Source organism: Cavia porcellus, unplaced genomic scaffold, assembly GCF_034190915.1.
Source record: "Cavia porcellus strain 051 isolate PalLab524CR breed Dunkin Hartley unplaced genomic scaffold, mCavPor4.1 scaffold_21, whole genome shotgun sequence".
In the NCBI taxonomy this organism is placed as follows: domain Eukaryota; kingdom Metazoa; phylum Chordata; class Mammalia; order Rodentia; family Caviidae; genus Cavia; species Cavia porcellus.
The window spans coordinates 23,094,016-23,238,194 of NW_026947504.1; positions in this window are offsets into that span (position 1 = coordinate 23,094,016).

The following is a 144,179-nucleotide window of genomic DNA, read 5'->3' on the forward strand; positions in this document are numbered from 1 at the left end:
ACTACATGCTTTTACTCACATGTGAAATCTATAAAAGTTGACCTCATAGAAACTGAGGGGGATATGTTAGTACCAGAGGCTAGAATAAGCTTAAAAATGAATTTAAAATAAGCAAGCAAATAAATATATAACCGAATGTCAGGTAAAATTATTGTTATTGCTCTCTAATCAACTTTATTGGGATCAATTTTTTTCTGGTTGAACTCTTACTAACTGAAGCAAATAAATGAGAAATAACAAGTACCAATCATTCATCAAACTGATTAGCTTACTTACTAGTCTTTAAATATTGTCACTGGTTAAAAGTAATGCTAAAACTAATAATAGCATATTATTACATACTTTAATATTTATTTTTAAATTCTAATTACTTATTTTTATTTATTACTTTGTTTTAAAAACATATATAACAACTACTTGAACTGTGAGTACTTGGACCATGTGTTGTATTTGGAACACCTTAATTTTTGAAAACCCTTTCTTCTCCACCCCATATCCGTTCCCTTCCCAACTGCAGAAGATCTAGCTCCCTATTCCCTTTATCTACATTTTATTTTGCTGTTAACTTTATGTGTACTTTGGATTTCACCTGTGAAAGAGACCGTGCAGTGTCTGATTCACTGCACTTAACATTTTGCTTTCAACGTAGTGCATCCATTTCCGTCCAGATGACTGAGCTCGATCCTTCTTTGTGGCACAGTACCATTCCGTCATACATGGATAATCTATTTTCTTTATCCATTCATCTGTTGATGGATATAGAGGCTGTGTGTTGAAATCTTTTCCTATACTTTGAAAGTCTCTTATGATTTCTGTAAGCAGAGTTTTTATTCCAATACTGTCGCTAAGTTTCCTCCAACTCTGATTAGCCTTAGGTTAGTCTTCTTAGCATCATTTAACAGCTGTTGGAAGACTTGTTCTTGTTTTCTCATCTTTTTAAAGGCTTCTCTGGGAAACTGATTCCATTTTGTCAGTGTCAGAGCCCTGTCTCCACACTGGTCCTTTCTTTACTTCATGAGTACCGTATAATTTCTATACACAGATTTTTTATCTGGTACTTTTGTATGGAGTCTGTATCTTTGGTATATTTGTTTTAACCTTTGCAATCCAGTCTTCCAATTTCTGTTTCTTCAATAACCACACCGTTCTGTTTATATGTTATTTCCAGCAGCTCTCGGGCCATGTCCTTCTTGAACTTGCTGAGTCTCTTGATCTCTTCTTCAATCATTTCATGCATTTCTCCTCCCTGGTGTCTCCTTTCCTCCCCTTTGCTGTCCCCTGGGTCTGCCATGGGAGAGTTGGGGGTCTTTGAGGACATTTTGGTGCCTTGGTTTTTTTTTTTTAATAGGGTTTGAGGTTAAATAGAGTAAAGACAGGCTTTTAGATACCTGAAAATAATTTTTAGATTCTGTTTTTCAGTGATGTGTTTGTGATTTTATTTTTCCAGAGATATCATTCACCCCTGCAGCCATTCATATTCTTTGGGTTAGGTGCTGTCACTGTTTTGTAAGGACAGAATTTCCACTGGTTGTAACAACACCAATAGACCTGATCCTATACCATTCATAAGTATTAAACCTTATTTTTATTCTTTTACTCTTTAAAGTCTGTACCCTATTGCTGTTAGTAGTTAGTTGACAATGTGGTACTAGAAGCTAAGGGAAAAACATTAGGACAAGGAGAAGGGGGAGTGAATCAGTAGGAGAAGCAGAAAGGAGAAAGAATAACACGTAAACCATTACGTAGAACTCAGATTCCATTGGAGGGCTTTTATTGTTAGAGTAAAGGGTTAATGATGAGAGGATTATAAGGTACTTGTGGGATAAAGGGTGGGTTTCAGGGAAAGGGCCACGCAATTTAGGACTGAGGATGGCAGTGAGTTTGTTGGAACCTGATGGTATGTTTGGAGTTACTTTTGTTTGAATTTTTAAGCACAGTTCTGTTAGGGGTTATCCCAATATGAACATGAATGATACCAGTCAGTTGAAGCACTGGTCTTCTCCTTTTGTCTTTTTACAAATACAGATACTTCATATATGACATAAAAAATGGAGACAGAACAAAAAAATATGGAGGGACAGGTGAAAGGAGGAGCAGAATAGAACAGACAGTCAAACAGAGAGGAAAAAATGTTTATCAGAGAAAAAAAAGAATAAGAGAAAGCAGAATATAGGGGGGAAACGTGAACTATGAAAGTATTAGAAAAAGAAGCAAAAATAGTATTGGTGAGGCAGAAGAACTGAAGAGGAGTGAGGAGAGAGAGAGAGAGAGATATGAAATATGGCAAGAACCCAGAAAAGATAATCTCCCAAGAGAACATTCAAGCAATCTCCACATGCCCACACAGCTGCTGGGACATAAAACCTGAGTGTTTACACAGTCCCTTTCCTGCTTTGCTGGAAGTCTGTCTACCAACAGCTACCGTGATTTCCCGCCTGTCTACAGGTGGTTGCCTGCTCTGCCTGGGGATGATGACGGGTGTTAGTCTCTTTGAGCCCACATCCTTGATGCAAACTGTGCTTTGGGTGGTTGAGTGCAGTCACTTTTCCCTCTGTCCTATGGTTCAGCCCCCTCTGTTTGTTTGGGAAGAGGAAATTATCAGATAATTTTTCTGACACCAAGCTTTCTTTCACCTTGTGCCCAAATCCCAAGACTTCCCCATTCCTCTCTTCTGGGCAAGCCTTTGTGCCCTGCTTCCACGATTTTCTGTTCCCAGCTGACCCCCGTATTTGCCGTTAAGCTCCCATCCTGAAATGACCCTGTCTCAAGAGCACTAACCCTTTCCAACCAGCAAATCCGATGCCATCTGCAGGCTTGGTTCAGGGATTCTGCCCTAGTGCTTGGTGATGGGCACTGTTTAGGAATTCTAGCTAAGTGGTTTTCCCAGTCTTTGTGGAAATGCCAGGGAAGAGCCCACTGTGGACCAGCTTTTCAGTCTCACTTCCTCCCCCCAGGCCCTGAGAGTGTGAGCCATGGCCCCCTGCAGGCCAGCTCAGTGACTCCTCTCCTGGTGGTTAGCCTAGTTCTGTCTTCAGTGGGAGGACCATGGGGGTAGGGGCCAGGAAAAGAAGAAGCTGTCCTGGGACTCTGACCTTTGTGCTGCTGTCTCCCTCCCTCAAGCTGTTAGAGTCACTCTCAGCCTACTTCCCAGAGGGCCCAGGGGCAGAGTAGGTGTGGCCCAGCAGCAAGGCCACTTTGCCTTCTTGGTGATGCAGATACACGATTTGATCCAAATGGATCACCTTTCTGATTGACCTTCTGTTTCTGGGTTTGATCGTCTCCTCCTGCTTTCGAGTCTGGGTTTTCTTTTCTCTGACCCTTTTTGGAGCATCTCTAATGCTCAGTCTCCTTCAGTCAGTTGGGTTGGATCTTGTGTCTTTGATCTTTAATGTTGAATGAATCTGTCTGAAGAAACAGGGATAGTTTGAACAGTTTATTCTCTATTAACAGAGGAGGAACCAGGAACAAATTTACTGTCCTACAAATTTACAAATTTGATGTAGTACAAACTTTTCCCCAACATTTGGAGCAGAATCTGTCTCATGTGGCGAGAGATGATCTGCCAAATTTAGCAAGTACCAACTAGGAAGGTGGCGGAAATGTCGAGGCACCAGGATTAGGCCCCTCTCTCTGCAAGTGAATCTGGAATGATGATGAGAGTGTACTGTTAATGAGAGACTGGCATAGACCAGCCTGGGGCGTGCAAGGAGCCGCCAGAGCTTCTTACAGTGCAGCCGCCATTGGAAAAAAGACCCCTTCGTGAGATGCATCACCGAGAATAGTAAGCTTCAGGAAGTTGGGGTGCTTTGTATTCATTAGTGGTACATCTGTAACATCTGAACAAAAACAAGAATTTGTTTGGAAACCTTTCAAAATAAACTTCATCTTTTCTTAACATTCCTGTTTATGGAATTCATTGTTTTGTTTTTTGGCTTTATAAAGGAAACACAATGTCTTTTAAATGCAATATACAGATTTGGTTTAAAATACAAATTATAGTATTGTATTCATGAGCAAGAATAAGTGAATGTATATATATATATGAACCCAGGTCTGGAAAAGCTAGTGTTCTTAAGATTGTACAGGGTTAAAGGTCAACATCAGAAGCGTTCCTTGAAGTCACTATTGTTGAACAGCTATTTTTAAAAGATACTCTGTTTATATAAAAAGTACAAGCACTAAAATGTGTGAAACAGATGCTTAAAAATACATTTTTACTAGAATATCATTACTGAGGCATTTTTTCTTTGACCTCTAGAAAGTTGCCTTTTCTTATGTGCTGCTTGCTTTTTTCTTTCAGTTCACCAATGAAAAGGGGTTATATTTTCAGTCCCAAGGTCAGGCATGTTATAAAATGTAGGTTCCTTAATTGAAAAAAAGATGTGAACTATGATAAATCCAGACGACTTGAGCTCTTAAATATGTAGAGATTCACCAGTAAGTATCAACATTATTTTGTGCAATGTGTTCTGATCAAAGTAAAGTCCAAATGTTATTTTCAACAGAATCCAAACTCTGGCATGGAGAGGGTTGTTGCCAGGAATAGGGCTATATAACTTCATTTGCTTCTAACACAAGAATCCTAGTCTTTCCAGTCACTTGGAGTATATCTATTTTTCTCATAGAGTATGAACTTAACAGATTTTGGCATTATAAAGATGAAATACTTTTTTCATAATTCCCTCTAAACTGCAGTTTCTAAATTTTAATATTTTGATGTCAAAATGAGTATAATAAACATCATTAGAGTTAGTCTGTTAGGCAAACTCAAGCAGCTTTACACATATGTATTTTTAAAAAAAATAAATCTTTGCAACCTTTCTCTTAAGTAAGCATTATTCCCTTTATTTTCTAAATGAGAAAATCAGGACATTTGCTCATATTCACACAATAAATCAATGTAGTTTAATTTAATTGAATAAAAGAACAATGTCAGAAAATTTAAAATACTTCTGAATGCACTCAGTCAATGTTTTAAAATGTGCATAAATATAATAACCAATCAGCATTATTGAAAAAAAGGTGAAATTATACTCAGTACCCTATTTCCATTCCAGGTTGTACCTGTCATACTATATAGTGATTGACATCATGACAGCTGGTCCTTGAATATCTAAAACTTCAAACTGTTTTTCAAAATAGAATTGTGGGTTGGTCATATTTTAACCTTCATGACAATATGGAATGCTTAATTTACAGGAAGGAAAAATCATATAAAATAAATTATTCACTAAAAATTTAGTAGTTTAGTCTTTGAAAGTTATAAAGAATATGGACAAAAATCCAACTAAAATTATTTCTAGAACTGTTAATAAATAGTAACAACATACCATAATCCATGACTTTTAGAAAGTTCTGTGACTCCTAGGGAATTAGAGAATCTGAAGGTATCACAGGGACCTTTAAGCTTGACCTGGTGTCAGGAGTGTAACTGTCCATACCATTCTCTAAAGTTGCTGTTACATTAATGTTTCATTATTAGCTCCCCTCTCTTAAAGGGGAACTCTGCAAGGGCAGAGATCTTTGTGTGTTTTATTCATTGATGTCTCTTGGTTACAACAGTGCTTGCAGAGAATAATTGCTCTGTATTTGTTAAAACTTTTGAGTTGAATGTAGTTAAGTTAAAAGTTGACTTTTCAACCTATTAGTCCTTATTATGCGTGGGATTTTATGATTTACTCCTTCTGTAAACTGTCTTTCAATTTACATTTATTTTAAAACAGAGAAGCACAAAATGGAAAACTCTTCATATTTTTGAGGAATGAGAAAAATTTTGAAAGAAGACTCGACTCTTACAGATTCTATAAAGGTCATATAAAAACCGTAGTGTTCAGAGGATACTTTCTGTTCCACTGATAATTTTTAAACTTGATGATATGTGACTATTTCTTCCCATCTGCATGATAGGGAGAAGATAAGTAAATATAAAGTTACCAATAGGTAGAAAGACCTGTAAAGAAAGATTTAGGCATATAGTGGAATAAAAAGGTAGCCTTAGGCACAACTACGTGACTGCCAGTGCCTAAACAAATGTCTGTACTTAGAAAGTCCTCTGAGAGTTTGGCCCAAGAAAAGCATGTGCTTTGAACCTTTACATAGTTTTAAATTGTCTTTCTTTGTGCAAGGATTTAGCTAAACAGTTCTATAGATGTTGAAGGAGGAAATGTGAACTTAAAGCTCAAATCAAAGATGAAAGCATTCACTTGTCTTGGTCTATTGATCTCATATGTTCATAGAAAGCAGGGTTTTTTTTTTTTTTAAGCTGTTAATCTTTTTCATATTATATCAATAGTGGAAAGGCTAGAGAGCACCGGGGATGTACAGAGGCCCAATCTACTACATCCAAATTACCCCATCTAATAAAATATCACAACCTGTGTGATCATTTGTGACCCCTGACCTCCTCGCCGCTAAGACAATTAATCTATTTTCAGCTACATTTAAAACAATTACCAGGCATCTATGCTTTCAATAATAGTTCTAATCAGTTATTGTAATACCCTGTGGAGATGGAAACATTCTAATTTGCTTATCACTGCTATTTATTCATGCTTATGGTCCGTAACAAAACGCTGTATCTCTCTCTGGCCGGACACATAACCTATTCTGCTCCTTGCTTTCCATTTATTTGATACACTTTGAATATTGGTTTGAATCTTATCACTCACTTAAGTAATAAGTATATCAATATCTTTGAAAGTCAATCTTTCCTTTCACTATTCCTGTTTCATTGAAATCCTTTGATATTTCCCTTGTAATAACCTACTTCTTCGTAAATTCCTATTCAACTCACAATGCTTTTGGCTTTTGGAAATCTTTAGCAGAGTTGCATCCTTATGATGAGATGTTCTGAGCTGGGCTTTCCTGTTGCAGTTATTCTAAAAGCAAAGAATTTTTAATGTTTCTTTTCAGATATAGAACTTTGAACATAAGTCATTAGGAGTTACTCTGCTAGACAATGCCACAGGGCAGTGAGGTGGTGGTTAAAGAATTTACAACAGAGAAAAGACAAGAGTTTATTTAGATTGAAGTATACTGCCGAGAGGGATAAAGGAAGACATGAGCATGGGAATAGAGGTAGTGTTGTTTTGAAAGGGAAGGATGGGCTGGAAGAAAGAAGCAGCTGGGACTCAAGCTGGGACAAAATACCACGGAGGGCAGGGCCATGCATTCCCCTCTGGGGTGGGGGAGCCAGGGCTGCAGGGCACCATAATACTCTCACTGATTACAGGACGAGTGGCTGTTGCACTGTAAGTTTTCTGAAGCAGCTTATTTTGAAGCCGAGTGTGTGACTGTGCTGTAGAGCCAAATCGAGACCCACATGACCTCTCCCTGGTTACTCCCACACCACAGGGATCTTCTCAGTAAGCACAATTAGCCAACAACTATTAAACGCAATTAGCTAACAAGTAGAAACAAGCCCTAGCTAGAGAAGCAGGAGCACAGGCAAGTTGCCAGCCTCTGACAGACATGTGGCACATCCTATCACAGTAAATCACTGAAATTACTAGTTGTCTTCATACCCCTGAGCCCATTTGAAAGGTAACAAAAAGGCAACAATAAACCAGAAGGTGACAAAAGAACAGGTTGCTTTAGCAAGGAAATTGTTGGCATGGGCTTCCACATCTTAAAAACTGCAACCAATTCCACAGTCCAATCAATCCAGTGAGGCTTTAGAGATGAGTTAGGAGGACGGAATGCTAAACAGTCCTCTGTGATAGGTTTAAATGGTGGGGAGGTGGGTGTTTGGATTTCCAAAAGGACTCTGGCTCAAAGGTAAAAAAAAAAAAAAATAACAGAAGATAGAATACAAAAAACACAGAGAGGTCAGGGGTTCACAGCACTTCTGGGATGTCAGAAGGTGAAATATTACATGCTACTTCACAGGCTGCTAAGTACCTTTCGGTGAAAGTCCTCTTTGTTTAAAGGCCGTCCTCTATTTTTCCTGTGACGAATAAACTAGTAGAAAAAAAGTTAAAAAATTAAAACCTCATGGATTTTAGTGAAATATTTACATAAAATAAAAGTGTCTTCTAGAAATAAAACTTCACGTCAGTGATTGGGATTTACATGTGTTAAAACATGAGGGCCATTTCTCTTAGCCATGGAAGAGAGGGAGCCTCTATGAACACCCCTGGGTGAGCAGCAATCAAAACAATAGTGGTCCACAAAACTTGGTCATGCTAAGGCAGAACTGTGGTATCCTGAAAACAGCTACTAAGGGTGAGGGAAGAGATTTGTCAAGATCATGTTTATATTATGATGGAGTGAGATTGCATTTAATCCAAGTTCTGTGTATCACCTTGTGTCGAAGTGTTTCCCCAAAGTCTCACGCACTGAGGTGGGCCTTTCCAGAGGTGGCTGGATTGAGATGTACGAATATGAACTAAGGGTGTGTGATAACTAAATTGGTTTAGTGTGGATATGGGAAACTCCACCCTGGGTGTGGATGGCACCAACCAATAAACTTTGGGGAAAAAGCGAAAACAGGAAATGACACTGCCTACCACCTGCCCTGCTATGGACTGCTTCTCCTCTGACATGCTCTCCCTTGTGGTTAGCCAATTAGGGACTGAAATCTCTACAAACTGTGAGGTAAAATAAACCTTTACCTTGTGGGTACCTTTACTTATCACTGTGTCTCTGTTATGAGAAAGTAACCAAGATGCTTTACTGTTCTCCATGTAGCCATTTCTACTTGAGAGTCTTTTTACTTCCTTGTTCATTATTCAGAAAATGAAACATTGATCTTTTCTGTCCTTAGATTACCAAATCTAACTGGAGCTGATGTTAATCCCAGTGTCCAGATGGAGTATGAATAAACATCTGAGTTCTGGGCTTTTTTTTCTCAAGTACTTCTTTGTCTTATGCATTTTTATTCCATCTGTAAGTCTCAATTTTCCATTATCCAAAGAATCTATTTTGGTTACAGAATTTTTAAAAAAGCTGACCTTAAATTTTCATAGTTTTGAGATCTCCTGGGTCTCATGATTTGAAAACTTAAACTTACTGTTGCGTTTTTTGTTCATAACATTCCTTTACTGAGGCATGAACCTGGCAAGTTCTTCCTCCAGAAGAAGAAGGAAATACATCATGTTTATAACAAATCCAAAAGGAAAAGCCACCTGTTCAGTTCCTGCTTTAGATGTATTTATTCCATGACATTGTAATAGATAATCTCTGTCACATGGAAATTAAGGGCCTCCAGAATAGAATAAAAAACAAAACCTCTAAAGAAAAAGGTGACAGCAAAAACAAAACATATGCTCAATTTAGAGTGACAGACGGTACTTCATCCATTCATTCTTCAACCAACACTCACGGCATACGTAAGCACTTACTACGTTCCGGGTCATATGCAGCAGTGTTTACAATGAACAAAATGATTCCTGTCCTAATAGAGGACTCAGTGAGGAGAGCCAAAAATTAAGCAATCGAGATTGTGAAAGGTAGCATGGCATGAAGAAAAACAAAGTGGAGCAGGGAAATGAAAGATTTAAAAAGTATTTAAATAGACACAGGAAGAAATTTAAATAGCCAGAAAAAATTTTACTTAAAATAGAAATGTTTAAATACATGAAACAAGTGACAGAGCATATCATGTAACTTATAACACAACAGAAATGTTAACAACTTCTAATTAATTATACAGTGTATTAAAGATTTCAAATTTGTATCTGATTTACTCTTTTTTTATTTAAAGAGAAAAAGAAAGGAAATTAAAAAAAGAAAGCAGTAAAATGGTACAAGTAATACAGAATTTCACGAAAAAAAAATACAGTAAGAAATCACTAGTAAATAGGTTACATATTGTCTTCTTAGAAACAGTTGTCCAAATTATAAAATTAAAGCATATAAAGTGAACATTCATACAGTGATATTGCAGACAGTACCGTTCAATGATCCAAAAGTTCAGTAATATGGTTTTCCATCCTACACACTCAAACATACATGCAGTTATATCCCTTATATTCCTTCCTCTCTTTTTTACAATAACAGTTACACTTTTTGGGTTTTATTACTCCCACAGTTCTTATTACTTTTTTTGAAGAGAATAAAACCAAACATGACTAAGCAAAACAGAGTCAGTTAGAACAGAAGGATGGGCATAGTACATGATGCAAAAATAGAATATCAAGTGATCAAAAGTAGTTACCATTGTGCCTCTTGCTATTTTTAAAATGAGTTGCCTATATCATCAGGTATAATAGAATTGATCAAAACAGTACAGAACAAGACCAATAAACCTTACACTGGAGACCTTACAGGACTTCAAAAGAAGATAATAGTCAAACCATAATGGGCATCATAGTAAATCTTATTGCCTTCAAAGTGATTGCCTATACCCTCAAACTTGATACTATCAAACAAAATAGAATATAGTAAAGTCAGACAGAACAAGATGGGGAGAGAAATACTGGGTTCAAATCAGGTTAACAGGAAAACAATAAAGTTACTATAATATATCCCACTATTTTTTAATTTAGTTTTCCCTTAATTGAAAAAATTTTTTAAAAGGGAGGAGATTGAGATAAAAGAGGACATTGTAACAGAACAACACAGCTCAGAACCTAACAATTTAAGCATCATTGTGTTTCACCACCAGATAATCTAACATAATAGTAGTCACCATAGTGCCTCTTTCCTTGAATTCTTTGAGTATAACTTCATATACTATATAGCATCAAGCATATCAAGACAGTGTGAAGAGAATGAAAGATTTACAGGGTATTTAGAACCAGATATCTGAAAACGAACAATGGTTTCTATATTATCTCTTTGCCTATAAAAATTTTGTTTATACTATCACATATAGTAAAATATAGTAAGATACAACATGTTAAAACCAGTGGAAACAGATGTACAACAGCTTGATGGGACTTCAAAACAAGATGATATTAAATCAGCACTAGCTTTTATGTTGTGTTGTTTTCTTCAAAATAGCTATTTGTACTATCACAGATACTAAAATCAAACAACCCAGGTTAAAACCATTGCAATTAATGAGTGAACACATTATATGGCTTCAAACCAGTATGACTGGGAATCATGATTACCACATACTTTTATGTATTCTTATCATTTCTTACACTAGGGAAACTATTTGGTATTTATACATGTGCGTTTGATTTATTTCACTTAGGAGTATGGTCTCAAGCTGCGTCCATTTATTTATAAATGTCTCAATGTGGTCATTCTTTATAGCTGAGCAGTACTCCAATGTATAAAAATACCACAACTTTTTTATCCATTCCTCAGTTGATGGGCACTTAGGTTGTTTCCAAGATCTGGCTATTACAAATTGTGCTGCTATAAACATGGGTGCACATATATCACTGTGGTATGATGCTTTCAGTTCTTATGGGAATATGACTAGAAGTGGTATAGCTGGGTAAAATGGGGCTTCCAGTCCCAGCTTTCTGAGAAATCTCCAGACTGACCTCCACAATGGTTGCAGTAATCTAAACTCCCACCAACAGTGCAGGAGAGTTTCTTTTTCCCCACAGCCTCTCCAGCATTTGTTGTTGGTGGTTTTCTTGATCTTGGCCATTCTTTCAGGAATGAGATGAAATCTCAGTGTGGTTTTAATTTGCATTTATCTAATGACTAGTGATGATGAACATTTTTTCACATATTTATTTGCCATTTGTATTTCTTCATCGGAAAATTGTTTATTCATCTCAGATGCCCATTTTTGGTTTAGGTCTTTGAATTTTGGGTTCTGATTTTTTTTTAACTCTTTATATATTTTAGACAGAAGTCCTTTGTCTGAGGGGCAGTTCACTAAGATTTTTTCCTAGTTTGTGGGTTTTCTTTTCACTATGCTGGAGATTTCTTTTGACATGCAGAAACTTTTTAATAAGAGGTGATCCCAGTTATTTGACTCTGGAAAGTATTTCCTCTGTGGTTTGATTCCTGTTCATGAATTCTCTACCTACTCCTATGTCTTCAAGGTTTTTACCCAATTTGTCTTCCAATAGATTTAGTGTTTCTGTTTTAATATTTAGATCTTCGATCCAATTAGATTTTATTTTAGTACCTGGTGATAGGCATGGGTCTATTTTTAGTTTTCGGCATGTGCAGAGCCAGTTTTTCCAACTCCATTTATTAAAGAGACTGTCGTTCTTTCAGTGAACATGTTTGGCCCCTTTATCGAAGATAAGGTGGTTGAGTGTGTTTGTAGTTGTGGTTGTATCTTTTAATCTATTCCACTGATTTTTGGCTCTGTTTTGTCCCAGTACCATGTTGATTTTACTATGGTTGCTTTGTAGTATAACTTCAAGTCAGGGATTGTGAAGCCTCCTGCCTTGCCTTTGCTGCTTAGAACTGTCCTGGCTATTCTAGGTGTCTTCTCGCTCCAGATAAATTTTAGAAGTGATTTCTCAAGTTCTAAGAGGTATGTTGATGGTATTTTTATCGTGATTGCATTGAATCTGTATAACAGTTTTGGGAGAATGGCCATTTTCACAATATTTATTCTTCCTATCCATGAGCAAGGGATGTCTTTCCATTTTCTGAGATTGTCTTCAATTTCATTTTTCAGTGTATTATAATTTTCCTTGTATAGGTCTTTCACTTCTTTCATGAGAGTAATTCCTAAATATTTCATTTTTTGGTTGCTAATGTGAAGTGTGGGGCTTCCCTTATTTCTCTCTCTGTGACTTTGTTGTTAGTGTATAAGAATGCTGTTGATTTTTGAGTATTGATTGTATATCCAGCTACATTACTGAATTTATTTATTATATCTAGGAGTCGTTCAATGGAGTTTTTGGGATCTTCTACATAGAGTGTCATGTCATCTGCAAACAATGATAATTTCACTTCTTTTTTTCCTATCTTTACACCTTTAATTTCTCTCTCTTGTCTAATTGCTCTGGCTAATATTTCCAGTACTATATTAAATAGGAGCGGTGATAAGGGGCATCCTTGTCTTGTGCCTGATTTAAAAGTAAAGGCCTTCAATTTTTGGCCATTTAGTATGATATTGGAGGCTGGTTTGTCATAGATGGCCCTTATTGTATTGAGGTAAAGACCATCTATTTCAATTTTCTGTAAGGTTCTTATCATAAATGAATGTTGGACCTTATGAAAAGCTTTTTCTGCATCTATAGAAATGATCATGTGATACTTACTTTTTGCTCTATTTATATTGTGTATTACATTTATTGATTTACGTATGTTGAACCATCCCTGTATGCCTGGGATGAATCCCATTTGGTCATGGTGTATGATCTTCTTGATGATTTGCTGCATCCTATTTGCCAATATTTTATTGAGGATTTTTGCATCTGTGTTCATTAGGGAGATTGGCCTGTAGTTCTCTTATTCAGTTGGGTTCTTCTCAGGTTTTGGTACTAGAGTAATATTTGTTTCTAGGAACGATTTAGCAAGGATTGCTTCCCTTTCAATTTCATTGAAGAGTTTGAGGGGTGTTGGCATTAGGTTTTCTTTATATTTCTTGTAGAATTCTGCAGTGAATCTGTCTGGGCCTGGGCTCTTCTGTGTAGGTAAAGATTTAATTACATTTTCAATTTCATTAATAGAAATTGGGTTATTCAGCAGTTTTACATTTTTATGACCTGGCTTTGGTACTTCGTATGCTTTTAGGAGTCTGTCTATTTCCGCTGTGTTATCATCCTTTGAGAGTAGAGGTTTTCAAAATAGGTGTGGATGATCTTCTGTATTTCTACAAGGGTCTGTAGTGATTTTGCCTCTTTCATTCCTTATTGCATGAATTTGAGCTTTTCTTCCCTTTTTAAAATAAGGTTTGTTATGGGTTTGTCGATTTTATTTATTTTTTCAAAGAACCAACTGATTCATTGATTTTTTGGATTTTTTTTTTTTTAGTCTCTATTGCATTGATTTCTGCTCTGATTTTTATAATTTTTTTCTCTTCTTTTGGTTTTGGATTGACTTACTCTTCTTTTTCTGGATGTTTGAGGTGTAACATCAGGTTATTTATTTGTATTCATTCTGTTTTCCTCATGTGGGAACTCAGTGCAATAAATTTTCCTCAGAGGACAGCTTTTATTGCATCCCATGATTCCAGTATGCTGTATTTGTATTTTAATTTTCTTGTAGGTATTGTTTAATTTCTTCTTTAATTTCCTCTGTGATGCATTGATTAATCAAGAGTGTTACTCAGTTTCCATGTGTTTGTGGGATTTTTGCAGTATCTTTTATCATTAATTTGTAATTTTATAGCACTATGGTCCAATAGCATGCAAGGGGTAATTTCAACCCTTTGCATTTATTTAAATATGTTCTGTGAATTAATATATGGTCTATTTTAGAGAATGACCCAGGTACTACCGAGAAAAATGTGTATTCTACTATTGTTGGGTGGAATACTCTGTATATGTCTATTAAGTCCATTTGGTCACAGGTGTGATTCAGTTCTTTTATTTCTTTGCTGATTTTCTGTCTGGTTGATCTGTCCATTGGTGTCAATGGTGTGTTATGATCTCGTGTTAGAATTGTGTTACTGCTAATTTGGTTTTTCATTTCTGTTAGTACTTGTTTTATATAACTGGGTGCTCTGGAATTTGGTGCATATATATTTAAGATAGTTATCTCTTCCTCTTGGATTTTTCCCCTAACCAGTATGTAGTGACCTTCTTTATCCCTTCTGATCATTATTGGCTTGAAGTTCACATTGTCTGCAAACAGAATAGCTACCCCCACTTTTTTTAGGGTTCATATTGCATGAAGCATTGTTTTCCATCCTTTGACTTTTAGTCTGTGAGTATCCTTTTGGGTTAGATGGATTTCTTGTAGACAGCATATGGTTGGATTTTGTTTCTTGATCCATTCTACTAGTCTGTTTCTTTTGATTGGTGCATTGAGACCATTTACATTAATGGTTATTACTGTTAAATGCTGGTTTATTGTTGACATGTTATCTTTCTGCTGCTGCATCTTTATCTTTCTGTTTTGTTTAATTGTCTGCTTTGTTTAGTGGTTTTTTCCTAAATTTATCTAGGCTGTCTTTCAGTATTCTTTGCAGGGTTGACTTAGTGATCATGTAGTTTTTCAGCTGTTCTTTGTCATGGAAGTATCTTTTTTCTCCATCGATTTTGCATGACAGTTTTGCAGGGTACATCAGCCTAGGTTGGAAACCATTTTCTTTTAGTATCTGAAATACTTCACTCCATGCTCTTCTTGACTTTACTGTTTGTGCTGAGAAGTCTGCTATGATTCTGATAGGTTTTCCTTTATAGGTGATCTGTCTTTTCCCTCTGACAGCATTTAATATTCTATTCTCTTTTTTTTTTTTTTTTTGATTTCTGGGATGGCCATTATTATGTGTCTGGGTGTAGTTTTTATCTCGGTTATGGCTATTTGGAGTTCTATATGCTTCATTGATCTTGATATCAATTTCCAATCTCATGTTTGGGAAATTTTCAGCTATTACTTCTCTAAATATCCTCTTGACATCCTTTATGTTGTCCCTTTCTTTTTTGTTTATCCCTGTCAACCTTATGTTGTTCCTCTTTGCGTCATCTTGCAGGTGTTGAATTGTTATTTCCTGATTTCTTGTTATTTTTAAACCATCTTTCCTTTCTTGTTCATTGGCTCCAATCTTGTCTTCAAGGTCTGAAATAATTCTATCTTCACATTCATTGAGGTGGTTTTTACAACTTTCAATGGAGTTTTTGATTTCATGTATATCTCTTTGCATCTGTTTTATATATTCTGTTTGTTTCTTATATTGTTCATCCAGGGATTCTATCTTTTTGTTTAGTTCATCCAATTTTTTTTAACTTTGTCTTCTTTAGATACATTCAGCATCTTCTTCATTTCTTTTATCATTTCTTCTTTTACCTGAGAGATTATTTCTAGTTTGAATTCCTTTTAGGCTTCCCAGAGTTGCTTCTTTATTTCAGTTACTATTATTTTAGGTATTTCAGGTATGTGGCATGTATTTTCTTCTATGCACATGGCTCCTAGGCTTTCTTGGGATGGGCTGGAAGTTTGAGATTGCATTTTGGTTTTTCACTTTGTTATTTTCCTGTATTTTCGAGCTTCGAGTGTTGTTTTAAGTGAAGGAGAGAGGTCTGCCAGGCTGGGACAGGGTTCTGTGGCTTAGCTGGACTCACTGTTCCTGGCAGGAAGCCACAGCCTGGCCCCCAGATGAGGAAGAGAGGTCTACCAGGCTGGGATGGGGTTCTGTGGTTCTGTCCCGGTTCACTGATCCTGACGGGAAGCTGAGGGCTGGCCCCTAGGCGAGGGAGAGAGTTCTGCCAGGCTGGGGCAGGGTTCTGCGCCTTGGCCCTTCTCCCTGATTTCTCTTAATAACATCTTTACATTTTAAATATCATTACTAATTTCTTTAATAGATGAGAAAAAATGAGAATGAACTTACAATTCCACGTAACTACTTAGTGGCAGAGCTTGAATTTGAACATAACATTGACCCAAAACCTCTGAATTTGACAGCCATGCTCTCAGTGTAAATAGCAACTATGTCCCACAGGTTTAGGAAAATGTATCAAGACATACCAATTTAAAGCATTTGTTTTCTCCTCTACTATTTCCTGCCTCCCCATACCCAAGAGCTCAGTAAGCTCCCTGATTTAGCAGCAAGATTTAAATTAAAAAAAAAAAAACCTTAATCTTGCCATCTTTTTTTCCTCAGGGCTAATCTATGCACAGTAGATGTTAACCTAATAGTCTTATCTGTGATTTCAAAACGCACTTTCCTGTTTAACAGGAAAATAACCTAACCTCAAAGCACTAAAAGATATTTCTGTTTTTTTCCCTATATGAAAACATAACTCACAGAAGGAAAATGCTCAGACAAATGTATCTTGAGTCTTCAGTGACCACTGAAGTTGTGTGTGCAATTTAATATGAACTCTGTCTTTACTGCAGTCCCCAACACCTACTTGGTTGCGGTAGCTAGGGGTCGTGGAAGGATGTTTAGTTAAAAAAAAAAAAATACACTGGAAAACTACTGCTTTTAGCAGTACTGAAATAAGTCATCTCTTGTGAAGGATTTGCATAAACTTTTTATATTCTAAAGTTCTTTTCAACATGTAACCTCATTGAACTTTTGCCCAGGAATCACTTTCAACCACAGGTGATGGGAGATTATTGCACTTTGGATTGAGTCTTTTGGTAGTTTAATCACTGGAGCACATAACCAAATTCCCTGCCACCTATCATAATGGAAACAACTGATTGGAAGTGAGAAGTCCATTCATTTAATGTAGATAACATTCAAAGAACAAACAGTGATAAGTCTTGTTTCATGAAAACAAAGTAGATTTCTGCTCTTAATGAAAAAGTAATAATATACTGACAAGCTATTTAGTAAAATGTGACAGAAAAGCAGGGAAAATAGGAGAGAATGTAACACTAAGCCCTCAGAATGATTGCAATGCATTGTTTCTCTTTCCTTCTCTCACAGAGGAAGGGATCAGATATAAATGTATTTGTTAAATTTACTCATAGAATAATAAACTTTTCCCTGAATATTGTATCCATCATTCTTCCGTCCATTAATTTTCATCATGTCACAGGTGCAAACTGCAGAACTGCTATTGGAGTGTTACTGTGGGACTAGGTCTAGAGGTGGTCACTTGCAGTTAATCATCTGTCAGAGTCCTTCCAAAGGCAAAAGAGACAGTAGAGCAAAACAGCTGCAGAAATGCAGAGGACGCCCCCCAGTCCCCCCCCCGTGGTGCTGTTCTGCCCTCAGCGGGGCCTGTGTCGTCCTGTTCCAGGCACTAGGAGGTGTCTGACTCAGCTCACTCCTGGGGGCTTCCAAAGGGTCCAGTGGGGAAGCAAATTGACATTCGTTGTTCAAGTATGTCTTTACCACATTTTTGTTTTCCTGACCTTTGCACAGTTAAAGGATAGTATCTCTTCTCTACGATTGATTTTTTTTTGGTCTCCTTTTGCAAACGTGACAGGAAGCCCAAAAAAGAAAATATCTTAAAAGGAAGCCAAAAAAAGAAAAAATCTTAAAGTGGGAGGAATCGATGCTGGTGAGTGAACTTTGACAGCGATTCATCTAGAAGAGACTCCGGGCAGGGTTCTTTCTTCTTCCCCTTGTCTGCACTTTGTGGTGTACCCCGGGGCAGAATACCTGATGGGAAATTACTTCTGTAGAAAAGTTGAGTATTGCTTTAAAATGCCAATAAGACAAGCGTGGGAGCAGACAATAGAGACTTTATTTTATTTCATTTTATGCCCAAGCTTTGTGGCGGAATTGGGTGAGTGGGAAGATACGAGATTTGTAAAAATGTTAACCTTGAACACAGAAAGCACCAAAAGCCTTGTGTTGCCTGCTACACTCAAAGCTTTTTCAGGGACAAAGCCACATCAATTGATATGAGATATGTGGGTAACACCAATGCAAAAGGCCTTCCTCCATGCATAAAAGTTCTGCTTGTCCATCTATCCTGCAGCCACCACCACCCTCCAACTGTGGCCAAATTTACGCCAGGGAAGCAAATCTGCTAGTTGGGAGTCCTTGCATTTTTCCGTAGTTCTCAGAACTTAGAACTGGCTTTGAGGACTGAACTGCTGCCCCACTGGCCTGCGGGTCACCTTTTCTTGGTCCAGTCTTTTGCCCTGAACATGTATTGTCACTTTTTTCTTACAATGATTTTAGGAAAGACTAGCTAATGAATCATCATTGTGTGTGGAAGGTCAGGACAGAGAAGGTTAAGAATTGAAAAAAAAATAAAGGTTCTGCTTACAAATTCTGCTGGTCTGAATGAATGTGGCCCCGAGAAGTTGACAACAGGGAATTCCACTGAGCAGCTGCAGGAGGAGCGTGGTCTCTGTCACCCCCTGGCCTCACCCGAGTCATTGCCTGATCAGAGCAACCAAAAGCAGAGCCAGTATCCTGAAAAGAGATGAAGACAATAAAAAGGTAAGAAATCCTGAGCAGTATCAGGAGCAAAACCAATCTCTTTTGAACAGAAATTCTTTCAACTTTGATTACTAGAAGGCAGGCAAAGAAATTAATTATAACTCAGCTTTTCTTTCCTTCTATCCTTTTCTTTTCCTCTTCCCTTCCCCTTTTACCTTTTAATTTTTGAGACATAAGTTAGGGTGTTTTTTTTTTCTTCACTGAAAAGGAAGTTAAATATATTTTACCTTCAGAAATCTGTTTCACTTCCATTCCCAATGGTACCTTATTCTTTAAAAACAGAGAATTTTGACAATTCAATTTACGTGGTTTATTTGATATTTGGATCTATGGATATGAGCCAATGTCTATCTCCTGCTGTGCTCTGTACATGTCTCCGTATTCTCTTCCAGAAGTCATGGTTGAAACTCAATTGAAATGTGAAGCGATTGAGATAGGGGAATGAAATTCCCAGCCCATTATATGTCCAGTATGAGTTTATGTTCTCTGAAATTGAAGAATGAATTTTAGGAGCAACGGAGGTTAAGAGTAGAATATATTTATTGAGAGGAAGAAAGCTTCTGTCTGAGAGAGACAGAAGGGATCCTGAGCATGTTGTCAAAGACTCTCTTTTCTAGGGACTTGTATAGAGTCAAATTGTGAGGTTGTATTGGTCCAACGTGGGGAAAAATGGGAACTCACAAGGCAGGCAGAAGGTGGGACGGAACTGTGGTCAACCAATAAGATTAATTACTCAGGTAAAATTGATTAAATCAGGAGCAAATGGGGGAGCAAGTCATGAGGTAAGGGGCATGCTGAACGACAGTGACTCTTCCTGTAGGGGGTGGGATGCTGACTCCTGATTCCTCAGGGTGCGGAGAACTATTTGGACTGCCCATCCTTGGGATGTGTTTGCTTTGTGTTAGGATGTATTTGGGTTCTATTTGCTTTGCCTTTTGTCTTTAGATCTGGCCTGCAGCAGGTAGTGATTGTCTCTTCCAAGGCTGCAAGGTATCTGAACCTCTGCTCTGGCTCCTTTGAGGGCTTAGCCTTGTCTGACTGTCTATGAAATTTTTAACTAACTCAGCTGCCTGTAATGCTATTAAGAGCTTGGGCCTTTATTAGACGATTAGGTCACGATGACTCTTCCCTTTGGACTGAGATTAATGTCCTTAATAAAGGGTTTCCTAAGTAACCTCTCCTTTCCTTCCATTTGCTGCTATGTGGCGACACAGCTCCCATCAGCCAATCCCACCAAGGCTTCAACCACAGACTTTACAGCTTCTGGAATACGGAAAACAAATTTCTGTTCTTTATAAATTAACCAGTCTGTGATGTTCTCTTATAGCAGTACAAAACAGACGAAGTCATCTCCTCAGTCAGAGTCAGCACAAGATCTTTCAGCTGAGAATTCCTTTTGGTCATAAAAGCTTTCTGAGACTATTGGTAGAGGCTGATAGTAATGGTAATATTGTGATGGCCTTGACTGCAGTGGCTCTTTCATAAACAATCAAATTATTGATCCTATTGGGAGAAGCATGGAGGCTGGAACCACAAAACATTATGGTAGCCACAGCCCAAAGTGTCCTTCAGGAAATCCAAGCATGCAAAATAGGATGTCCATGTATTGCCTTTTGGGTTGCGAGGCAATTCAATGAGGATTATTTGCTTTGATAAATATGTAAATGATTGTTTACTAAATTTATTTGGACAGGTCATTCAAGTGCCCACTGGCATGCATACATCTGGATGATTCTTTCATCCCACTTACTCACTGGAGATAAGCACAGATTTAGGAGCAAGGTGGAGCTTACTATGTGACCCATAGCCAGTATTAAATACTTTTAAGTCATCATTTGTCTCTTGATGAGTGATCCCTGGCCATGGGAACAAGAACCAGCTGACTGTCTGGGAGCCACATTCTATGAGATCTCCAGTCCTGATTTTTCACCTAATGGTTTACTCAGCCTCTTCAAACTTCAGGTTGAGAAATTCAAATGATGAATGTGCAATATTATTAAATATGTAGCAAAAGCAAACATTAACCTTCCTGGGCTTTGTTTGCTACAGAAGTCTGAACTTCTCTGTAAGGCATAAATGCTGCCTTTCTAGATCTTGAATATGGGAGTTAGAGCGAAGACTAGAATGAAGGTAGGATGAATTAAATTGCCAATTATCTCTCTTACTTCTGCGTATGAAGAGTATGTCAGGTTGTTCTACTGGTTGTTTGTCTTTCTTTCTTTCCAGAGGGAGTCCTAGACCACCAATTTCTCATGTATGGCAAATAACTATCTTGTGGCTCTTTTGCATAGCAGGTGCTTCACTTAACACTTGAGTGGTATTGATTGAGATGAAATGCATAAGGGGGAATGTGTGTTCATCTGGGGTCTTTATGTACGGTAATCTTACGGAAGCATGGGGCCACAGCACGTTTGTCAGTAATTATGCAGGAGACGTGCCTGTTACATGAGCTGTGGGAGCACTTGAAGGTCTCCTATGCTTTTTCCTGGCATACAATGACTACAGGCAAACTGTGCCTCAAACAAGGACAATACTGTGTTTTTAGAACTGGAAGATGGATTATCAGGTTACTTACAGAAGGTACCAGGCATGTGCAAACAGTATCTGGTAATAAAAACAAGACGTATGTACTATGTTGGGAATTACACAGATGTGCTGTACTATACTTTTGTCAGGCACTGGCAGCCTAGATTAGATTGTATGCATCTAGAAGAGAGAGAGTCATCATTAGGAATAATGGTGAGATTTCCATTTCTCCCTACTGAGCCATTCCTTCCACTCCTTTACTGGCTTTCCTCTTTTTCCACTTTCTGAACCCACAGTCTCTTGACTATCAGCTCCATTTACCATGAACATTCTGCCTGCGGGGGCTGTGTGATTGTTTCCTCCTGTGATGAAGGTATCCAGCCATGCATCAGTAGAATCAATGTGTAGGGAGGCTGCACTTTCCCTTCTTGCCTACCCAGCAATGAGAATTCATAGTTGAACACTGAACTCGTTTCCGAGAAATTGAAGCCCTCAGACTGGAATATCTGTAAGCAGTGTTGACCTTGCTCTCTTGTCTTGTCTTATCTGTATGATGACTCATCTCAGCAATATCTGCAAAATCCCCTCCTGAAATTCCTTCAGTTCTGTATGCAGTAGACACTATGTAGTTTTCTAATATTTAAAAAGTTGCTATTTTTAGGAAAAATATTTTTGTCCCTGATCCTATCCAGAGTTAGGCTGTCTCTCCAGGGATAGAAGGTGGGAAAAAGTGACATGAGTCATAATTTTTATGGTGCTATCTTTAAATCTAGTTTCTTTCCAGGAAAAATAGGTAGATTTGAAGTTATGTATATTTTATTTTTCCTTTCCTCTGAGCCAATTAATAGAATGTTCTCCTTCCAACCTAGGTTTTATAAGATCTTTTCTTTTGTTGTACTCTGACCTTACCGTCCTTACTACTCACACAGCCAGGAGTTCACCACACCATCTGTCATCTGGAAAGGAAAAGGGAAAGTCATGGCCAGTCAACCTTTTACTTCAAGGCTAAATCAGGAATTGGGTGAGGTTCTTCTCTACACCCCAGCCTCCATCAAAAGTGGAAGAGGTCTCTGGAGAACAACTGAAAGATACTTTCTTTTTTTTTTTTAATTTTATTTAAGGAGAAAAAAAAGCAGAGAAAGGGTACAAGTTATACAGATTTACAAAAAAAAAATAAACAGTAGGAAATCACTAGTTAATGGATTACATATTGTCATTTTAGAAATAATTGTTCAAGTCACAAAATTAAAGCTTGTAAAGTGGACATTCCAACAGTGAGACTGCAAACGGTTCTGTTCAATGATCCAACAAAACTCAGTGATATCATTATCTATCTTATACCCTTAAATATACATGCAGTTATATCGTTTAGAGAACTTTCTTTTCCTCTCTTTTGTACAATGACAATTACACATTTTGGGTTTTGTTGCTCCCACAGTTCTTATTACTTTTTTGGAAGGGAGTAGAACCAAATGTGACATAACAGAACAGAGTCAATCAAATCAAAAGGGTGGACATAATAGATAATGTAAAAGCATAATACAAGGTGATCAATAATGGTTACCATAATGCCTCCCGCTATCTCTAATAGAATTGCCTATATCATCAGTTATAATGAAATTGAACAAAACAGTAAAGAACAAAACCGACAAAACCAAAACATTGGAGACATTATAGGTCTTCAAAAGTAGATAAAAAGTCATCGAGAATGGGCGTCATAATGAATCTCACTATCTTCACAGCTGCTGTCTAAACTTTCGAACCTGGTACTATCAAGCAAAACAGAATAGGGGGACATCAGTCAAAAACAAGATGGTGAGAGTAATACAGGGCTTTAAATCAAGATAATGGAAAGTCAAAGTGGGTTACTATAATATATCCTGCTATTTTTTTTTAATTTTTCCCTTAATTAAAAGGATAAAAATAAAAAAGTAAATAATGAAGTGGAGATTGAGATAAAAGAGGGCATAACAGCAAAACAGCGCAGATCAAAACATAACCATTTAAGCAGAATAGTGTTTCACCACAAGGTAATCCTGACATAAAAGTAGTTACCATATTGTCTCTTTCCTTGAAATTTTTGAGTATAACTTCATATACTGTACCATCAAATATATCAAAACAATGTAAAACCATTTAAGAGAATGACAGCATTGCAGGGTATTTAGAATCAACTAACAGAAAATAAACAATGGTTTCTGTATAATCTCCTTGTCTTTAAAAGTTTTTGCTTATACTATCATACATAATAAAATCCAATAAGATACAACCTGTTTAGACCATTGGAGACAGAAGAAAAAAAGCTAGACGAGACTTCAAAACAAGATGATACTAAATCAGTATTACCTATTAAGATGTCATTTTCTCTAAAATAACTGTTCCTATCATCCAATCTTCTCTGCCTCATTTCTGTTGAGCTCTTTTTCTGTCATTAGTTGTCAGTTTGTCTTCTTCATTTTGTTTTCTGCTCCATTCATTGTGGCCTCTCTGCCACTATTTCTGGATTCTTTGTATTTTTCTTTTTTAGAATATCCTGCAGTATTCTCTGTAGAGTTGAATTGGTGGTTACATATTCCCCTAGTTCCTCTTTATCCTGGAAGCACCTTGTTTTTCCATCAATTTCCAGGGATAGTTGTGCAATATATATCAATCTTGGCTGGAGATTATTATCTTTCAAAGCTTGAATTATTTCCCCCCACGCTCTTCGTGATTTGATGGTTTGTGCAGAGAAATCTGCTGTAATTCTGATGTGTGTTCCCTTGTAAGTGGTCTGTTTCTTGTCTCTGACAGCTTTTAATATTCTGTTCTTGTATTGGATTTCTGGAATTTTAATTATTATATGCGTGGGTGTTGCTCTGTTTGGGTTGTAGGTGGCTGGGGTCCTGTATGCTTCATACAACTGAGTATCTTTACCTTTTGCTAAATTAGGAAAATTCTCCTGGATTATCTCTGTGAGTAGCTTTTGTAGTTCATTTGTTTGTGTCCCTACTTCTTCTTTTATGTTCTTAATTCTTAAGTTATGGATCTTCTTATCATCTTCTTGTCTTTGTATTATTGCTGTTTGCTTCTTTGTTACTTTTAAGAAGTTTTTCATTTCATTCTCCCATTTTACAAATCTGCCCTCCAGTTCAGATAGTCTGTCCTTAGTTTCTTTCAAGCTGTTATGCCAGTTTTCAATAGACTTTTTAGTTTCCTGGTAGTCTCTTTGAACCTGCTTCACGTATTCTATGCTTTCTCTATTTTCTCCATCAAACAATTCTCCCTTCTTTTTCTGTTTTTCCATTCCACTATCTGTTTTTTCTTGGTGGTGCTTAGCATTTCTCTAACTATTCTGTTTATTTCTAGCTTCAGGTTATTAATAGCTTCATTCCTGAACTCATCTATGAGGCTCTCTAGATGGTGCTTTATGTCTATTGGTGCAGTTTCCGCTATTGCCTGTTTCTCAGGATTAGGGGCCGAGGACCCTTTCTTGTTGCTGCCTCTTCCCATATTCTTTGTTCCTTATATATGCAAGCGTATATAAGAGGCCCAGCTTCCTTTCCTGTCAGCCACAGTCTGATTGAATTGCACAGGCTAGGTGTTCCCGCCCACTGCAGCACACCAGAAAGTTGCAAACCAGGCAGCCTACGCGGGGCCCGCCCCTCCAGTCCACCCTCAGGCTCTGGGATCTGGGTTGTGCTAGCCTACTGGATCTCGGCCAGCAGCGTCACATAGGCTAGGCACTTCTCACCAATCCCGCTTGAGAGGGGGATACGTGGCTGGCGTCACTGCAGCACCCCGCTCCCGCAAGTCTGCCCAGTCCCAGAATGTCCTCTGTTGGAGTCTAGTGGGAGAGTCCCAGTTTTCCCTCACTCACTGGAGGTGGATGCACAGCTCCCCGCCCGTCCTGTTTTCAACTCCGTTCGCCGATTCCCGTTCTCAGAGCTTCGGTGCGTCTCTCTCCCTGCCGAGCCAATGCAGACGCTGCCGCGGCGGCAGGAAACCCAAATCGCGGCTTCCAATGCCTCGGGCTCCAGCTTCCACACTGAGGCTTTTCTGTTCCTGTTATAGCACCAGGATTGCATTCCAAGTTGGTTTCTCTCAGCCCAGTTCGTTCTTGGGTCAGCAGGGCATATCTCCACTTGCTTATGATTCCTTACTCTGCACCATTCCTGAATTTTAAGCTGGGTCTTTCAGAGAGCCTCCGTACCTGCTGCTATCTGTCCGCCATGTTCTCCCGGAAGCCCCCGAAAGATACTTTCCAAGTAAATATTCAAGGTCATGGTGATTTCCCTTTATGATTTGAGATTTCGGTACTTACTACCCATAGACTTTCAGCTCTGTCTCTGGTATATTATTATGGCTTGTGAGGTGGCTGGGTCTAGAGTGTGTGACACTGGAATCAATTCATGGTGCAATGCTAGGGTCAAGGGCACTAGCATTAAGGATGTGAATGCTACCTGCTCTAAGTCACCTGGATAAAATATAAGACATAAAAAGAGTTGTGGTCATCCCTCACTGGCTTGCACTCACTGACTTCTGCCTGACATGAATGGTTTCTCTTCTGCAGGAAGAGTGCCCTGCTGCCAAACCACCCTGCTACAAAGTCGAACAATTATGGACTAAAAACTTTACACACTGTGAGTCAAATAAACCTTTGTCCCTTTAAATTTGGATTTTGAGTATTGTGTCTCAGCAATGAGAAGGTAATTACCTTGTGTCTTACTTAATTAAGACATACACGTAATGCATCTTTCACTTGCTGGGAAAGGAGCAGGGAAATTTGGGGTATATGATACCCATGTAAGCACACCTGCTATGTTCCATACCTGCAGAAAGTTGACACTTCTGAGGGAAAGATTGGGAAACTGAGTGGTTCAATTTCTAGTAACTGGCTCTTCTTGGGTTTAAGTTTTTAAAATCCCAAAATGTTACATTGTGTTTTCACATTTATTGTCTATTTCTATAGTTCTGCCATCATTCCCTGCAGAACAGAAATTTTACTTAGTCTGCTCCAGGAAGCTAGAAAGCAAATGAAAAGAAAAAGAAAAAGAAAGATAGGCTATGAAAATGAGAAAAATCCCTTCATAGGTACATGAAAGAGTCAGAAGGTACACAGAGGACTCAGAAGAATGAGGATAAACACCTATATCTTTAACTCACAAGATTCCTTTTTCTCTGCCCTCAGATCTGTCATTCCGATTCCCTTTCCAATATGTCCTACTCAATCCCAGCCTGCTGTAGAGACCTAGACTTCTATGAGACAAGACAGGAAGAAGGATATCCTGAATAATACAGAGATTAATTATCTTTCCTAAGGAAAATTTGTCCAACATCACAGCAATGCCATGAGATTTTCAGGCACAGTACTTGTCTAAGTTACTCTTTGCATTACTGTGACAAAATATCAGACACCCAAAACTAAGAAGGAAAGGTTTATTTCAGTTCATAGTTTGTATGTATTTCAGCCCACAGTCATCTGTTTCCAAGCAGAGAAGAATGACAGAGGGGCAGAGCAGAGGAGAAACAGTCCACAGCATGGCAGGCAGGCTTTAAGCAGCATTTCCTTTTCTCTTCTATCCCACGGAGGCTACAAGTCTTTTGGGTGGTGCCATCCACACTCAGGGTGGACCTTCTCATTAACCACACCTAATTAGCCCACTTAATGCTAAACCAATCAGTGGGCTAATTTAGTACCATGTGCCCTTAATTCCAATTTCACACACCCTAGACCCAGCCATCTCTGAAAAGGCCCACCTATGAGTTCAGGAAACTTTGTGAGAACATCTAGGTATAAGTATAACATCCCAACCCTATTGCCCAAAAGACTCATACACATCTTTATGCCAAAGGCATTTAGCTATGTTTAAGACTCAGCATGGCTGAAAAGTCCAAATCCAAAGTCTCAGAGATTTCAGGCAGACTCTTAGCTGTGATCCCCAGTGCAAAAGAAAAAACTTCTAACATACGATGGCAAATGATGAACATATCCATTTCAAATGATACAAATAGAAGAATGGAAAGGAATGAAACTGAAGCAAGTCTAAAATCCAGCAAGGCAAATTTTTGTCTTGTATTTCCATGTCCACCATGAGGGCAATGCATGAGATGTGAACTGCAAAGGGCTTGCGTGGCTGTGCTCTACTACATTATTGGAAGTTGAAGCTCTCAAGACTCCTCTCTTGATCTTGCAGCTTTCCTCAGATGATCCACATTCTTGGTTTCTCACTGTGTTATACTTTTTGCTTTATACTCACAGCTGCACATACTGACCTCTCCAAGGCACACTGCCTGGTCTCCCAGGCCTTCTTCTAAAACTTGACTGGAAACTTTCCAGAACTCACAGTTTTTACATTCTGCATGTACCTAAAACCAACATTCTGTCGATAATGGCAGTGTCTACCACCAGCTAGAGCGGTAGCCAGGCTTCCTTCCCCTTGGCTGTGGGACTTGAGTGCCTGGATTGCTGAGCATTGTAAACCAAATCCTGAGGAAAAGATTTCCTAGGCCACCACCACTGTAGAACATGGTGCTCTAGGACTTGCTTTTCAAATCAAAGACTTTCACCTTTGCAATTTTAAGGTTACAAAAGGTGGAGTTGTCCTGATGATTCTTGTGTTGTACTCGGGCCATATTTTTAATTGTCCTTTTGCAACATGTTTGGAGTTTTATTGCTAAGTTATTCAGCAATCAAGTTTTCATCCTTCCAATTTGCAGGCCACAATTTTACAGAGCTTTCTTTCAGGCCAAACTTAAAAAATATTTTTTGAATCATTCTGCTGATCTCCTTGCTCTTGATTCTCAACACAGATCTGGCTGAAAGCCCTCAACAATATCAATGCTGCTGCTTCAATCTCAAAGTGCCTGACAATTTCCTCTAAAAGGCTAAGTAGTCCAGTGTTCTTAATCTTACTGTCAGGCAAAGTCTCTGGACAAGGTAAATTTCAGAGTATTATTTTCTATGTATTGAATTTCAGTCTGTAAATATTTTTAAGTTAAATGTGCTTGCTACTTGTATGCACAATATTGTTGGATCTTATTTCATGATCCATTCTATCAGTTAATAAATAAAAAATGAGAACGTATGGAAGTAAGATGCAGCTCCAGACTTTCAGCTCACAAAGGCAAACTCAGGGAACAATGAGGCAGATCAACTTGAAAGTCTCTGACCTGAACTCTCTGCAGTATTAGCAGCTTAGATAATTGGTAAGTTGAGACTATTTATATAGATGGTTATGACTGACATGTATTGATCTATCCCTGTTATGGATTGAGAACTGGTGGTCAACTTAACGCCAGCTGGATTACATCAGCATGCACTGAGCGAAGATGCTTCACCTGAGGAGGGTTGCCAGGATAAATAGGTGGAGAAGAAGGGAGATGTTGAGGGTTGAGGTGTTAAGGAGGCATTGTGGGTTCTCCTACAAATTGCTGTCTGAGCTGTTGGTTCTCCTGGAGAAGCTTTGGTCCTCACATCGAGCATTGCTTCCTGGCTCTAGAGGGGAAGACATGTGCTGCTTGGTCTCCAGGATGAACTTGTCACACTGCTTCCTGGCATGTACCCAACTGTGCTTGTCATCAGAGGAGCTCAGGGCCTCCGTGTCACTGAGGACAGCTGTGGTGCCTTTCAGGACAGCCCTGGTCTTTGTTGTGAGTGTGACTTCTCGGCTCCAGTGTAGAACCCCCATCCCACTAGCACAGCTCCCTTCATCCTGCTGGCATAGACTTTCTGGCTTCCACCGCTGACCCTTGGGTCTTCCAGTCACGGATCCGTAAAAGAGACTGGCATGAGTCCTTCTGGTGGGCTCTGGACCTCCAGTTGGACTCATGGGAGGCATTTTCCTGAGTTCTGGGTTTTTATCTGGACTCATGTGAGTCATTGCCATGGGGTTTAGGCTCTTGACTAAATAATCTATGTCTTTGGTGTTGTGGATAGATTTCCTGCATTTTCCTGTGTTAACTCCCAGTGACCATTATAAAAATATTATAAACTCCATATCCTAATCCTAGTTGTTCTCTGTGTAAAACCCCCGACTACAACAATCCCTGTCATGTTATTTTCATGTTATCAATTTCCTTTCTTTTCCCTCTGTTTAATTACATGAGTTATCTGCTGGATTTATTTTTTGGGGATTTGTTGAGTTGTAGTACTCATTATCTATTTCTATAATATACTTCGGAAAGTTTTGGAGTGCTGGTTCTGTGGTTATGAATCTCTTCATGTTCACTTTGTTATGAAATTATTTTATTTATTCATCAATTGTGAAAATAGTTTTATTGGACACATCATTCTTGTTCAGAGGTTGTTTTTTTTAGGATCTAAAATATTTCTCTTCAAGTTATCCTTGACTTCAGGGTTTGTGTTGAGAAATCTGCTGTGATTCTGATGTGCTTTTCTTTATAAGTAATTTGTTTCTTATCTGTAACAGCTCTTAATACATTTCTGTGGTGTCGAATTTGTGCAGTCTTAACTATTATATAACTTAGTGTCTTTTTTTTGGATCATAGCTAATTGGAGCTCTGTATGCCTCAATTACCTGCATGTTAACTTTTTTTCCCCATGTTTTGCAAGATTTCTGCCACTACTTCTGTAAACAGATTTTTTAGTATATAGTTTGTATTATCTCCTGTTTTGTCATTGGCTCTGATCATTCTTACGTTATTCATCTTGGCATCATCTAGCAGCTGTTAATTTTTCAGAGTCCCTTGCTGTGCTTTAAAAAATATTTTAGTTATCGTCTCTAAACACAAACCTGTCTTCTAGATCTGATCTCACATTGGTTCTTTCTGCAGTCTGTGTCTTCAATAGTTTTCATCTTTTGAATACTGTTTCAAACTGTTTCATGGATTCCATTTCCCCCTAAGTTGGATTCTATCTTATCTGTAAAGTCCTCTATTTTTTATCCATAGTTGCTGTAGACTTACTAGCTGTGTCATTTACTATGGTCATCATCTCTGTAGCTATCTGAGGAATTATTTCTGACTCAATTTTTGTTTCTCAAGCCTCATTCATTTGCTTTTTTATCAAGCTGTTAATACTGCAGAAAGTTCAGGCCAGTGACTTTTAAATGATCTACCTCATTGGTCCCTGAGTTTACCTTTGTGAGCTGGAAGTCTGGTGCTATACCTTACTTCCATACCTTCTCATTTTCTATTTATTAAGGATAATTTCTGCATTGATGTTTGTAAATTGCTTATGGTTAGTAGCCTTATTGCTAGTATGGAGAACTCAGGAAATGACTAATACTCAGAGATGTCTTCCAAGTGTAGCTGCCTTTTGGCTCTGTAGTCTGCTACAAGATTCTATTTCTTCAATATATTAGAGATGAGGTGTTGTTGGCTATTTACCCCAGCCTTTTATTATTTGGTACTGGCCTTCAGTGCCAGTTGATGACATTCAGGCAATCACTAGAAGAACAACTAATTAGAGCAATTATGTCACCTTGGCTGAAGTAGTAAAGTCAGTAGTAACAAAAACCTCAAACACAACCTAGAAAATGACAAATATTAGCCACCTTTAATCATATCAAGAATATTTATAGTTGTATAACAAAACCTAAAACAAACCAGAAAATTGTATAGGGTAAATATGACCTCAATGTGGCAATTTTACCCTTAGGGGAGAAAAGCAATTAGAGGGAAAATACAGAAATAAAATAATAGATAGAGATTAGATGCGGGCCTGGAGGACAAAGGAAGATTACGAATGCTTTAGGAAACTGATGAAGACAGGAGGGAAAAAAGAGGAAAAAGACAGAAATAAGAACACAACAAAACAAAAACAATGTAAAGACTAGAAACAATGTTCATACTCATATAAAAGCAAGAAAAAATAATCATGAAAGAGAGAAACAAAAGAAAAGAAAGGAATTAAAGAAGAAAAAATTGTTTGCTTCAGAGTGTGTATCTGCTGTCACTGGTAGGTACAGGGACAAACAAAGACCAGATTCATACTGATTAATGCCTGAAAACCAGCAGCAGATTACAGTGGAATGGCAGATAAACCCAGCAAGGCTTTCTCTTACAGGACATCTGAACCAGAATAGCTCACCAGCTACAACTGTCTGCAGCATGAACTGATCACTCTCACTAATGCATTTCTCTTTAGAGGCCTTTGTGATCTCCAGTAGTAACTGTGTGTCTACAGGTTTGAACCATGCCTCCTACGTGGTGAGTCTAGGTTTAGAGAGGAAGTATCATTTGCTGCCTCCTTCTTCTGTGCTAAGGTCTATCTCTTCACTTTCTCTGTAGGCTGCAATTCTTGTTTCATACCTTTGCTGGATTCAGGGACCCACTTTCCTCCTTCTCATCCTCCTGTTGCTATGTTCTGAACTCCAAATCTCAGAAAGGCCAGAAAGGCTGTTTCTCTGTAGCTCAACACTCCACCACCTTCCCAGAAGTCACCCCCTACCCTTAGTCCCAGGATATTACATGACCCAGATCCGACCAACTTTGAAAAACCACATCTATGAGCACCTGAGGTTTTGGTGATACATCTAGGAACAAACTGTAACAGTACTGTCAATGGAGGACATAAAAATGTAGGGAAATTAATGGTTTACTCGAAAACTGTACCTTGGAACTTTCTTCCTACCATGTCTCTGTTTTTCAACTTACTGGAGTACAGTAGGTATTAATGATCTGGATTTCCACAGGATCCATTACAGTTTCACTCTTTCTATTTCTAATTGCATGAATTTGAGTCTTTTCTTTCCTGTTTTTGATAAGGTTGGCTAAAGATTTATCAGTCTTATTTAGTCATTCAAAGAATCAACTCTTTGATTCATTGATTCTTTGTATTGTTGTTTAGTATTGATTGCATAAATTTATGCTCTTATTTTTATAAGTTTTGTCCATGTATGGCTTTTGGGTTGGGTTTGCTATTCTTTTTCTAGAAGTTTAAAGTTCAATGTTAGGTTGTTTATTTGAGCTCATTCTGTCTTATCCTGTGAGAATTCATTCCTATAAATTTCCTTCTTAGAAATGCTTTTATTGCATCTCATAAGTATCAGTACATTATCATTTAATTGTAGATACTGTTTAATTTCTTCTTTAATTTGTGTGTGACTCCCTGGTTGTATAGGAGGGTATTACTGAATTTCCAGGTGTTAATGCATTTTCTGTGATTTCTTTTGCTATTGATTCCCAATTTCATTACATTATGATCAGATAATGTGCATGGGATAATTTCTATTCCTTTGAATCTACTTAAGCATGTCCTATGGCCTAGTGATTTATTTAGGAGAATGTCCCATGTGCAACTGAGAAGAATGTATATTTTGATATTGTGTATTGAAGCATTCTATAGACATCTTCTAAGTCCATTCATTTATAGGTTTAGTTTACTTCAGACATTCTTTCTTGATTTTTTTGTCTTGTTGATCTATTTATTTGTGAGAATAAGTTATTTAGGTCCTTCAGTACAATTGTGTTAGTGCTTGATTTTTTTATGTACATTAATACTTGTTTTGTATAGTTGAATCTACTGTTATTTGGTGCATATATATTTCTGATATCTCTTTTTCTTGGGATTTTCTTTTAACAATATGTAGTAACATTCTTTATCTCTTTTGATTGGTCTTGCCTTGACATTTACATTATCTGAAAATAAAATAGTTACCTCTGCTTTTTTTGAGATTCATATCACATGAAATATAGATTTCATCCTTTTATTTTCATGCATGAATTTCTTTTTGAGTTAAATGCGTCTTTTGTAAATACCATATCATTGGATCTCATTTTTTAAATCTGTTCAACCAGTCTGTTTCTTTTGAGTGGTGAATTGACACCATTTACAATGATGGTTATAGCTGATATGCATTGACTTATCCTTTCCAAATTATTTTCCTATTTTTGGTACCCTGTCTTTTCCCTCCATTTAATTGCTTACCCTGCCTGGTGACCTCTATTCATGTTCTTGGAATTGTGATCTAATCCTTATCTCTATTTAGAATATCTTTCAGGATATTCTAGAGTTGGTTTGGTGGTCATGAATTTCTTCAGTTGGTCTTTGTGATGGAAATATTTTATTTCTCCATTAATTCTGAAAGATAGTTTTGCAGGGTAGATGAATATGAATTGGAGGTTGTTTTCTTTTAGAGCTTAAAGTACTTCACTCTAAGCTTTCCTTGACTTGTGGGCTTGTTTTGAGAAGTTTGCTGTGATTTTAATGGATTTTTCTTAACAAATGATTTCTTTTATCCAACTACTTTATATATTCTGATCTTGTTCAGAACTTCAGAAATTTTTAATATTATCTGCTTCATATAGATATATTTTCATTGTGGTTACTTGGAGTTCTATATGCCTCACTTATTTGTATGTCAAATTCTTTATCCATGTTTGGGAAGTTTTCTGTCACTACTTCTGTTAAGAGGTTTTTATGGCATTGGCACTGTCTCTAGCTTTCTCATTGATGCCAATCAATCTTATATTATTCTTTGATTCACCTTGCAGCTGTTGGATTTATTTTTCATGTTCCCTTGCTACTTTTAATATATCTTTATTTTCATGGTTGCCAACTGAAATGCTGTCTTGTAAATCTGACATTTTATCATGACCTTTGTTCAGTCTGTTGCATATAATTTCAATGGAATTTCGATATGCCTGTTTGGATCTGTTTCATGGTTTCCACTTCTTTCCTAGGTTTGACATTCATTTTTTCTATCATTTTCTTAAGCTCTTCTTTTTTTATAAATCTGTTTCTACTCTTGATTCATCAGGCATGTGTTTCATATTGATCATCATTTCTGGTTTGTATTTAACCTCATAGATTATTTTTCTGTACCTTTCAGCATTTGTTTTTTGACTTCTGCTGCTAGCATTTCAGAAAGTTCCAAGTGTCTTCTGGTCTCTTTTATTTTCATTGTGCTCTAGGCTTCTCCTGGATGGGGTGGAGGTCTGCAGTTGCATTTTGCTTTGTTAACTTGAAATTTTATATTTTATATTTAGTTTTATTTTCTATATTGATGTGTGTACTTTTCTTAAATTATACAAATTTATCTCTAGTTCTGTAGATTGCCTAGTAAATGTCTATTCCTCAGAGACATCGTCTAATTGTAAGTGGCTTGTTGCCACTGTGTCTCTTCCAAGAATCTACCTTCCCAGTTTATTAAGGATGGGAGGTCACTATCTATTGACTCTGTACTCTGTCCTTTCATAATGGACTATAGTGATAGCTATCACCCAAGGAAATCATGGTGCTGTCATACAAGAGAGGAAAATTGATTATATGTATAACCACCTGGCTAAAGTAGTAAAATATCAACATGGTACTGGAATAAAAACAGAGCCAAAGATCAATGGAATAGATTAGAAGATACAACCACAACTACAAACACACTCAACCACCTTATCTTTGATAAAGAGGCCAAACATGCTCACTGGAAGAACGACAGTCTCTTTAATAAATGGTGCTGGAAATACTGGCTCTCCACAGGCTGACAACTAAAACTAGACCCATGACTATCCCCATATACTAAACTAAAATCTAAGTGGATCAAAGATCTGAATATTTAAACAGAAACACTAAATCTGTTGGAAGACAAATTAGGTAAAAATCTTGAAGACATAAGGGTAGGTAAAGAGTTCATGAACAGGAATCAAACCGCATAGGAAATACTTCCCAGAATCAATAGCTGGGATTATGTCTTATTAAAAAGTTTCTGCATGTCAAAAGACATCTCCAGCATCGTGAAATAAAAACCCACAAACTGGGAAAAAAATCTTAGTGAACTGTCCCTCAGACAAAAGACTTCTGTGTAAAACATATAAAGAATTAAAAAAAAAATCAGACTCCCACAATTCAAAGACCCAATCCAAAAATGGACATCTGAGAGGAATACACAGTTCTCAGATGAAGAAATACCAATGGCAAATAAATACATGAAAAAATATTCATTATCATTAGTCATTAGAGAAATGCAAAATAAAACCACAATGAGATTCCATCTTACTCCTGAAAGAATGGCCAGGATCAAGAAAACCATCAACAGCAAATGCTGGAGAGGCTGTGGGGAAAAAGGAACTCTCTTGCACTGTTGGTGGGAGTATAGACTGGTGCAGCCATTGTGGAGGTCAGTCTGGAGATTTCTCAGAAAGCTGGGATTGGAAGTCCCATTTGTTCCAGCTATTCCACTTCTAGGCATATTACAAGAAGAACTGAAAGCATCATACCACAGTGATATATGTGCACCTATGTGTATAGCAGCACAATTTGTAATTGCCAGATGTTGGAAACAACCTGAGTGTCCATCAACTGAGGAATGGATAAAAAAAGCTGTGGTATTTTTATACAATTGAGTACTACTCAGCTATAAAGAATGATCACATTGAGATATTTATAAATAAATGGACACAACTTGAGACCATATTCATTTGCAGAATAAATCAAAATCACATGTATAAATACTGAATAGTCTCCCTAGTATCAGAAGAGGTAAGAGTACGTAAGAGTTTATAGTAATCATGATTTACCATTACATTGCTCTGAATCCTTATAATGTCTGCATTCATTAGTTGGAATGGCTTTATCCTAGTTTATTTGATTTTTTTTATCTGTGATAGTATAAACAGCTATTTTAAACAAAAGAGATTAGGGGGCTGGGGATTTAGCTCAGTGGCATAAGCGCCTGCGTTGCAAGCAGGCAGTTGTGAGTTCGATCCCCGGTACCCATAAAAAGAAAAAGACATTAGAATAGTCAGAGCTGATTTAGCATCATCTTACTCTGAAGTCCTACTCTGCTTTTGTTTTTCTGTTGCCTTTAGTTCTATCGTGTTATATATTATTGGATATTATTATGTGTGATAATATAAACAAAATTTCTATGGAAAATGAGATAATATGGTAGCCATTGTTTGTTCTCTGCTATTTGATTCTGAAAGCCCTGTAATGCTTTCACTCTCTTGAATGGTTTTATACTGTTTTGTTATGCTTGATACTATCATATATGAAGCTATGCTCAACTATTTCAAAGAAAGAGACATTATAGTAGTTACTGTTAATTTTGGGTTGTCTTGTGGTAAAATGCTGAGTTACTTGCATTGTTCTGATCTGATTTGATTTGTTATGTCCTCTTTTGTCTTAATCTCTTTAAAATAAAAAATAGCAATAACATCCTGCAATGTCTAACAACTGACCAACTTTTGTAACTATAAATTTGGTTTCTTTAACCATAGGATCAAGCTCTAAGTTATAAATAATGAATTCCTATATATACCAGGAATGTATACACCATAAATTTTACCTTATAGGTCAATTTTAACTGCTGGCTCTGTGGGCCCCCACAGGAAACAGTGACCTGTTGTTACTGGGCCACTCCAACCAGTATTCACAGTGCTACTGTCCTATCATATTTCATATCAACATTTGGTAGGAAACGTCCACTGCTCTGTTCTGTTATTACTTAAATTTCACAGAATACTAGAGCATTATGAGCACTGATCAAATGTAAATTTTAATACTATTCATTTAAACCTTTCATTTGAGAACTCTGTTCTTTGGCAAAGATTGGTTCTCAAAAATGACAGTATTAGTAATGGTGGCATCTTATGGAGAAAGAAAAAAATGTTAATGCTGTGTTGAATAGTGCAACCTTTTTCTGCATTGCTAAAAACAAGATTGGAGTGTGAAACCATTTCTCACTATTTCTTAGCAAATAGCAAACATTGGTTATAAATGAGTAATGGAATTTTCTGTGTATACTTTCATCTTTAAAATGAACATGAAATTACCTTCTTATTCTTTATTTAAAAATCCAAATAAAGAAAGTTTCTCTGGGTAGATTTTTAAATTGAAATTTCAGATAGTCATGTTCTGCTGAAGGTGGATGTAGAACTTCAGATCTTTGTCACTATTTATGCTCCTTTCCAAAGGATTTCAGTCTTTGAGGAACAGGTCAAGTACTGTATAAGAGGCTTTCAGAGATTTAACATTCCTTTTCAGTTCAACCTGGGCACAATGGTAAGCCTGAGTCAGAGACCCTTCAAACGGGAAGGTCTTATGAAAAAGTATTGAGGACTTGTTTATCTGATCAAGCTGGTCTAACAGCCCTTGAATTATGTTATTTGAGATTTTATCCTGAAACCCCCTAATCACACCCAATTAGATGATCTTTGAGCCTTGATGCAAGTTCTCATTTTTACTCTGCCTTCTGACCTGTTCAAACTATTCCCTTAGGCTACTGTTGTACTCGTTCATGACTAGCAAAAGGAGTAACTTTGATGCATTCATCTTGTGGAGGAGATCCTGGAAAGCCAGCCTGAGCTGGTTGTAAGTCTTATCTCTATGCTCATCACTGACTGGACCTGTGATCCAAACCATATCACTTCTCATTCTTACCTGAAAATTGCTGGGCTCATCAGGTTTGAGCAGATGCTGAGTGAGAGCAAACTTTGTAAACTATTGTCAAAGCATGAGTGAGTTGTACGGCTAGGCAAAGAAAAATGAAAAACTATCACATGAGTTGTAAGACTTGGTAACAGTTTGTTGGCATGCTCTTGAGTAGAGGCAGGATATCATTTCCCGAATGCACCCCTATGCAGCCCAGGTTTACTACAGAGATGGCCTCTCTTTAGCTTCTGTGAAGTTTGCATCTCTGAGGCCAGAGTGAACAGAGTATGATGAATGCACTCCCTGTCTGTCTATCCTCTCCCAGATGAACACTGCAATGCCCTTAAGGATTTTAGATAGTGTAGTCCGGTTTAGGATTCATATAAGACTTGGTGACAGAAGATGGGCAGAGGATGAAGAAAATGATATTTTTAGTTTGGGAACTGATGGGATAATAATGCCTAAGAGTTGCTTAGACATTCCCAGAAGAAAGGCAGGATTAGCCTTTGTTTTTATTGACTGTGAAATGTGTAACAATCACTGAGAGGATCAGATTAACACCGAGATCAGGGGTATTCAGGAGTTCTAAGCTTCAGACACAGGCTATGACCTTGAGACATTTCCTTAATCTGTCTGGATTTTCTCATCAGTAAACTTATCTATCCAGACTTGCATGGAAAGTTTGTAAATGCTTCGAGTACAATGATCTCTTCTTCTATTGGGTCAAGGACAGCACTATGAGTTTAGAAAGTTAAAAGTAACTTCAACAATCACGATCAATCTTACCTAATTCTCAATGATTTCATCAGCCCAAGAAAATTAATATCACAACAATGTATAGCCTCTTGGGGCAGACAGAGTTGTATTCTTTGCTTTTATCACTTTTAAATCCAATTGTATAACATCTACATTCTATGAAGTAGGCATAATAATTGCTGTTCAGACTTCCCAGTAAGGACAATGAGCTCTAAGAATTAAGGATTTTGTCTAAGGACACATCAGTTAAGAATTAATCAGAATACTCTCATTACAACTTTCAATCTTCTTTAATGAAATAGTGTTGCATTTTTTTTTTGATAATAAATTGACTTCCTTAAAAATAAAAGAAAGTGAAATAAGAAACCTCGTTACCATTTGCAGTTTTGCTTGGTTCTTCTGAAGAAAAGATGGGCTGCAGTGCCATGGGTTCCAATTTCACTAGAATAGTAAAAGTGAACTCCCAGTTTCCTGTTTTAAGTTAAAATGAACAGCAGTGTTGCCATTTCTATGTGGAGGCTCCAATTTTATTGCATTTTTTTTTTACCAAAATGTTTTGGCTCTGGATTGAAAATGTGGGCTCTAATATTTAACTAACTTGAAAACTTATCATTTCTTTATTTTCAGAGTAAGTGCAACCACATTTACCTCAGAGGGTAGTTGTAACTATCAGCTATTAGTAGCAATTTATAATAAAATGTATAAATTTCATCCCCTCTCTGCCACTCACATGCTCATAGAGGTTGCTTCCATGACAAGAGTTAAGGTGGCATAGAATTGAAATTTATTCAATGTATGATTTGTCTTTGTTTTCTCAAGAATTACATGAGAAGGCTGAAAAACTAAGTATCAGATAACATTTAATTCAGGTTTATATTAATAATGTCATCACTGAAAAGATGTGATTGTCTAAGTCAGAATAAGAAGTTTTCAGCTGACAATGACACAGTGATTTATAAAGACAGTATGTTTGTAGCCGGCTGTATTAGAAAGCACAGAGAAATCCACCTAGCCTGCAAATAAGGAAACTGGGTCAGGAGATGTTTATTGACTTCTATTTAGCAGCTAACCTGCAAGTGAGTGAAACACTAGTTCTAATAGGAGCTCTGTCCTAGAGATCAGTCTTTCATGTGTTTTGGTTTTAGCTGTGGAAAGCACACTGGGAGTACAGTTAAAGAAGTTTTATAAATTGTATTTTCTCTGCAAGATTAGAAAAAAAGAAAGGTGAACTCAAACTTCTGATTTGGGTGAAAACTTATTAAAGTTTTCTTTATTTGTTTTTGGTTATTACTTTTGGAAGTAAAGACATGTAATCCTCACCACATGTTCGTATCTACTGGATATCTCCATATCTCCTACCACCACCATTCTCCAGCCCTTTTGCATGTAGTGAAGGGCAAAAGACTGTTTGGATCACGGGTTTGGAGTGAGAGGGACTCTCAGGGAGAAGCAAAGGGAAACAGAGGAAAGCTCCCAGAAAGCCCTCTGGCTCACTTCTCCTACTCTGGAGTTCTAGAAGAAAACCGATTTAGATTCTGTCATTTCATGATTTTAACAAACTTACATTATTGCTTGGCAGGTGCTAGAGACCCCCTGACCCATCCGGACTTTGCATAAGGGAGATGTGAGACACTAATTCAGGATTTGAGTGATATTGCTGAAGTCCTTAGCCTGACTTAAAGAAATTTTTTATATTGTTATAAAAATTATTCACTGATGAGAAATATGGTCATAGTCAAAATTGCCATCCACAACCCAATTATCAAGAAACTGTCACTTTTAAAATGTTGGTGAAGGTATGTCATGATTTAATATAATTATGTGTATTATATAATATAAAATAATGTAAGGAACTAACACCAAAAGAACTAGCATTCTAATCAACCAGGGGGCAAGTAAGCTAAGCAAAAAATCCTCAAAAGAAGTATAGAGGGCAATAATTCTTGCATAAAAACTCAGTCTCTTTAACTACTAGGGAAACACAAATCAAGCCACAAAGGGATCAGAATGGCAGGAATACAAACATAATAAATGCTGGCAAAGATGCGAGGATAAACGAATAGTTATATATACCTGGTAGAAATGTAGATTAGTACTGTGAAAATCACTATGCAAGTTCATCGGAAAACTAAAAATAGAACTATTAGAATATCCCGTGGTGCCACTCCTGATTATAAACCAGAATGAATCAAAGTCAGCATACAGAATAGGAATACTACTCAGCTATGAAGAACAAAAACTGTTTGACCAAGGTTTATACTGCGGAACACTTTCTAAAATATGTCCTTGAAGGAAAGTCTCTCTGTTTTAACTGTTTTTTATTTCAGATTATAAACACAGGTAATGCTTTCACAAAGTATGCTCAATGGTATTTTGACAATGGTAGAAGTAATACCTCTAAGATTTTTACAGTCTGAGAAATGTCATAAATATTTAGCTATGTTTCTCATATAGCATAATTCTTTTAACTGTAAAAAATTCTCAATGATAAGTGAGATTAGGCAAAGTCAGGCAGATAAAGCCAAAAAAGAAACATCCAAGTTTTAGAGAAACACTAGGTTGAAAGTAATATACACAGTATTTATGCAAAATGTCACCTTTCCCCCAAGTATATTATCACTTTTATCAAAGCCTTTCAAGTTACATATAAGTGTATGCATTTGTACACAAACACTGTCACACACAGAACAGCTGTACTTTACTTAATAGCATTAAATTTCATTTATCTTTATTTGACAAAATGAAAGACCTTTTTGTTAAACTTATGTAAAAAAGCAAGAGCTTTAAAGTCAGATGTGTAACTTTAATGTCATTGTGAGTATATAAAGCTTATAGGCAATTTAACTTATAATTTTGAAAATGATAACAATTTGTACTTCTTAGCTGTAAATCTGAGACATTAGCAAGGCGTCATGTACAGAGTAAAATGTAAGTACCTCTTAATATTGGCAGTTGACTTTTAAAACACATTCATCTAAAACAAAATCTGTGTTATTTCAGTTTTCTAAGGGCAAGTTATGCTGAATTAATATATCAGTTGAAGGAGTGACCCCAAAACGTGGCTTTATGAGGAAAAAATATTTTGTCAATTAAGCTCAAAAGCCAGCTTAGCAGAATTTATCATTATGTTCCTGTACTGCGACTAAAACATATTGGGAAATTCTCCTTTATGTCATGTGGTAGATTTAAAGACCCTGTAATCAAGTGTCACTCTAAAGAAGAGAAAAAGACAAGTGAAATTCTGAGATTGTAGTTTATTTTTTAATGAATTCATTTTTGTGGGTGCTTCTAAAGTGTTATTGCAAATTCAGATATCACCTCTATAATGGGAAAGCAATTGATACTGTAGAATACAAATGTTAGGCCTTACTTGTAGTTTGTTTCTTTAAAAAGCCAATGTCAACCATTTTCTATGAGAATATATCAAAACAATCTAACACATGATGGACACTTACCTTAGCAACTTCTTAAAATAGATGAGAGGAATTCTGTACTGGAACCCTGAAATTCACAGAGGTTATGTTTCTAGCACTTGTGAATTATAAAGAACCATGTATTTCAGATACATGAAAAATGCCTATAAATATTTATTTTTATAGTTTAAACACTAAATATGTTATATTGCCTGCAATTATGTATTTTAGTTCAATAAAATACTGTGTTAGTAAAGCCTTAAGGTGCATGATGTTTTGGTAGCATCTCAGGTATTTTAGAACTTTTTTTGAGCTTTAAGAATGCCAAGAATATTGGAGCATGTTATGGTGTGAGAATGCTGATACTTCTGTCAGAAATGTGTTGCAGGGGAGCAGTCATTTAGCAGCAAGGAGAATTGAATAATGCTCTGGGATTGGCCACTTGCGAGCTTCCCAAACAGAAAGGAACTGAGGAAGATATTCACGGTTTCTGTAAAACTGCGGGGGTTTTCATGAACAATTTGCTAGTTAGGTTTTAAGGAAAACTCCATGAAAGACAGAGGCCATGAACTCTGAATCTGATATACTACTGTGTGAAAAGCTGAGAGCCTGTAATTACAGGTTTGGTGAGAAATATAAATGAAATCAGAGCTCACAGGGGAAAAAAAAGATATAGATTTCAATAAAGAGATATTCAGATATGGTACATATCAGAGCAACCTGAACAATAAAGTTAGAAATAGGAAAAGCAAAGATTAGGGAAAAAAGAACCCAGCATAACTTAGCAAAGAAACTGAGCACTATGATGGCACAGGTCAAGAAACACGATTAAACTAGTTACTTGACTACTATTTTAATCAGTATTTACAGTGTGCCAAATCTGTATCAGGAGAGGGGATTTGTGCATTGCACAAAGAGAACCTGATATTATTTTACTTCGTGGAGAATCTCAGTGTGGTGAGCATACAGGAGCTGTGGTAGAGGTACATGCAGGGTGTACTTGAAGCACAGAAAAGACATACCTAATATTGTCAGAAGGTTCAGATATACTCCTTGGTATATTTGAATGCTGAGATTAAAGTGTAAAGATCAGGAGGGTGTGATTACCTGAAAGAGAATATAAAGTTATTTTAGGTAAATTGGAGCGCTATGGACAGAGGAAGATATAGATGTGTCCACAATCAGAAGTATGATGGTAACACAAAATATATATAGGAAAATGATGAGAGAAGTTAATGAAAAATGTATCACCTAGCAAAATTTATCCTGAAGGTCATAAAAGGCAAAATGTGGTTTAAGAGAATGATAGGATGACCCAATACTTCAAAAATCACTTATGGGACTGTGGCTAATAAACTGTGAAGATAAACAAGAAGATGGTAAGATCAGCAAAAAATTCAGCTAAGAAAAAACAAAGACCTAATGTAAGTCCATAAGGAAAATAAATTGTTAAGTACTATAAAGGTAGAACTGATAAAATATTGAAATGGGTTAGGGGGATGTGAAAAATCAAAAATTAACTTTAAACACTTTAGATGAATAAGAATATGCTATGGATCAAATTGTTGTGTCTCTTCAAAATTAGAGTTGCAATCCCAACCTCCAGTGAGGTATTAGCAGATGAGGCCTCCTAATCTAAAAATTAAGATTATTAGAATGTAGTCCTCATAAATGGAATTTGTGCCATCATAACAAGCCTCAAACATCCCTCTCTTTTATCCTCTGACATATAATGATACAGCAACTAGAACAGTGCCTTCTCCAGAATGCCACCATTTTGGCTGTCTGATCTCAGACTTCTTCTTTACAGAACTATGAGAAATTAATTGTCATTACCCATCCAGCCCATGAAATTTGATTATAGCTGCCCAAAGGGCCTAAGATAAAGTGGTATAAGTTACCAAGGCAAGGAATTAAGATTAGTGAGTTATACAAGGATTGTCCTACATTGTCCTAAAATATGTTTGAAATGTTGTTCAAATAGTGTGTTCTAGGCAGCAGTTGTAATAGGCCTCTACCTTGAATAAGATGAGAAACATAGGTTACAGGTTATTACTGTGTAAATCACACCAGCCAATGTGATCTTAAATAAAAGAAAGTGGAACACAAAAGCCGGTAGAGGAAACAAAGTCTCTGGATTTCAATTGGGAGGTAGTGAAAAGTTAGGAGGGAAGGAAAGCAGAGAAAGAAACCCAGCCAGGAAAAATTCCAGATGGAGAAGATTGGTGCTCTTCAGTGCTGCAAAGAAAATGTTCAACGAGGTTGCAAATATGATATCATTTCTGTGTAAGTCAGCTTTCTGCCACTGTCACAAAATACCTGAGACAAACAACTGAAATGGTAAGATGTGTTTATTTGGACTAATGACTTCAGATGTTGCAGTTCACAGTCACTCATCTCATGGGTTTTTGGTCTGTGGTGAGTCAGAACATCATGGTGGAGGACACATTGGAGCAAAGAAACACTTTTCTCCATGGCAAAGAAACAACGAGAGAGAATGGGTCAGGGTACCAATATCCCCTTAAAAGGTACAAACCTGGTAACCTAACTTCCTTCTATTAGGCTCCACATCCCAATAAGAGCACCATGGACTGGTGACCAAGTCTTTAACATATGGACCTTGGAGGTACATTTAAGATTCAAAGCACATTAATTGGTAATCATGAAAATAATGTTTTCATTGAAAAGGTGGAGTCAACAGCAAAATCTGAACATTCCATGAATGAATAAAGATGAGATAATAGGAAAAGTAGTGCATTTTCTTTGAAAATTCTTAGATATAAATACAGCAAGTTATAGGAAGGCTTGGAGTTGATGGAGGACTTGTTTTATAAAGTAGCTCAAACTTAGACATGTTTATACTCTGATGAGAGAAAAGGTAATTTAGAGAAGAAGAAATCAAAAGAGAGAGAATAATGAAGGAATGAGATTAATACAAAAGGGGATAAGTGCAATCCATAGGACATATTGGGAAGTAACCAGGGGCCAGGTGAGCAGCATGAACCTGAATGCAACTTACTTATTATTGTAGAAGAGAAGTGGCTGAAGTTGAGGTGTTTCTGTTCAGGTTAGTTATTGACAAAGTGCGATGTCAAATTACAGTCAAAGAGGACATTTCTAAACAAAATAACAAAAATCACCATTTCTGGACCTAATTCATAGACATAAAGACAAGTAATAGGGCCATTTATCTCCCAAAGATTAGAGCCTAGAGGCTGATGTGAAAATTGTAAATGCAAATGACAAAGAGTCAATTATATCAATTATAATAAATATTATTTTCTAAGTACTTCCTACGTGTCAACTATTCTAGTCAATAGCAAAATGAGTTATGCTTTACAACCCTATTTAGTAGGTATTACTTTGTATATTTTGCTGGTAAGAAAATTGTGGCTTATAAAAGTTAAATGACTTGCCCAAATTCAGACATCTACAAAATTTCACAACAAATATTCCAAAAGAACATCAATGCCTCCAAAGACTGCACCTTGTACAGTATTCTATTTAATATTAGAAAGACTACCAAGTGGTATAATCTTTGGATAAACTAGTTTGATGACAAAATAGTATCTGTTTTAACTTCAAATTCACATAATTCTACTTCCTAAAACTTGCTTACTTCAATGAATTTTACTACTGACATTTAATGTAATTAATAGATTGAGAGAAAAGGACTTTGAAGATAAAAAAGAAAGCTATAAGAATACCAATTTTAATGGAGAGAACTCCCTAATTTAAAATCAAAAGGGAAGTCAGTATAATCGATGCTGAGATCAACTTTGTTAGATAATACCTTTGCAGACAGACTCATTTGAAGGGCTTTACTTGGAATTTCACAATTCTAATTTATTTTTCTGACAACATTCTCCCTATAATTTTCAAATTATCTCAGCTAGTTCAGTACTTAATGGCAATTTTTCTATTCTTATTTTCTTCACAAGATTTATATTCTCCAGTTAGTTGTCTGAAAGATCTATTGTAGTGATATGGGCATATAAAGTACATGCTAGATTAAAAATTAAATATAAGAATATACATTCACAGATATGCTCTTGTGTGTGAAACTAATGGCAACTTTAAATTTTATTTCTATAAAATGAGATCATTATATTATCTTAGAATTAGAACTTCTCAGTTGTCTTCTTTGAAATAAGATTTAATTAAGATTTTTTTGATGAAGAAATTGGGCAACTCAGGACTACTTACATTTCTCTCAGACTGTATCTTTCTTTCTCTCAATAAATGTATTCTTCTCTTAACCTCCATTGTTCCTAAAATTCATTCTTTGATTTTCGAGAACATGATCTCATACTGGACATCAGTGGGTTGGGAGTTTCTTTCCCCTAAATCATTTGGAGTTCTTCCTCTGAGTTCATTGGACAGAGTCAATAGTTTGCTTTTGTTTCACTGACTCTGAACTGTGGATCATTTAGATAACATTTTTGTGCTTCGTATTTTGTTATGTCTTTGCCTATTGCTTATTATTACTTAAGCTTTGTCTGTTATAGTTCTATTAAAATGATGATAAATGTAAATGAAAACATGGGAAGGTTATAAGGTTATGATACTTCTTTGATGAGACATTTTTATTTCTATTTTGTTCTTTTACATATTGCATTTGAATTAGCTACTAAATTTACTAGTACTCTTAGTTTGAATTTATTTAGACAATAGTGTGAGAGAAAGTTGAAAGGTTCTTGCTCTATTATAAATTCCTGTATAGTTATGGCAGTGGTCTAACATGGCGGAAGACCAAAGCGGGGAGCCTACCACTTCCTGCTTCTTCTTCAGCCCTAATTGCAACTCCCCTTCCTGTTTGTGTGCACAGAGAATTCCAATGGGTTCCTCATGTGTTATCAATGTCTGCCCCATGCACCAGTTCCATCAGGGGTCATATAATCCTCTGTCTCTTTGGATCACGTGGAAGGAGGCAGCCCAGCCTCCATGGGTTGTGTGCTCCTTTCCGTGTCCTCAACTTCATAAACCTGTTCATTTTGTACTTTTGCTTTTCTATTGCACCAGAATACTCTAACATTATGGTGCCTTGAGACTCAGATGGCAGAACACTAGCTCTTGGGAGTCACCTCCAGTTCAAGCTCCCTGCCTATGAACTACCTTCTTTTCCTCGAGGGCTGTTTAATTGCCACTGCTAACTCACATGCCACAGCGACCTTCCCCATTCATCATAGGTGAGCTTCCATCTGGGGTTTTTCTGTTTCCATTCCTAAAATTTGCAAGCTTGCATCAGAAAACCTATATGTTGCTGGCCCTGGCCAGAGATAGCAGTTTTCATGCTTTTTGGGGCCATATCTCCTGAGGCCGTATAGCCTTTGTTCTCCAGGACTCGACCCTCAAGCTTTGGTGACTGTGATGAGAATGGGTGTTGGGACCTTTCACATCACACTTTCAAAACAAGTGATGACTCCTTTTGACAGGTGTGATCCAGGAAAGCTTCCACGTTCCTTGTGGGAGAGCTAAAGCTCTTACATCCTGAGGAGAAGTTGTTCTCTCAGCTCACTTATAATTCAGTCATGGGGATCATTCCCTGTCTCCCCAAAAAACACATTCCTGTGATGCCTGGTTCATAAACTTGGTGCTATTGGCCTCAAGAAGGACAGAAAAAAACAAAAACTGATATTTTATCTATACTTTTGTCACAGTGGTGGCAGGTTGGCAGAAAACCCTTCACTTTTAGGCCTTTTATATTTTGAGGACGTGTCCTTCTCCCATTCTGTCTTGTATGATGACCCAAATACTTATGGCTTGCTCTGATCCATCAGGAACTCTCTTTCCCTCCCCACCAGACCCCTTAGATGATGTGTCTCCTGTCTTTATGGCTCCTCTCCCATATCTCCAAGACCAAATTCAGCAGCTCCCTCAGCCAGAGATTTCTGTGCCCCCATGTCATGCTCTTCTCCTTCCTTACCTCCAGTGGCCTCTAATCCTTCCCGTAGTTTCTCTTCTCAGTTTCAGATTTCTCAATCCCCTCCACCTGAGGCATCTATTCCATCCAATGGCTCTGCTTTGTCCCTTACTCCTGTGGCGCCATTGTGCCTGCTGGCTCACCATAGTTGAACTTGTATGTTTCAGTCACCTAGCCTGCCACATGGTATTTGACTGCCATCTTGTGATCTCTATCACCCAGTCTTCAGTAGCCATCTTGCTGCAACTCGCGTGGAGGACAGCCACCATCTTGCGGTCCTCTTCCATGTGACACTGCACCACCATCTTGTAACGGGTCACATGTTGAATGGCCGTCATCTTCCAGTCCCTCATCATGAGACCAGCTGCAGCCATCTAGTTGTGAATCTCAGGGTAATCAGTCCACATCTTGTGCTTCCATGTTGCATGGTGGGCAATCACCTGGTAATTACCCATAGAGGCCTGCTGGTCAGTTGGCTGTTCAGTGGCCATCTACACTTCCCACTCTACAGTCTTCTCAGCCTCAGTCTTTATTCCCGTTTTAGGAATAGGCTGTGTATTCATATTCATATTCTTTTTTCCCCTTGCTGACTATCTCAGAGTAATCATAAATTAGGTTCCTTTTCTGCTATTCTTATTTCAAGAAATCTCTATTAAATAATCTACAAAAAGGTTCACACTAGTCTTTTTATTATAGTTCAAATTGTCCAAATACATTTGAATGCACTCTGATTTTGTAAGTGTTTGTTAATCTATATATCTGTTGTCTGTTTGTCCAATCTATTTATACTGAAGAGATCATCTTTCCACGTTTGTTCATTTGTCTTCTCTGTAGACAGCTATTCCTTTTTATTTGAGCAAATAATCTTTTTTTCTCTTCTTTTGTATTTTCAGATCTTTAATCAAGGTTTATTTGGGTTATAGATTTAAAAAGCATGCTTCTAACTAGGTTGCCAGCTGATCAAAATGATGCTAAAACTAGTTAAATAAAATCCCTTGAGGTGAAGAGACACTGAACAAGACTTCAACTGATAAATAAGTGACCACCTTGTAACTTTAACCAGCACTTATTCACTAATTGAAGGCCTCAATAATCTCTACAGCTTTACGTGAGACACCACAACTAAAGTTCATATGACTAAGACAATTCATTGTTGCTGATTTAATGGTATATTCATGCCTTCAAATTTAAAATTGGGATTGTTTATTATGATAACTATTTTCTTTCAAATCCAGACATCTGCCTTTTTCTTGTGGTCTAGCCAAGAGATTGAAGTCAAACCAAAATGAGGCCACCAGTCAAATAATAGTTCTTAAACAAAAATTAATGTAAGTATGTGTTATACTTAGAGATGCTTAAATATTGAGCAATCCAAGCAATGTCACAAATTTCTTCAGTGCTCAAATGTTAAATCACTCATGGTTTATAAAAAATAGTAGTTTCACTTAATGTTCTATGTTAAGTTACTGCCTTTACTGCACTGTACTGTTATCAATGTTCTGGATATTCAACAACTAAAATTAAGAGATAATTATAAATTCCTTTTAGATTCCTTTTACTGAAATGCACCAGATCTTTTTCAAAAAGGGTTATATGACACATATTGAGGCCATAATTAACTATGGCCTTAAATGATACTATAGCTGAGCTCTCTCCTAAATAAAAAAAGATAAAATTAATACAACAGGTTTTCCTCCAAAATCAGATGGCATTAGATATTTTAACAGCACAGGAGGAACTCATTAAATTACAAAACCTAAAAGTGTATATGACAAATGAATAACATGTTAATTTCTAAAATTCCTTGGACCTTATACTTACCTCCTTATGGGAAGCCATTATTAAAATTATACTCATAAATATCCTATTGATTCTATTTTTTAACTCGTGCATACTTACTTGATTCTTTGTCTTTGTCTCTTTTAGACTTAAATCTGTACACCTACCCAAGATGAAAATGCCTGCTATCCTGAGGGCCACTAGTTAAAAGCTCTACAGAGTATCCTTGACTCCTTGCTTAACAACTTCAACACTCTTCAGCCTGGAGGAGCCAGATTGGTCACCACCCATTATCCCTCATGGCAGTTTGGGTTACTTCTTTAGAGGAAAAATGCTACAGGCAGTTATGTCAGTTAAAAATATTATAGGCACTCAACAGGGCTAGGACCTCACAGGAACCAGCACAGAGGACCAGATGTCTTGTGACCATGAAGGAGACAGATCTGTGGGCCAGATCTCAAGACAAAAGACTAAATTTGGCCCTCAAACCCCACAGACATGCCTTCTAAATATGGCTTTCTGTGTTTTCAACAACAGAGATAAAAGTCAAAAGGAAGAGTAATAATCTTCTCTTTTAGCAATGACACTTGAAGCTCCAAGACAGGTAAACCGAGACAAGGTGGAGCTGCCTGAGCACCCCCCCCCAGGCTTCAAGTGCTACAAAAAGGACACTGGGTAAGAGAACACCCTTTCTGAAACCTCAATGGCCACTAAAAGAGCAACTTTCCTAGCCACCAGAGAGTGGGTAAGCCATCCTCTAAATCCTTGCCCTCACAGGAGATCTCATCACCACTGCATTTATCACTGGCTGATCTACTTGGACTTGGTGCTAAAGATTGATGGGGCTCATGGCCTACAGCCCTCATTAAGGTATCCTTCTTAGAACCCCTGAGTGTCACTGGAGGTCTCAGGTAAGACATTCTCTGTACTTGTAGACTTGGAGGACATATATAGTGTTATCCCTGAGTTTTCAGGCCATTATGTTAAATCCTCAGTCTCTATAGTGAGTGTTGACAGCCAACCTACACAGATTCTTCAACCAGGGTCCATTCCATGCAGATTCCAAACTCTTTTCTTCACCCATAGCTTTCTGGTAATTCCAAAATGTCTGACATCCCTTTTAGGTAGGGGTCTTCTCCAAGAGCTTACCTTCCCCTTTACCTTCTCCCTTCCCAAAGTTCTCACCCTCCTGACGCCATCACAATACACCACAAAGCCATGCTCTCCACCCTCTTCTTTCTTGGTTGATCCCATAGTTTTAAAAACCTCCAAACTACCAGTGCTACTGATGCTATCTATGCCTGTTTTAATTTGTATCAGGGGTCTCTTAATTTTTCCTTGAATTCCCCAAAATCCTATAGCTCCCAAACATTTATAGGGACTTAAACATATAATCAAGTGACTTTCAGAGAGTGATTTTCCTAGACCAACCCATTCACCCCACAATACTCCCATTCTCCTAATACTCAAACCTAATGCATCTTATCACCTGAAATAAGACCTTAAGGTAATCAATGATGCTGTTACTCCAATTCATTCAATGTTGCTAAACCCTTTTACTATGTTCTCTCATATCCCTCCTTCCACCACTCACTTCATAGTCCTAGACCTTAAAGGAACCTTTTTTCATCAGGCTCCCTACACTCTAATTGTCAGGACTCTTTTGTGTTTATGTAGACTGACCCAGACACTCTGAGGTCTCAACAACTTACACCTGTCATCTCTATATTAGAAACTCTCCTCAGGGACACATACCACCCCTTCCTTTCCTATTCATCAGTTTCACAGACACAATCCTGATCAGGACTGGCAGGTGGATTCTACACACATGCCCTGCCACAAAACCCTCAAATATCTTCTCATTTTGTTTATACTTTTTAAAGATGGATAAAAGCCTTTTCCATAACCAGGAAGACTGCTGATATAGTTACTAAGATGTATTACAAAAAATCATTCCAAGGTTTGGTCTACCTCAGAGTATTTAGTCAGATAATGGGTCAGCCTTTATTTCTCAGATCTTTCAACAGGACTAAAACTAAAATGGAGTGGGCCCTACTTGGTCTTCCTTGGAACTTTAACAGTGGTCAGGGTCACTGAACTGCTATCCTGGTTCCAAACTGAGTGGTGCCCTCCTAACTCTAACTCCCCTGACTCTAAACATTCTGAGTGGTCATTGTTGTAGCTTAGCTCTAACCAATGTGCCTCCATCTTGTTCTGTATTTGCCGCACAACCCCATACCCCTCATTCTTTTTAGGTTAAGTCTCCATTTCCTGTAAAAGCCTTAAGTTTCAGTTTCTTGTAATCCCCCCACCACCTTCCGCCTATCTGTAATAAAATGTGCTGTTCCTTAAGAAACGTTTAACTATAAGGAAGTTACAGGAAATACCAAGAAGCCTAGGTGCTATCAAACTGTGTCAAAGTTTGCAACATTCCTGTGGTTTTAGGCTTTAAAAACCCAACCCTTTAGGTATAAGGTGCGCAGTCTTCATATTGGCTCCCAGAGGCTGCATCACCAGGCCTGGCCTAAAATAAGGCCTTTGCTCCCTAAATTTTAATTTCTTGCTTCCTTGGATTTTATTCCAGGGTCCGAGCTATCACATTTGGGGGCACGTCCGGGATGGAAGCAAGACCCCTGACTCAATTCTGAACACCTAAAAGTACTCTGGAGGGATTCTTTGGACCATGGTCAATTCATACTTCAGGAGGGAACACCCTCAATTTGGGGAGTGGGGACCTCCCAAGAACAGAGTCAATTGGTTTTGTTGGATGAATTTCATCTGTTTGTGACTCTGCCCTGGGTAGGATACGGCTCAGTTGGGAGGAGAAACCCTCAATTTGGGGAGTGAGGACCTCTTGAGGACAGAGTCAGTTGGTTTTTTTGGGACAAATCTCGTCCGTTTGTGACTCTGCCCCAGGAGGGGATCTGCTCCATTTGTTAATTTGTTAATTCCTCCAGATCCCAAATTTGACCAATTTTTGAGCAAAGGCCATTTTTGCTGCAGCTTGTCTTGCCTTGTATATCTGTCTGTGTGTCCATTTGATCTAACTGTTCTCCTTTTGGTTACCCCAAATCTAACAGAACACTCTCTCCTAGGAAGCCCTTCTACAAGCCCAAAACTGACAAAGGGATTTAGATATTTCTGTTCAGTGTTTTTGTACTTTAGAATTGTCTGCCTGTTTGAATTTGTTACTAACTTAGGGGCTCGTTGCCCATTTCTGTTGCAGGATCCATATGGCTTATTAGACTCAAGGTTCTTAATAAAAAAAGTATTTCCTTTAGCTCACCAAACTGTGTACAAAACAACCTTTGTTTGTGTCTTTAATGTTGTGGCACCCTGTTTAATGTTTTAGTCCTCAATTTAATACTTGCAACCTTGGCATGCCTTTTTTAAAAAAAAAGTAATTTTCTTTCTGGTTAAAATGTAAACATATGTGCACATATATATGTATATTCATGGTTTTTAAAAATCATATCAACTTTACCAAGTAAAATTCCAGGTCATACGGTAATTGAGCCAGTTAAAAAGGTTACAGTTTTTAAAATACAACATTTTAATGTGGTAAAAAGACATAAAATGAATAAATATATTTTAGACTACTAAAAGGTCATTTCAAGGATTTTGTTAAAGGTTTTAATGTTGTCTAAAAAGCAAGAGGAAAAGGTAATTGACTGATAATAAGTAAAAAAAGGTGATTTTGTCTTACAGTAAAAATGTAAAAGAGAAAGTGCTTTCTGTGGCATGGTTATTGTTGGGGGCACTTAAGCAGCTTTATGTTGCAAAGCAACAGCAAAGAGCCCAACAGGATAATTTACAATACTGTGAGTTTGGGGGAGAGGAATTTATAGAGAAATGTTATAGATTGTAAAAACAGAGTTTAGATTTTGATAGTAAAAAAAAGAATTTGTCTTATACTGGAAAAAGCTGATCTAAATTTAAAAGAAATAATTATTGTGCCTAAGGTGAGTGATTCTAGAGACAAAATACAAGTTCTTGCATGTGCTGTAGACATCTAGGAGAATATGTGGCACAATTAATTTTGTTACCCATGAAAAAGCTCTTTTTTGTTAAGTATATAATTTCAGTAAAACGATGGCCTGCCACATGGCACCCTCAGACAAAAAGCAGTGTGCCATTCAGATGAAGCCTGCTCTCTGATCTGGAATGCCAAAACCATGTTTTCCTTTTGTCCCACCCTGATTGAATAACCAGAGGTAAGGAGGTTCCCCCAGTATCACCAGTTGTTCTCTTTGCAACTCGGTCAGTCCCACATGTTAGACAAAAATTGCAAAGATTTGAGAGATTTGAGAAAATACCCCTCAGCCAGTTAATAGAGATAGCACAAAAGGTCTTTGAAAACAGAAAGAAGCTACCAACAAGAAAATAACCAAGGTGTTAGAATTGTTCTATGAGAGAAAAACTAAAAAAAAAAAAAAAAAAAAAAAAGCAAGTTTCTGGGGGCAGTTGGACACTGTAGGCTATGGATTCTAAATTTTACTGAAACAGCTTTCCCCCTGTATGACTCCCTTAAGGGAGAAACTCAAAATTCACTGAACTAGACTGATGAATGTGAACAGGCCTTCCAGCAGCTCAAGTGGGCCTTGACAGAGGCCCCAGACCTGAGACTCCCTGATGTTACCAAGCCGTTCATCTTATTCATAGATAAACTCAGGGACATTGCCAAAGGAGTCCTAACCCAGAAGATTGGCCCGTGGAAGAGGTCTATAGCCTACCTCTCCAAAAGACTTGATCCGGTGACAGGAGGATGGCCCCCCTGCCTGAGAATGCTAGCTGCTATGGCAATGTTATTTAAAGAGGCTAAAAATACTCACTTATGGACAGAAGATTTCTGTGGTGACCTCCCACAGTTTAGAGACTCTTATCAAAACCCCTCCTGAAAAGTGGCTTTCCAACGCCAGAATCCCACACTATCAGGCCCTACTTCTAGACCCAGAGTCAGTGGTATTTGAAAGGGTTTTGGCCCAGACAGGACACTGTAGCCAGAAAAGCCTCAACCGGAAGCAGGAAGCCCCTATCTCCCTTGCCCCTAGGAATTTTTCTTTGACGCCATCTTCCCGCTCCTGGGAATTTACCTATGGCATGAAACCAAGGACCAATGGGCTACCTGTGCATCCCTAATGCCCGCCTTAGGTTCCACCCCAAACTGAGGCTACTTACATACCCCCACACCATGTGTCCACTGGAGAGATTGCCAGTCGCCAGCAGTGGGGGGTGGTGGTCATCTCTCTCCATGTTGTCAGAATAAAGGCCACTTTTTATTTTATACTTTTCATCTTTTGGAAATATTTTTCATCTTTTGGAAATAATCCTAGCATTTGGTGCCGTGTTCTCCCCATTCATGTGGGTCTGTGCATTTTCACATCCTTAGGACAGCCCAGGGCAGGGTTCTTTCTGGGCAAACCTGTGTACACACTCTATAAAATCTCTCATGTTCTTTGGGTTTGAATAGCCCAAAGCAGAGACTTTTGGACCGCCCACACTGAAAGGACCACCTCACTTCTCTTAAAGCCTTGTGCTTTCACGGGCAAAACTGGTACTGACCCCATGTGGGCTCCACTCGTAAATCTCTCAGTGACGACTGCAATATACAAATTTTTGGAACCGTAGCTGCCATGTGGTGCCACAAACAAGTGACGGCTTGTTCTGGACCACTGGCTTATTTCTTGCCTGACTCAGTCATGGGAAACGTATTTTCTAACTCCCAAAAGATGCCTTTACAATGCCTAATTTCCAATTTATGTACCCTAAAAATTAAAAGTACCATAAAAACTAAACAATTAACTTTTTACTGCCAGAAGGTCTGGCCAACCTACCCGCTTATCGACAAACGTTGGCCCAAAGAAGGAACATTTGACCCCTGCATTCTCAGGAATTTGTATGATTTCTGTCAGGCCAGCAACAAGTTATTAGAACTCCCTTATATTCAGACCTTTCTTATTCTGAGAACACGCCCATCTCTCATTAAGTCTTGTGCTCCTGCTCAGATGCTTTTAGCTAACTCTACTTTGCTGCAAACTTTTCCATCCTGCCCTCAGGATTCACTTGAGGACATTCCTCCAGTGTTTTCCTGGCCGCCACCTGCCTACCACCAAACTTGTTCCCTGCCATTACCTCCCCCTGGACTGCTCTCCCCTCCCCCATGCCTGATTCTCTCAGCAGTCCTGGTTCCAATGCATCGAAGTTAGCTCCCGCTGTGCAATCGTCTCCTTCTCCGCCTTCCAGAACCCATAACTCTCCCCAGCAGCTCTAATCCCTCTGTATCCCAGTTATCTCCTGCTGTGCGATCCTCTTCCCCTCCATCTCCCGGAACCCATAACTCTCCCAGCGGCTCTAATCCCTCTGTTAGTGCTTCCTCACAGTCTCTGACTTCTTCTCCTGAGAATTCTCTATCCCCTACAGCATTCTCACTGCCTGCCCACCATACTAGGTCTTGGTCACTATGTCCTTCCAGCAGGCTGAGTGATTGTTCCAGCTTGTGCCAGGAACAGTCACCATGTTGCAACCTTCTGCCACATGGCATGGCACCTCCATGTTCAGGAGGGTCACATGGCAACAGGGCGCTGCCATGTTTTGGGTCAAATGACAAGGCGCCACCATGTTCCCAGGACCCTCACTGTCAATGGGCGTCCCCTTGTGGCTCCTCTTGCGAACTGCAACAGCTGGCCTGTTGCAATGCACATGATGCTTCATTGTGCTGTCAACAGCAAACCTCTCGCTGCAATGCACACAGTGAAACGCCATCTGCCTGCCCAGGGTGACCAGCAGCAGCTCTATAGCCACTCTACAGATGATTGCTCACAGGCATCTACCAGACAGATGGCTGCCCAACGGCCCTCTGCTCCGGAATCTTCTCCTCAGGCTCTGCTACCACTTCGGGAGCAAGCTGGCCACAAGGGACTTGTTAACATCCATGGGCCTTTTCCCCTTTCTGATCTATCTCAGATTACCCGTAAATTAGGTAGCTTCTCTGTTGACCCACAGAATTATATCAGGCAATTTAAATTTATTACTAATTGTTATGATTTACATTTTAAGGATGTTTATGTGATTTTAAATACCACCCTTAGCTCACAAGAGCGAAATCAGCTGTGGCAAGCAGCCCAAAAAGAAGCTGATCACAGACATAAGGTAAACACCGCTGATAATGACCCTGGGCCTATACCTATGCCAGAGCAAGACAACCATACTAACTATAACAAACTTTTAAAACAGGTTCAGGAGGCTAATCAGTATTCAAGACCTCTTCAGCCTTAAACTCAGCCACCCTAATGCCTGATGACAACCTGGAGGTTCAGAGTGTGCCTCTCCAAAAGTGTGCTGACATCCTTGAACTGCAGCAGAACCTACAGGCTGATATCACTGACCAGCCTTTAGGAAATGCCAAGAACTATTTCACAGACAGGAGTAGTTTCATCCAGGATGGCAAACGAGTGGCTGGAGCAGCAGTGACCACTGAAAAAGAGGTACTCTGGGTTAAGTGGTTAGAGCCTGGCACTTCTATCCAAAGGGCGGAGCTCATTGCTTTGACTGAGGTAATAAAGTTAGCTATGGGAAAGAGGGTAAATATCTATACTGACAGTAGATATGCTCTTGCTACTGTACATGTACATGGAGCCATCTATCAAGAACGAGGTCTGTTAACCTCAGCCGGGACTAAGATTAAAAAATGATCCACAGATCCTAGACTTGCTGACAGCAGTCTGGCTGCCTCAGCAGGTTTCTGTTATTCATTGCAAGGTTCATCAGACAGGGGATGACCCCATCACCCTACGAAACAATTTGACAGATCAGGCTGCTCAAAAAATAGCCACTACATCAGAGGGGTCAACTGAGGAGGTAACTGCTTTGATGTTGGTTCCTCCCACTTTATCAGAACCGGTCTACACAAAGAAGGACCTGCAGTTAGCATCTCAACTTGGAGCTAAGTCCCTCAACCCAGGAGGTTGTTACCAATTACCAGACAAATGAGTACTGTTACCTGAAGCATTAGGACCTGAGCTGCTACACTGGGCTCACCAGACCACCCATTTAGGCGGAATTAAACTTGCTGAATTGTTCAGAACTTGGTTTTTTCATTCCAAGACTCTCCAAACTGACCACCTCTTTAAGTTCCAGATGCCCGCAGTGTTTGTCAGTCAACCCGACCAAAAGCTCTCCATTGGAGACCATCCGGCACCGAGGAACTGCCCCTGGAGAACACTGGGAAGTAGACTTTATGGACACAGTAAAACCTGGTTTACAAGAACACCGCTATCTCTTGGTATTAGTAGACATCTTCACTGGCTGGGTGGAGGCTTTCCCTACTAAGTCTAAGTCAGCCCTAGAGGTAGACAGAAGGCTATTGCATGAGATCATACCTTGATTTGGCCTTCCATTATCAATGGGGTTCTATAATGGCCCAGCTTTCATAGCCCAAGTCGCCCAAAAGATAGCCCAGGCATTAAAGATTAATTGGAAACTCCACTGTACCTATTGGCCACAAAGCTCAGGGCAAATAGAACATATGAACCAAACGCTCAAGGACACTTTAGCTAAGCTGTCTTTAGAAACTGGTGACAATTGCGTGAGCCTTCTTCCCTTTGCTCTGCTGTTAGCTAGATGTACTCCTTATGTTTCTGGAATTTCCCCATTTGAGGCTATGTTTGGAAGGCCCCTCTAATGGTCCCGAGTCTGTCAGAGGAAAAATTAGTTGAAATAACTAACCAAGATTTCACTCAGTCCCTGCAGACACTCCAGCCTGTGTTGGCCTCCATCCACCAGCTGTTTAGACAAAAACACCCGGACCCACCTTCAGGACTCAAAGCACCCATTGAGCCAGAAACTTCTGTCCTGGTGCAACGCCACCATCGAGACTCCCTTAGACCTTGTTGGGAAGGACCCTTCACCATGGTACTCAGTACCCCCACTGCTGTCAAGGTAACAGGAAAAACTGCGTGGATTCACCATACTAACGTAAAGCCACTGGAAACAGCAGACAACGAGGGACATACTCAGTGGACCATACAACAGACTGGTAACCTCTTGAAGTTAAAATTGACTAAACATTGTTAGATCATACCAGTCATGAACTGCTTTAGCTTGCTTGCTTTTGTTCCTTCTATCCCACTGCTGGGGATTTTACTAACATTGATGCCAACCTTGCACGGTGGCTTTGGTCCCCCTGTAAGCAAAGAACAATTGTCAAGATCTTTATATGGGAGCCCCTGTGATTGCGGAGGGGGCTATACTAAAGGTGAAGACACTGGCTTGGGGGGGGTTATACATACAATAGGAAAAAAGGATCATGATCTTTCCCATATAAATGATAAATTATATACATATAGTCTTCAGACAGATTGTGGGGACAAGTTATCGTTCCTTGTTGCTATAACCCTCAGTTACAAGGGGTTTGACTCAAATGTGAATGTGTAAGTTAAAGCCCTGAATGATACCTAACAAAGGCAGCCAGCCAGGGCCATGCCCTCAGAATTGTTCTTACTGTTCAGAAATGCATTCCTCCTGCTATGACTCTGTAAAAGAATGTATAGGCATGGATGACAAAACTTACTTCATTGCTGAGCTTATAAGGACATGAGCTGGAAGTGCTGGAGGCCATTGGTCCACCAATTTGACAGTAATAGAAAATTCAAAGTATGCCCAAGCCTCATGTCATGGAACATGACATGAGTTTGGTGAATCAGTGTGCTGGAGCAGGGTGGCCCCCAATACATGTGTCTGATGGGGGAGGCCCCCAAGATAAGATCAGAGAACTCATGGTTGAGGAACGAGTCAAGCAGCTAATAAAAATGTTTCCCCAGATACATTACCATTCCTTGATGCTGCCTAAATCATGGGAAGTTGATCTGGATCTCAAACTTCTGATATTCTAGAGGCCACTCATAAAACCTTAAATGCTTCCAATCCAACTTTGGCTGAAGTTTGCTGGTCATGCATGGCACAGGACTCCCCCATGCTCCTTGCAATCCCCACCAATGTTTCTCTGACCATGCTGGAGGAACAAGATTACTTAAATTGTAGTGCTGGCCCCCCCTTTAGAGTATAACCAGTAGACTTCAAGGACTCTCTCTGTCTCCAAGGAGGTTTTCATAATGATACCTCTGACATTGACGTGGGGTTCTTTGCATTTACTAATTGTAGTTCCATAATTAACTGGACTACCTCCCTTTATCCTGCCAAAGAACAAGTATTTATTTGTGGAGGAAATATGGCCTATACTTTCCTCCCAACTAACTGGACAAGAATATGTGTAACAGCTGTCCTATTGCCTGATATAGAGATCCTACCTGGGGATGAGCCTGTCCCCATACCTAGTTTAGATTACATTACAGGCTGCTCAAAGAGGGCAGTTCAATTTATTCCTTTATTGCTAGGCCTAAGAATATCAAGAGCATTAGGAATGGGGGCAGCAGGAGTAGGGGTTTTCTCCCCCTTTCCATGGGTTCATGTGATACGCTCATGTCCTTAGACAGCCCAAGGCAGAGTCTTTCTGGACCACCCTGGGTTCACACTGAAAGGCTCTCACGTCCTTCAGAGCTTTAAGCTCTCATGGGAAGAGCTGTTACTAAAACCCACAAGAAATCCACTCATGGATCTCTCAGTGATGACTGAGAAATATGAGACTTGGAACCATAAATGTTGTTTGTCCCAAAGGACAGGTGATGGCCTAACCTTTGGACCACGGTCCGTTTCTTGCCTGAGATTTCACCATGGAAAACATTTTTTCTACTTTCCAAAAGATGCCTTTGCAATGCTTGATTTCCAATATGAGTACTCCTAAAATTTAAAAAACCATAAAAACTAAACAATTAATCTTTTACTGCCAGGAGGCTTGGCTGACCTACCCTCTTAAAGGCAGCCCATGGCCCAAAGAGGGGACATTTGATCCCTATATTCTCCAAAATTTACATGATTTTTGTCTCACTGGTGACAAGTTAACAGAAATTCTGTATATACAGGCTTTCCTCACTCTGAGAATGCACCCCTCTCTCATTAAATCATGTACACCTGCTCAGATATTGTTAGCTAATTCTGCTGCATTGCAAACTCTCCCCTCCTGTCCTCATGATCCACTAGAGGAGGTGCCCTAGGTCTTTTATCTGTCCCCTCCTTCCTATCCCCAAAATCAATCCTCGCAGTTATCTCCTGCTGTGTGATCATCTTCACAGTAGGTCCTTGCATACTCAATAGAATAATTGCATATGTCAGACAACAAATGCAAGGCATAAAGCTAATGATGTTACACCAGCACACCTACGAGCTCATTCCCCAAAATCCCTAAGTAATTGGTCAAAGATTTGGCCTCACTCACAACATCAGAGGGGAATGTTGTAGCCTAGCTCTAACCAATGTGCCTCCATCCTGTTCTGTATGTGCCACACAACCCCCTCCCTTCCCCATTCTTTTAGGTTAAGTCTCCATTTCCCGTAAAAGCCTTAAGTTTCAGTTTCTTCTAATTCCCCCCACCCCCTTCTGCCTATCTGTAATAAAATGTGCTGTTCCTTGAGAAACATTTAACTACAAGGAAGTTACATAAAATACCCAGAAGCACAGGTGCTATCCAACTGTGTCAAAGTTCACAACATTCCTATGGTTTTAGGCTTTAAAAATCAAACCCTTTAGCTGTAAGGCACGCAGTCTCCATATTGGCTCCCAGAGGCTGTGTCACCATGCCTGGCCTAAAATAAAGCCTTTGCTACCTAAATTTTAATTTCTTGCTTCCTTGGATTTTATTCCAGGGTCTGAGCTATTACAGTCATCTCATGTCCTATGTCCTGTCTCCATCTCACCAAGGCCCCACAGTCACTATTTTCAGGCTAGGTAATCTTTCTTTATCCTATTTGGTTCCTGATTCCTTATATTCTATTAGTATATTTTTCACTATAACTATCTTAGTTCTCTCTGCCTTTAGCTGTTTAGTTAAACATGAGACTCCTGTAAGTCTAATATCTTGTGTCACCTATAGTGACACAGCTACAGCCATGCCCACTCCTACTCTATAATTTTCCAAACATGATTCAACTCTCAGGCCTCATATTTCTTATGCTTCTCATTCTTTCCACCTCAACTTCTAGAGCAAGGACAAGTTCTACCTATACTTTTAACCTTTACCCTTTCAGGTGGGGAAATAATTACCTCTCATAGCTCCACCCCTTCCAACTCCAGGGTGATTTTTTCAATTTTTCCTCACCATGGCCCTGATGAAATGACACATTTAGATCAGGACACTTTTCCTTCTACCTTTGTTGGGTCTTTTTATTATGACAGTGATCTGCCTCCTCAGAGCACCTTGTGTGTTTTATTTCTCCAATCTAGAATGTGAGCATTTACTAATGATTAATTCCTTGTCCTGGCTGAAACACCTGGTACCAGCTTCTCCATGGGCATCAACTGTCATACTGTGAACCCCTTAGACCCTAGTACAATGCTCCTGTCCTGGAGGAAATAGTAAGAAATAGTCTTTGCCCTTTTCCTAACAATGCAAAGATGGGAATGAAAGGTTAATGCCCTAGTATAAATTACTACACAGCTATGGTGGTGGTCTAATGTGTTGGAAGGCCAAGGCAGAAACACTTACCACTTCCTGCTTCTTCTTCAGCCTTAATTGCAAATCCATTTCTTGTTTGCATGCACAGAGAATTCCAATCAGTTCCCCACACATTATCAAAATCTACCCCATGTGCACTTCAGAGGTCATGTAACCGTCTACATCTCTCTATCCTGTGGAAGGAGACAGCCCAGTCACAATGGATTGTGTGCTCCTTTCCATGTCCTCAACTCAATCAACCTGCTCATTTTGTACTCTTGCTTCCATACCGCACCAAAATGCTCTAACAAGAGTAACATTAGAACACCCTAGTAGACTTACTATAAATTTCTGTACAATGAATCTTCTTAAATAAAAATCTAGCTTTAACTTAGAAAATGTACATGCCTACAAAATCTGGGACTCCTTCCACCATTTAATCAGCAGTAGGCTGGTGGCCAGCTTAAAGACTTGGAGGATAGGTTTCACCAGCTCTGATTCTTACCTACTCTCTCTAGGAAATGTCAAAACTCTTCTGGTTTCTTCAGTTTCATTTCTCTGGTCTTATTTCTAAACTTTTACTGCCATTTTGTATTTTTCTTTTTAAAGACATGTAAAATTAGAAAGAAATTTGTACTGTTCTGACCTTTTCCTCCTAAGGCAAGTTCATAGAAAATTGATGTGTCCTAATGCCAAAGACAGGGAAGTCATCTTAATTGAGGGACAGGTACCCCATTTCTGGGTCAAGTGAGATATCAGAATTTTGCCTGTCCAAAGAACATACATAAAAGCTGTGTTCTGGATTAGTGTTCTGGGCAGGTCTCCTTGGCACAACTGAATCTTAGACACAGTGAAAACAACTGACTTCTGGGTGAAAACAGAAGGAGCTATTTCCAAAAGCACCATACCTACAATACCAAAACACATTTAAACTTAGGAAGCTTTCCAACCTTTCATTTATGTATATAAAAAATACTTGGATAATAAGATGTGGATTTCAAGACCTTTAATGTAATCTTATAAAGTGCTATGTAATGATCTTGCTCAGACTTTTAACTATCCCTTATGGAACTTTGACAAACAGTGGTAATTCTGCCAGCTAGTTAAATGTTCTTATAGCAGTTGCCACTCATATAGCAGGCAGGAGACTAATCTCTGGTTGAATGGGCCTGTAGACACTGGGAACAACTGAGGGGTCATGGCCAGGCTAGGGCTATTCTTTGGTAGTAACCTAAATGTTCCTCAGTGGAAACTTACTCCAGACCATAGAAAAATCTGCATTTATGTGTCATATTTATCTCTTTCTGCTAGTAAACTAAACTTTTCAGGCAATTAAACTACTTCTCCTTTTAAGAATTAGGCTGAGGCAGTTTGCAACAACTGTTTACATTCCACAAAAGTTAATGGAAGAATGTTTTGCATTTGTGTCTTACATGTGTTAATTAGCAGTAAATAGTTGCCCTTTTCTTTTTGTGTGCAAAAAAGACTGGTGGGTCTTTACTAACATATAAAATGTGATTGCTAAATGATAACTTATATGTTTAACTGATGAGCTTCAAATATATAAAAATTTAAATAAAGCATAACCATGCCCCACTGCTAGAAAAGATTGCCTAGATAATTAGATAAAGGACACAAATGCCTTGGAGACTTCTTTGCCCTGAGGCTCAAGGCAGAACTCCCCATGTCCATTGTTGCCCTTATCTAACTCAGGAAGGGAGTCTCCCACACAGCACCCTAACTTCCAGAGAAGCACTCTAACTACTTCCAATTCATCTTTTTACATATGCTGTCTTCCAATGACAAAAAGTAATAGTTTATTACAAATTTATACTTCCTTTTTTAATTATTTAATTCCTGTTGCAATTAGGACCAATTTTAATTTAAGGTTATAAATGTCTTATGGAAACAAAGTTCATGAGCTATCTGGGAAGATAAAATTGTGTGTCAGTTCAGGAGTGGATAGGTTGGCTGAGTTTTGTCTTTTACTCTCTCCAGATGACACCCACTTGCTCTGGGGTGAAACCAATCTGAGGGATGCCTTGTATACATTATCAAATAGGCTAACAAAATAGGCTAACAAATAGGCTAACAAAAAGTAGGCTAAAAAAACCAATTATTCCTTCTTGCATAGATAGCTCAATGTCAAAGTCTCATACTCTTTTGAAATACATTCTTAAGCACCGAACGTTGTGCAACCCTTACAAGTTGAAAAAGAGCTGTTTGATATTTCCTTGCATGTGTGCTTGGCCTATCTACCTCCTGAAAGAGTTTTTGGCATGATAAAAGAGAGAATATAAAGTAAAAATAGCCTTTATTCCAAGAATGTGGAGAGAAGTCCATGACCACTGGCTGCCTGGCTTTCTCTGGCTAGAATATGGGGTATGGGATACACATAAAACCTCTGACCAGGGTTGGCATTCAGGGTGGGCATTGATGAGGCATGAGGAACTGATTGGAATTTTCTTCACATGCAAAGAAGGAGGGAGTTGTAATTAAGACTGAGGAAGAAGCAGGAAGTAGTACACATTCCTGCTTTAGCCTTCCACCATATTAGACCACTGCCATAATTTCTACTAAGGCAAGAACCTTTCACTCTAGCCTTTGTATTGTTAGGAAAAGGGGGAAGTCTCTGTCTTACTTCTTCCAGCTGAAAGGGGCACCATATTGGGGCTTAGAAAATGTTGATGGGATGGTGGTTGATGCCCATGTAGAAGCTGGTGCCAGATGTTTTAGCCAGGACAACTTTATCATTGGTGAATGCCTGCATCTTAGTCTGGAAAGAAAAAGAGACAAGGTGCTATGAGGAGGCAGGCCACTATCATATTTAAAGACCCAAGAAAGGTAGAAGGAAAGATGTCTTTGATTTAAATATGCCATTTCATCAGGACCACAGTGAGGTAGAATTCTGAAAAATAAGTATGGGGTTAAGAGGAGTGAAGTTATGAGAGGTAATTATTTTTTTATCAGAAAGGGTAAAAGTTAAAAGTTGAAAGTTAAAAGTTAAAAGGAGTAATTATTTTTTTATCAGAAAGGGTAAAAGTTAAAAGTTAAAAGTTAAAAGTTAAAAGGAGTTGAGCTGGAAAGAATAAGAAGCATGAGAAATGTAAGGCCTGATTGAGTCATATTTGGAAAATTACAGGGTAGAGGAGGGCAGGGCCATGGCTGTGTCACTATAAGGGACTTAAGAGCCTAGGCCCACAGGGATCTCATGTTTAACTGAACAGCTGAGGGTAGAGAGAACTAAGACAATTGTTACATACAGCAACATGAAGTCAATTTTACATGTGATGTGGTGGTCTTTAGGAAAGACTGTCAAGAGTTCTGCTGTAAAAAATAGTTAATAGAATACAAGGAATTAGGAACCAATTTGGATAACAAAACCTGACATAGCCTGAGAGTTGTGGCTGTGAGGTCTTGGTGAGACAGAGATGGGTGGGAGATAGAAGATGAGATGACCTCTCAGAACGTGTAGGGTCAGGGGAGTTAGGGTTAGTAGGGCACCACTTAGATTAGTGATGTGGAACGAGGATGGCAGACAAGTGACCTTGACCAGTGTTGAAATTCTGAGAAAGACCAGGTAGAGGCCACTCTATTTTAGTTGTAATCCTTGGGATGACTTTCTGTAACAGGACTTTAGTAACTATATCAGCAGTCTCACTGCTTCTGGGAAAGGCTTTTATCCACCCAGAAAAAGTACAAACAAAGGTGAGAAGATATTTGAGAGTTTTGTGGCAGGGCATGTGTTTAAAATCTACCTGCCAGTCCTGACCAGGGTTGTGTCCATGAAGTTGATGAATAGGAAAGGAAGATGGTCCTATGTTCCCTGAGGAGAGGTTTTACTATAGAGATGACAAGTGTAAGTTGTTGAGACCTCAGCGTGTCTGGGTTAGTCTACATAAACACAAAGGAATAAAACAGGCATTTTTAAGATCTATGACTGTAAAGTGAGTGGCAGAGGGAGGGATATGGAAGAGATGCTATAAGGATTTGGCACCACTGTGCAGATTGGGGTAATGGCATTATTGATTACCCCAAGGTCCTGCGCTAAACAATAAGATCCATCAGGTTTGACTATCAGGAGAATGGGAGTATTATAGGATGAATGGGTAGATTTAAGAAAACCAATGTCTAAAAAGTGCTTAATTATAGGTTTAAGTTCCTGTAAATGTTTGGGAGTTATGGGATATTGGGGAACACAAGGAAAAATTGAAGGATCCCTGAGATGAATTAAAATAGGCATGGCACGGGTAGCGCAGATGGGATTGGAGGTTTCTCAAACTATAGGATCAATCAGTGAAGAAGGCAGTCTGGGACTTGCATGGAATAGACCCTGTCTGTAAAGGCTGTGTAGGTTGGCCATCAACACCCACTTTAGAGACTGAAGACTTAATATAGCAGCCTGAAAACAGGAAGAACAATGTACATGGCCCCTATGTCCACAAGTACAGAGAATGTCTTACATGAGACCTCCAGTGGGACTTGGGGTTCTGAGAAGAGTATCTTAATGGAGGGCTGTGGGCCCTGAGACCCATCAGTCTTCAACAGCAAGTCCAAGTAGATCAGTCAGTGATGAATCCAGTGGTGATGAGATCATCTATGAGGGCAAAGATTTAGAGGATGGTTTACTTGCCATCTGGCAGCTAGGACAGTCACTCTTCCAATGGCCCTTGAGCTTGCAATAGGGGCAAGGCCTCAGAAGAACGCTGGAGGTGGGGCAATCTCTTGCCCAATGTCCTTCTTTGTTGCACTTAAAGCATGGTGGGGAGGGGCTTGGGCAGCTCCACCTTGTCTCGATTTACCTGTCTCAGAGCTCCGAGCATCACTGCTAAAAGATCAGATTGTTATCTTTCCTTTTGATTTTTATCTCTGTTGTTGAAAACACAAAAAGCCATATTAAGAAGATTTCCTTGTGGGGTTTGAGGGTGAAGTTTAGCCTATTGGCTTGGGATCTGGCCCACAGTGGAAGATATCTATCTCCTCAGTCACAAGACATCAGGTTTTCATCTTGGGTAGGTGTACAGCTTTAAGTCTAAAGGAGACAAAAGCAAAGAATTAACTAAGTATGCAGGAGTCAAATAATACAATCAATAGGTTATTTATGATTATAACTTTAGTAATGGCTTCCCATAAGGAGGATAAGGATAAAGTCAGGGAATTTTAAAAACTGACATGTCATTTATTTGTCATTACACACTTTTAGGTTTTATAATTGTATAAGTATTTTGTGTGTTGTTAGAATGTCTAATGCCATCTGATTCTTGTAGGATGGCCTGTTGTATTAATTTTACCTTTTTATTTACAAGAGAGATCAGCTGTGGTGTCACTTAATGCCAATTGAGTATAGTTAAATATGGCCCCAATATGCATCATATAACCTTTATTTGGAAAAGATCTAGTGGATCCCAGCAAAAGGAATTTATAATTACCTCTTAGTTTTAGTTGTTGAACATCCAGAAGATTGATAACAGTACAGGTTAGTAGAGGCAGTAAGCTTAACATAGAACATTAACTGGAACTACTATTTTTTTTATTAACCATGGGTATTTTAACATTTGAAGAAATTTGTGACATTGAAAGAGCACTGAAGAAATTTGTGACATTGTTTGGACTGCTCAATATTTAAGCATCTCTAAGTATAACATAAACAATACATAAATTTTTGTTTAAAAACTCTTATTTGACTGGTGACCTCATGTTGGTCTGATCTGAATCTCTTAGCTGAAACACAAGAAAAAGGCAGGTGTCTGGATCTGAAAGAAAACCCTTATCATCATAAACAATCCCAATTTATATCTGAAGGCATGAATATACCATCAGATCAGCAACAATGAATTGTGTTAATCATATAAACTTTAGTTGAGGTGTCTCCCATAAGGCTATGGAGATTATTGGGGCCACCAATTAATGAACAAGAGCTGATTAAAGTCACCAGATCACTTTCTTGTTTATCAAATGAAGTCCTGTTCAATGTCTCCTTATCCAAAGGGATTTTGTTTAACCAATTTTAGCATCCTTTTGATGAGCTGGCAATCTAGGTAGAAGCATGTTTTTAATCCATAACCCAAATAAACCTTGATTAAATGATCTGAAATGTAAAAGAGGAAGAAAAAACTTATTGAGCTCAAATTAAAAGAAACAGCTGTTTGTAAAGCAGGCAAATGGACAAACAGATAACAGATATATAGACTGATAATCATCTTATAAAATCAGAGTGCTCTCAAATATATTTGGCCAATTTGAACTATAATAAAGACTAGAGTGAACCCTTTTGTAGATCAATTAATAGAGATCTTTTGAAATAGGAATACCAGAAAAGGAACCTAATTTATGGCTAATCTGAGATAGGTCAGAGAGGAAAAAAGGAATGTGACTATCACCTACTCCCTCAAGAATGGGGCCAGCCTGTTCCTGAAGTGGGAGTAGAGGCTGAGGCTGGGAAAGGCTGTGGCTACCAAGTAGCCAACCATCCAGCAGGCATGTGTTGGCAGTTACCCAATGATTGGCTATAAAATGGCCCCTTGCCACCATGCAACAAGGAAATGCAGGCCTAGCTGCTTCTGGTAACACAATGAGGGGGCACAAGATAGCAGCTTGTCATCGTGTGACCTGCAGCTGAATAGCTGCTGATGATTACATGTGGGGCCACAAGGAGGTGGCCATTGACCCTGAGACCCCTCACAAGATGGCAGTGCCCTGCCCCATGGCAGAGGGCTGCAAGGTGGTGGCTGTCCTCTATGCAAGCTGCAGCGAGATAGCTGCAGACAACCATGTGGCCTGCCAGAAGGTTGGAATGCATGAGAACAGCGGAGAAAATGGTGATGTAGGGGAAGGGGACAAAGAACCCTGAGATGGAGCAGACAGTTCAGGTGGGGGGGATGGAGAATTTGGAGACTGGGGAGATATACTAAGGGAAGGATTAGAGGGTGCTGTGGGTGAGGAATGGGGAGAGGGCAGCGCAGGAGGCAAAGAAATCTCTAGCTGAGAAGGCTGCAGGGTTTGTTATGAGAGATACAGGGGAGGAGCCATAAAGACAGGAGACAAATCATCTACAGGGGTCCCATAGGGAGGGAGGGAGAGATCCTAGTGGAGCAGAACAAGCCAGAAGTATTTGGGCCATTATAGAAGACAGAGTGAAAAAGGCCTAAAGTGAAAATGTCCTTAAAGTGAAAAAGGCCTAAAGATGAAGGTTTTCTGCCAACTTGCTGACATTGTGACAAAAGCATAAATAAAAGATCAGCTTTTTGGTTTTTATAGTCTTTTAGAGGCCAAAAGCACCAAGGTTATGAATCAGGCACACCAAGGGTGTGTTTTTTGGGGGATAGGAAGTGGTCCTCATGACCAAATTATAAATGAGCTGAGAGAACAACTTTGCCTTGGGATGTAAGAGCTTTAGCTCCCTCCAAGGAAATGGAAGCTATCCTGGGTCACACTTAATGAGAGATTGTCACCTATTTTAAAAGTGTAACACAGTAAGTCCCAACATACTTTCTCCTCAGCTGGTCACCAGAATAGTGCAGGGTGGGGTCCCAGCCAGTTTTGCTTCAAGCCATTATGGCCCACAGAGTGTGAAAACTGCTATCACTGTTCAAGATGGCAGGATGGGTTTTTTGTCACAAGCTTGCTCAGGAATGGAAACAGAAAACCCCAGATGGTAGTTCACCTGTATAGTGTGAAGAAGGTCACTGTTGCATGCAGATTAGTGGTGGCAAGTAAACAGTTCCAGAGGAAGAAAAAAAATCATTCTTAGGCAGGGGGCTCAAATTGGGAGGGATTCCCAGGAGCCACTCATTCTGCCATGCGAGTCACATTATGAAAGAGTGTTCAGCACAATAAAAGAGAGAATATAAAGTAAAAATAGCCTTTATTCCAAGGCGGCCTGGCTTTCTCTAGCTGGAACTTGGGGTATGGGATATACATATAACCTCTGACTAGAGGTGGCACTCAGAGAGGGCATTGATGCTGTGTGAGAAGCTGATTGGAGTTTTCTTCACATGCAAATAGGAAGGGCAGTTCAATTAAGGCTGAGGAAGAAGCAGGAAGTGGTGGGCGTTTCCACTTTGGCCTTCGGCTACATTAGTCCACCACCATAATTTCTACTAAGGCAAGAACCTTTCACCTCCTAGAGCTAAAATGGAATGCATATGGAAGTATTAATTATTGTTGTAACCTAGTTCTCACCAATGTGCCTCCTTCCTGTTCTGTATGTGCCGTTTCAATAGAGATTAAAATTCCATTTCCAGTAAAGACTTAAGTTTCTGCTCCTTGTAAATCCCCCTCCCCTCCCTGTTCTTTTTAGGTTAAGTCTCCATTACCTGTAGAAGCTTTAAGTTTCAGTTGCTTGTAATCTCCCCCACCCCCTTCAGCCTATCTGTAATACAATGTGCTGTCCTTAAGAAACGTTTAACTACAAGGAAGTTACAGGAGATACCAAGAAACCCAGATGCTATCAAACTGGGTTAAAGTTTGCAACATTCCTGTGGTTTTCGGCTTTAAAACCCAACCCTTTTAGCTGTAAGGCGTGCATTCTCCATATTGGCTCCCCGAGGCTGCATCGCCAGGCCTGGCCTAAAATAAAGCCTTTGCTCCCTAAATTTTAATTTCTTGCTTCCTTGGTTTTTATTCCAGGGTCTGAGCTATCACAATTATGATGTCCTTTTATAACTAAAGTGATACTATAAAAATGAGAAATGATGAGAATCACTTTATGTTTAAACTTCCTTTACATTAAGAAATAATTCTTAATTATGCTCAAGGTATAGTTATAATCAAAATGAGACTACCCTGATTCATAAGTCTCTTTCTCTCAATGACTTAAAACAAATTAAGCTAGAAATAGGAGAATTTTCATATTACCCTTATAAATATGTTGATATTTTTAGAAGATGTACTGAGACTGATAAGTTAGACTGGAAAGATGCAATGTCAATGTTAAATCAAACACTGACTTCTAATGAGAGGCTAGCAGCATTACAAGCTGCTATTAATATAGGGGAATGAAACTCTCAACTTAACATGTCTGGGACAAGTTTGTGTTCTCTATAACTGAAGAATAAATTTTAGGAACATCGGAGGTTAAAAGCAGAATATATTTATTGAGAGAAAGAAAACTTCTGTCAGAGAGAGAGACAGAAGAGGTCCTGAATGGGTTGCCAAGGACTCTGTCTTTTCCAGGGACTTTTATAGAGTAAAATCATGGGGTGGGATGGGTTTAAGATGGGGAAACTGGGAACTCACAAGGTAGATGGGCATAGGGTGGGACAGAACTATGGTTAGCCAATAAGATTAATTTCTCAGGTAAAATTGATTACATTAGGGATGAATGGGGAAGCCAGTAATGTAGAAAGAGGGCAGCCTTAGAGAGCAGTGGCTCTTCCCTAGGGGGTCGGAATGGTAACTCTTGACTTTCTCGTGGTGATAGGGAGCTATTTAGAATATCAGTCCTTAGGATATGGATGCATTTGCTTGGTCTTTTGTCTTGATGCCTGACCCACAGCAGGAGGTGTCTGATTCCCCCATAAAATATCTGGGCTTATGCGCTGGATCCTTCAAGGACCTAGCCCTATCTCACTGTCTATAGCATTTCTAGGTAATTCAGCTGCCTGCAACACTATCACATTTGGAGGTGAATATCACATTGTTAATTTTAGACAGCAGATCAACAGCCAGGGTAACCATGAGTTTCAACTTCAGCACAAACAGTTTCCACCCAAGATACCTACTGGCCTAACAACCAGACAGGAGATTGGAATAGCATTTTAAAGGTGTGCATTCTTGAAAGACTAAGAAGGGAAAAAAAAAAATAAACCCTTTAGTTATTTCAGATTGTCAGTTATTTTTCAGGAGAAAGATGAAAACCCTCTGATTTCTTAGATCATTTATTAGAGACACTGGTAAAATACACATCTCTAGATCCTGATTCAATAGACATCTTCTTAAAGACTTTTATTACTCAGCTAACTCCAGATATTAAAAAAAGTTCTAAAAGACAGGCTTTGCTCCAAGTAAATTCACTTGACACTTTACAAAAAGTAGCCTTGTTTCAGGCTTAAAAGAAACAGATCTTAAATCTGAGTGTCAGGGTTCCAAGAAGAACTCAGCTACTACCGCGGAAAGAAGGCCGCCTTAAGAGGGACTGCCTTAAAGCCGCCCCCCTCCCAACCATGCCCTGACTGTGAAGGCTGCAAAGCTGCACAGGAGCCCCAGAGCTCCTTCCGGAGTTGTCCAGCAAGACTAAAGGGCCTTGGGGCATTCTGCCTCCTCCTGCTGGCCAGACCATCATCTTTCCCTGTCATCCCCATGGAGGAGCCCTGAGTAGTCACCAAGAGGTGAAAAATAACCAGCCTATTGCTGGACATTGGCATGTGTCTCTTTAGTCTTCTCAATTCTGGTCTTACTCCAGGTATCACCTCAATAAGTCACCCAAAAATATCTTGCTAAAGATGTAACTGAAATCATTTTCTCTTCACGTATTCCTTTTAGTTATGCCTAAAAACTCAGCTCCTATTTTCGAGAGATTTTATCTTGTCTCAATATCTTGTCCCAATACTATATATATATACAAGTTCCTGATTAATTAAAATGATATTGAGACTGGTTTTTACAAGTACAGCACATATATTGGTCATGTACAAAAATTTAAGAGAGTTTTTCATTGGTAAAAATAATGTGTTAATCTGATTCTCACACATTTTCAAAATTTAGGGATAATAATAATGAAAGCTAGAGGGATTTATGACAATAAATAATCATCAATAAAAGGGCCTAAGAGCCAGTGGGTTCCAGTTAGTATCTCTTAAAAACAGTTGCTAAACTTAACTTGTCAGGTCTAATACTCATGCTTTGATTATATATGCTTTTGTATACACACTTTGGATTATACATGCTTTGATTAAAATTTGTTCTTGCCTAGAAGATGCCAAACTCCAAGACATCATATATTAAAAAACCAATATGCTAGGTTCCTTTTAGATTCTTTTTACTGTCATCTACTACATCTTGCCCAGAAAAAGTTATATGACACATTGTCTTAGTTACTTTTACTTGTCTCTGAGACAAAACACCTAATGCCCAAAATTAGGAAAGGAAAGGTTTATTTCTTACAGTTTTTGGAGGTTTCAGTCCATATTCAGTTGGCTTCAAGGCAGAGTGGCATGGTGGGGCTACAGTTCATGGCAGCTGTAAACAGCGAAGCAGAAACCAGCAAGAGGGAGAGACACACTTTTTTCCTGCCATTGCATTGTATGCTGGCTCCACCCCAGGTGGGTGTAGCACTGACACCATTGATCCAAGCATAAGACAATGTACCAATCACAAATGCACAATGCAAATGAGGCCTGGGGGCCACAGACATAAACCACGACACACATATAGAAGCCTTAACTAGTTATACTCAAGAGGCCTTCAGTGGCACCACAGTTGATCTCTCTCCTAAATGAAGAAATTATAATAAAATGAAGGAGACAGGCCATCCTCCAAAGTCAGAAGACATTACACATTCTAACAGCAACACAGGGAGTATTTGTGCAATTGTAATATCTAAATATTGTGTGTGCATTCCTGATTCTCCTGCTAATAATATCACAATGGCTGATCAAGATATTGGATTACAAATCAATGACATGTCAGACTCAAAAATTTCCTGGACCTTAGTCTTATCCTCCTTATAGGAAGCCATTGATAGCTCCTCTTGGTGGAGATCTTTAACTGAGAAATCTTTAACTGTACCCGTAATTATCCTGTAGATTCTATTATTTGGCTTATGCATAATTATTCCTTTGCCTTTGTCTTCTTGAGAGTTAAAACTGTATGCCTGATATAGGGGAATGAAATTCCTGACTTACTATATGTCTGGAATCAGTTCATGTTCTCTAAAATTGAAGAATGAATTTTAGGAACAATGGAAATTAAGAGCAGACTATATTTGTTGGGAGAAAGAATGCTTCTGTCTGAGAGAGAGACAGTCCTGAGTGGGTTGCCAAAAATTTTCTTGGGATTTTTATAGAGTAAAATCATGAGGTGAGGAGGGTCTAAAATTTGGGGAAAACTGGAAACTTGTGAGGTAGATGGGCATGAGGTGGAACAGAGCTATGTTATCCAATAAGATTAATAGTTCAGGTAAAATCGATTAAATTGGGAACAAATGAGGAAGCGAGTCAGGTAGAAAGGGGGCATTCTTAGAGAGCAGGGACTCCTCCCTAGGGATTGGAATGGTGACTCCTGATTTCTCAAGGTGATTCAGATTTAATCTCTAAGGATTATACTTAAGGATATGGTTGTATTTGTTTTGCTTTCTGTCTGGAGATCTGGCCCACAATAAGAGGTGTGTGTCTCCTTCAAGGTCATGAGACATCCGGTCCTCTGTGCTGGCTTCTTAGAGGGCCTGGACCTGTTTGACTGCCTATAATATTTCTAACTAGCACAGCAGCCCATGACTGCTTAAGATAAAAATGCCTGGTATTTATTGAGGGCCTTTAGATGGACCCTCTTCAAAGTAACCCTGACTGTTCATCACAAGCTATGACCCCCTTCAGCCTCAAGAGGCCAGATCAGTCATCCTTCATTACTCCCTCAGGGCAGTTTGGGTCACTTCCTAAGAGGGGGGGTTGTTACAGGCAACTGAGTTAGATAGAAATATTGTAGGCAGTTGGGGATAGACCCTTGAAAGGGCCAGTGCAGAAGACTAGGTACCTTACAACTGTGGGGTAGACAGACTGTGTGGTAGGTCAGATCCCAAGACAAAAGATAAAACAAATAAAACCACAAAGCTCTAAAGGATAAATATCAGCAACTGATATTCTAAATAGGTTTCTGTCACTCTGAGGAAGCCAGAAGGAACCACTAACCCAATCCCCTCCAGGAATAGCCCCTGCTCTTCTGCATGCCCACTTGCTATGTGACTCCCTTCCCCATTTGATCTCAATTTAATCAATTTCACCTGAGTAATTATATTTTTAATCTTACTGGTTGATCGTAGTGAAAGAGTTTTGCCCTAGAGTAAGATACAGGACATTAGGGCAGTGGGAGGCTGAATCAGGGGAGGCAGAATCAAAGGATGTTTACCTTGGGTCACTTCATCCTTCCCTATTACAACTTCCTTTTCTCTTTCCCAGTGTGTGTGAAAAAAGGTCCAATCAGCTCCTTGCACATCATCAATGCCTGCCCTAAGCACCACCCCCTGTCAGAGGTATTATGTATATCCATATTCCACATTCCGGTCAGAGGAAGCTAGATTGTCTATGGTTGTGGACTCCTCTCCATGTCCTTGGAATAAAGGCTACTTTTTACTTATATTTTTCTCTTTTATCATGCTGAAAACTCTAGCACACAGCTTTGTCTAAATTCATGCCCACTTTGTGATTTACCATTTTCCCCCACCTTAAACCTGCGTCAATTTGGAATTTTGCTCTATAAAATCCCTAGAAAAGACAGGGTCCTCAGCAACCCACTTGGGGGCCCTTCTGTCTCTTTCTCAGGTGCCTTCTTTGCCTCAAATATATTCTGCTTTAAAAGGATGAAATTAATAGGTCACAGACTATTAATAAACTTTTGAACAAAAAAGTTTTCTATATTAATTCCACCAAAGAAATATGGCCTCAAGAACAAACTCTAATTCCAACTTATTTTCAAAGATAAAACATATGTATAGTTGAATCAATATCAGAACCAATGCAAAGCCCATAATTTCTCTTTCCATGACCCAACAACAAATACAGTCAAGTCACAGCATCTTATCTCTTAATCTAGCAAGTCCATAGGCAACAAAATTATTTAAACCGTGATCTCAAGAACCAACAATCAAAATGACAAATCCTCACTTTATTTAACCATGTTTACAAGTGAGTCCTACATTCCTTATTAACACTGGGAGGCCAACATGTGTTCTAGGCACTGTTTGTGAATCTGCCCACCTGATTAGTTTGTGCTTCTGTAATAACCCTGATAACACCGAACATATGTTGTGGGCAAAAGCTGTCAACCAAAGGAAGAAAAAAAAGAAGTTACTGCCCATCTATCTCTGTCACCTTTAATACTTAATTATTTGTTACTGAAAAAAGTGGTGAAAGACTTGCATTATTATATTTTTAGTATTTTCACATGTAATAAAAATAGTTTGATAAATTTGAAATGACGAGAAGAAAATCATAAAAAATGACCATTCATTTTACCCAATTTTAATTCCGCCTAGAACACTATGGCTAATAATTAGCTGTAGCTAATGAAACAAGGCATATGTAATTGACAAGACTGTAGCAGAGAGGCACACTTTATCATTTTTGGATACAGTACATTGCCTATGCCAGAGTGTTATAAAAAGGAGGAAGCTTAAAGCAGGCAGAATCCACAGAGGGTGAAAAAAGTCCTTCCTTTTAGGAGCATCTAATAGCTTCTATAGGTCATGTAAATTTTAAATGTGTTCAATATTTACTAATATGTTTAAATAAATGTTTACCTATGCAATATTATTCTCCAATAGTTTTTGCTAAAAATTCTCTGTTAGCTACATGTCTTAACTTTGCATTTTAAAATCTGGCAAATAAAAATTTCCGGACCAGCTTCTTGTGCACACAGGTTTACTCAAGCATGACTGCTTGAATCGCCAGGGACTGTTGAGTTCTCAGTACCGCTGCTTTGTTGCAAATCAATTATAGTCATTTCCTAAGGATTATGAATTGTACTTTAAGAATGTACTCTTATGTGTCTTAATTTAACTTTGCTAAAATTCCACTGGATTATAGAAGAGTTTAGGGTTTTATGAGCACAAGTTGAGCCTTATTAACAGGGTGGAATATTTACTATTCAATTCATGTCCACACTTGCTTAGACTGTCTGTTATGAATAACTTGCTCATACGCAGTACTCACATTAACATCTGAATCTAAACATCAATATCAAGCACAAGACAGGAGCAATACATTTTTCCAATCCTTATATTAGGTTATCCTGGTGAAACAAAACTATGCGAAAAGTGATTGAATTATTTAAAAACTGAGTTTTGATAATGCTATAACATTCAATCTTATAAAATATGATTCTATATAGAATTGTATTGGTTTCCTTAAAGATTTTTAAGTGCAGAGTTTGTCTCAATCTAGTATGCTGATGAAATATTAAGATAATGTTAAAACCCATCTCTAAATATTTCAAAAAGTGTGAAAATCATAGCACAGATATTTTTCTAGAACTTATTTCATTTCACATTATGTAAACAAAGAAAAAATTACAAATAGATAATCACAAAGGAACAATGGCACAGTATTTAGAATACACAAAAGAATACCGAATCTGAAGTTCAGAGCAATGCAGGAGAACCTTTTGATTTTACAACCAGATACAGCTAGAAGAGCAGAATGTTGAACAAGGAAATTACAGAGTATTCAGGTCAGTAGTCATCTGCCTCATATAATTAAACACCAGTATTTACAAAGAATCTTTGTTCTTTTCCTTTCATCGATTGTCTTTGTGTAGCCAAGAATGTCTGCAGGATGTTAGCTAAAGCAAGTAGACTGCTCTCCTAGCTTCTAAGTTCACATCCTTGACCTGAACTTCATATCAAATCATCTTCATAAAATGATATCGCAGTTTAGCAGTGATTTTAATTGCACATCATGTTCCAGTATAACATATAGGCAGGATAATTCCTTTTTAGATTTTATTAGCATGTCTTTTAAAAAATAACTAAGGGATTATTTACTACAGACTTAATGATTATAGTTAATGAGCACCACCACATGTCAAGAGAATTTCATAGGTCAACAAGTCCAAGGAATCATTCTGACATTACATTTATAAACATAAAAATAAAGTACTCTACAGGCTATTAATTTACATCCTAAGTGTGAAAATAATACATTTAAATCAAATGTTGCACCTTTAAAATGTTATAAAGCATTTTTAAACTAACAAGCCCTGTAGATACATTTATGTTCTCCTTGAGCTGAACCAAATAATGTTAACACTGTGAAAATGTTTTAACCAGAATGATGAACAAAAGCCCATGACCTCATGTGTCTGTTCAGTATCCTTTGACCCAGGATAAAGGGCCTGAGAAATTGGAATTCAAGGTTCTTGATGATTCATGGGGAGCCAAGGATAGCAACTGAATAATTTCATCATCTTTGAAAGCAAAATATACCCATGGAAGCTATTCTGAAAAAGTAATTTAGGGACTTATTCTAGGTCCATTTATTCTTTTGGGTTATTAAGAAATCATTTGGTAAGTAGCCACTGTAGTATAATAAAATTTTCTTTTACAGCATTTTGTTAAATGTCAACATTTATATTAGTCTTCATCATTATGATCTTTCTTTTTCAGTATAAAACTGTCAGAGAATTAATTATCACAGAACTGAGCTTCACTTGTGGGCCACAATTCAAGAAACTGATAGAGCACTCACAGTGGCAACAGGAATACATAAAAATAGGACATTATCTATTTTTTCAGTAAAACAAAGATGTTTAAAGTTTGGCCACAGTCTTCAAAGTTCTATAGTCTTTGTACTGAGACAATAGCAAACATATATTGAATAGGTAAGATTACATAGAAAGTTATAATTAAACATTTTATCTTTTAAAAATGGAGATTAACACTGCATGTATGGAATGGGTTAAATGTTGCAGTGATAATATTCAATTGTTTAATGTTATTAATAATTTCTTTGGGGGAATTAGTATCTTTCCCAAGAAATCCACTCAAACTGTCTTTGGCATCAGAATATAAAACCTTAACATTTTACTCCTTACCTGCTACCCCACAACATTCCCTCTTTAAATAGTACTAGCTTCTGTTTCTGTATTATAGTCTTCATTTATATTTTAACATGTATTAATGGTTTGGATTTACATTCTTTTATGATTATGTGGCAAAGAAAATCTACTCATTTCAGGGCTTTCAGAATATGGGTATGGTAGGAGGGCCAGAAATGGAAACAATACCGAGTTCCTAAAGAACCCTCCAGATTTATCTCATTCACTTAGACCCCTCCCTCTACTAAATCCATTAAAATATGAAGCATAACCATTGTGATCTCGTTGTTTCTTAAGCCTAACAGTTGATAAGTGATCTTCTAAGCACATGAGTGTTGATGGACATTCCAGATCTCAATCACAACAGCAAGCTGGTTATGAACCTGTCTGTATTTCTTTCCTGCCTCTTGTTCTTTATAAATCTGGGTGCTTTTGTCTAAGGCTTGTAGTTGGGGCTTTCTGAAATCTGCACATTTCTGTTTTGTTTTATGGATGCTTATTCAATCAAATATATTAAAAATTAGGAATAAATATCAAACACATACAGATAACAAAGATATAAGGGCTTCATATCGAAGTATTATGAGACATGGAGCACTGATTTAAGGACATTTATCAAAATATTTTGAACCATGTCTCTTTGAGTTACCATGTGAGTTTTCAAAATACAGAATTATGATGAGAACAGGAAAAGACAGCTAAAAATCTATTCCAGAGTGCTGATCAACTTTAGGAATGATGTTGCTGAGACATCAGCTTTGGATGAGTGCTGACAGTCAGCTGCCTGGGCACGTCCTCTGGGTGCTCTTATCTGCCCTCCTAGCTACATACAGAAAACTCGATTTCCGCTCTAGCAATGCACTTCAGTGCCATCCCTCCTATGTAGAAGACCGTTTTAGCTTTTTTCTCCAAAATATGTATTTCACTGATTTGTTTTTACCTCTACAGCTATATACATGATGAAAATATTTATCAATGCTTATGACAAGACAAAATGGTAAATAATGATCATCCCACAGTTAACCTCTGTTTGTCTGAGTTAAACATAGTATAATGGCTTTCCACTTAAATCTTTTGTACTTACAATTATTTGATTTATAATGTATGATTTTTTTCTTGATGTGTATATTGTATTTCTTGAGTTATCTACTCAAAAGTATGAATTCCTTCTTTTGGAAAAGAGGAGAAATTTAACTCATATAACTTTCTGCCCTCCATTTCTCCAACTTTTGGTTTATTTATATAATTATTACTTGCCTCTATTGCCTTATTTTCTATTAAGTCATATGCTAATGTTTGTTTAATTCACAGTATCTAGGTACTTTCCTGCCATCATATACAAAAGAGTAAAATAACCTATCCAATCTGTGTTCCATATTCATTTTGAAAATTCATCTTTTAAATCATTGAGCCTATTATAATTAATTTCATATATAATATGATATCTTCAACTTTATTTAGAAACTATTTTCTAGGGGCTGGGGATTTAGCTCAGTGGCATAAGTGCCTGCCTTGCAAGCAGACAGTCGTGAGTTCGGTCCCCGGTACCGATTAAAAGGAAAAAGACAAAATAAAAACAAAAAACAAGAAATTCTTTTTTAAAGTGGGAATTAACATACTATACTTAACGTACATAGATATATGTCTATTTTTTCATTGTGCTTCAATGCAGAATGAAACATAATTTATGTTTAAACTTTGTCAAAGTATTAAACTGTTATAAATAGTGCTGCAGTTAATATGGGAGTGCAGATGACTGACAGACTAATTTCATTTCCCTTGGACATATATATGATAGTGAAATAGTGTTCTGCTTTCAGGTTTGTTAAGGAACCTCCATTTTGTTTTCCATAATTGCTGAACTAATTGGCATTAGTGGACATATGTTTCATGTGTAGTGTATTATTTAAAATTAGATAATATAATACCTACTTCTTTTTGTGCTTTTTTATTTTCTCAAGATGTTTTTAGCAATTGAGAGATTTTTGTGATTCATCTGTTTTAAACTGTTTCAGTAATTCATTTATTTTGTGGCTGAATTATATTCCTCATATATCACATTTTATCTGGTACCCACTGACGTACATTTGAGTTATTTCAAGCACCTCTGCTTATTGTGGAGGATGCTTGCTTCTGTAACTTCATGAAAAGCTTTTGTTTGGATTTCTTCTTTCATTTCTTGAGACATATTTCTCAGAATAGAATTATAAAATCATATAAGAATGTGTCAAATTACTTTTCATAGAGACTGTACAATTTTGAATGTATGAGGGTTCTAATTTCTATATTCTTTTCTACACTTGTTATTTTCTATTCTATGACTATGGCCATCCTTGTGAGTGTGAAATTATGTCTTATTGTGATTTGACTTTCATGTGCTTTTTGGCAATTTGCATTTTATTTGGAGAAGTATTCAAGATCTTTGCCTATTTCAAAACTTGACTGGTTGATATTTTTACTGTTGTTGAGCTTGCTCCTTATGTTCAACTGTTACTTTGGTTATGCAGTGTGTATTAAATTAATTTTTATGTGTTGGGTGAGATAGAGGCAGAAAGTAATGCTTCTGTAAGTAGTTACCCAGGACCATCTTTTGAAAAGGTTTCTTACCTTCTTTGAATTGTCTTTGGACCCCAGTTGGAAGTCAATGATCATAAACAATATGAGAGTTTATTTCTAAAATTTCCCTTCTATCACACTGATCTGCATGTCGATCCATATATCAGTACTACAATGAGTCGATTAATGCTATATTCCTAAACATCTCACTATTTTTGAGTTATTACTGTGAAACTTTTAACTTTTAGGATTCATAATGAGTTCTCTTGCTTTCAGCATAGACTTCACATCCCCTATTAATTTTCTTCTTATGTGTGACTTCCTTTGCTAGTTTAACTTATCTTTATTTCATAGTGTATTCATAAACACTTCTTTAAAAGCTTAATTTATTTGTTTGGAAGCAGTTTCTTGGTTTTAACTCCTGTACCGTGGTCTACAGATAGTTTCTAAGGACAGTATTTATACTTTACCAACTTTGGTAGAAAATGTTTGGTTATTCATGCCGTTGTTTTATTTTTGCTTTTAATCTTCTGGTATATCCTAAGGATTTAGTAGCTACCAAGGTAGTTTACAGAGTGTCAACATTTCCTCATTCTCATTTCTAGCCTTTTGAAAATTAATATCATGGGCAACAACTCAGTTAGGACAGAGAAAGGGAAAACTAACCCAGTCAATTGCTAAACATTGTCATAATGGTTATCCTGGTTCTATCACCTGCGAACTTGGATTGCATTCGCTCCCATACCAATCTTCTGGGCTCATGCATACATATGATTGCAACTGATTTCCAGTTCCCAGAAATTTCTCATCAGTTTTGGTTCATCAGTGACTTTATTGTATTTTAGTTCTTTTATTTTTCTCTCTAAAGACATATTATTATCTTTACATTGAGTGATTAAATAAATGGGAAGTAAGTCTTCTTACTTTATTATTTTAATACAGATTTTCTACATATTTTAAAATATATTAGGCATTAATTTTCTAATGAGACACTTTTATGCATGTATCTACAGTGTAAGACTGCAGTTTCTCCATATGCAAACCAATATATACTAGTATAGTCATAAAATTATCTATGAGCTTAAATGTGTCTTCATATATTTGTGGCTGAGTGTACGTATGAGAAACAGAGAAAGGGAAAATAGAAAATATACCACTGTCATTTTGCTTAAACCCTCATGATAAGCTGGTGATGATCATGTAAGACATTTCTGTTAATCTCACAGTCAGATATTTTTATTAAATGGTAAACAAGATAGTTAAGAAGAGTAAAGAAAATAAAGGAAAAGTACAAGCAAAAAAAAAGGAATATTCACGAGGCAAATATCTACTTCAGAGTAGAAAAATTTTAAAAAATAAAAATAGTCCTATCTATTACAATGCTGTTTCAACTTGAATATGCATATTTGTTGGATATGACAATATTTTCATGCATGTAGATGATCTCTTTTTTGTGTAGCTGTCTGTCTCTTAAGTTTGCACTTTCTGTTACATGATTTCAATCTTAGTTGCAAATGTTAAACATGTGTGCTCATTTTCTCAGAATTAATTTCAAGTTCAGTTTCTAGAGTTTTCTTTCAGTGGAGAGTTGCACTTGCCTAAGAAAGTTTAAGTTTTTGCATGATAGTTTTACTTCAAAAACTAGTGGTTACATTAAAAAAGTCTTTAAAATATTGAAGATAGAATTCATTGTTTTAAAGACATCTTTTACAAGCTACAAAAGAAAAGCTGCTAGAAGACATCACTGTGAGGTTATTTCTGTCAAAATAATATAGTACTTGAGGAGGGAAATATAAGGTAGAGTTAGATGATATTAAGTACAGCCACGATAACCATTTTTGTTAGATAGATATCATCATCAGTCATGATACAAAACTTCATTGATTACCCTCGGGCACATTTGCTCCTTTATTTTCCATGAAAGGAAAAGCAAATGAGAAAAAACTAACGGGAACTTCAGAAATAAGTCATGTAATTCATAGAAATGCACACAACAGAAAAGCCAGTTTGCTCTTTGGAGAGCAAATGGTTAGAATGTTGAGCAATCATTGAGTTGCACAGTTCTTCAGAGATAAGCCATCCATTTGCAAATACAAGATTGAGAGTTGTGTTCTGTAGGTTTCAAGAGGCCAGAGTATAGCCTATGGGTTGAGAAGAACAGTGACAGATCCACAGTAGCATCCGAGCTTATGGGTAGACATTTAAGGCACTCGGTTCACTGCAGCATATTTATAAGCAGGCTAAAATAGCAAGTGTAATGCAAAACTTATTATAACCATAGAGAAGTTTAAAGCTTATTTTGTTCTGAATATGTTTTAGTGCTTATATTGTAACTACGTCTTGAGATTAACTGGAATCCTGTTCTTATAATTGATACCTTGTAACTAGTAGGTACTAGGAGAAATGCAGAGAACAGACACTGCTGTCACATTCATGGCATTAACAGCCAGAGTAGTAAATAACCAATTAAAAAGTAGAATTATCAACACCACAGTAAAGCACAGGGCTCTGTAGAAACGGAGGAAGACTGGAAGTGGAGTGACTTTCAACGAGACCTTTCAGGGGAAACAACTAGTGGATAAATGAAAATCAAGAAACAGACTTTGGGAGACACATAAGTTGAGAGAGGTTGAAAGAGAACGATCTTTATTTTGAATAAGGAAAAATAACATATCTGAAGTCTGTGAGGAGCACACTCAAAACACCTTTATGAAGTTAGCTACGAAAGGATCAAAGTACGCCAGGCAGGAAAAGAGCAGAGCAAAGATGAAATGCTCCAGGCTAAGTAATGAAGGATTTCATGGCAACATCGGGTACTTAAACTTGATCTTAACAGAAAAAGAAAGCACTGAATGATTTTTAATAGGGACTTGTCTTTATGAGGTTTGGATTTCAGGAAGATCTTTATCACTGAGGCAAGAAAAATGCTCAGAGAAGCAGGACCACAGGAAATGAATGCAGTTAACCAACGCTTCCTAATCCAAGGGAGATGTGATATTACCTGTGATATGCAAGTGAGATGTGATATTTTACACTGTAGTAACAATATGGATGCAATCATTTGAGCAGATTCAGTAGAGAGTGAGGAGTTTAAATTCCAGAGCATTATGTGGTAGAGGAGAACAAGTTGAAAAACATTATGCATAGCACCCAGGTATTGTATGACATTTTTACTTCCCTTTATTTAGATCTTAAGTTCATTCTAACAACTTCCTGAATTCATTTGACAGCCAATACCTATTCTTTGCATTTATAATAGATATGCACTGAGTGTTAAAGTTAACAAGTACAGTCTCTCTCCTTAAGGAGCTTTCAGATTCAAGTATTGATTTACAACAAGTGATCAGTAGAGAGAAAATAAACTCTAAGACTTGTCTTCTAATCACAAATGTATTTAGTGACAAATATGAAGTTCTAATTTATTATTTGAAGAGCAATGTTGAATTTGAATTTCTATTTTACTTTTTGGATTTTGTTAAGCTTTACCTTTAGTTAGAAGAAAAACAGGTCTAGCGGCAAAGTGAACTTGAAATTTCTGTATCTGTTCTCTACTTGTAGAACTCCAGTGCTTGGTTAGAAATGTTGCTCTCCCATTTTGAAACTGTTTTCTGACCCCTCTGGCAGTGACATATGGTCATGTGGCTAAATTCTAGAAGTTTTAAAATATCTTCCAAAGGAGAGGCTCTATGCTTCTCTCCACACTCTCCTCTACCCTGCACCCTGGATTGAAGGTGTAAGAAGTGGAGCTAGAGAAATCATTTTTAAATACGGAGGTAAAAGAGAAGTGCTGGGTTTGTTCAGGAATAAGCTTAATGTTGTCTTGGTGCATGAGAACATCATGGGACACATAAAATCCAGGATGAGAAACTGAAAGAGAAGTAAGTTTCTTTCCTGAAATGAAATGAAATGAAATTTCATTTAATGCAATTTACTTGAAAGAGAAATAAATTCCTATTTGGCTCAAGTTTTATGTATGTGTGAAATAGATAGCCAGAGTGTTTCTATCTCACACACACCTACTTCCATGAGGACAAACCAAAGAAACTGAAATTATTGTTGAACTCCCACTTTGAGTCAATTCAATGTTGATTAAAAGATTGGCTTTGTGCTCATTAAAAGGACTTGTCCAAGGTAACCAGTGTAAGCTTTTTTCATTATGCTATTAGAGAAATAGGAGTAGTAAATTATTTCCAATCAAAAAATCACAGGTAGTGAGGAAAGTTTGCATGGTTTCCATCTCCCATTGTTTAGGAAAGCAAGTTATTTATGAGGTTATGAACTCACTTTTTGAGCACTGAGGAAAAGGGTGCCAGTGACATACTCGTAAATACCAAAACACACATACAAAACAGCAAACCACAAAATGCTTTTCTCAAGTCTCCTCTGTGTCAAATGAAGATTCGCCCTCTGGTCCAAGGATGGGAACTGATCTTCTGACCCCAGTTAGATGTCCTTAATAGTTAGCTGTCTGTTCCTATATCAGCAAACTGAACTGAATGACTTGGGAAATTTGCTGTACAAGTATTTTTAACTTGATTTTGTCATCGCAGTCACTACTGTGGTCAGCACTGATCTCTATTTCTTGGTGAGAAAACGGTATATAAAGAAAAGTTTTAATATTTTTCCCAAATGACTTAAAACCAAGTATTCATTTTAATCAGGTTAGTTTAAACTTTTAGAGAGAGACTATGTATTTATTTAAAAATAAAATTTATGCCGCATTTAGAATGACAGGAAAAAAAAAAAAAAACCCTGTAATCATTTCCCTAAATCATAGATTAGTTTTAACATATCAAATTAAATAAATCATGGCAATATATCTACCATCAGGAAAAAATGAGTTTAAAAATGATTTATGATTAGCATCATAAATTCCTTATCAATTGCAATCACATGTGTATGACATAAAAATTAACTTTACACTGTTACTGAGAATAAAATAAATTGTTTATAAAACAAGTAATCAATGTTCAGGATATTCAACAAGTAATTGATGTGCAACTTTATCTTCTTTAGTTTTATGAGAATAATTTTCCAGAAATAACAAACATTAGCAACCACCTTTTCTCTATACACTAGAATTATGAAATAGTCAATTAAGTGTGGAGTTTCAGATCAATATTTTGATAGCTCTTTAAAATGAAGCATTCTTTTGATAGTGGCCAAAATTAAGTGCTACATCACCAGGAAGGTTTTTAATAAGTGATTCAGAGTTGTGCCTGACAGTGTGACTAATGATATGCCTACAATACTGCCAGAACATTAACTGGAAGTTACTAACAATTGCTGCTGTGTTTCACTTCTCCTTTGATGATTTGCTTTACATTAATATAAATGAGATAAAATTAACACCAACTCCCAGTATTGCAGCCCATTTAATTTGCCTGAATATTTTTCAGCTGCTTCCAAGTGATGCATTTAATTTTAATGTCAAAAAACGAAGACATCATTTTTAATTTTAAAATAAATAATTTGTATACTTTTGAATTTCTAATAAATTTCACTTTCTTGGATACTAATAAAACTTAAAAACATTTTAAACTTCAGTTCTTACTTGAAATTTTTATCTTGTATAATCAAAGAAAAAAAGACATCCTAAAGAATATATTGTTTATTAAAAAAAAAACCACCTGGAAATAAATGCCAATTTACTGCACTTCCATTTTAACTAAAACAATATTATTCTATTCAACATTAAAAGTTATTAGTTGCTTTGTATCAGAAAATAATTTTGCTTATTTTTCCACCTATGTGCTTATTGAGATTACATTTAGTCTAAGTCACTCAAAGGAAAGTTTCTTTCTAAAAACTTCCTATTTAAATAGAGGCTGAACACAAAATATTTATCAAAAGACAAAGCAAAGCTAAAATCCATGAGATAGCTATTTTAAAGCAATGCTTTAGGTAGCAAAATATCTGATTGAAAAATAAACATGACTATGTGATATTTTCACTTAAAAGAGAGATAAACACCAGGAAACATCTTTAGGACTTCTATGGAATAAGAGTTTTGCAGTGATAAACACAGGTTCTAATTCTGGTTCTTGCAGTGGAGTGATATAAGACAAAGAGCTTGCAGCAAATAATTACAAAGCACATCCCTGTGATTAATATTCAAAGTGTTTCTAAATTACAAAAAATAAAAATAAAAATAGAAACACGTACTGCATTTCTGTGAAGGAGCTAGAATTTACCATATTTTTATAATTAGACATAAAAAGTTGATGGTGGCCTATACTTTTCATCTGCAATTTCCTATTTGCATTTCTATCGCAGCTAATGTCTACATATTCAACAAAACTTCATGCATATTAATTTTGTTCACATTTTTAGAGAGGAAGACACAGGAAAATTTCAGTACTAAGGCAGGAAATCCTTCTGAAGGCATGCATTTGCACAGTTCTGTTTTCCTAACATAAGCGTGAGGTAAAGGTCCGAAGATAAAGGGTTTTTTTATGCAACAAAGAATTGAGAAGGAAAACATAGTGTTCTCAGGAGAGGTAAGAATGAATGACAGGGGTGACAGGCAGATCCCAAGTGGAAGGTTTACAATGCATTCTTCTGGATCGTGCATTTGTCCCTGGAAGGCATCCTGAGCTCATTCTTTGTGCTGTGTGAAGAGATTCATAATAGTGTGCCTGACTTGTGTTTACTTCTAAGAAAGAAACAAAGTTTCAGAAGAAAAAGGAAAAATTACTGTAAAGATATTGACTCTGGAACCTGTTACTTTCACTGTAACGCTAAGATTATGACTCTAGGATTATGAGTCTAGTTGGAATTTTGCATACTAGGATGTCATCAAGGAAAAACATCGCTCTACCTAATCCTCAGGTAATAGGAGCAGGGAATTCCAGTGTTCCCACATGTGTATGACCTGGAAGCTTTGCTAAAACACTGCCTTTTCCATCCTGAATGTTGAAGTCCAATTTTGTTTTTGTTAAATAGAAGAAAGTATTAAAGCTGATTTTATACTTGCAAATTTAGACTTCATGTCCAGCTGAATCTTCTTATATGTGGAAATAATTACATATGAGAAAATTAAGAAATTTCATACTGTATTTCAAAACCATGGTAGCAAAATAACAAGAACAAACAGACTTTGTATAAAATTTGTCAAGAATTTAATTAAGAAAAAGCAATGCCTTGCTTAACCTGCTTTTCTCTGTTGTTCTCCATTCCTGCCCACCATTTATAGAATCTCATCATACACATTCAAACTGAATTCCCTTCTACAGGAGAGCAAGTCATGGTTCCATAAATGCTGCACAGACTCTGAGCCTTATCTTTCTTTGCCTTTTTTAGCCATTTTAAACACATTGGCCCTGACACTTTTATTCATATTTCAAAGAGTAAGGTTACTAGCAAGTTATTAAGGTTACTAAGGTTACTAGCAATATTTTTTCCAAATTCATTTTATTTCATGGATAAAAATTTAAAGAAAAATAAGAAGAAAAAAACCTGCAACACAATTTCAAAATATGTCAATCAGGGGACAACAAAAGTACATACATTGTGACTTGTCATTCCCAAATCATTCACCCCCAGCACAAGACACCTGAATTCAATTATCCAAATAGTACCAGCACAAAACTTTGTCTTCAGTGAACTCAGAAACAGTAGTATCACTGTTTCAGTAGTATAACTATGATATCAGTAGTATAACTATGATATACTAATATCAGTAGTATAACTATGTTAACAAATTTTATATACATATACTTATTCATACACATATACATGTTTTTTTCTTTCACCTCACACTAATGAAACAAATGATGTTTACACATATGTGTCTTATTCATCTCACTAGTGAGTACGTTCTCAAGATACATCCATTTACCTATAAAAGCCTCCAGCCTATCCTTTTTTATGGCTGAGTGGTATTTCATTGTATAGTTCATTTTATATCCTCTTTTATCTTTTTATTCAATCCTCAGGCATTTACATTGTTTCCAAGATCTGTCTGTTACAAACTGTGCTGCTATAAACATGAGGGCACATATATCACCGTGGTATGATGTTTTTTTTAACACTTTTGGGAAGGTACTCAGAAAGGGAATAGCTGGATTGAATGAGATCTCTAGTCCTAGATTTTGGGGAATCTCCACCCTTATTTCCACAGTGGTTGCACCAGTCTGCATTCCCACCTACAATGGAGAAGGGTTCTTTTGTCCTAACACCCCCTCCAGCATTTGTTATTGCTTTATTTCTTGATAGTAACCATTCTTTCTAGAATGAGGTGGAATCTAAGTGTTGTTTTAACTTGCATCTCTTGAGCAACCAGTGATGTTGAACATTTTTTCACATATTTATTTGCTGTTTGTATTTTTCATGTAATAAGTGTATATTCATCTCAGATGCCCATTTTTTGATTCAGTCTTTAAATCTGGGAGGACTAATTTTTTTGAGTTCTTTATATGTTCTCTATTACAAATTGTGCTGTAACAAACATGGGTATACATATATTAGTGTGGTATGATGTTAATTCTTTTTGGAAGATACCCAGAAGGGAAATGGCTGGGTCAAATAGGACTGCTAGTTCTAGTTTTTAAAGGAGTCTCCACACTGATTTCCACAGTAGTGACACCAGTCTGCATTCCCACCAACAGTGGAGAAAGGTTCCTTTCCCCCATAGCCTCTCCAGTGTTTGCCTGATTTCTTGATAGTAGCCATTCTTTCTGGGGTGAGGTGGAATCTCAGTGCTGTTTTAATTTGCATCTCTTGAATGACGAGTGATGGTGAACATTTTTTCCACATATTTATTTGCTGTTCACATTTATTCATTTGAGAAGTGTGTATTCATCTCAGATGTCCATTTTTGGATTGGGACTCTAAATCTGGGAAGACTGATTTTTTTTGAGTTCTTGATAGTAATCCTTTGTCTGAGGAACAGCTGGCAAACATTTTCTTCCACATTATGGGTTTTTTCTTCACTCTGTTGTTGGTTTCTCTTTCTATGCAACAGCTTTTCAGTAGGTTGAAATCCCAGTTCTTGATTCTTTGTGATAGTTTCTGTGTAATCTGGGTTTTGTTTATAAAGTCTTTAGCCATGCCAGTGTCTTCAAGAGTTTTACCTACTCTATCTTTCAGCAGATTTAATGTTTCTGTTTTATTATTAAGATATTTGATCCATTCTGATTTTAGCTTAGTACATGGAGAAAGATATGGGTCTAGTTTTTATCTTTGGCATATGTAAAGCCAGTTTTTCCAGCACCATTTATTAAAGAGGATATCTTTCTTCCAGTGAATGTGTTTGACACCTTTGTCAAAGATAAGGTAGCTTAATGTGTTTGGAGTTATTTCTGCATCTTTTAATGTGTTCCACTGATCTTCAGGTCTTTTTTTTTTATTTTTTATTTTTTATTTTATTTTTTATTTTTTTTATTTTTTATTTAAGAGGAAAAAGAGAAAAACACAAAACAAACCAAAGCGGCGTAAGGGTACACACAATACAGAACTACAAAACAAAACAAAACAAAACAAAACAAAAAAACATAACAGTAAGAAATTACCTGCTAGTAGATTACACACTATCTTCTTGAAAATAGTTCCTCAAATCACAGTATCAAAGAACACAAAGTGGACATTCAAACAGGGAGACTGCAAACACCTGTGTTCAATGTTCCAAAAACATTGATAAAGTCAGCTATTTAACACACCCAAACACACTTGCTGTTATATCCGTTAGAGCTCTTTTTCTTTTTTTTTTCCCCTCTCTTTTTTACAACAAAATTTACACATCTTGGATTTTATTACTCCTTAGTGCTTATTACTTTCTTTGGGGGGGGGGAGAATACAGTCAAATATGGCAAAACAAAGCTGTCAGTCAATACCAAGGATAGACATAGCACATGGTGTAGAATAGAGTACAAGTTTATCAACAATGGTTATCAACGTTGTCCCTTGTTTCCTTAAAAAGAATTGTCTATCTTATTAGATATTATAAAGTTGGACAAAACAGTAGAGAACAAGACCAATAAAACTTAGGCATTGTAAACATTACAGGACTTCCAAAGAAGACAATAGTCAAACCAGAATGGGTATCTTAGTGAATCTTATTGTCTTCAAAGTAGTTGCCTATGTCTTCAAACTTGATACTATCATATAGAATGGAACAGAGTCTAATCAGTCAAAACAAGATCGTGGGAGTACTACAGGACTTCAAAACAAGTTAATAGGAAATCGAAAAGAGTTACTATTTATATATCCTAATTTTTTTGAATTTTTTCTTTAATTAAGACAAACATAAGAAATGACTAAATAATTTTTTTTGAAACAATAAGGGGGAGATTGAGATAAAACAGGACATAACAATATAACAATAGAGGTCACAGCATGACTGTTTCAACAACCTAGTACTTCACCACCTTATAACCTGACTTAATAGTAGTTACCATAGTGTCTTTTTCCTTGAAATATTTGGATAAAACTTCATATACTCTAGCTTCAAATATTTTCATATCAAGAAGCCCAGAATAAAGCCTTTCTAATTAATGAGTGAAAACTTTATAAGGCTTCAAGGCCACCTAATGGGGAATCATGATTACCACATATTTTTATATATTTGAATCATTATTTACATTAGGGAAACTATTCGGTATTCACACATGCGAGATTGATTTATTTCACTAATGAGTATGGTCTCAAGCTGCGCCCATTTATTGATAAATATCTCAATGTGATCCTTCTTTATAGCTGAATAATACTCCATTGTATAGAAATACAACTTTTTTATCCATTCCTCAGTTGATGGGCACTTGGGTTGTTTCCAAGATCTGGCGATTACAAATTGTGCTGCTATAAACATAGGTGCACATATATCACTGTGGTATGATGCTTTCAGTTCTTCTGGGAATATGCCTAGAAGTGGAATAGCTGGAATAAATGGGATTTCCAGTCCCAACTTTTTGAGAAATCTCCAGACAGATCTCCACAAAGGCTGTACCAGTCTACACTCCCACCAGCAGTGCAGGAGAGTTCCTTTTTCCCCCACAGCCTCTCCAGCATTTGTTGTCGGTTTTCTTGATCCTGGCCATTCTTTCAGGAGTGAGATGGTATCTCAGTGTGGTTTTAATTTGCATTTCTTTAATGACCAATGATGATGAGCATTTTTTCATGTATTTATTTGCCATTTGCATTTCTTCATCTGAGAATTGCATATTCATCTCAGATGCCCATTTTTGGATTGGATCTTTGAATTTCAGAGGTCTGAGTTCCTTTAATTCTTTATATGTTTTAGACAAGAGGCCCTTGTCTGAGAGAGAGTTCACTAAAATCTTTTCCCAGTTTGTGGGTTTTCTTTTCACTATGCTGGAGATTTCTTTTGACATGCAGAAACTTTTTAATAAGAAGTGGTCCCAGTTATTGATTCTGGGAAGTATTTCCCGTGCGGTTTGAGTCCTGTTCATGAATTCTTTACCTACTCCTATGTCTCCAAGGTTTCTACCTATTTTGTCTTCCAATAGATTTAGTGTTTCTGTTTTAATATTCAGATCTTTGACCCATTTAGATTTTAATTTAGTACATGGTGATAGACATGGGTCTAGCTTTAGTTTTCGGCAAATGGAGAGCCAGTTTTTCCAGCACCATTTATTAAAGAGACTGTCGTTCTTCCAGTGAACCTGCTTGGCTCCTTTATCAAAAATAAGGTGGTTGAGTGTGTTCGTAGTTGTGGTTGTATCTTCTAATCTATTCCACTGATCTTCAGCTCTGTTTTGATTCCAATACCATGTTGATTTTACTACTGTTGCTTTGTAGTATAACTTCAAGTCAGGGATTGTGATGCCTCCTGCTTTGTCTTTGCTGCTTAGAATTGCCTTTGCGATTCTAGGTCTCTTCTGGTTCCAGATGAAATTTAGGAGTGATTTCTCTAGATCTATAAGGTATGTTGATGGTATTTCTATTGGGATTGCATTGAATCTGTATAACAGTTTTGGGAGAATGGCCATTTTCACAATGTTTGTTCTTCCTATCCATGAGCAAGGGATGTCTTTCCATTTTCTGAGATCATCTTCAATTTCCTTTTTCAGTGTATTATAATTTTCACTGTATAAGTCTTTCACTTCTTTCGTAAGAGTAATTCCTAAATATTTCATTTTTTTGCTTGCTAATGTGAATAGTCCAGTTTCTCTTATTTCCCTCTCTGTAATTTTGTTGTTCGTGTATAGGAATGCTATTGATTTCTGAGTATTGATTTTGTATCCAGCCACATTACTGAATTTATTTATTGTATCTAAGAGTATTTCAATGGAGTTTAGGGGGTCTTCTATGTAGAGTATCATGTCATCTGCAAACAATGATAATTTAACTTCTTCTTTTCCTATCTTTACCCCTTTTATTTCTCTGTCTTGCCTAATTGCTCTGGCTAGTACTTCCAGTACTATATTAAATAGGAGTGGTGATAAAGGACATCCTTGTCTTGTACCCGATTTTAAAGTAAAGGCTTTCAATTTTTGGCCATTTAGTATGATGCTGGCTGTTGGTTTGTCATAAATGGCCTTTATTATATTGAGGTAAAGACCATTTATTCCAATTTTCTGTAAAGTTCTTATCATGAATAAGTGTTGGACCTTATCGAAGGCTTTTTCTGCATCTATAGAGATGATCATGTGATTCTTATTTTTGGCTTTATTGATATGGTGGATTACATTTATTGATTTGTGTATGTTGAACCATCCTTGCATTCCTGGGATGAATCCCACTTGGTCATGGTGTATAATCTTCTTGATGATTTGCTGGATCCTATTTGCCAATATTTTATTGAGGATTTTTGCATCTGTGTTCATTAGGGAGATCGGTCTATAGTTCTCTTTTATAGTTGGGTCTTTCTCAGGTTTTGGTACTAGAGTAATATTTGCTTCCAGGAATGACTTAGGAAGGATTGCTTCCCTTTCAATTTCATTGAATAGTTTGAGGAGTGTCGGCATTAGGTCTTCTTTATATTTCTTGTAGAATTCTGCAGTGAATCCATCTGGGCCTGGGCTCTTCTTGGTGGGCAAGGACCCAATTACATTCTCAATTTCATTAGCAGAGATTGGGTTATTCAACAGTTTTATATCCTCTTGATCTAGCTTTGGTACTTCATATGGTTCTAAGAATCTGTCTATTTCTTCTGTGTTATCAAACTTTTGAGAGTAGAGGTTTTCGAAATAGGTGTTGATGATCCTCTGTATTTCTATTGGGTCTGTAGTGATTTCTCCTTTTTCATTTCTTATTGCATGAATTTGAGCTTTTTCTTTCCTTTTTTTAATAAGGTTGGCTAGGGGCTTATCGATTTTATTTATTCTTTCAAAGAACCAACTCTTTGATTCGTTGATTCTTTGGATTGTTTTCTTAGTCTCTATTGCATTGATTTCTGCTCTGATTTTTATAATTTCCTTTCTTCTTTTGGCTTTGGGCTTGACTTGCTCTTCTTTTTCTAGCTGTTTGAGGTGTAGCATCAAGTTATTTATTTGTATTCGTTCTGTTTTCCTGATGTGGGAACTCAGTGCAATAAATTTTCCTCTCAGAACGGCTTTCATTGCATCCCACAGATTCCGGTAAGTTGTATCTGCATTTTCATTTTCTTTTAGGTATTGTGTAATTTCTTCTTTAATTTCTTCTGTGACCCACTGATTACTCAAGAGTGTGTTATTTAGTTTCCATGTGTTTGCGGAATTTTTGCAGTATCCTTTGTCATTAATTTCTAATTTCAGAGCGCTATGATCCGATAATATGCAAGGGATGATTTCAACTCTTTTGCATTTGCTTAAATATGTTCTGTGAGCTAATATATGGTCTATTTTAGAAAATGATCCATGTACTGCTGAGAAGAATGTGTATTCTGATGTTGTTGGGTGGAACATTCTGTATATGTCTATCAAACCCATTTGTTCACAGGTGTGATTCAGTTCTGTTATTTCTTTGCTCATTTTCTGTCTGGTTGATCTGTCCCTTGGTGTCAGTGGTGTATTAAGGTCTCCTGTTACAATTGTGTTACTGATAATTTGAGTTTTCATTTCTGTTAATAATTGTTTTATATAACTGGGTGCTCTGGAGTTTGGTGCGTATATATTTAAGATAGTTATCTCTTCCTCTTGGAGTTTTCCCCTTACGAGTATGTAGTGACCTTCTTTGTCCTTTATGGTCATTGTTGGTTTAAAGTTCACGTTGTCTGCAAACAGAATGGCTACTCCTGCCTTTTTTTGGATTCCTGCTGCATGAAGAATTGTTTTCCATCCTTTGACTTTCAGTCTGTGAGTATCTTTCTGGGTTAGATGGGTTTCCTGTAAACAGCATATGGTTGGATTTTGTTTCTTGATCCATTCTGCTAGTCTGTTTCTTTTGATTGGTGCATTGAGACCATTTACATTAATGGTTATTACTGTTAAATGCTGGTTAATTGTAGGAATATTATCTCTCTGCTGTTGCATCTTTATCTTTCGGTTCTGTTTAATTATTTGCTTTGCTTAGTGATTTTTTCCTTTGTGTATCTAAACTGTCTTTCAATATTTTTTGCAGGGTTGGTTTGGTGTTCATGAAGTTCTTCAGCTGTTCTTTGTCATGGAAGTATCGTATTGCACCATCTATTTTGAATGATAGTTTTGCAGGATATATCAGTCTTGGTTGGAAATCATTTTGCTTTAGGATCTGGAATACTTCACTCCATGCTCTTCTTGACTTTATCTTTTGTGCTGAGAAGTCTGCTGTGATTCTGATAGGTTTTCCTTTATAAGTGATTTGTCTTTTCTCTCTGACAGCTTTTAATAATCTATTCTTGTGTTGGATTTCTGGGATGGTGATTATTATATGTCTGGGTGTAGTTTTATTTTGGTTATGACTGTTTGGAGAACTATATGCTTCACTGATCCTGATGTCAGTTTCTGATCTCATGCTTGGGAAATTTTCAGCTATTACTTCTCTAAATATCCTCCTGACATCCTTCATGTTGTCTCCCTCTCTTTCATTAATCCCTATCATTCTTATGTTATTCTTCTTTGCATCGTCTTGCAGTTGTTGAATTGTTGTTTCCTGGTTCCTTGTTATTTTCAAAAGATCTTTCCTTTCCTGTTCACTAGCTGCAATCCTGTCTTCAAGGTCTGAAATTCTATCTTCACTTTCATTAAGGCGGTTTTTACAACTTTCAGTGGAGTTTTTTATTTCCTGTATATCTCTGTGCATCTGCATTATGTATTCTGTTTGTTTCTTATATTGCTCGTCTAGGGATTCTATCTTTTTGTTTAGTTCCTCCAATTTTTTATCTGTGTTTTCTTTAGATATATTTAGAGTCTCTTTCATTTCTTTTATCATTTCTTCTTTTATCTGGGAGATTATTTCGAGTTTGAATTTCTTTAAAGCTTCCTGGAGTTGCTTGTCAATTTCAGTGGCTATTGTGTCCGATATATGAGGTGGATGGGATATATTTTCTTCTATATACATCGCTCCTAGGGTTTCTTGAGATGGGCTGGAGGTTTGAGGTTGTAATTTGGTCTTTCGTTTTGTCATTTTCCTATATTTCTGTGTTTCAAGTGTTATTTGAAAGCTTCCTCAGGATCTGTTGAGAATCCCCTTCTATGTTTGGAGCTACTGAGACTCTGGCGCCATGCTACCCCAAGCCATTAGGCCTACAGAACCAGTGGCCCTCCTCTGCCTGCTCAGAACTCTGCAGTTCCAGACAAGCTGGGCCTCAGGGACACTGTGCGCCCACCTGCCCCTTGGAAGCTCCACAGTTCTTCAATCGCAGCCGGGTTAGGGTACTCACCACAGGCCACAGTGCTTCAGGAACCTGTGGACCCTCCCTGGTTGCAGAGATATCCACAGTCCTCCAGACACATGGAGAGGCCGATGCAGGCACCCCAAATCTGCCCAGCTCCTCCTCTGCAGACCAATGGCCAGGCGCGGCAGCTAAACAGGCTGGGCTAGGCTGGTAGTGTGGGCCAGCCCACCTATCGGGAGCTCAGCAGGTCTCCAAATGAAGCCGGAATAGGGAGGCTGATGTGGAAGCCTCAAACCCACCTCTCCCCTTCACTGCACCTGGAAGCCTGAGGGAACTCCAGCAGTCTGGGCGCAGATATCCAGAGTCCTCCAGACACGCAGAGAGGCCGGTGAGGGCACCCCAGATCTTCCCAGCTCCTCCTCTGCAGGCCTATGGCCAGGCGCAGCAGCTAAACAAGCTGGGCTAGGCTGGTAGTGTGGGCCAGCCCACCTATGGGGAGCTCAGCAGGTCTCCAAATGAAGCCGGGAATGGGGAGGCTGATGTGGAAGCCTCAAACCCACCTCTCTCCTTCACTGCACCTGGAAGCCTGAGGGAACTCCAGCAGTCTGGGCGCAGATATCCAGAGTCCTCCAGACACGCAGAGAGGCCAGTGAGGGCACCCCAGATCTGCCCAGCTCCTCCTCTGCAGGCCTATGGCCAGGCGCAGCAGCTAAACAAGCTGGGCTAGGCTGGTAGTGTGGGCCAGCCCACCTATGGGGAGCTCAGCAGGTCTCCAAATGAAGCCGGGAATGGGGAGGCTGATGTGGAAGTCTCAAACCCACCTCTCTCCTTCACTGCACCTGGAAGCCTGAGGGAACTCCAGCAGTCTGGGCGCAGATATCCAGAGTCCTCCAGACACGCAGAGAGGCCAGTGAGGGCACCCCAGATCTGCCCAGCTCCTCCTCTGCAGGCCTATGGCCAGGCGCAGCAGCTAAACAGGCTGGGCTAGGCTGGTAGTGTGGGCCAGCCCACCTATGGGGAGCTCAGCAGGTCTCCAAATGAAGCTGGGAATGGGGAGGCTGATGTGGAAGCCTCAAACCCACCTCTCTCCTTCACTGCACCTGGAAGCCTGAGGGAACTCCAGCAGTCTGGGCGCAGATATCCAGAGTCCTCCAGACACGCAGAGAGGCCAGTGAGGGCACCCCAGTTCTGCCCAGCTCCTCCTCTCCTTTTTTTTTTTTAAACAGTAACGCAGTGCTTTTAGCACAGTAGCTTTATAGACAATTTCAAGTCTGGCATTGGGATGCCCCCTGTCTCATCTTTGTTGTCCGGGAATGTCTTTGCTACTCTAGGTCTCTTCTGGTTCCAGATGAATTTTAAGATTGTTTTGTCTAATTCTGTGAGATATGCTAGTAGAATTCTGATTGGGATTGCATTGAATCTGTACAACAGTTTGGGAAGTATTGCCATTTTCAGTATATTGGTTCTTCTTACCCAAGAGCACAGGAGATCTCCCTATTTTCTAATAACCTCTTCATTCCTCTTTTTCAGAATACTGTAGTTTTCAATGTCTTTTATATCCTTCATTAGATTGATTCTAGGTATTTCTTTCCTTTTCTTTTTTTTTGGATGCTATTTTAAAAGGTGTTGTTTCTTTTATTTTTTCCTCTCTCAGTGAATTTGTTATTCATGTACAGCAAAGCTATTGATTTTTGAGTGTTCATTCTGTAACTAGCTACATTACTAAATTTACTTATTAAATTTGGAAGTCTTTTGGTAGAGCTTTTGGGGGCTTGTAAGTAGAGCATCAAGTCATCTGCAAATAATGATAGTTTAATTTCTCTCTTTCTTTATTCTTTTGCTTTTCTCTTGTCTAATTGTTCCAACTTATGTTTCCAGGGCTATGTTAAATAAGAATGGAGACAAGGGATGTCCTTGTTTTGTTCTTGACTTTATAGTGAAAGCTTTCCATTTATGTCCATTTAGTATGATGTTGGCTGTTGATTTGTCGTAGATGGCTTTTTTCAGATTGAGATAAAGATCATCTATTCCAATTTTATGTATGGTTTTTCATCATAAATAGATGCTGGGCATTGTCAAAAGATTTTTTGGCATCTATAGAGATGATCATATGATTTTTGTCCTTCGCTCTATCATGGTTTATTAAATTTATGAATTTATGTATGTTGAACTATCTCTTATCTCTGGGATGAACCCCACTTGATCCTGGTCTACAGTCTTCTTCATGATTTGTTGCTGTGTGCCAGTATCTTATTGAGGATTTTTGCATCAATATTAAGAAGACTGGCCTGTAATTTTTTTTTTTCTTAATTTGGGTCCTTCTCTGGTTTTGGTATCAAGGTAATGCTTACTTCCAGGAAAAAATTTGAAACTAAAAAAATTTGCTCCCTCTTCAATTTCATTAAAGAATTTGTTAAGTCATGGTGGTAGGTGTTCTCTAAAAGTCTTGTAGAATTCAGCAATAAATCTGTCAGGGCCTGGGCTTTTCTTTGTTGATATTTAATTACAACTTTGGTTTCATTTATTGATGTTGATTACATAAGGTTTTTATATGTTCTTGATTCAGCTTTGGTAATTCATGTATACTTAGAAAGCTCCATTTCATATGTATTTTCCATCTCATTAGAATACAAATTTTCAAAGTAGGTGTGGATGATTTTCTGGATTTCTGCATGTTGTGTTGTGATTTTGCCCTTTTCCTTCCTAACTGCATGGATTTGAGTCTTCCATTTTTTGGATAAGGTTGGCTAAGGGTTTATCAATTTTGTTTTATCTCTCTAATAACCAACTCTTCAATTCATTGATTCTTTATATTATTTTTAATATTCTCCAGTGCATTAATTTCTCTCTGATCTTTATAGTTTCTTCCTTTGTACTAGCTTTTGGTTTAGTCTTCTCTTCTTTTTCTAGAGTTTGAAGAAGTTCAACATTAAGTTATTTAAATGTGCTTGCTCTGTTTTCCTGATATGAGTATTTATTGCTATAAATTTGCCTCTCAAAACTGCTTTCATTGTGTCCCACAAGTTCTGTTATGTCATATTGTTGATATCATTTGACTTTAAAAACTGTCTGACATCTTTTTTAATTTCACTTGTGGTCTGTTGGTTGCTCAGAAGGGTACCATTTAATTTCCATGTGTTTATGAAGTTCTTGTGGCTTCCTTTGGCATGAATTTCCAATTTCACTTCACTGTGGTTTGATAGTATGCATGGGATGATTTCAATTCCTTTGCATTTACTTAAGCACATTTTATGAGGCAGTATATGATCTATTTTGGAGAATGTCCCATGTGCTTCTGAGAAGAACATGTACTCTGATATTGTGAGGTGGAACACTATATAGATATCTACTAGGTATATTTGTTTTAAAGTTTGATTTAGTTCTAATATTTCATAATTGATTTTTTGCCTAGTTGATCTGTTTTTTTGTGACAGTGGGATATTGAGGTCTCCTACTACAATTGTTTTAGAGCTTATTTGATTTTTCATGTCCATCAGCAATGATTTTATATAGTTGAGTGCACTGGCATTTTTTTTGCATAAATGCATTTATGATTGGTATCTATTCCTCTTGAATTTTTCCCTTTATGAGGATGTAGTGACTTCCTTATCACTTTTAATCAGTCTTGGCTTGAAATTCACTTTGTCTGCAATAGAATAGCTATCCCTACTTTTTTCAGGGTTCCTGTCATATGGAGTATTGTTTTCCAACCTTTGACTTTCAGTCTATGAATTTCTTTTTGAATTAAACATGTTTCTTGTATGCAGCATGTTGTTGAATCTTGCTTCTTGATCCCTTCGGCCAGTTTGTGTCACTAGACTAGTGAATTGAGACCATTAACATGATAGTTACACTGATATGTGTTGATTTGTCCTTGTCATGCTATTTTACTGTTGTTGGCCCCTCCTTTTCTCTCCCTCTAATTTCTTGCCTTCCCTGGTAGATTCCTTCTGCTGGGGTTCATGAAGCTGTAGTCCTTATCATCTCTTTCTAGAATGTCCTTCAGAACATTTTGGAGTGCTAGTTTGGTGGTCATAAATTTCCTTCAGTGTTCCTTGTCGTAGAAGTATCTTATTCCTCCATCAATTTTGAAAGATAATTTTGCAGAGTACATCAATCTGGGCTGAAAGTTGTTTTCCTTTAGAATTTGGAATACTTCACTGTAAGCTCACCTTGATTTGAGAGTCCGTGCTGAGAAGTCAGTTGTAATTCTGATGGATTTTCCTTTATAGGTGATTTGTCTCTTTTCATTAATAGCTTTTAGGATTTTATTCTTGTGTTGAATTTGTAGATTGTTTTTAATACTGAGAATTGGAGTTCTATATACCTCATTTGTCTGTATGTCAAATTCTTTTTCTGTACCAGGAATGTTTTCTTTCATGATGTCTGTGAACATTTTTAATGTCATTTGTGGTATTTTCTGCATTTTCATTAATTCAAATAAATCTTAAGTTATTCTTCTTTGTCTCATTTAGCAAAACTGATTTCTCATGGCTCCTTGCTATTTTGATAACTCTTTCTTTCCCTGGTCCCTAACTTCAAGCCTATCTTCAGAATCTGAGACTGTGCTCACATTGGCCTAATCCACTTCAAATATTTTCAGTGGAGTTTTTATTCTCCTGGACATCTGCTTGAATCTGCTTTATGAGTTCCATTTCTTTTCTGTTAATCTTACATAATTTGCCTAAGCTTATCTATGTCTGTGTCTGTTCTAATGTTGCTAAGCATGGTACATACTTTGGTAAACTCTGTAGATATTTGAGAGATTATTTCTGATGTCATTTTTCCAGAGCCTCATTCAATTTCTTTGTTATTTCCATTTCAGAGATACCTGGTTGTTCCACCTCATTGGCCCCTGGATTTGCCTTCAGTGAACTGGATGTCTGAGGTTGCATTTTGCTTAAGCACTTTCTCATTTTATTTTCTCTCTTTTTAAAGTTTAATTCCTGGGGTTATGTTTGTAAATTATCTATGGTGGGTTGGTTTAATTGATAGATTTAGGACCCTTAGGTGATTACTTCACTGAGGTATCTTCCAGGTGTAGCTGTTTTTTGGGTTTTTTGTCTGTTGGAAGATCTACTTCTTTAGTTTGTTGGAGATGAGAAGTGGTTGCTTGTTTGTCCTAGTCTCTAATTATTTGGCACTGTTCTACTGTATTTAGTCACAGTCATGAATTATCAGGACCAAAAACTACTTAGAATAATTATGTCAATTTTGGCTATAGTAGTTTGATAGCGTGAAATATAGCCTAGAAAACAACAAACTGAGCCAAACTATAATTTGCTCCTTTTAACTGTATGAACTAGATATATGATTAGATAACAAACATAAAACAAGCCAGATAATTATATGCAATATGTATGTCTGTACTGGTGCAATTTTGCCCTCATAGTTAAATTTTATAATAGATTATGGAGAAAATAGAGAAGTGGAAGAAGAGAAAGAGATTAAGGTTGGAGGACAAAGGTGAATCTCACCAGCTTGGGAAAACTGGTGCAGAAGACTGCATGGAAAGAGAGATGGAAGACATAAAAGGAAGAACAGAACAAAACCACAGCCAAGAAGAGGTTCAGGATCACTTTTATACTCATATATTAACAATGAAGGAGAAAGAGAAAGGAAAATAAACAAAAAGAAACTAACAAAAAAAAAAAAAGGAAAAAAAAAAAAACCAGTATACTTCCAAGATTCTCTCTGGGTTCGCTAGTAGACAACTTGTGGAGACAGAGTCTCGAATTGTGCTGATCTGTCCCAGCAAAGCAGTAGTTGCTTTATGGCAGAGTAGAGGATAACCTCAGCACCCGCCCTGGGCTTGTCACAGTTTAAGCAATTTTCCTGGATCTGCACCCACCTAGGAGCTGCTAGAGGAATCTGGCGGCAATTTTGGGATCTGAGCTTATTTGGCCCATTTCCAAAATGGCTCCAGCTAATTGCCATTTCCTTGTGAGAGGACTGTGTCTTCTACCCTCACTGCCAGCCAGTGCAGTTCTCCATGTCTGCTGCTTCTTTCCACTGCCATGTCTCTCTGCAGAGTCTTCCAGAGTCACCAGCTCTCACCATCATTGTGACCAAGCATCCTCAGGCTCAAAGAGCTGTTGTGCAGTGAGTCCTGTCTCAGAGTGAAGGTGGTGCTGGCTACCTTGTTCTTCTTCATCAAAGATTTTGTTTTAACTCTATCGGTGGGCTTCAATTCACACTTCAGATTCTTCCTGGATCCAGGAGACCCACCTCTTTCCTCCTTGTCTTCTTCACAATGCTATATTCCCATATATGGACCATGACTCACAGAATGGCTGTTTTCTCTGCTGCTTACTGCCCCACCATCTTTCTTGAAGTCCTGGTTGGTCTGATCAATAACAGGGCACTATTCCTATAAGACTGATGTTAGGATTGTGAAGGAATTCATTAAAGTACTATGGACAAAAATGAAATAAGGTTTTAAAAGGTTTTTCCATAAAAAAGAAATGACATGTCATGGTTACTGTCAATGCAACAAGAGAATGACTTAAACTTTGCAAGTAATGCTTTCTGGTTTGGGCTAAGAGTCTACATTAAGAAGGTCAAATGGGAGACCAAATCAAAGAGTGAAGTGTGTGTGTGTGGGGGGGTGCGCATGCACGTGTGTGTGTTAGGAAATGTCTTTTCCAGTCTGTTCCCAGTTATTGATTAACCATAGTTCAGTAGTATCCATTTCTGCCAAATACTGGCTACTAGGTTAAATGCATAGAAACATCCATACTTGCTATTTTAGCATATATGGAATCTGATCTTGCTGACTGTTCCTGACTCCTGTTCTCTTTTCTTCTGTCCTGCATAGACATTTCTTTTAGAACCTCTTTTTCTTATAATCAGAAGGAAACTGGGATAGGCAAACTTAGTAGTTGACATGAGCAACTCTGATAACTGCAGTTCCTCAGAAACAAGAGTCAAACTCTTAAAATACTTATCTGTAATTGTCTTTCTCAAATTAACTATATCATAATCTCAATTATCTATGAGTGATTCATAGAATCATTGTGAGAATTAAATTAACATGGTGATTTAATTTCATTTGCAGAAATATAAAGGTGTTAATAACATGGTTCAACTCACACTGGTATTAAGAGCTGAAATTAGAATTTTAACTTACCAATCTCCAGTGCTCCATAATTTCCTTCAAAACATAGAACCAAGCACTTATACCTGCTTTAAATTGAAAAAAAATCAAAGTAAAACCCTAAATATTTCCCTTTCACCTGCTAGGGAGCTCTGTCCATGGTGCTAGATTTCAAAGTTTAAATACACATTCTGCCTGTGAAGTTTACAATTGGTGGGGGGAGACAGTTAATAAACAAATGAGATGATTTCAACTCCTTTATTTTATTAAAAACAAGACAACCCCCTACTGATAACATGATTATAGCCTTAACTCTAATAACTAAAAGTAGTTTCCATTAACTTAATGTTCTGAAAAATTTTATCTGATGGGGATATCTTAAATGTCTATAGAAAATATGACCATGAAAGGAAGATATTACAATAAGAACATTTCTACTAAATGTTAGCAAAAGGCAAGCATGAAACAGGATATGAATCAATAAAATGATTGCTGTGCTTTTAATGATCATCAAGACTTCCGCAGATCACCCTACAATAATATGCACAATTGTTCCAATTCGATGAGTGTTACCTATTTTGTTCCAAGAATTTTTAGAATTGTAGCACAATCATCTTAGTTATCTTAAGTGTATCATATAATTTTGGATATTTTTTCTTATCTCTTCCCTTTTCTTTTTCCTCATCTTCCCTGAGATATTATTTTCTCCATTAAGCAGATTCTTATCCTTTCACTGTATTTATTCAGTTTTTTGTATCTTATGTACTCTTACCATTTATTACGATTGAGAGACTATAAAGTACTTATACATGTGAGTTTGATTTGTTTCACTTATGAGTATGATCTCATGTTGCATCCATTTACTTATAAATATCTCAATGTGATTATTCTTTATAGCTGAGTAGTACTTCATTGTATAAAAGTATCACATCTTTTTTTATCGATTCCTCAGTTGATGGGCATTTAGGTTGTTTCCAAGATCTGGCTTTTACAAATTGTGCTGCTATAAACATGGGTGCACATATATCACTGTGGTATGATACTTTCAGTTCTTCTGGGAATATGCCTAGAAGTGGAATAGCTGGGTCAAATGGGAATTCCATCTTTTTTTTTTTTTACCACAGACAGGGAAGTCATCTTTTTGTTTTATTTTGGTATCAGGGATTGACTCATGACTTTGTCCTTCTGAGGCAGGCATTTATGCCATTGTGCTAAATCCCCAACCAACCAATTCTAGCTTTTTGAGGAAGCTCCAGACTGACCTCTACAATGGCTGCACCAGTCTCCCCTCCCACCAACAATGCAGAAGAGTTCCTTTTTCCCTGCAGCCTCTCCAGCATTTGTTGTTGGTAGTTTTATTTATCCTGGCCATTCTTTCTGGAGTGAGATGGAATTACAGTGGCTTTGTAGTATAACTTCATCAGGGATTGTGATACCTCCTGCTTTGTCTTTGTTGCTTAGCATTGCCTTTGCTATTCTAGTTCTCTTCTGGTTCCAGATGAATTGTAGGTGGGATTTCTCTACATCTGTGAGGTATGCTAGTAGTATTTTTGTTGGGATTGCTTTAAATCTGCATAACAGTTTTGGGAGAATGTCCATCTTCACAATGTTTGTTTTTCTTAACCATGAACAAGGGATTCTGTTTTCTGAGGTCCTCTTCAATTTCTTTTTCATGGTATTATAATTTCCCCAAACAGATCTTTTACTTCTTTTGTTAGATTGGTTCCTAACTTTTTGGGTTTTTTGGATGCTGTTGTGAAGGGTGTGGCTTCTCATATCTCTCTCAGTGATTTTGTTGTTAGTGTATAGGGATGCTATTAATTTTTAAGTGTTGACTTTGTATCTAGCTACATTACTGAATTTATTTACTATGCCTAGGAGTCTTTCAATGGAGTATTGGAAATCTGCAAATAATGATGACTTAACTTCTTCTTTTCCTATCCTTAGTCCTTTTATTTCTCTCTCTTGTCTAATTGCTTTGGCTAAAATTTCCAGCACTATATTGAATAGGAGAATAATAATGGACATCTTTTTCTTGTTCCTGATTTTAGGGTAAAGGCTTTCAGTTTTTGGCCATTTAATATGATGCTGACTGTTGGTTTTAGATGATTTTTATTATATTGAGGTAAAGACCATCTATTCCAATTTCCTGTAAGGTTCTTATCATGAATAAGTGTTGGACCTTATCAAAAGCTCTTCTTACATCTATAGAAATGATCATGTGGTTCTTATTTTTGGCTCTATTGATATGTTGGATTACATTTATTGATTTGTGTATGTTGCACCATCCCTGCATTCCTGGGAGGAATCCCCCTTTTCATTCCTTATGGCATGAATTTGAGTATTTCATTTTAAAAATAGGTTCATTAGGGGCTTATCAATTTTATTTATTCTTTCAAAGAACCAACATTGATTCATTGATTATTTACATTGTTTTCTCCATTTCTATTGCATTAATTTTCACTCTGACCTTTATAATTTCCTCCCTTCTTTTGGCTTTGGGCTTGACTTGCTCTTCTTTTTCTAGATGTTTAAGGTGTAGCATCAGATTGTTTATTTGTATTTGTTCTATTTTCCTGATGTGGGAACTCACTGCAATAAATTTTCCTCTAAGGAGAAAAATTTCATTGCACCCCACAGGTTCTGGTAAGATGTATTTGTATTTCCATTTGCTTGTGTGTATTGTTTAATTTCTTCTTTAATTTCTTCTGTGACCCACTGATTGCTCAGTGTTTGTGGGGGTTTTGCAGTTTCTTTTGTCATTAATTTCCAGTTTTATGGTGCTATGATCCAATAACATGCATGGGATAATTTAAATTCTTTTGCATATACTTAAGCATATTCCATGAGCTAGTATGTGGTCTATTTTAGAGAATATTCCATGTGCTGCTGAGATGAATGTATATTCTGATGTTGTTGGGTGGAATACTGTGTATACATCCACCAAGTCCATTTGTTCATAGGTATGATTCAGTTCTCTTATTTCTTTGCTTATTTTCTGTTTAGTTGATCTGTCCTTTTGTGTCAATGGCTTGTTAAGGTCTCCTGTTATAATTGTGTTACTGTTTATTTGATTTTTTCATTTCTGTTAATATTTGTTTTATATAACAGGGTGCTCTGGAATTTGGTGCATATATATTTAAGATAGTTATCTCTTCCTCTTGGAGTTTTCCCCTAAAGAGTATGTAGTGACCTTCTTTGTCTTTTCTGATCATTGTTGGTTTAAAGTTCACGTCTGCAAACAGAATGGCTACTCCTGCTTTTTTTTTTTTTTTTTTTTTTTTTGGTTCCTGTTGCATGAAGTATTGTTTTTCATCCTTTGACTTTCAGTCTGTGAATATCCTTCTGGGTTAGATGGGTTTCCTGTAGACAGCATATGGTTGGATTTTGTTTCTTGATCCATTCTGCCAGTCTGTTTCTTTTAATTGGTGCATTGAGACCATTTACATGGATGGTTATAACTCTTATATGTTGGTTATTGTTGACATGTTATCTTTCTGCTGTTGCATTTTTATCTTTCTGTTCTGTTTTATTATCTGTTTTGCTTAGTGATTTTTTTCCTTTGTGTATCTAAACTGTCTTTCAATATTTTTTGCAGGGTTGGCTTGGTGATCATGAGGTTGTTCAGCTGTTCTTTGTCATGGAAATATCTAATTTCACCATCGATTTTGAATGATAGTTTTTCAGGGTACATCAGTCTAGGTTGGAAATCGTTTTCTTTTAGGATCTGGAATACTTCACTCCATGCTCTTCTTGACTTTATTGTTTGTGCCGAGAAGTCTGCTGTGATTCTGATAGGTTTTCATTTATAGGTGATCTGTCTTTTCTCTCTTGACAGCTTTTAATATCCTATTCTTTTGTTCGATTTCTGGGGTGATAATTATTATGTGTCTGGGTGTAGTTTTATTTTGGTTATGGCTATTTGGAGTTTTATATGCTTCATTGATCTTGATATCAGTTTCCAATCTCATGTTTGGGAAATTTTCAGCTATTACTTCTCTAAATATCCTCTTGACATCCTTTATGTTGTCCCCTTCTTTTTTACTTATCCCTATTAACTTTATGTTGTTCCTCTTTGCATCATCTTGCAGGTTGAATTGTTATTTCCTGATTTCTTGTTACTTTTAAAAGATCTTTCCTTTCCTGTTCACTGGCTGCAATCTTGTCTTTCAGGTCTGAAATTTTATCTTCACATTCATTGAGGCAGTTTTTACAGCTTGATATCATTTGTTTTGTCACTTTCCTTATCATTTATACCTATTAATCTTATGTTGTTTTTCTTTGAATCGTCTTGAAGTTGTTGAATTGCTATTTCCTGGTTCCTTGTTATTTTTAAAGTATCTTTCCTTTCCTGTTCACTGTCTTTGAGGTTTGAAATGCTATCTTCATTTTCACTTAAGTAGTTTTGCCAATTTCAGTAGGATGTTTGATTTCCTATATATCTCTTTGTATCTGCTTCATGCATTGTTTGTTTCTTATATCATTCATTCAAGGTTTTCATCTTTTTGCATTGTTCCTCTAATTTTTTAACTATGCCTTCTTTAAGTGTGTTCAGCATTTCTTTCATTACATTCAGCATTTCTTCTTTTATCTGGGAGGTTATTTTTGATTTGAGTTCTTTTATAGCTTCCTGGAGTTGTTACTTTACTTCAGTTGTTATCATTTTAGGAATTTCAGGTGTATGTCTATGTCCTCCTAGACTTAGTTAGGTTGGCTGATAGTTTGAGATTGGATTTTGCTCTTTTGTTTTATCATTTTCCTATATTTCCAGGTTTCAAGCAATGTTACAAAGCTTCTCTCATGCACTGAGAACCACCTGGTCCACCTTTGGCTCCCTGGACAGACTGTTGGCAATTGTTAGCTGCTTGGAGTATGGGTGCAGTCCCATTAGGCCCACAGGAACCCCCCATTGTATCCTCTGGTGATTTGGGATACTGGGCAAAGTCTTACTGGCTGAGAGCAATGTTCCAAAGCTTCCCCCAGTGTTGGAGTCAACTTGCACATGTTCAGTACCTGGAACTGAATGTAGGCCCCTGCTAGCAGATTGTAGGTCTTTGGGTATGGCCCAATTAGGCCCATGGGGATCTCCTGTGCATCCTCTGGTGATTTGGGATACTAGGCATTGTCTTACCAGCTGGGAGTGAGATTTCAAAACTTCCCCCGTGCTCTGGGAATCAAATCATACATGTTCATTTCCTGGGCTATGTCATTTTTATTTTAAAAAGTTTAACATTTTATTGTTCATTTTATATTTTTAGACTAGAACAAAAGTATGCAAAATATTAGTGTTATATAATTGTTAAGTTTGAAGAGAAATATTGTAGAGAGTTATGAGAGAATGCTAATTTTATTTTAGAATTGTCAATATTATTTGGTGGTTAATGTGAATATATTATTCTTTTAATTCTTGTAACCAAAAGTATGCATATATAGGTATACATGCCATATTTCTGAATATACCAACTTTCCCCCAATAATTTATGCGTAGGGTACAAAATCACTACAAAACTACATGAACATCATGTTCCACTGTAGGCAATTGAATGTGAAACATGATTCAATAAAGCTTCAGCCTCAGCCTGATAGGTGCTGAAGTGAGTTTTACATTCCCAAATCACACTGAAGCAACATGGAAGTGCTGGGGAGATGGTGGCATCCACGTGGTTCAGATGAGAAGAAAGGATAGTGACCTCAGCCAGTATGGATCAGCAATGATGAAGTACAGAAGTGCATACCAGATGAAATAAGTCATTAGAGGGGAAGAAAAGCAGGATAAAGTGAATCTCCAAATCTTAGATCAACTCCAAGTACAAGGAATAAAGAGGCGTTTGGAAAAGATAGTGTAGAGGTAGAATTAGTTCAAATCCAGGATTAAACACATTAAATTAAGAAGAGTCTGGGAAAAAGTTCAAATGTGTGTGTACACACACAGTGTATGAGAGAGTACAGAGACTTTGGATGATGACAAAAAGTAATTTTTGCACAAATATTTAGTGAAGTGATCACTTAATAGTAGCTATTTTTTAATTTTAAACACAAGTTTGAATTTGATATTTGAAGTTTAATTTTATTAAATTTTTAACTTTATTCTCATGTTTCTGATGATTTCACTTAAAACATTATGCCAATTTGGAGGATACAAAAACACAAGAGTATCTGTAGTTTCAAAGGGAATTAATATTATATGAAATACATTGGCTAACTGAAAGCTAGTGTTTAAAACTTAATAGTCCTGATATGTTCATTTTAGTGTAAAAGCAGTATTCTTATATCTACATAAAAAATCTCAGAAAATTATTTTTTATATATGAGGACATCAATGGTATTCTTTAGTGTTTTCTGGTTATAAGGCAGAATACATATACACACTTATGGGGAAAAAGCCATTTGCTATAAAATAGATGAAAAAAATTCAAAAGGGGAAATGAAAATCCATTGAAAAACATGCTCTAAGCTATGTTTGATTTGCAATCTGTTCACAGTGACATTTCCAATTGTGACTAGAGAAAACAGGAAACAAATGCTTTTGGTTTTTCACAACTGTGTGTGGCAGTGTCCACAGGGTGCCAGACAGGGCCACACACATGCACTAGCATGGAGGTATTCTGATGAATTCTTCTTTTGCTCCTTAAAGACATCACTCAGTGGCAATTTCACATCTTTCATCTACAGCCTAAGCCCAGGGCAAGATCCTACTGTGGACCAATGGCCTTTTTCATTTTTTTCTTACATTTCCATTAGTCTTTTTAATCTGTCTGATGCTACAATTTTATGTCAGTGAGCATTGTGTTACACTAACATTACTATGCCAGAATTTTCCAAACAGTTTAACAATTTGCCAGCTGTTGCTTTTCATTAAAAATTAAAGGTTATGCACATTATTCAGTAGACTAGTTCAGGAAGAAAAAAAAAAGAATACCTGGGATAAAAATTGTAACTTTCCAATACCTTAGCAATTTTAACTTTGACTACATTTTTGGTGTCTGGCAGAGAGTGACGTAATCAAAGTGACACTGGTGATTAAGAAAAAGGTTTTTTTTTGGTACCAAGGATCAAACTTGCAACCTCGTGGTTGCCAAACAGGTGCTTATGCTGCTGAGCTAAATACCTGGCTAGGATTATACTTTGATGTATTTGGTATTAGTTAGAAATTATTTGCCTTAAAAATAAAATAATATTTTATTATTTGAAATTGATTATTCTAGGAATGAATTCCACCAGACTTGTCTCTCATCAATAAGTATGTACACATGTGTACATGTATGTTCACACAAGCACTAAAGCTTGTCTTGTGTTCTTGATCTCTGCTAGCTTCCAGGTGTTCATATTCTCCTAAGAAGAGGATTAGTAGTAATTCAGTCACCCTGGTGTTCAGTGGCAATTGATAGCTCTGTTGAATATGGGAATGGTCTACTAACCTGAACAATGATTGGATTTATATTGATTGATTTCATGAAACCACAGAATTAAGATATATAATGGGTGAGAGGATACCCTCAATTTCCATAAGTTTATTTACTTGGCTGTAGATGTGAATATCTACAAATCTATTTAGGCATAGACTTTGAGATTGTAGGGAGAGTAGCAAATGTTTATTTTGAGTAGACAGATACTTTCCATCAGCTTGAAATTTTTATAGCCCACACATAAAGACTGTGCTCTCATTACTAGACAGATGCTAACTGCTCACATAAACAGAGTAGTGTCTGTTCTAAGGAACAATATGGCCTATCTGTATTCATATATGGAAAACCAAGATAGATTACCTTTAAGAACTCATATTCAAATAAGAATTTATGAGGTATAATGCAAGGATAAAAGGCTCTTCAAAGGCAGAAGAATAAAGATTGTTCAGATGGAGAAAGGATTATACATTTCTATCAGGTTATAAATAGAATCTTGTTTAGAGATTATTAAATCAGATTAGAATTTCGTACAGTCAATAAAAAGAACCTCATTTTTATTATCATTGAATCAAGAAGAGAGAATTTGAAGAACGTTAGAGAGGTTTCAAAAGGAAAATTCATAGAATTTTGATATTCTGGGACTTATTTGGACACTATCAATATAGTTTTTCCTTTAAAATTTCTTACTTTGCAATTATCTGTTTACCAGACAATTGCCCCCATCATTCCTAAAGTTCCTACATGCCCGAGCAGGAAAAGTGAGAAAACTAACTTCATGAGAGACCAGCTCATTTTCTTTCCAGTGCTTTTGTGCTTCCTTGTGAATGAGACTCCTCTTGCTCAGGCTTTGAGCTCCCTGCTAGTTCATGGTCAGTGTTATGACTGGATTCTCACACCATGTTCCCTTGTACTTTATGCTTGCTTTCTAGGTTTGGTTTACTTCTTAAGTTTTGCTGCCAGGCTTTGCCTTACTTGCATTTGGCATTGTTTATCTGAATATGTCATACATCTACTTAAATTCAAACATTAGAATGAAAATTAATTGGGGCAGAGATTGTCTTGCTCTTAGTTCTTTACAGTTAGAATAATATTTAACGTGATACGCAGCACACGGTCCCAAATGTGGCCATGTTGTAATCCCTAGAATCTGTGAATATGTGACTTTATATGACAAAGGGACTTTAGATGTGTTATTAGGATTCAGGAGATTATCCTGGATTATTCATTTAGGGTATGTAGTATTGTTCTCTTCTTTCTTCCACAAAGCTCTTGAAACACTATGAATCTTTGGACTGGTAAGAGCCTTTGGTACAGTAATGGCATGCCTGATGGCTAGAAATCCCTTGGTAGTTTCAGAATGGGATCTTGTTGCCAGAAAGTTCAAGGCCTCATTAAAGGTTGGAACTTTCAGCTTCATTCTCTGAATTCAGGATAAGGGAGAAGGACAATGATGTAAACAGTCAAGTCTCCATGAAAACACATAAGGATAGAATTCAAGGGCTATCCAACGATGAAATGTATTACTGGGCCATTTCAAGCATAACATGCCTTTTTAATAGGCCTTACTCTATGCATCTTTTCTATATGGCTGTTTCCCTGTATCTTCTGAAATGTCCTTAAAACAAGTTAGAAAACATAAGTGCAGTATAGTATTTCCCTGAAATCTATGTTCCAAAGTAGCAAATTCATTTACCACAAAGAAGGGATCATGAGAACCCAAATCCATAGACAGTTGGGCAGAAGCACAGTCCCTAACTTGAGGTTCATAATTAGTATTTGTAGTAGTGTACACTTAACCATGGGATGCAAGTATCACTGTGGTATGATGACTTATGTTCTTTGAAGAAGACATCTAGCAGGGGGATATTGAGTCATATGAAATTTCTAGTTTCAGTTATTTAGGAAATTTTCATACTGATTTCCAAAAGGTTTGTATTAGTTTACATTCCCACTAAAAATGAAGGATGGTTCTTTTTTCACGATAGCCATGATTGGAGTGCTCTGCAGAGTAAGATGGAATCTTATTGCTCTTTTAGTTTGTCTTTCTCTGATAAACAGAGATGTTCAACACATATTCTGCAGCCATTGGTATTTCTTCTTTTGTGAAGTGTCTGTTCATTTCTCTTGCCCATTTCTTGACTAGGTATTTCATTTTAGAGGGTTTAGTTTTTTTAATTCTTTGTATATTTTACAAACTAGTCCTCTGATGAGGAGTAGCTGGCAATTTTTTTCCCATTTCATAGGTTGCTTCCTCACTCTACTGATTGATTCATTTGCTGTATTGATGCTTTTTAGTCTGATATAATTTGTTGATTTTTGCTGGCATTTCTTGTATAATTGAGGTGCTGTTAGAAAATTCTTTCCTACATCTATGTCTCTTTTCTGTTATGCTCTTTTTTTTACCATTAGTTTTCTGCTTATCTTATTCATTCAGTTTTCTATTCCATGCATTGAGGCCTCTTTGCCACTGTTCCTGGAATCCAAATATTTTCTCTCTCTCTAGGATGCCCTGCATATTTTCTGTAGAATTGGATTGGTGATTGCAAATTTCCCAAGTACCTCTTTGTCTTGGAAGGATCTTGTTTGTCCATTAATTTCTAGAGACTGTTTAGCAGGGTGTGCCAATCTGGGATAGAGGTTATTTTCTTTCAGGGATTAGGATATTTTGCTCCAGGCTCTTCTTGACTTGATGGTTTGTGTCAAGAAGTCTGCCATTATTCTGATGGGCCTTTCTTTACAGGTGATCTATTTCTTGTCTCTAACAGTTTTTATTCTGTTCTTATATTGAATTTCTGGGATCTTGATTATTATATGCCTGTGTGTAGCTCTGTTTTGGTTGTGGGTGGCTGGAGTTCTGTATGCCTCATAATCAGAATATCATTTCCTTTTCCTATGTTTGGGAAGTTTTCCTTGATTATTTCTGTGAATAACCTTTGTAGTTCCTTTGTTTGTACCCTTGCTTCTTCATTCACATTCTTTATTCTCAAGTTATAGATCCTCTTGTCATTTTCTAGCCTTTGTATTGTTACTGCTTGTTTCCTTGTTATTTTTAAAAAGTTTTCCCTTTCATAATCCCACATTGCAAAACTGTCCTCCAGTTTGGATAATCTATCCTTAGTTTCTTTCAAGCTGATTTGCCATACTTCCATAGTTTCTAATTTCCTGGTTATCTCTTTGAATCTACTTCATGTAGTCTATATTTTTTATATTCTTCATCAAATGGTTCTCTCCTTCGAGTTCCTCCCTTCTTCTGTCTGTGTCTGCTTGAGGGGTGCTTAGCATCTCTTTTATTAATCTTCTTATATCTTGCTTTACTTGGCTAAATATTTCACTTTTGAACTTGTCTATGAGGTCCCAAATATATCTCTTTATGTCCACTGGCATTGTGTCTGATATTGCATGTTTGCTGTTGTCATTCTCCTTTGTATTTATCTGTCCTGGGTCAATGTTCTCAGGGTTGGGACCTGGGAACTTTTCATTGTTGCTTCCTCTTCCCATCTTTTTTGCTTCTTCCAGGAGGCTCCAGTTTCTTTCTTTGTTGGTTACAATTCTTCTAAAGCATGCTGGCTAGATGACCCTTCCCACTGCCATGTGCTAGTTAGTTGTGGACAGGGACAGCTCGTTCTGGCCCCACTCCTCCAGATCAGTCAGCTGCTCTACCCTGCACTGTATTACTTTGTGCTGCCTCTCCTCCAGGTCAGTGAAGCCTCTGTGGCCTGCACTATATTGCTTTGCACCACCTCCCCTCTGGGTTAGTCAAATTTCTGAGGCTTCACTGGGTTAGTGTAGTCAGTGTGGGTCACTGCTCTAGGAACTTGATTTCGCATAACCTATTGAGTCTCCGCCAGGTACTTGACCCAGGCCTAGCTCACTCCACCAATCCCGTTTATGAAGGGAACAACTGACTGAAGTCACTGCTGCCGCTTGTACTTGCCAGTCCTGCCGGTCCCAGAATGTCATCCTCCAGAGCCCCCCTTTCTGGGGAATGGCTCTGCTCCTGTCATTCACCACAAGTTGATGCAGGCACCCTGCCAACTCAGCTCTCTATTTGGCTTACCGACCCCCAAATTCAATGTAACTGCACCTCAGATGAGTCGAAGTGGCGGGACCTCGAATGTCTTGGCAAGTCGCAACAGGACCTCAGCAAGTTGTGGCAGGACCTTGGATGGTCAGCAATTTGCCTGCTGTGGCGGGAACATTGAACCTTTAGCTGTTCCAATAATAGCACCAGGACTATATGTTTGGTTGGTTCTTCTCACCGTGGTTTCTTTTGGGAAGAGAGAATTCATCTCCCTCTGTTTGAGACTCCCCACTCTGTATTATGTTGAATTCTAAGTTGACTATTTCAGGAAGCCTCTGTAGCCAGTTGTTATCTATCCACCATCTTTTCACACATCTGGCTTTGTTTTCCTCATGTATATATTAATTACAATGAATTTTTCTCTTAGCACTGCTTTTATAGTGTCCCATAGGTTTCATTGAGCTGCATTCTCTTTTTCATTAACTTGCAGAATTTTAAAAATTTCTTCTGTGACTCATTGGTTGTTTAGGAGTGTTTTGTTAATTTTCCAGAAGCATTTTCTTTTTCTGTACTTTCTTCTATCATTGCCATTTTCACTGCACAGTGATCTGATATTGTACATGGAGTGATTTCAATTATTTTACATTTACTTAAGGAGGCTTTGTGGACTAGTGTATGATTTGTTTTAGAAAAAGTACCATCTGGTGCTGAAAAAAAAAATGCATACTCTGCTTGAGAGGAATGAAATTCTCTCTACATATCTGTTAATTCCATTTGTTCAAGGATGTAGTTCAGTTCTGAAATTTTTTATTGGTTTCTGGTTTAGTTAATTTGTCTTTTTGCAAAAGTGGGGTGTTAAAGTCTTCTACTATTACTGTGTTTTGATTGGAGAGTTGAGAGTGTTAACATAGAGAGACATTCCTGAGATGAGTTGCTGAGCATTGGTTAGAGGTATGAATGATATGGTTATGTAGAGATAAGGGACTTTTGGAGTCACATGATCAAAATCTTCCATAATTCATAGTTAGAATTTAAAAGATATCTTGTAGTGCCACAAGTCCAAATAGAATCCAGCATACTGAGATAAGGAATGAGTGATCTGGCCATCATTCTCTCCATACTCTGATTTGTTACTTAGAGTAGCCCTAAGGCCATTCATGTAGCAGACCATGTTGACCTTACCCTGTGTTCCCTCTGTTCCTCCCCATCCCCTATATGAATTCCTATATAAACATCATTCTTCCTTTGTCCTTTATCTTTACTACTTTGTTCTATCAATAAATAGCCACAGAGGCTTCAGTTTGGGACTGTCTATCAAACTGTCTCATACTGAAGAGTCTCAGGTTAATGTCCATCCCTCTGGGCCCTGCTGGAGTTGACATTAACTCTGAATAATCTTTGAGCAATCTTTCAACCTTTGCACCATGCCACAGTAGTGAACTGTGACAATGTGTCAGTTATTTACTGTATTTATCTTCATCTATTGGTGGATCTTTTGTTTTATTCTTCCTGATGCTTTTATTGCCATTTATTTATTGACTTCACAAATTTCCTTTGTGTTTTTTAGCTGTATCCAGTTCTGTTTCCACTGAGAATATTCTTCACTATGTCTATAGCTGGTTAAGTATTTATTTTCTGAGCTGATCTTTTTCATGGAAATAACTTATTTATCCATCTATTCTGAAGGATAGCTTTGCTGGGTAAATTAATCTGTGGTGTATCTCACGCAGCTCCAGAACTCAGGTAAGGGCCTAGAAGGGTAGTGAGAACATAAAGAAATGATGAGACACAGACAGCTGGGGTCAGGCAGGGCCCTATCTCTGGGTGGGTGGAAAAGAACTGCTCGACCACTATGGTGCATTTATTTATACATTCTGCAGGTTGGTGTCACATAATACATCTCTCTGCTCAGTGACCATTTGCTTGCATTGCCTGGGGCACCTGGTGTTCTTAACTGGAGCAGCATGCTGCTGTGACTCCCTTTGGGTGCTCTTTGTCCTCCACTGGCCTCACTCCATCCACATATGATCAATCTCTAGCTTCAAACATTACCACAAGTCTGAGTTAGCAATTATCTGCTTTGGGAGCTTGATATACTTCACTTGAGAATTCTTCTGGCCTTCAGGGTTTGTGCTGAGAAGCCTGCTGTGATTCTAATTGGTTTACCTCTTTAAACATTTTTGTTTGTTTGTTTGTTTTACTTTGTTTTGTTTTGTTTTTCTCTGGCTGCCTTTAGAATTCTGGTGTTTTTTTTCTGAATATCTGTGAATTTAATGAGAATATGCCTTCATGAAATTCTTTTATAATAATGTTTGGTGTTCTATAAGCATTGCTTACTTATAATTTAAAAATTTTTTTCTTATAGTTGGGAAATTTTCTTTCATAATTTTTGTAAGCATGTTAATGAATCCATTTTTGCTACCTTCCTATTTTTCTGTAACTCTGATTAGCCTTAGATTAGTTTTCTTATTGCCATCTAGCAGTTGTTGAATTTCTTTTCTTGTTCTCTTATTTTCTTTTTTGGCTTTATCATGTTTCACTATTTTGTCCTACATATTCTTCACATTGTCCATTGCTGGCATGTATGAATTCTATACCTTCTTAGGTGAGGTATTTCTGTCTGACATCTTTTTGAGGACTTTATATCTTTATTAAATCTGCCATTCAAATTTTGAACTTTTCTGGTTAGATAGTCCTATTTTTCCCTATTTCTCTCCAAATTCACCATGGACATATTGAAAGCAATTGCTATGAACTGTTGAGCTTTCCTCTTTGAACTCATCTATTTTCTTCATCCCTTCAAATAACTTTTCATAAAGCTCTACTATATCATATTTGTTTTCTTCCTTTTGGGCTCCTTGCTCCGTCTTAGGAGAGCTGGAGGTGTCAGAGATCTATTTTCCTGTTTCCTCATTCTTGTACTTCTGTGTTTATTTGCCTGTTATATATCTACCTATATCACCTATATCTATATCTAATCTATATCTATCTATATAGATATATTTTAAAAATTATATATGGCTTTCTCTTTTCTCCCACTTTTGTATGGTTAGTGATATCAGGAGAGTTTATGGCTTATATTGAGATTTTTAGTAGGATGTTGCCTCCCTGTGAATAATTTTCAGCTTTGTATGTGCAGTCTTAGTATTCTTCCTTTTGTTATTTACTATAAAGATTTCATCCTTGTACCTATGTTTTAGTGGAAAAAATGCTTCTATTTATTACAGCATCCAAAGATTCAATGTCATAGTATTTTAATTTTATTTTATTGGTGCTAGGGATTGAACTCATGACCTTGTACTTACCAGGCAAGTACTCAAGCCACTGAGCTAAACCCTTGACCCCTGCCTCAGAATTTTTATGTGATAGTCTTTGCTCTTATGCTTCCCCTTGCTGTCTGCTCTCTATGCACACTGTGACTTTATTATTTGTGGTTGCTCTGCTGTGCAGCAGGGGAGATGGGGTGGGGAGATTGGGAACTGGTTGGATGAATACTGTCTGGCACCAAGGGGGAGGTTTAAAAGGGAGAATAGAGGTAGATGAAAGGTTGATGTGGGTTTCATTTTCATTGGAGTACTTTTAGTTGAGTTGAAGATTTAGTATTGAGGGTTTTCAGCATATATTCTGTGCGGCCAAAGGCAAGATATGGGGGAAGGGAAAGTGAAATCTGTGGTTATGGAAAGCTAACTGGTTACCAGAACTTTCTTACAGAGATGTCAGTAGGGCAAGATACAGGCATACCAAAGACTTAGAATGGAGAGGATTGAGGGCTAATACTAATGAGGGCAAGAGTTACCATGAGGGAGCTAAGTGTGGTGGATTTAAGTAACTGAGAGAAGCAGGCTACATGTTTAGAAAAGTAATAGTATTGTCTCAGGGGCTTGAGAAAAAGCTATATAAAAAACAGAGATAAGGAGGAGAACTTGGACATCTTTTAAATCATAGCAAAATGAACAGAAAAATATACAACAGTAGCAATTTAATAAACACATGAAATCATAAAAGACATAGCATAACATAACCTCATATTACTAACAAAGTCAAAAAACACACAAAATTTAAGCCAATAAGATGCCCAATGAGAATACAGATTAAATATTCCAATGAGACATTGCATATTTGTTCTGAAGTAGCTTGTTTGCCAGAGAGTCTGAGTACTTGAACCCTAATAATACCTCTGATCCCTCTAATGCAATATTTGATTTAATTCAGACCCAGGACCTCTTTCTGCCAGGTGGCAGGCATTCTTGCAGAGTTTGGTCAAATCTGAGTTCTTGGGTTAGGAACTCTTGCTATCCCTCTCCTAGTATATGCTGGTGGGTTCAGGAGACAAGTTCACCGGCACAAAATTGTCTCCTGAGCCAAAGTTATTCCTAGGGAATCAATTCAACTATAGCAGTGGCAGGCTAATCTGTTCCAGAGCATCTATCAAGGCTAATTGAGAAACAACATGCCATAAGACCCTGTTTTAGCCTAGAGAAGAAATTCACTGTTGTAGGGTGAGTAGTATACTAACTCAAGTCTTGATTCACTGTTAATGTACACTAAATGTGATTGCTGTGTCTCCCCTACTGGTGAAAAAGACCATCCAGCAGTAATTTTATAAAATCAATTATCTAAAGTTCAGAGGCTTGGGATACTGGGTAATGCCAAGGAAAGAAGAAAAGAGAAACAGAAAATGAGGAGAAAAGTTTTAAGTCCTCTGCTCTGTGGTATGGGAAGGAAGAAATAGGAGTGGGCCAAAGGGTCCTAATGATATTACGTGCATGTTGCTATATGTTTTGAAATGAATATCAGGGAAAACTGGATACAAAATGAGGATGGGGAAATATTCTATGATTGATATAAATATTAGAGAAAAAATCTAAGAGAACAAATTTAAAAAGTGGAGAGGAGAGAACAATGCAATTGAGAATGAATGAAACACAGGAGGAAGAGATAAGGTGAGGAGATGTGGGGGCAAAGTAGGAGGAGTATAAATGAGCAGGGAGAACTTCCTTACTCTATAAACTACACTGGGAGAGAAAAAAGAAAAACGTAAGAGTAGGCAAAGCACAGATACACAGATACTCTCATAAAAGAGCATAGTATCAACTTATGGGTATAAGTGTGGGGAGAAATGCATAGAAAACGGAAAATGGCAAAAAAGTGAAAATCAAAGAAAACAATAAAAATAAAAAATTTAAATGTGCAATAAAAATAATGCAACCAAATAAAGAATATAGAAGGTATTTTCAATTGTTTTGGACACACGACTCCTCTCCTCAGTAGAGCACTATGCAGGGGTGGCATCCTGCACCTAGAACAGTGCCAGTAGTGAGAACAAGATGCCAATGTAAGAGTCCAGGCATATGTGGCTCAGCAGGAGCACGTGATCACCCAGTCCCTACCACTCAGTAGGATCCCCCAGTCCGCCTTCCAGCTACAGACAGTTCTCTGAGCTGGTTCACTTTCTCCTCAGTGGTCTCCCCACCATTCTTCTGCTCTGAGAGCCGCATCCTCAGGCACTGTCCTGGAGTCACTCACCATTGTGGACTGCAGGATGGAGACTGCTGTGCCCAGTGCACCTGGAGCACTCCATGTAAATCCCAGTTGCCAGGGATGGGTGTTGGATGTCAGACAGAGCTCTGGAAGGTCTAGGATGGAGACTCAGTGTTGGCTCAAGGGAACTCAGGTACTGAGTACAGGTTCAAATCAGATCCACATTAGCTCTGTGTGCTGGATGGATGTCCTAGTTTGCTTGGCATAAATTGCAGGCTCTCAACAGTGACTCACATGGACAGATGGGGGAGGGAGCTGTTCCCTGATATCTTGCCCCTGGATTGTGCTGGCAAAAAAATGCTGTCAGCCTGCAATGTCCTCTGTCTGGGGAAGTGGGGGAGACGATGAGGCAGGGACTATATACCCCAAGTCTACCCTGTGTCATTCAACTCTGCCATACTCCTTGGCTCCCTCCAGCTATTTAGGAACTTCTCAGAAAGCTAGGTCATGTGTTGGACATGGCCTGAGATGCATGGACAGCCCTGCTGGACTACTTTGCCTCTTTTTAACTCCTATGCATGTACTTTTTTTTTTTCTAATCTACAAGTCTCTTTTTTTCAAAATGATTGTCTTTTTCAGTCAGGATACCTGTCCTTCCTTTTCTTCTAATCACCTGTATTTTTGGTTAATTTTATCTGAATCTCTTATTCAGCCATGTTGAAACATCTATGATGCTTAGATTTTCTTGTTGTTTTTTATTTTACAGAGAATAAAACAGAACAGAACAGAACAGAACAAAGCAAATCAGAACAGAACAATGCAAGCAACACAACACTTCACAACATGACAATAGGACATGAACAGTGGCTCTCATAATGTCTCTTGTTCTCTACAAAATAGTTGACTATGCCTTCACACACAATAATATCAAACATAACAAAATAGTACAAAACCGTTCAAAAGAATGAAACTATTACAGGACTTCAAAACCAGATAACAGGAAATGAACAATGGCTGCTATGATATCTTATTTACCTAAAAAATTGTCCATATCATCACACATATCAAATAAAACACAACAGTTTAGAACCACTCAAAACAGAACAGAAGCATCTTAGGACTTCAAAACAAGATGATAGGAAATCAGCAATGGCTACTATAACGTCTTGTTTACTTCAAAATAGCTATTCATACCATCACACATAAAAAATCAAATAAAACAAAACAGAATAAATCAATTAAAAATGAATGAAACCAATTAAACAGATGAATGAAAGCATCAAAACAATATAATAGGAAACCATCATTATCAGAATATATCCTATTGCATTCAAAATATCTGTCCCTACCATTAGACATAATAAAATCTAGCCAAACAAGACAGAACAAGGGCAAACCTAACAAAATTGTGAAAACAATACAAGAGTTCAAGACAAGACAATAAGAAATTAACAATAGTTTCCACCTTTCCCTCCCAGATGTTTCCTCCCCCACATTCTTATCATAACTCTTTTGCTTCTGGATTCCATAAACTCCTCTTGTTTCCTATGCTAGGGCTCACACATGTGAGTTCAAACTGTTTTGCCCCTTAACATAATCTCCAGTTGTGTCCATTTACCTACAGGAGCCTTGAGATTATTCTGCTTTTTAGCTTGAGAGTTTCCACTGTGTGAAAATACCATATCTTTCTTACCCATCCCATGGTTGATGATCAGGTTACTCCTGCTTTTTTTCCTGGTCTCCTATCAAATGGAGCAACTGTGTTCTCTTCTCTGATTTTCAGTCTATGCATTTCCTTTCCAGTTGAATATGTTTGTTGTACACAATATATTGATGGATCTTGTTTTTCGACCGACTGTCTATGTGCTTCTTTTTCATTCACCTCTGGTGCTGTAGAATTTGATTGTGAATTTTTATGTGAAAAAGCCTTCCATGAGTGTATTAACCACAGATAATAGGAGACTCCTATCTGACTGTTAACAAGGAGGGTGGAAGTGAGAGGCAGCACCTGATAGTATCAAACTTAGAGCTATAAATGTCCTAGGTATTGGGCTCACAATCATTGATGAGAAAGTGAAGACAGAGACCATCCTTAACATTTTCATTTGGGACCAGAGGTACTGTAGAAAAATAGTAGTACTTTGGGCATCAAAAGCAATAATTACTCTGTTGATAATTTTCTTCAAAATTTTTGATTTGAGCTGAATAATGAATAACTTTCAGGAGAAAAAAATAACATCAAGCAGTGGAGCTTATCTCAGCCATGCTCCCAACAGAATTACAGTATCACCTCACTCTCCATTATTGTGCTAGTCATACAACTGTTTTTATAAAGTGACTTACATCGTTAAGCATTGTTATCATTTTTGTATATAATCTAGAAATCTGACCACCTAGAGAATATTAAGTAGCTGGGAAAGTTTCACTTACTACAAGGGTACAGGATCCTTTGCTATACCTATCATTTTATAGACCAGTTATGCATTTTTTTCACATTAAAATTTGGCCTTTAACTTTTGTACTACCATAAGAATTGGTGAAGATTTGGTTTTAATGTGATTGCCTAGAATGAAGCAAATTAGAGCAACAATTCTGCCATGAAACCAATATTCTAAATTTGACAATATAACAGTCTTATACATTGAAGAACATACTTACTAAAGTTTCTTCAACATTTTATACATATTTTTGAACATGGAGCTTTTCCAAAGTTACTGCCTTTGCAGTAGTATCCTACAGTGGATAAAAATTTTAATAATAATTAAATCTTAAAAGCCTTTTATGAAAGCCATCTACCCTTTAACTGAAGGTAGGAATCATGAGATCATAATGAAAATATATTAAAACTCTTACTATATTACGGACAAGTAATACTGGTCTTTTATAAAACAAAATGAATATAAATTCCTAAAGGGAGATTTAAATAAAATATTCTACAGATGTAACACTGTCTTAACCTTTACCAAATGTGAAAAAGTTTTGTCCAAGTGTTTCTGATATCAGTTCATCAATACCATTATTTGTACACATATATTTACAGAGACAAATAATATGCCCACTTGGTCTGTGGTTTTGCTTTCTGAGATTTCAGTTACTCATGGTCAAGTATGCTCCAAAAATATTAAATAAAAAATTCCAAAAATTAATAACTCATAAACTTAAATAGGCTTTGTTATAGTGTATCTATTTTTTGAGAGTTATTAATCTCATATGATGCCTAATTTATAAATTAAATGTTATCATAGGCATATATATAATACAACATATACAGTTTGACACTATGTGACTTCAAGCATCCCTTGGGGATCTAGGAACTCATTCTCTGAATAAAAGAGGACTCTAAAACACTAAAAGTGTTTTTAAACTTCTTCAGACTTTTCCTCTATTATTGGAAAAGCAAGAGAGAGAAAATGAGTGAGTAAAGTACAAATTAGAAAGAGGGATTTTTAATAGTGGTGAAATTGATTACCAATTGATTTACATATTTCTCTCCATTTTATAGTATGGTTGTTAAGACCCACAAAGTAAAACAAATTGTAAATGGCTTGCAGCTGTAAACAGAAGCTGAACACTATAAATGGCCATTTGTAAACAGAAGCATATCACTGCTGGTTTTAAGATGCTCTGCACATGCCAGATGAAGGGACTGGTATCGGCAGACAACCGTAGTTGCTACACACAGGTCAGGAAGAGAGTGCGCACTACATTTCTGTGCGTTGTCCATATTCCTTTTAGATTTAACTCTCTCACCCTCAAATTTAGTAGAAAATGTGTTCTTTTAGTGACGTGAAAAGCTTGATAAAATAGGCATTTTTGTAAATGAATACATGAAATATTTACTTTAAATGGGTTTAATATCATTTTTGAATATAACTCATTGAATTCCTCCTCCTGCCCAAGGTATTTCTACCTGTCCTTACATTTACCTCCTCTGATTGCTTTTCCAAATGAGTTTGCTAGACTTTTAAGGGAAATTGAAACTTCCTGGGTCGATTTGAGCTGTGTCATTTGAAATTGCCATCACAAATATTATTAGGGGGAGAAAAAGCTGATGCTATTTCATAGGTACAGGCTGAAACTAGCCTCAATTAGTATTTTACAAGTCATCAAAGGGAGGATGCATGGCGATTCATAAAAATTATTGTTATTGCATTGAAATAATGATAGCTACGATTTTGGAATGTCTATTATGAGAAATTATATGCACTATGCAATCATTTCGATGTTGACATTACGTATATATTCTATATCATACTCAGAGGTAAAGTTAGTATCTCAAAAGCCTATATCTTAAAAGACATCACCATTTGTTGTGTTGTCAGTGAGATTTTGAGGTTGTTTTTTATGTAGCATTGACCAGTGAAAAAACATGATATGTTCAGCGTCATTGAAAGTGGCTTGTAAGACGTCCCAGCCGGAGGAGAGGATTTATGCTGGATTCTAGAATAAAACATGGCCCAAGGTTACAACTCCCCAGCACATCACCTGCCTGGCAAGTGCAAGGTCCTGGATTTGATTCCCAGTACCAACAAACAAACAAACAAACAAACAAACAAATTTAAACTATGATGAGGACTTTAATGGAAAGAGCTGAACTTTTTCTCTAGAATTTTGATTGATTGTCAATTTTCATGCCTATTTCTATGATTAAAAAAGAAAATGTTGATTTCATTGTGATAGAATTGTCAAGAAGAACAATTTTATCTTCATCTGTGAGTGCTTCTCATGTAGGTTTATCTATAAAGTTAATATTAATAACAGATCCAATAAGTTTAGTCTTTAAGACAACACTCATCTTCTCTCATCACCACCTGTTACCTGTACTCTGTGGTGATCATGGGACTGGAATTCTTCCCCTAAGATAGGCTAGAATTTCACACCTGCATGTTGTGCCAGAATTTCTATGTCTGTTATTTGCTTCTTCATTGAATAACTTTTTAAGACTTGGCACACACATTTAATTTTTAGAAATTTCTTGCTTTGTTTAGAAGTCATTTGCAATGCTATTCAGTCTTTAGACAGTAAAGTGAACGAATGTCAAACTATATCTTATCTTGTTAATCAATTTAACACACTCTTATAGCGATGTGCTTTGAAATTTGTTCCAAATTGGGAGACTTCTGAATACAAAATTGTCCAGAGACAACAAATACACACTGGAGCTCCTTAGGGAACCTGGATACCTGCTGTCTAGTGTTTGAAGGAGGTAATCGATCTCATTCATCACCTCTCTCCTTCTAGGCCTGGGAAGAACAAAAGGTAGCAAGGTGCATCCGTGATGATGCCTCTTTCCGTCAATCATATTTCAGACACTTAGGGCCTGTCTGTCCCTCTCCTCTTCCATCCACTCAGCAGTGTGAGAGAAGGGTCAGCTACTTCTGAATCCACTGGTTAAAACTTAATCACAGAACCTCTCTGAGCACACATGAGGAATTTCAAATGCCTTCAGTGTAAAAAAAAACTGAGCATCTATTGATTTTTTTCTAAAACTATGAGAAATAGATTTATTTTCAAGCATTTAATAGTCATTCCCCATTATTTCTGCTCCATGTTGTCTAATGTGAAATGTGGTGTAAGCAGTGGTATTACCAGTGCTAAGAAAACTGTCATTGCTAAAACATTTTATTACCTTTAATTTGACTGATTTTTCAAAACAGGATATTTGCAGTGGAAATACAGCTGCTATGAAACCCTAGTTGATAACAGGTCTTCAAGGCTGATAAATACACTTCCTATCATGTCATTCTGGGTGCCAGTGCAATTCCAAGCACAGAGTAAAGGTTCCAAAGTGTTTGTTGAAACCATGAAAAGATTAACAAATAAATTTAACACCAAGCAAAATATGCTACTACATGCTAAGGCATCAGAAATGCTTCAGGGTCTATAAAGAGTTATAATAGAAAAGTTTTAGAAGACCAAGAGGTATGACTTTTGACTTTGAAAATTTGAATAACTTTAATGAGCATAAATATTTGGGGAAAAATGTCTTTATTTCTGGGAAGTTAAAAGGAAAATGCAAACTTACCACACACAGAAGAGGTTCTTTAAGGCAGATGACTCTATTAAAGAAATGTTGATTGAAAAACTAATATATATATATATATATATATATATATATATATTTGCACATATACATGAATATATACATATACAGATAAGATGTGAGGTCATGCAAAATGGGTTTTATATTTTGTTGTATCATAGCATTTCATGACCTTGTTGTAGTTATTAAATCACTTCCCCAGGCCTGCTCACATCGCAGACAGGGCGGAAACGGAGTGTCAATACCAGGAGGGGCAGGTCTCACAGGTGCTTCTCCAAATATTTCTCCTGCAATAAGAAAATGAAACAAAAAATTTCAAATGATTGAGGTTATTTACAATGGGAATAAAAGCAGAGTGACTATACAAAAATAAATTTGTACCATAAACCACAGTTTCAGAATATCTAGAGATTATGAACAAAGATAATGTTAGGACATAAAGTGATGTTTAGAAAACAAGATAAATTTAAATGGCTTCTTAAAAGATAAATGCAGTAATCATGAACTACATTTTAGGAAAATGGATATCACGAAAACTGTTACCATAAAAGAGCAAGCTAATATGATCCACAGTCAAAAAAGAATGTAGAAATTTACCAAAGGATAATATTTTAAAAATATGCAGCACAGACATTTTAAGTAATAATCTTAACAAAAAACTTAAAATTATACAACTTCAAAGAAATATAAAATTTCTTAGATCATGAAATGAAAGATAGCATCCATTTAAAAACTGAAATTAGCATAATGTTACCATCAAATCCAGTAAATAGGCTAAAATAAAAATCACAATGTATGACACTTGAGTTCTAAATAAAATATCAATAAATTTAATTCAGCAGTTTTTAAAGAAAAAAAGACTATACAATAACTCAAGTACTAAATGAAGCAAGAGGGCAAATTGTTGTGTTTTTGTTTTTGTTTTTGGTACTAGGGATTGAACTCATGCCCTTTGCTTGCCTGGCAAGCACTTGTGATACTGAGCTCAATCCCCAGCCTAAATTTTTAAAATATCAACAAATAACCACAATAGTCCATACTATCAACTCATTGATAGTTCAGCTGCACTCTTAATAAAACTCAGTAAAACACAATTAAGACAAGATTAGAGCCAGATACATACTTACCAAAAGCAAATACAAATATGATACTACACAGCAAAGCCTAAAAATATTTGATGAAATCATGTAGTATACGTAGATTGCATTATTATCACTACATCATTCGATTCTATTATTTTTAACAGAGTCAAAATCTAGCGACCATAGCAAGAAATTAAAGATAAATCTCCTCACTGAGGATTTGTTGCTGCATTTCAGAAGCTGAAGTATCTCCATGAAGATTTGTTTTTTTTAGCACTAATAGATTCAGTAAGTTGCCAAGCTTCAGATAAATATACAGAATCCAGTATATAATTTATATTCTTGTAATTAACACACAGAAATATAAGTTTAAAATGTACCTACACATATATAAAATTGATTAGAATGAACTTTGTAGAGGGTCATAGGGCCTTTGTGATGAAGACCATGGTTTTGAAGGCCACGAAACATGGAAGTTTTGACCCAGTTTTGAATGGAAAGGCACAATAGAAAACTTGATTTTCTTAAAATTTAAGATAATTCTTATTAGAATCTCAAAAGGGATATTTTTATAACTGGATACAGCTATAAAAGTATATGAAGTCGTATATGCCCAAGAAGAGCTAGGAAATATATAAAAAGAATGGCAAGGTCTCAAAACAGGTCCTGATAGGGTAATCAAAAAAGAATACTGAGCAATTCAGAAAAATCAAATAGAGGTTATAGATGCGAATACAAGAGAACCAATGTATTATAAAGCTGTAATAAATAAAAATAGCTGAGTATGCAATAATAATAAGCTAGTATGTTTGTGGCATCATCGTTTATAAGGGTAGAAATCTGGGAACAAAAATGCTCAACAATAAAGGACTAATGGAGTAATTTGCATTTATATTGTATAGCAAGTGGAAATGTAAATTGGTTACAGCAATTGTCTTTGAGTTATGAGTGAATAAGGATAGCAAGGCACAGCAGGAACAAATAATATGATCCCACCTTTGAAAAATAAAAAATGACTCCTCCAAAAATATATATGCATATGTTCACATATTTCTGTATGTGATTATATGAGGGTGACAAAAATGACAGAAATTTTGGATATGGAAATTTAGGAGAAAGAACTTACATAAATGAAAATTAAAATGCTTTGACTATTCAAACTGTACTTAATTTTTACATTTAAAAGATAAAAATATAATTTAAGAGGAATTTTTTAAACTTTTAGATTAATCAAGGTGAATATATTTGAAAATATACCAGGACCAGTGAAAATTTGGAAGAAGTGACATTCTCTGGCCCTGATTTGAGAGTAAAATTTCATGCATTCTGTACAGCCTTAATCCTTTTAAAAGATCTTTTATTTCAGAGATAATCTTGGAAACTATTTGAAATTGAAAGCACTCTTTGACTTAGAGCTCAAATAGAAAAGACTAAGAGTACATTAAAATGATTAAAAGAAGTGTGATAATATATTTCATGGAACTCATAAGAATATGGTCCTACTTTGATCATTTCAGCTGATATAGAAATAGAAAAAGATGTAATTGTAGAAACCAGTGTTCATTCTCTGCTTTCTCTCAACAAACCAGAAAACCCATGAGCTTTCCTTGGTGTCCCCGAGGAAGTAGGAAATGATAAAACAACTCAGATCTGGTAGAGGTTTTTGTTATAGAATTCTTAATTGCTTTCTAGAATGTAAAGATTTTAGTTATAAAACCTAATTATTTATTATAGAGTATAATGATGTGTAAGATTTTACACTTCTCTAATTTGTATTCCAAATGTTTTTTTTCTTCTCTTTAGATTGTTTTTAGAGTCAAGTTGATCTGATGATTTTAATAATAAAATTGACTTGATGTTGTTAGCATATTTCATATGTCAACTTTCTGATATGATGGTAAAGATGTCATTTGCTATTACGTACTGGAATAGATCATATGACGATAAAGTGAGCTATTAGTACCAATTATAGTAATTGCATTTACTAATGTGATGTATCAAAATATTTTAAATGCCAGTTTGGTTTGAGGGTTGTGTATTTCTAAATTATTAGTAATTGACCTCAAATTAACATTTCCAAGATAAAGATAAATATTGTATATTATTACAAGACTAATATGCTCCATAAATTTCTTTTTTAAAATCATAGGTTCTATTCAATATTATGTGTTTATATTACATGATTACATTCCTTGCAAGGGCTGGATATGTGTACATAACACTTCTTAATTCTTTTTTCATCGCTGTCCTCTCCTTCTTTCCCACTCCTTCCATCTCTGGATCCCCTTCACATTTGAACAAAATCTGTCTCCCTACTTCATATCATCTTTTATTTTGCTCTTCATTTATATTTTAGTTTTTTTTTATATAAGAGAAACCATGTGGCATTTAAGCTTGTGTATCTGATTTACTTAACATTATTGTCTCAAGATGCACCCATTTTCCTGCAGGTAACACAGTTTTACCTTTTCTATGGAAACAGTAATATAAATACCACATTTTCTTTATCCATTTCTCTGTTGATGGATTTAACAGGCTACTTCCAAGATTTAGCTTTTATGAATTGTGGTACAATAAATATGGGTATGCATGGATCACTCTAATATGATGCCTTTAACTCTTGATGGAAGATATGTAGAAGAGAAATAGCTAGGCCAAATGTAAATTCTAGTTTTAGTTTGTTGAAGAATCTCCATACTGATATCTAGTGTGGTTACACAAGTTTATATTTCCACCAACAATGCTGAAGGGTTCTTTATCCCTGCAGCCCTTACAGCATTCTTTATTATTTGATTTCTTGATGATAGCCATTCTTATGAAATGAGGTATAATATCATTTTAATTTTCATCTTTCTAATGACCAGTGATGTGGAACTTTTTTTTCATGTATTTATTGACCATTTGCAATCTTTGTTGTGATAAAAATCTATTTGTTCAAGTTTTTTATTCTTTTATTGGGTCTTTAAATTTGAGAGTCATAATTGTTTTGAGGTTTTGTTTCATTTTATAGATATTAGTCCTCAGTCTGAGAAATACCTGGCAAAATTTTTCCCCATTCTATAAATTACCTCTTTATTCTGTTGGCTGTTTCTTTTGCTGTGCAGAAGGTTGTTAATTTGAGATGATTTCATTTGCTAAAACCAAAGTTTAAGTAATAGAAATACCTAATTTTAAAGGCTATTTATCCTCTGAAAAATTATCCAAATGTAACAAGGAAAACAGTAAAAACCTGGAATATATTTTCAGTAAAAATTATAAGATACAATCTCAAACTATGAGATATCAAGAAGCGTTACTAAATACAGTGAATGTCTAATAAGACTTATTGTGTTGAAGAAGGATGCTATTGGTTGTAAGACTTAAAGCTTTTAAAACTAAGTGACCAATTAGGTTAATTCTGTGTCACAGCTATTGGGAAATTGACTTTAATGAACTCATACTATGTCTTTGGGATGAATAGCTCGTAGTAGCAATGCTGGATCATACTGTAGTTCTATTTTTATTTTTTTGAGCTATGGTCATACTGTTTTCCATAATGGCTATACTAATTTGCCTTCCCACAGCAGTGTATGATGTACCTGTTTCGCCAAATCGACTCCAGAATTTGTTATGCTTCTTTTTAAAATAATAACCATACCCAACTGGAGGTGATGTTTCATTGTGACTTTGAATTGTATATCCTGATTGTTAGCAATATTGTATAGAAAGCCCATCCTATGTTTGTTGCGGTCCAGGAAACTCATATTTGTAATCCCATGGAAAAGTTACTGCAATTCTAGCAAGTTAACCGCAATCTATCACTTTCAGTGCAAACCATAGTGTGAATAAAGACACTAAGGGATGTTTATAGTTATAGGGAGCCAGAGAGTCCTCAATCCAGCTGAGATGAAAGTTCATTTGAACAAAGGGCTCCATCCAGGGTCCAACCAAGATTTTATTAATTGGTGAACTAGGGAGTGGCTAAAGGGTGAGTGTTGTAGTCAGGGGTTGTGAGGAGAACAACTAGAATCAGGACATGGAGTTTATAATACTATTTTATGATGGTCATTGGGAGTTAACACAAGAAAATGTAGGAAATCTATCCACACACTAAAGACAGAATATTTAGCCAAGGTCCTTAATCCCAAAACAATGTCCCACATGAGTCCAGATGAAAACCCAGAACTTATGACAATGCCTCCCACGAATCCAACTGGAGGTCTAGAGCCCACAAGAAGGACTCACGCTGGTCTGTTGTACAGATCTGGCCTGGGAAGGCCCAAAGGTCAGCAGTGGAAGCTATAAAGTCTATACCAGCCAGGTGATGGAACTGTGCTGTTAGGTTGAGGGCTCTATGCTGACGCCGAGAAGTCACAATCACAACAAAGACCAGGGCTGTCTTGAAAAGCACCACAGCCATCCTCAGCGACATGGAGGTCCTGAGCTCCTTCAATGACAAGCACAGTCGAGTACATGCCAGGAAACTAGCATGATGAGTTCATCCTGGAGACCAAGAGGCACACGTCTTCCCCTCCAGAGCCAGGAAGCAATGCTCAATGTGAGGACCAGAGCTTCTCCAGGAGAACCAGTGGCTCAAACAGCAACTCATAGGAGAGCCCACAATGCCTCAATGCTTCAGCACCTCAGTGCATAGCTTCTCCTTCTCCATGTCCTTATTTATGCTGGCAACTTTCCTCAGATGGGACATCTATGCTCAGCACCATGATGATGTAATCCAGTTGGCATCAAGTTGACCACCAGTTTGTAATCTATAACAATGAGTGACTGAGAAAATGGCAGGAAATACCTGAGCACTGTGAACGGGGCAGTGTAGGGGGCCTGAAAACACTTCTGCAATATGCAGAGAGAACCATATGCAGTAGGACCAACCTGCATAACACAATTGAGGTAGCATTTAATGTTCAGCTCTCATGTGCAAAGTTTTCTTCCCTGGGAAGTCAGAGCCACTTACTCAAAGCTCCAACCCAGTTAACAGCCCTAGAGTCATGTCTCTTCATCCTACCCTGACTCAACCTGTAACAGGACAGGAAACAGTGACAGCAGCCCAGCTTCAAAGATGACATATCAGCACCTCAGCTAGCCTTATTTACATCACTTAGGGTTAACTGAAGGGAAGGGGAATGACAGGCAGCTCTGTACATGTTAGTACGTGGAGATAGGGCCAGGTTTAGCCAAAATGGAAGTAATGCTTTTTGTTCAGGTAGAGTGGTCCAGTGGTCCTCCACAACATTAAGCAGTATTTTTAAATATAACTATTGTTCATTAGCATATCCTCTTTTATGAAATCTCTATCCCTGCATGTCTTTTGCACAATTTAATTTGGTTTTGCTTTGATTAGTTTCTTAATTCAGATATTTTACCCACTGGGTAAATTTTCTCTTCATTCATTTCTTTTTTTTTGTGGGGAAACTTTTTAGTTAGATATAATCCCAATTGTCTTTTTCTACTCATTTCCTGCATTTTTGATTTTTATCCAAAAAAATCTTTGCATATACAAATGTTGTTAATCATTTCTTCTGTTTTTTTTTCTTTTCCCTAGGATTTTAGTATCAAGTCTTATATATAAGTTCTTAACTGAGCTGATATTTGCGCATGGGGAAAGTCATAGGTCTAGTTTCATTGTTTGTTCTGCGGAAATTTAATTTATGCGGAAGCACTGACTGAAAGATTGTTCATTCTTTGTGTATGTTCTTGGTACCTTTGTCAAAAACTAGTTGACTCTAGATGTGTGGGTACATATGTATATTTCTGTATTCTCTCTCTCTCTCTCTCTCTCTCTAGAGAATGAATCCAGGGCCTTTGCAGCTAGCTACATCTGTTTTTAAATTATTTTTTTTGAGATGGGCTCTCACTAAGTTGTCCAGGTTGGAACTAAATTTGAAATCTTCCTGTGTACCTTCTCAGAGCCTAGAGAGTTCAGGCAGGCCCTATCCCTGCCCTTGTGTTTTGTGTTCTGTTCCAATGATCCTATATGTCTATCTTATATAAATATCATACTGTTCTGATTACTATAGTTTTGTAATATATATTGAAGTCAGGTTGTAAATTGCCTCTGTCTTATTTCTTTTTCTCAAGTTTGCATTTGTTATTTAAGTTCTTTTGTGGTACTATGTGTGTCCATCAGCAGATGAATGGACCATTTATATAATAGAGTATAAGTCAGCCAAAAAAAAAAAAAAAAGGATGGAACTCTGTCATTTGTGGCATCATGAATTAATCTAGAGGAAATGGGTTCAGTGAAATAAACCAGGCACAGAAAGACAAATCTACATGATTTCATTCATTCTTGGAATTCACGAAGGCAAATCTCATGGAAGTACAGAGTAAAATAATTTTTACCAAAGACTAAGAAGAGTAAGGGGGGAGATGAGGAGAGAATGATCAACTGATACAAAACTGCAGTGAAATAACAGGAATAAGCTCTGGTGTACTACTGTGATCTATTAGGATGACTGTAATTACCAATATATCGTATACTTCAAAATACGTAGAAAGAATTCTGAGTGTTTTCAGTGCTGGAAAATGATAAGCATTTGAGATGATGGACATACATACTGTGACTTGACAATTACACATCATAAACTTATTAGGAAACAGTACAATGCACCCCATAAATATGCACATTTATTTGTCATCTAAAAACAAAATACAACAGCAGTTGGGCATGTAGCTCTGCGGTAGAGCATTTGCTTAGTGTATATAAGACCCTGAGTTCAATCACTGGCATCACCTAAACAAAACAAAACAAAACAAACAAAACAAAACAAAAAACTCCAACAAAGAACCCGAGAAATAAGTGGTAACTTTGGTGCAAAACAAATTTCATTTATTTGAGTTAACAGAAATGAATTGAAATATTGTCCTGTGTTGATAGTGAAGACTTTATTGGACCAAAATAAAATTTTGCTTTGTTAATGTCCTAGAAAGAAGGAAAAAAGATATATTTGCCTTTCTGTCCCTGGGACATAAAACACAACATTCACAATTTAAAGGAGAGGTTTGTTTGGCTTACAGTTTCAGGGTTTTCTCTTTATGGCTGCAATGCTCCATGGCACACATATCATGACAGATATGGGAACAAAGATTCTCAGTGTATAACAGCTTGTAAGCCAAATTCAGGAGCAGTGCCAGAGGAGAAGGGTAAGGGACCAAATATACACCCCAAGGTCACAGCTCCACAGCCCACCCAGACACACTGATAACTGTGCTTCACAGATAAGAAGCCAACTGAATTGGCACAATTATGTTTAAGCACTATATTTTATCCCTTGTCCACTTGATATCCGATTGCTTCTCCTTAACCATAATTAATCACCAAACAAAAGCAGTAACAAGTTAATAATTCTGCTTAGAATTTTTAAGCAATATACTTAATTTTCAAAAATTTAGACATTGTCTAAACATCTTTATATTATTTGTTTTTTAATTTAATTCAATTGTAATTATAGATGACTTGAATGCTTTAAAATTTATTAAGATTTATATTTTGGTCCACAATAGGATCTATCTTGGTAAATATATTCAGCTTTATTTAGATGTTCAACTCAGATGACTATCCATCTGAGTTCTAACCTTACTGATTTTCTATCTAGTTATTGAGAGAGTGTTATTTGAATACCTGAGTGTAATAATGGATTTGTCAATTGCAAAGTTGATTTTTTTCTTTTGAAAAAAAATCTAAAAGTAAGATCATATTGGCATTGAAAACCTATAATGAGCAATACTATAATTATATCTCTTTAAATCTGCACTTGTGTGTGCATGTGTGTGTGTGTGTGTGTGTGTGTGTGTGTGTGTGTGTGCGTGCATCTTTATCTTTATGGTTTTCCAGATAAAATTTTACAAGAATGTGTCCATTCCTACTTTACCTGTGGGTAAAAATGCATATAGTTAGGGGCTGGGGATTTAGCTCAGTGGCATAAGCACCTGCCTTGCAAGCAGGTGGTCGTGAGTTCAATCCCTGGTACTGATAAAAAAGAAACAGACAAAAAAAAATGCATATAATTCATTGGCTAAATATTACCCAACAATCTATGAACTCATATCAGTTATACTCAGTAAACTAGATGTCTTATAAAACATTTGTTTTATCTGGCCAAGGGATAGTTTGAGAGCTCTTTGACATGGTGGTCACATTTTGGTTGTGTGATTGACATGTCTTCTAAAAATAGTAGTGCAATCAATAGGGCTCATTAAAATTATCTTTCTAGTGTCTTCAGTGAGTCACAAAGTCATTTAGCTGTCTTCTACTCTACTTGTTAATAACTATTCAGAAGTTCATAGGGCTTTTTGTCTTATATTAAGATGCTATTTATATTTTCACCTTTCTAATATTGAGGTGTAATTTTGTTTTCAACAAAAAGAAAATCCTCTCTTTTCATTAAAGGAAGATATGAAAGAGAGTTACTTTCTACCCTGCCCTCCTATCTCTTTTTTTTTTTTTTTTTTTTTTTTGTCTTTTTCGTTTTTATCGGTACCAGGGATCGAACTCACGACTGCCTGCTTGCAAGGCAGGCGCTTATGCCGCTGAGCTAAATCCCCAGCCCCTCCTATCTCTTAAATGAACCCATTCGGTGATGTTGAAACTGGATTAATACAAGAGCAGTTTAACGAGACAGAAGCACAAAGGTTTTATTAATTCTGCATCTACTTGGGACCTTCAAAAGGCAATGAAGTCGTGAAAATTAGCAAAATGAAATGATTTTATACTTTTCAGACAAAAATAATAAATCTGTGAGGAGATGACAGAACAATTAGATTTCTAGAATAGAATAGCAAATTCTAGAAATATGACTAAAAGATATATGGAGAGATATAGAAGCCAGTGGAAGTGTTCCCCTGTGCTCCGAAGGCTGTGCATTTAGAAGGTGGGTGAAAGATGCCTTGCGAATGGTATTGATTAGTTTGACCTCAGCCAAATGACATGAAAGCTTAACCTAGATTCATCTTCTCCTCACATTTGTCATAAATCTCTGACATGCCAATACTCAATATGTGCATGCTTTGTGCACATTAGCAATATTGCAAAATCATACTGTATTGTGACAGGGCACTAAATTTATTTCAGAGAAGGTCCATTTTAGTACTACATGCACTATGAATAATAAAGCACCTATTGATTCTAATGACATTATTACAACATTAATAACTTAGTTGAAGTAAGACCTTTTTATTTGAAATTGTGGTAGAGTTGCTGAAGAAGTGCAGGCCTTCAGTTACCTTTCTCTGCATTGCAGTGATGACGTTAATCATGATTATCCAGCGTCATATACGCATTCATACATGTATATCACATTGGGTTCAGAAACACAGATAGAGCTGGTAATCTATATTGTAGTCATGGTTCTTTACATATTTATTTCTCCCTAATGAAAATAAGGTCAATACTTTTATATTAAAACTCAAATAAAAATGCTTTTATTCACCTCTGGTAATATCTTTTACCAAATGTCATAGCAGTGACATTATAGTATAAAACAAAGTCAGGTAGGTGACTTGCAAAAATATCAGATTTATTAAAAATTAAATGGGGCTTAAAGCTTCTGCATGTCCTTAATTTGGAGCCCTAAGTAACTATGATATTTTGAGCACAGCACTGCATGAATGAACTTGTAAGGCACTTAAATGCTCTTTGGAGATTATTTTTAGAGTATAATGGGTGGTGCATGTTATATTTTTGATGGTACTGAAATTCCTCACATAAGGGAGGCCATTCTGTATGCTGAACTATTTGCAATGATTTTGCCAAATCAGACAGAAATTTATATTAAAACTCGAACATTTTCAAGCCTCTGTTTTCATTTACTATGTGTTTCATCTACATGTATCAAAATGAACGATACACTCACTGCCACAGAGAAACACGCTTCTCCCATTTTACTCACAGGGTAGTAGGTCTCACTTGGTGAGTGTGTGTTCCCAATGATCTTACCTTCAATTCTAACTAATCCTAAACTAATATAATAGCTAATGCTTGAGTTTGTACCAGGCAGCAGAATGGAGAGGATCACGTGCTTCAGTGAATCTGGCCCAACAAAAACTGTAGAGTCACCACATAATGTCACACTATATTTCCTGAAGGGTTATTTTACTGAGAAAAAAATAACCTTTGTTTGTTTGGCATGTGTATAATCTTTTAATCTGCAATAGTCCCTCTTATTTAAAGTAATATAATTTTCATTCTTTTGCATATTCAATGAAACTTAAACTGATGCAATAAATGAGTGGATATTTTGCTATATTTCCTGCAAATACAATTGATTTAGGGGTCAAATTACTCTTTCAGGAGCAGTAGACATCAACCTACTAATTATCATATTAAATAAAAGCTACTAAAAACTTAACCTGTCAGGTGATCTTTGCGATAGCAGGAGTCATAGTCTTCAATTAATCGTTATCTTCTCTGTTCCAAATGACATAAGCCTGACAGTGTCATTTATTTTGTTCCAGAAAATCAGAATAAAAGTAAAATACTTCATTTTTTAGTAGAAGGTTTAAGCACCAAAATCTAACTTTTCTTTCTTTTCCTGTGTTATATTTGTCAGTCTGATTGTTGGAGACGCACAGAAGTGATCCAGAGAGAGCCAATGCCCCACACCTAACTTGAAGTGTGAGAAAGCAAGAAAGCTTTGTTTTTATGAAGTATTAGTATTTTTGAGTTTCATGTTGCAGCAGCATAATCTAGTACACTAGTTCTCAAAGTGGGATCCCAAGACCAGCATTAGAAATGTAAATTATGGAGTGCTGCCTCAGACTTCCTGAACAAGAAGAGACTGTTTAGCAGGCCCTCTGAGCGATGCTGAGGCAAAATTATGAGAGCCACTAATCTAGTGGAAAGATATTCATACAGAGTCCAAGTGTGTGGCATATGATCTTTCAACTGCTGATAACTCTGAAGCTATTGAACAGTTCTGAATAATCAATGGATAATAAATATTTATTTCTTATAAAATGTCACATTATTAAATGGAAAAATAGCTGAAATAAAAGCTAATCTTAGCTCAAGTGGAGGTTCAACAATAAAATATACAGACTGAGTTCAACAGTACCTTAATGTGCCTACACAAAATGGAGTCAGCCTCAAAAGGAAAAAGGCAGCCAAAAATTCCAAATTTTATTAATTGATCAGTATGTTAATAATGAAAAAGAAACATGATTGTTTCCAGAGTTACAGAAAAATAATTGATCAAAAATTAAAATTTTTTGACTTCTAATGAGATGACATTGAAAGTGCTATTTTCCTCAGTATGAGAATAAGAACCAATCAATCTTCAATGAAGGAGAAATAGGTGTGTACTTCAACAATAAGACAAAAGGCATGTCTCTCACACAAACGGCTTGATGCCTGTTTTTCAGGGGTAATATTTCCTATTTAAATGAGTAATGCAAAATTTTATTTTTTGACTATTTTGATTGAAAATATGAAATCATAAAAAACCAATTCCTTTTTTTTTCATGGAACATTAAATTAAATTCCACATATACTGAAGATTTAAACATAAGCACAGAATTAACTATAGCAGAAATCATAGAGTAAAAATTTTGAATCACAGTACAAATCCTGAAAGTTAGAGATTGTAAAGGAAAAGGTTATAAATTTGAATATATACCATAACACGTTAGAAAACTTTAATGAAAACAATAATCAAATAATTAGCTTTGAATAGTAATTTTATATTACAGATGATGTTGAAAATGTAATTTCCTCAATGTGGGAATAAGAGCCAATAAATCCTTTAAAAACAGGCAGAAGACATGAAAAAACAATTGATAGGGGGAATAGTATTTATTGTGTTTAAACGTGAAAAACATTTCCTCATAATTAAATTAAAAAGTGAAACAAAATAGCTTACTTTCACTTTGCAATTCATGAAAATCAGAATGTCTGATGATAGTCACTCCTGATATGATGAAGATGCTTACACCCAGCCTTATCTGACTGACCACTGTCTGCACCTGAGCATCTCTCTCTTCCCACCTGCTACCTGCCTCTGTACCTCTGTCCAGGGTGTGCCTACCTTCTGACGCTACTCCTTGAACACATCTATCAAGGATTCTCTGAACCAACCACTCTGCCAATGTTCCTTCCATGGGGGCTGACTCATTATTTTGACAGTATTTTTTAATAATTGAAAATACCTAAAAACATTTTACCAATGTAAAGTATATTATCAACGTTGGCTTTTGTTTTGGTACTGGGAATCAAACTCATGATCTCACACTTGTGCCACTGGGCTTTTAAATCCCCAGACTGCAAAGGCTGGCTTTTAAAAAAATACGAGGTGCGATTGAAATACACAGTGAATGTTATTAAATATTTATTAAGACATGTTTCCACAAGTCCTCTTCACAATAGCCCTCCTCAACATTTCGAACATACTTATCCCATCATTCTTGCATTTTCTGAGGCAATTCTGGAGACCTTCTTTTGTGAGTGTATTTATGAAGTATGACAAAAATACAGCAGATGCTGTGCCCAAGTGTCACCTAATGAAAAGGCAGGCTTGTAAAAACACTGTGATGTGGTCTCAGTTCCTTTAGTTGCCACTTCTGGAACTGTATGACTTGTGGCTCTTCTCTAAAATCAAAATGACATTGAAGAGTAAGTGTTTTTAATTGATTCAAGATAGCAATGTAGCTATGACAGTGCAAGTAAGACATGAATGTAATAAGAAGGTGTAGATGCCATAGTATCAGGGACACTGTCTCTATCGTTACCTTAGTGAAGGCAACGCTAGCCAGAGGTCTCATACAGAGCAAGGGCCTTACATCCCTGACTAAATATAAATGCATACCAACTTTCTGGTGTTATAGATTAAGAACTGGTGGTCAGTTTAACACCAGCTGGATTACATCAGCATGGCACTGAGCAAAGATGCTCCACCTGAGGAAAGTTGCCAGCATAAATAGGTGGAGAAGGAGAAGAAGGCGTTGAGGCATTAATGTATTGTTGTGTTGAGGCATTGAAGCATTGTGAGTTCTCCTATGAGTTGCTGTTTGAGCCGTTGATTCTCCTGGAGATGCTCTGGTCCTCACATCGAGCATTGCTTTCTGGCTCCGGAGGGGAAAACGTGGGCCGCTTGGTCTCCAGGATGAACTCCTCCTGCTGGCTTCCTGGCATGTACCCGACTGTGCTTGTCATCAGAGGAGCTCGGGGCCTCCATGTCGCTGAGGACGGCTGTGATGGCTTTTAGGACAGCCCTGGTCTTTGTTGTGTGACTTCTTGGCTCCAGCACAGAACCCTCATCCCATCAGTACAGCTACTTTACCCCACTGGCTGGACTTTTTGGCTTCCAGTGCTGACCTTTGAGCCTTCACAGAATGGTCCTTAAAAGAGACTGGCATGAGTCCTTCTTGTGGGCTCTGGACCCTCTGTTGGAATCGTGGGAGGCATTGTCATGAGCTCTGGGTTTTCATCTGGACTCATGTGGGATATTGCTGTGGAATTTAGGATTTGACTAAATATTCTATATCTTTGATGTTGCAGATAGATTTCCTGCATTTTCTCGTGTTGACTCCCAGTGACTATTATAAAATTAATATAAACTACATGTCCTGATTCTAATTGTTCTCTGTGTACAACCCCTGACTACAACACCCAGTGTTGATGAGGGCAGGGCATACTAGCTTTCATTATTGTAAAAATTATTGTAATTTAATTACATAGTGATTATTGTAATGAAAATATTATATATTATAATATTGTATATTATAATATAAATGTATAATATAATATTGTATATTATAATCTAAATATTGTAATCCCTTCTGGAATTATACAATCTGGAAAATCATATTTTTAATCACTTAGAATTGCTATTGGAATTCCAGAGAGTTATTTTTAATCTACCACCCCCAATGCAACCCACATTGAGAGAAAAGACACTAAGACATATTCAAAGTTATGGGCAGCCAAGGGGTCCTAAGTCCAGTGCAAGTGATGATATCTGGCTAACGCCTTGATCTAAGGCCTCTCCCTGATTTATTATATTGTGAAGCAGGAAGTGGCTTGAGGATGAGTGACAGAGAGGATGGTGGGTATTAAGTGACCAAGGTGAGCTGAGGCAGGTGGATAACAAGCACTTCTGCAATGTGCAGGGAGAAAGATATGCAAAAAGACCAGCCTGCATAACTGCATAACTGGGATAGCATATGAATGAATTAAAAGGCTGTTGCTTCAGTTCCTGATAGGTAAACTTTTGTGTCCTGAGAAGTAATACATAGTCTCTTATTTTGAGTCTCTACCCAGTTCTCATTCCTGGAGCTATTTGGCTCAACCATCCTGCTACATTCCACCATTTTACAGAGAACATGTTGTGAGGAAACAGGAAATTGCCAGCCGGTCCTAAGGATTACATATCAGTACTTCAGCTGGCCTTATATGCATTGCTTGGAGCCAATTGAAGATAGAAGGAAATAGCAAAGCCAGCTCTATACATATCAGTACATGGATATAAGAATCACTTTAACTAATAATTGAAGCAATTGTTCTGCATTCAAGGAGAGGCGCCAGGTTGTTTTCCACAAGTAATGTGTTAGTATTTACTAGAGATCATTGTAAGAGAACGAACTTTAAATCTCATATTTTAAATTGTCATATTACAACTTTTACAATGCCATAAAAATAATTTCACTAAATACTAATTCTGCAGTTCTGCATCAAAAATTTTATATTGAGAACTAATTTATTTTTTATTTGAAAATAAAAGGAGAATAAAAATGACTATACAGAATTTCAAAGCAAAATAATAGCAGATTAACAATGGATAATATATTGCATATTGTTATCTTTGAAGTAGTCCAGATTACAAGATACAGGCATGACAAAAATGCTCAAGCAATCAGATAATGAAAGCACAAACTATTCTTTTTGATGAACTAATAGAGATTAGTAGTATAGTTATTTCTGGAATTACCATAGAAATTCTATGTCTGAGTTCCAAATAGTTACAAGGTTTTATCATGGTACAATAATGTAGGAAATAATTTGATGCATGATATAAAAAAGACTTAGTAACAGTACACTTAGAGGACATATTATGCAATTATTTAAAAATGAAATCTATCTCTTCACCTATCTGGGTTCTACATGTACATGCATACATGTACCCTAAATATATTGTTCCATAATAAAGATAAATAAAAACAGTTGTATGGTATTCTCTAATTTGGAAAAAAGTAACATACACGTGTTTGTATGCATGCATAGTATGTGTTTGCAACCATAAAAGCAACTGTATCACCAGTTGACTATAGCTAGAGTGACAGACTGTCTGGGGGAGACTATTGTGAATGAGATGTATCTCCCAGGGTAAGCTTTTTTGTATTGTAGTCTTTTGTTTTAATTATGTTAGTGTCACAAGGTCAGCAAAAGTTTTTTGCAATTAATTTTTTTTATTTAAAGAAAAAACAAAACAGTATAAGGGTACAAGTAATACAGAATTACAAAAAAAGCGGTAAGAAATCACTAGTTAATAGATTTCATATTGTCATCTTAGAAATTTGTTCAAGTTACAGGATTAAAGCATACAAAGTGGACATTCAAACAGTGAGACTGCAAACAGTTGTGTTCAATGATCCAACAAAAACTCAGTAATATGGTCATCTATCTTAACACACCTAAACACACTTGCAGTTGTATACTGTAGAGCACTTTTATTTTCCTCTTTTTTTACAACAAAATTTACACATTTTGGGTTTTATTACTCCCATAGTTCTTATTACTTTTTTCTGGGAAGAGAATAAAACCAAATATGACAAAATAAAGCAGTCAATCAAAACAAAGGATGGACATAGTACATGATGTAAAAACAGAATACAAGGTTATCAACAGTGGTTACCATAGTGCCACTTGCTTCCTTAAGCTCAGCAAATTTTAAAATTATCTTAATTTTTTAGTTTGTTTTTCTTATTTCTTAC